Here is a 140,629-nt window from a genome sequence, read left to right on the forward strand (position 1 = left end):
TGGGGGGAGATTGTTGTCTTGGTTAAATAAACAGTGCGTATTTAGTTTTCTAGTACATAATCTTTCCTGAACTTCAATCATCCTCTATGACATCTGTGTGTGTGTGTGTGTGTGTGTGTGTGTGTGTGTGTGTGTGTGTGTGTGTGTGTGTGTGTGTGTGTGTGTGTGTGTGTGTGTGTAGTGCAATATCTAATGAGATTATGCTCTTACGACTACAGAGCTACCAGTGGGGGGGCTAACCAAATCAAAATAACAATAATATGATGTTATATAAGGTAGATCACCCAAACAACAACAGCCAGCTCGTGTTTGTTTTCATGCTGCCACTTATTGTCCGTGCGGTACAGTATGTCCTGGTACATCGTACAGTTTTTTCCCTGCTCTAAAGGTGAGTTATGGTTTGTGTGTGAGTGTAGCAGCTTTTGACCTTTTATGGCTATGTTTTATAGAGGTTCAGTGAGTTTGTGATGCGCTTTAGAGAAAGGGATGTGAGGTTAACATCCTGCCACCAAACACAAGATTAGCTTTGACACGTGTCCACTCACTATGGGGACCTGTCAGGGGTGCACCCCGCCTCTTGCCCTGTGATTGCTGAGATAGGCTCCAGCACCCCCTGCAATCCTAAATTGGATAAGTGGTAGAAAAAGTACGGATGTGTCCACCGACTGACAGCGGCAGTTGTTGCTGTCTTGTCAATCAGTGTTTGAAGGATGAAGACAAAGAAAAAGGCGAGAAAAACGATGAGCAGCAAAAGTCTGACTGGCACATGGCGATAAGAGTGAAAGTGTGGCATGAAAGACACCTTTGAAGATATTCTTTTCTCACTTTTTCTCAGGTTTAGTTGTAAAGGGAAAGGGGTCTCCTTTTGTCACTGAAAGTAGGTCATCGTGTGAAAAAAAAAATTCAATTTTCATGTTTAAATGCAAATTCCCACGTATTATATCAAGTACGATCTCTTTTATTTGTAGATGTAAGCCAAATTCTTGAATTGAGAAGTGAGTTTTCCTCACCTTTTGTTTTCTTTCACTTCCAGGGAAGCTCTTATCAGTACTCCCACTAATAACGAGTAATTGAAACCATTACTTTAACTATCAGTACACATGAAGTGGCAGTAGATAAACAATGATGGGCAAGTAGGCAAGTAGGTGGTCATTTAGAGGGAAATCATGCCACACTGCAAGTGTAAAGACGTGTTTTTTTACAGCAGAACTGCTCATTTTTATGTTTTATACATGTATGTGTGTGTTACCTTTAACCAAGATTTGAAATAAAAGCTATCTTCCAGTGATTTGAAGAGCAAGTAGAGCATCGGAAATATCATTAAAGCTACTTTAGCAGAATTTCAAATCCACGCCAAGCATAGCTGTTGGAGGCCTGCCTTGCTCATGCCAGCAGACACCCACCAGGATTTCTGTTTTTGCCTTTTGTTTCAAGTTACTTGGCCAAAACCACACATACGCAAAAAGAAAAAACTAAGAACTGCATATCTGGCTGACTTTTAAAAGTGAATTCACACCGGGTGCCAGTACGGTTCACCGGGTCAAACAGGCGGCCTGCACATGTGCTAAAAAGGCTTCTCCAGGGGTCTCGGTTCAGGTCTGCCATGGGCTATTTCCCTTTGCGCTCTCTCTTTACTCTACCATTCTGATCAGAATAAAGGCCAAAACATACACAAAATCAATTTAAAAGTTAGTTTACACATGTGCCAGATTAATGGGATCCACTTTATTTTACCGGATGAAAATATGAAAATATTTATTTATGAAACCTCCAGATTAAGATTAAACACCCTGGTTAGGAAAGTGTTCTGTGAGTTATTTATCTGTATCATATAGCAGATTACCAGCTACATCTGTACATATAGTTTTGGATTTGTTTCTGCTATAGTTGTGTTTTATTTTCTTTTTCTTTTACAATAGGAACTACAGCATTTGCTGAACTGTTTACTCTCAGGCACTAAGCATTGTGGGCTTTTTGTTGTGTTTTGTTCTGTTCTGTAAATGCACTCTTTCCACAACTTTTCCAGGTGAATCAGGTGAGTTGAGAAAAGATGAACTGCAGTAGTTCATCTGTGTTGTAGCGTCCACAGGATGTAGACCTCTTTAACAGAGTGGTGTGCTGTCTGCTTTGTGAGGGGTGATTTGCAAGCCCAGGTCATGGTAATTGGTTTTGGACGAGGACCAATCCACCGTATCCTTTTTTCACCCTCTACTGTGTCTGTGTCCTACTTTTGCTCTCCACTGTGAAAAAGGAAAAGTAAATAAAAACATTTGTATCTCCTGTTTTGTGTTGTTCATTGCCTTTCTTTCAAGCTGTCAGGAGTATTAAAGCTACAGCAAGTGTGCAGCATGAAGCAGATCATTTGTGCAGCATCTTATTTAGTTAGAGTCTCAGCAAATACGCTAATTGTACGTGGCAAAAAGCTTCTGCACACAGGCACAGCTGTCTTGTTATGCAAGTACCTGTAAGATGCATGAGATGTTCTTCTTTCAAGCAGACTGCAGCTGAGCACATTTCAGACTGAACGATCAATGTAAGCACTGAGACTTCAGCTGCCAAAGAGTAACAGGGACAAAAAGCGTCTTTAATGTCTGTCTCTCCAGTTTCATCCAAATTTTTGCAGTGCATGTAATGTACATGAATCTCAAGTAGTAACCGGTTTTCAAAATCTTTCCTTTATTTCCATATTTACAAATTTTTTAGTATTTGTTTATATAATTTGAGCGTTGCCAATGCAGAAGCCCAGCTCTGTGTTCTCCTGGTTTAGACATGAACAGGAGGCCAGCACAACATGCTGCAGCTTCATCTAAAGACAGCACCATCTAGAGTCCAGACACCTTCATAGCTGCTGGTCCATGAAGGCAAACCAGGAGCTGAGCATGAGAAATGACCTCAGTCATTTTGGTGTAACTAAAGCTGGGCTTAGTCAACACAGGTGCAAAGCTGAAATGGCTGAAATTGGGTAGAAATAAATACCTTTCTGACACTGCTGTGATCTTTGAAAGAGTTGTAAATGTACCTGTTTTAGGTCTTAAAGTACAATCAAACCACCAATTTTTTTTTAAATCACCTGGTTCCTTGAGAAAACTACATCCTGTGAGTCACCTGCATGTGGGGATTTGCCTCCGTTTGGGCGTGATGCTTTTTCTGGGCCCATGCGGTCCTCTCGCCTCCGAAATACTTGTGTAGTAAGAGGGCTGTCCTGGCTCATGTGGAACAGAATGCGGAGGCGAAAGGTAGAAAGGTGCACTGGTGTTTCCTCAAAACTTTTTTTTTCTCTGTTACAATGGCATATATGGGCATTTGTTTATATAACTGTGCCTGCAGCAGCCCACGCCTCCCTCGCAAATGAGCACCGGCAAAGCAGAAAGCATTCACAGGTTCAAATAACTAAATGGAGCGGTTTGGGTTTTGAGTTGTTTTGAGCTAGATCGCTGTTTATTAGCCATGGTGCATGCTTGTTAATTACTCTCACATTCGCTGCAGGCATGCACTCATTTGCACAGTTGCTGTTATGGCCTCTGAGCAGCTCTACTTTAGTAGCTGGAGGTGAGGAAAGGTCTGGTAAGCAGTAGACAGTGAACAAACATGCTCTACATTTATTTGCCCAGACTGTCTGGAGTCTTCCAATCAGAATTCCTACCACTGTTTACCTTTTTAGTCACAAGCAGCATCCACTCATCATCAAAATTCACAAACTCTCCTGGCCCTTTAAGTCTGCCATCCCCAGTAGGCGAGCTTAATGAGGGAGGGTAGTTGTTGAACAATGGGTCAAACTTGTCCCCAGTTTCTCACATGCTGGGACGTCTAATGGCTCATTTGATCACACAGCTGGACGTATATTTGGTATTTCCACTCAAAAGCACTCTGCTCAGACAGCAGAAGAAAAGAAAGTATAATCTATCCGAATAAACGTGACATAAATGTATTACTGAAGGGGTGAAAAGTTATGGGACAATGTATGCATAGAGGATGCTTGCTATGGGATACAGCATCCACAGCAACAGGAGAGCAGACAACATGTAGCTTTATGACTAAATGCAGGTTAATGGCAGGGTTACAGTGAACTCAAAGAACTGCCATTACTGTAGACAGTATGATATGATGATAATGGATAATGTACAGTAAAAGGGAGCCCGACTTGTGTTGTGTAACAAGTGGCTTTATAAATGTCGAACATGGCTCGTAATATGATGCACAGGATGTTGTTTTGCAGTGACAGTTTGTGTCACCCATGTGTAAAGAAATACAAACGCTGTTGTTCCTACTCATAACGCCAGCGTCACAAGCCTGTGTGCTGACTTCAGTCCAAAAAACAAATACAATTTTGCTACAGCTGTTCTCGTAACTCTGTGAAATGTCATTAAGTGTAAGTCGCTGAAGGGATTTGGCAAGACGTCCTACACACGCAAAAGAGACAGTTCAGACAGTTTCCGTGAAAAGAAAAGACGCTGCCTTCAAATGTAGAGTTTCAAAGCCCTTACAATTAAATGTGTGACACTACACAAAGAGCAAAAGTAGTTTACGAGCCAATTAAAGTCAGCTCGGGTTTTATTTATTGTTGTTAGACGCCTTCAATTTTATTTTATTTCCGGTGCTCTAAAATCCATACATTTAGTTTACTTACATGGAACAGTTATTAAAATTATTCATAATAAAAGCTGAAAACAGAGAATGTTAGGTATTTGTGAGTGGTGAATAATCTGCAAATGATTATTTAAAATTTAAAATTTTCTCCACAAAAAATTAAAAAAACGGAAAAATAAAGCTTAAGTGATTCAAACAGTGACAAAATCCAACTTTGTCCCAGTTATGCGAAGAGTTATAAAGGTTATTTAAAAAAAAAACGTGTTGTCTGGGGGGGGTTCGTTTTTTTTACACTGTTTATGATCACTCTAGTCATTTTTAGTCTCATTCGGAATCCAGTATGTAGTTGCATCTTGATAGAGGTGCCATGTCTGGCTTTTTAATTGCATTCTGAAAATGTGCAAAACAGACCATATTTCCAGATTACTCATACAAAAAAACACATTCAGCTCTGAAGGTCACCTTAACCACAAAACTACGGGGTCAAGTTGGTCCCTTCCTGACTTGAATATGCGCCACACACACACCCCTTTAAATGTACTACTTTGTAAGTCTGTGGTGACTCCGCACTTAAAGAAGATTCCCATGCCATCACAACACAACTCAGCATGACTCCTCCCTCCCACTAACCGCGATGAAACTGCGGGACAGAATTTAAAAAATACAAAAAAGGACAATGACTGATGATCAGTTGTTGTAGCTCCTCTGCTTTACACTTCCTGAATCATGCTGTTTGGGCAGTCATTTATTTATTCCGATCTCTTTTTTTCTGTCATGTAGTTCTGCTAGGAGAGGAATCAAGCCAACATTACACCAACAGGCAGACACCCACATTAGGTTATCCCTTTCACACTTCGAGAACTACCCAGATCCACCCACATCCCCAGAGAGAGCGAGAGTGAGAGAGAGAGGGAGGGATGCGAGGGGGGGGGCGCCTAGTCCTGTGTGTGTGTGTGTGTGTGTGTGTGTGTGTGTGTGTGTGTGTGTGTGTGTGTGTGTGTGTGTGTGTGTGTGTGTTTTAGCGAGACAGACAGACGGAAAGAATGTGCGCGCCCGTATTTCCTCCTGCATTACCACACCGTCTGCACCACACCTCGACTTTTAATTGGTCGAGGAGATACCTCCGTTTGCATACATCATGTTCGATGCACGTGTGAGCTTGCAAAATACCCCCACATGACCGTTTAACAACTTTTACTTTTCCCTTATCTAAAGTAGGGGATCGTCCCTCGATGAGTTTCCGCCACAAATCAAATGTGTCTGACATTAAAAAACATAATCATGTTCGCTATATGATATTAAATGTCATAATATAATTAATATAATATTTATTATTGTAAAGCCACGTTTTTCAAAAACGTATCTTTCAATGTCCAGCGTTCGCGCACACAAAGTCTTGTGTTGCGTTCGTGTTTATGTGAGGACAATTCATCTCTTTATGTCGTCCCCGTGGCTGCACACCTATTTCGTTGATCCTCTTTCCGGTACCTTTGGCTCTGCGTTGATATCTGCGTAGTTTGGTGTTCATAATCGTTTGTCTCTGTCTCCCTGCACAAATCCCTCCCCTCTCTTCAGGCTCCCTCCCTCCTCCGTGCGCTGACATAGTCACTCTCACACTTTGGCACGCACGCGCGCACGCACACAAACACGTCTCCCCCGCACACTCCCCCCGTCTTGGTGCTGTCTCATTCACTTCAGTACTCCATCCACGCACAAACTCCAACTTGAAGCAGGGGGGGCGGGGTTGGATATATACAACCAAGAGCAGGCCACAAGCTACACTCAGACTGGACCCACTTGCAGTGCAAAGACCACAAGCAAGAAGACTCCGAAGCCGGGAGTAGAAGTACCAACATTTATCCTGGAGCTTAGAGCGAAAAGACAAGCGAGACCACGGCGTTTGGTTCTGCGGACTGTCTGCTGGAGCTCCGATACAACCAATTTGTCACTCCGCTATACACCAGTTTCTCTGGATATAGCAACTAAACAAAGTTGGTAGTAAACTCTTTGGAGTTTGGTTAGAGTCGCTTTATATTTCTTTGCTTGTGAGATTGGACTGCACTGAAACTTGGGATCGACCCTCCTGGGTCGGGCTGGACCTGGCGCATCCTTTTCGCGGCGTCAAATACTGCGAAAGTTTTGGCCAGAGCGCAGATCTCAAGACTTTGAGTCGGGTCAGACTTTGAGATATCCTCAGCAGCTGCTATCCGTGTCCAGATTCCAGATACCTGGGCGATCGGTTAGAGAGCCACTGACCAGACTTCAAAGAAAACGTTTTCAAGGTAAGAAAAGAGCACAAGTGGTTTTTTTTTTTTTTTTTCGTTCTTTCGTTGCTTCATCTCTTAAACGTGCCTTATGTGAGTGCGGGCTTGTTTTTTCTGTGTTTCATAACTTAACATGCTGTTAAGACACTGAACACTGAAAGTTACAAAGTGATTGTGTATGAGTGTTGTCCTCCGGCAGCGGAGTTTGTTGTCACTTGTAAGTCGCTGTCTGTGGTGCTGAAACTCTCGCCTGTCAGTGATCTGATCTGCTCTGTTCGTGCAAAGCGTTTCTGCCGAATCGTTCTGTTGTTGTTCTTTGTAGTTATTCAGCTCTTGTGTGTAACCCATGTTTGTTCCTTTAACAGCCCCTACAGCTGATCCGCACAGCTGCTCTGAACTGTTAGAAAGTTCTAGCTCAACAATCCTGGAAGGGTAGCGATAGTACCATGTCATGCCGCTCTGATTTTGGCAACAGGTTGTTTGACAGAAGTTTCTGGTATAGCTGTATCTTTTAGACTACATGGAAGATTTGGGTGTGGCTGTGAAAGATGTTAGAATCTTTTGAACTGTATAAAGCAGAACATTTAACTATTGCAGATGCTTTTTAAGTGATGCCCTCAACAGCTTACATCGTCTGACTACTCCATGTAGCAGGATTTCAACGATAACTAAGACAGAGACTTTGCACAGCAAAAAGAAATGTCTGCATCCCTGAAAAAAGCCTACAGACTGAGTTTATTTAACACACATGCACTCTGCAAACTGTGCCTCCAGGTGCCTAGAGTCCATGTGAGCAATCGGTTGAGTTTCGCTGTTTGATATTTTTACTGTAGCAAAGCCATCTCCAGTGGTCTAGTTTCCTGCACACGTGTGCAACTACTTGCAATGGGTGCAGCAAACAAAAAAGCGAGCAATTTGTGGATGAAGCACAATCAGTAATGGCTTCAGAAATTGCTTTTCTTGAGTTCGGTTCAGCAAAAGAGAGCAGCTTGCAAAGAAAAGACAGAGGTCGAGAAATACTGATTATCTGTTTGTTATCCTTCCTCTACTGCACTCAAACATACATACACACAAATCTACCAGTGAAGGAGACAGATTCCATCTCAAACAGCATTCAGACAGAAAAGCTTAAGTTTCACATTTCAGTTGATACAAATCTAGATAACTAAACGTATCTGATTTCAAAGTGTTACATCAGATTAAAAGTAATTGGTTTGTCTTAATGGATTTTAATATTAAATATCTCTTCTGGGAGATAGTATTCTGACTAATTTCAACACTATCCTCTTTATCACATCTTAACCAAATCAGAACTCAGTGCTTACTACAACCCATGGAAATTATCATAACTTTCTGATTTACACAGTAATATAGTTCTTTATTTATTCAGGTAAAAGTCTCATTAAGATCAAAACTCTCTTTTACAAGAGAGACCTGGCCAAGACTCATGCAGATGTCTTAAACATCTGCAGGTGTTTCTTAACAGCCTGTGCAAATGTAACATTTCATCAAATGGATGCTTTTTTGCTTTTTGCATTAATAAGTATAATTGTTTCTTTGCACCTGACACGAGTAATGCAAAGCTTGCTGTATGTGCCATAGAGGAACTGTGTATGCCAGCAAAAGCAGACAGCATGCTGCGGATTGTTATTTTGCACTTTTTATGTGTTTCACACTGATCTGCAAAAAATAACCCCGTCTCCATAACGACAATCTGCCTGCTTTTTAGGCTGCCCGCTATGCAAAAATTTTGTTGACGACAGCAAATGGAAAAAGCAAGACGAAAGGGGCAGAAAGACTGGGTGTGGGGTGGATGGGGAGGGTGAGCAGGGAGGGGGGGGGGGGGTGTTGAAAGAGAGCAACACAGACTTTTTCAAAGACAGCTGGACCTTTCTTTTCACTCTGTGTCTCATCCGATGCCCATTCATGGAGCTTCCGGTTGTTGGGAGGCAGGTGGGAGACACCCACCTACACAAAGCAGAGGTCTTTGCTGCGCTGCTCAAAAAGAGGAGAGGGAGGGTTAGCGAGAGGCAGGGATGGATGGAGAGAGGTGAAACGAGATGTGAGGAAAGTAATTATGAGTTCTCTGCCTGAAAAGTGCAGGTGCCTCTCAAAGTGACTGCCACTATAGGCATCAATTGTGTGGCTGTGTCGCTGCCCCACCTTTATGATTAACCCTATGGCAACATGTAGCCAATACAGGCTTTTACTGAAATAACATGTTTAGTATCCTGCATACACATATCTTACAATTCCTGATCACAGCTTATGTATTAAATGTCGCAGTGGATGATAGCTTCAGTGAGCTGCACTGACAACAATCAGTCAAGTATAGCTGAACATGAAAAAGAATAACCCTAAAAGGTGTTGCTGAGCAACAGTGTTTTGTCCTCCCGTCTGAGCTCAGGGAGCATCTTGGCCATTTCTTCTGTGAGTCCAGTCGACTACACAGACTTTGTAGTGACTGTGCACTGCTTCTCCAGGCAGGATTAGTCATATAGTGGCAAAGGTTGGAGTCTCTACAAGATAAAGCAAGTTCTGTACAAAGTATGCCTGCAGGATTAGTAAGACAAAATAAAAAAAAGTAAAGAATGCAGCAGATGTCTAATGTGCATGCATATAGCTTTTCAGCAGAGCAGAATTAAATGGTTCACTAGAGTGGGTTTCAGTGATTCACAGGTATGATATGTGCATGCACCTCGCCTAAAATGCATGCTTTTTCCCTAATTATGCACAGAAGACAAGCATTAGTCACCATAGCTGCATAGATCATTTCACTCACTGCAATGGTATGTAATGCAAAAGCAATTTTAGAAATGCCATAGCAGGATATGAAGTCACACACAGACTAACCATTTCACTTGTTTACCATTCAATAGCAGGGGCGCATTGCACAAATGATGGAACTAATAGGCGTCTGTGGTTGCCAGTGGCAATGCTTGTATGAACGTCAGACTGACGCACACGATTCGCAGTACAGTTCAGTGTGTGGGAGGAAGGAGAAAAAGCTTGGAGATACCAGCTTGCTGCGAAGGACTGTAATTGCACTGCCTGAGTAATTATGTCCCAAAGAACAGGGCATTTTAGATCACTGAACATACCCCGAAACGCTGTGATACATATCAAAGGCAGATTCCTGATGCATAAATATTAGTCTGACAATAGGGCCAATTAAAATGCATATCATGGAAGTGGAAGAAATGCATTGTATTTGAAGAAAGCGCCTCTCATGCATACTAATATGTGGTGTTTTGTTTTGATTAGTTAGATGTTAGTGCATACTGACAATTTTTTTCCTCTTCTTCATTTCTCTGTTTTTCTGCAGCTTCCTCTTTGATACAGACATGGCACATTGTCTGAATTGCTAAAACTTAAGCATCCAACAATTCTTGAGAGGGGTTGTGAAGATAAGTAAGAGATCTGAGTGCAGTAACTTGCAACAAAGAAGTCAAAGAAACGACCTGGTTAAACCAGAAATCACAGCTATATCAACAATATCTTCTATCTAAGCCGACCCAATGGCGTGGTCAGCTCTTACCGGCCCCTGTGTGGCCCTCGTCCTGCTCTTCTTCGGTTTGACCTCCTGCACTCCTTCTGGACCTGCCTCTCCCACCTGTGCTACCCTGGAACAGAGCCGCTTCTTTGGTGTTTTCACTTCCACGACCACCCTGCACTCCACACCATGCTCCTGGACCCTGCAGAATCCTGATCCTCGCCGTTACACCGTCTACATGAAAATCACCAAGCCCACCGAGTCCTGCGTGCCCCGCCAGATCCGGACCTTCCAGTTCGACTCCTTCATTGAGACCTCCCGTACCTACCTGGGCATGGAGAGCTTCGATGAGGTTGTTAGGCTGTGCGATGGTACAACCACTGTCACCTATCTGGAGTCAAGCAAGCAGTTCCTGCAGATGCGCAAGGTTGCTCCACGAAACGGCCTGCAGATTGTGAATGGTGAGAATGATGTCAGTGAGTTCAAGGCTGAGTTTCTGGTCGTGGGGAAGAGGAACCCAAGTATGCCTGCCTGCCAGATGCTGTGCCAGTGGCTGGAGAAGTGCCTGTCCAGTAGCACCCATGATTACCCCTGTGGCATCATGAACACCCCCTGCCAGTGCTGGGAGGTCCCAAAGAGGAAGCCAGGAAGCTGCTACAGAGGCGGTGTCTATGTTGAGAAATGCCTTCCCATTCCCAAAGACAATGGACGTGATGCTGAGATTATCAGTAAGTTTGTAACTTGAGTGTTTTGATTTGTGCTCAATCCCCCTTTTTTCCCCAAGTATGTTCTGGCTTGCTTATTATTTGCTTAGCAATAATCAAATAGGTCAGACTGTTGTTGGGGTGGTTAGATAATGTTGTGCAAGACCCCACAGCTCTGCATGCTTTCTACAACTCGTCTGTTAGCGTGTGTGTCTGAAGAGGAGCTAAGGTAATGATCCTCGTCTGCAGAGCGGGGCCATAGGCAGAGGTTGTGTACTTAACCATCGCAGAGTAATGAGGGGTAAATCAAAGGTGTTAGAGAAATTCGCCAGTGCATGTTCACACCTAAGTGGCAGGACCTCCTGAACTGCACACACAGTCAGCTCTTCATTTTATCTAGATGCTTGACAAGGAGGCTTAGTCTTAGGGGGAGATAGAGGGCATGTTTGTCTGTTAGCCCGGGGCAGAGAAGAACACAAAGAACTCGCAGCCAGCTGGCACCAGAAATCGAAGTGCCGCACTTGAGGTTGTCATAGCAACGCACCAGTCAGGCTAACACACACACACTGCTCTGCTGTGGTTCACACCATGTGGTTAAAAGCAAACATTCATCATTTCAAATTGAACTTGTATTGCTTATAAAGAATCGTCCTTGCTCATTGTCTTTACATAAAACATATATTACTCACTTCCTGTTCTTTTATTGGAAATGTGATTGAAAATCAGCTACATTACAACAGTTTAAGTTTCCAACTTTTGCTCAATATCTCTCTCCCTCTTATCTCTTCCTGCAGAGGGCTGGTCTGGTTGGGGCCGCTGGTCCGTATGCAGTCAGGAATGCGGTGGCGGAGTCCAGGTGCGCAGCCGAGCCTGCCAGCCTGATGATACCGCGTGCGAGGGAACAGTGGAGGAAGGGCGGGCTTGCAACTCTCAGGCATGCATTGGTAAGCCCAGCTCTAATTTAGTCATGCAACTGAGAACGATGGTGCAGATGATGCAGATTAAGTAGTGTAATGGCGTAATTTTCAAACTCTTTCAGGCAAGGAGCGCAACAAGAGCCAGGGTCTGCGGGCCATAATTGGGTTGAGAAGGGACAATGCTGATGATTCTAACCATGGAGTTGTTGCCACTCAAACAGGTGAGATAGCAAGCACTTGTTAACACTTTTGCACACTGTGATCCAAGCCAAAGGTGTTACTCAGGGCATCTAATTATCATCCTAACATTTCTGAGTGTTAAGGGGCTGTGATGACCCTCTATTATATCATGTTCATAGATGCTACTACAGATGAGTGGACCCCCTGGAGTGCATGCTCAGTTACCTGCGGGGAGGGCTGGCAGGGCCGAAGCCGTGTCTGTGCTACTTCCTCATTCACCACCCAGTGCACCGGACCCCTGCGCGAGAACCGGCCATGTAATAACACAGTTGTCTGCCCTGGTGAGTCCCTGGTTGATCCTCTTTAATGTTGCAGAAGGAGAAAAGAAAAAAAACAGAGAGAGCTGTAGAAAATTGGAGAGACACCTGACGTCTTTGAAGTGTATAATACAAGTAGAAGCCATTATCTCTTAATTAGGTTCCTTTATGCAACATCAATCACAAAAGTAAAGTAGATGACGAGATGCAGACAAGTTATAAAAACATCTCTGAGCTCTCACAAACTGAGATTTAGAGCCTGAAAAAAAGGGCTGACTGTCATCATCAAGGAAACTTCACTATCTTCCACCTAGCTGACTGCCCCACCTAGTGGAGAGTTTATAAAATGTTCCAGGACATTAAAGCTTACATTTTCATCCTGTGTTCTATAATATCCTTCATCAAAATACCCCCTTGTGTTACCTTTGTGCAGTGGATGGTGCTTGGGATGAGTGGACCCCCTGGAGCCTGTGCTCATCCACTTGTGGCCGCGGCTATCGTGATCGTACCCGCACATGCAAGCAGCCCCAGAATGGCGGAGAGCCTTGCCGTGGCCCCTCAAAGCAAACCAAGTTCTGCAACATTGCTGTTTGCCCAGGTGAGTCATGAACCTTTAGACTGTAAGTGCTTATTTAAGTGTAAGTATAAAAAAGACATACGTAATCCTCATCAAATAAGTTCTACTGGACTCATGTTCTTTTACTACCGTCCTTAAAAATCTATGACAACTGACCCTGGATATGCTATTTAACCCCCCTTGGCGAAGTGATTCATAGACGGGAGCTAATTAAGCCACTTATTGGCATCACCACCATCACAAACAGCGACTGCAGTGGCAGGTTGATATTACATCTGACGCATCAGAATAAAATCCTCTGTGGGCATTAGTCAGTAGCTTTATAACAACTGCCAGTGACTCATAATATGCTCACGGTCATTCAGCCACCTACACATGTACTGAAAAGATTTAACTCATTTTGAAGTCACAGCAGCAGTTTGTTAGTTTTTCCCTACTTTGTTCACAGTTGGTTTAGTCTGTGTTTTTCCTTCTATTTTTTAAATCAGAATAAAATCTCATTGCAGTTGCATTTTACTATCAGCAGATGTCTCTGTCGTCTACAGCTAAATCACTGCTAGTGTTTGAAACAGAGAGTTGGCAAAGTCATTTACTGAGAGGATTATAAATTCAATTTGAAACTGAAATGTTTAGGAAATTAAGTCATCCTTAGCTGCCTATTTGCTGTAATTTAATTCTTTATTTTGACCAAATTTTCTAAAGACCACGAGGAATATTACATCTATTTTATCATTTCAGGACAGCATTTAATAACAATTTTGATTCTTTCTTTTTTTTTTTTTTCAGGGTTATTATGCTCTTAAATATAAAAATAGGATGTGAAAATTGGTTTCTGTTGTCAGTCAATCTTCAATCTTAGTTGCATTTCTGAGTAATTTATTTAAAAATACATTACAAGAAAGATGGCTTCCGTGGTCAGTGTAATTGCGTGTGTTCTATTTAAGGAGAGTGGATCTTAGAGGGTGAAAGGTACATGCAGTCATGCTTGAAGGGCAGATTACTGAGCTCCAACTTTCTGTTTCGTTTAAACTCAAAAAAGTAGTTCATGTGAAATGTTAATGTACTGGTGACTGTGCTATGATGCCTCTGGCCTGAGGGCCTGTCACGTCTTCACAAAGTTATAACTTTCCGGCGAACGTGCTCTTCTGCCTCCCTCTAGTGGACGGATTCTGGAATGAGTGGTCTGCCTGGACTCCATGCTCTACCACCTGCTCCAATGGCACCATGCAGAGAACCAGGGAGTGCAACGGGCCATCTTACGGGGGTTCAGAGTGCCACGGCAGCTTTAAAGAGATAGCCGACTGCTTCCTGAAAGAGTGCCCTGGTAAATATATGTATATATACACATATATATATTTATATATGTTTATATCTATATATCTAATTCACTTAAAGAAAAAAAAGAAATGAATCAGGCATTTCACAGTACAGAGTTAATGCTGTAAAATATTTTGTGTGTAGTTGATGGACGCTGGCATGAATGGAGCTCATGGGGCAGCTGCAGCAAGACTTGTGGTGGAGGCAACCAGCAGAGGCAGAGGGTCTGTGAAGGGCCTTTCTTTGGAGGAGAACCTTGCCCTGGTGATTCTAGAGAGCATAAGCGCTGCAATGACAAGAGATGCCCTGGTTAGTGGTCTTGATACAATAAATAAACATAGTCTCAGTACAGCGCAGCCCAAATACAAAGAAAATAGATTTCCTGTCTTATCTCACTTGATTCATTTACCTGTCAGAACCCCATGAGATCTGCCCCGAGCAAATCACTGGAGATGTCGTGTGGAAGCACACCCCCGCTGGAGACCTGGCTGCCACTGGCTGCCCTGCTAATGCCTCAGGTAGAGTAACACTGATGTTTGATGTGATTTGTAGTTTTTATTTCCGCCCCTTAGGTGCTTAAACTATATAACCCCCCACTATGCCAAAAACAAGATTTTGCTTTCTCTTTACAACAGGTCTGATTCTGCGCCGCTGCACTCTTGATGCTATTGGCCTCGCCTCCTGGGAGAACCCAACTTACATCAAGTGTGTCTCCAAGAACTATGAAAACATTCAGATGCTGGTAAGCCCTGAAAAACATGCCCCAGTTAATTAAAATCCTAAATGCCTCATCTGTTTTTTGGGAGCGCAAAGGCTCAGACTAACCTCTTGACTCTCTGTTGTAGTCGAGGGACTACAACGCCAAAGCACAGATGGGGCGAAGCGTGGATGGGGTCGCTGAGGTGATCTCACGCCTGAGAACCTCCTCTGATAAAGGGGCAAGTTACAGCGGCGACATCTTGGCCATCATGGAGATCTTGAAGAACACCACCGAACTCTACAAAGAAACTAGGCTGAGACTGAGCAACTCCGATATAGAGGTGAGGCCTTAAGATTTGTTAGCAAGGAATTCAAAAAGCACCGGTGTTGGCACCTTCTTACACCTCTGCCTCTATTTAATGATCTGCAGAACTACGTCCAAACCATCAGCAACTTACTGAAGGAGGAACATCGTGACAAATGGGATGAAGCACAGCTGGTAGGTGATAAGGGGGTTCATACACAAGTGATTCACAGTAGATGCGAGCAAGCTGGAGAAAAAGAGTCTATTTTCATGACATTCTCCAGATGGGATTATGTACAAGAAAATAATTAGAATTATGGCTCTAACATCTAGAATTTCTCAATTTGTTTAAATATGTTCTTAAGTTGTTCTTACAACAGACCGGGAAGAACATATTCCCCCCTCCCACTTCCATGATGCTCTGTCAGTGTTCCTGCTAAAGCGAGTGATGAAACAACTCCTACTAATTGAGTTCCCAAAGAGAGACAAGACTTTTTAGATAGAAAAGTTCAAAAAGAAGAAAACTCCCACCGCATCTTGCAAACACGTGTTTGTGTACAAACTGGAAAACAGGAGGGTGGATTACTAAGGCCATTGCGACACAGAGAAAAGCACGTCAAGGTGACAGCAAGGGAGAGAGAGAAACTGAATCTGGGAAAATCACTACTCCCACTCGGCAATCTGTGAGCCTCCATCCCATCCTACATACTGATGGCTGTTGTAGGGAGACACAAGCTGTACATCTCATACAAGCACACACCTTGCGCCCACATCGCTGCAGTTGTGCGTCAGAAACACGCAAGTCGGGCAGCCCTCCCTTCCACTGAGCAGGAGAGAGTGGACGAAAAAACCTCAGTATGAATCAACAGCCTGCCCATTTATGGCCTTAAGGAAGTTCCGAGGTTGCATAGCAGCAAGAAACATTTTTTCTCCTCCTTTTTCAGTCCACTGCAGAGCACTCTGAAAGAATAATCACAACCCTAACAGTCAGAGGGACAGGAAAACTAGATATGAACATGTAATTAAGGAACTGCGACTTTGCCTTTCTACACAATTAAATCCATTTGCACGCTTTTTATACAATCAAACTCAATCAACTGAATTCACCTGTTATTGACTCCTATCCTTCTCTCTTTTGTCTTTTTCTTAACCAGATGGGTGCCACTATTAAGGAATTCCTCCGCCTCGTTGAAGAGTTTGTGAGCATGATTGGGATGCAAATGAGTGGCTTTCAGGAAATTTATGAAACCACTGAGAATTTAGGTGAGCCCCAATTTCCTCTGCCAGCCTCTCTCTATCCCTCTCATGTCTGCTCAGAGTGATTTGTCCTTTCTCCACCCGGAGAGTCCATCAATCTTAATCTCGCCGCTGTGTATCTGAACATACAAACGGCAGCAGGCTGTCATCTTCATCAGCTATGCCACCTCCAAAATGCTGCGGCAGTATTTTTAGCATAACATGCGTGTGGTGCCTTTTGCACAAACTTATCAAACTTTCAATTAGCACTACAGCGTGAAATACAAACGTCACACGCTGAATCACTTTCTGCAATTTGCATGGCTGTTTTGGCTCAGTGAAGGTGACATTCTCACAGAATTTAGTGGGAAGTGACTACTATGGTCAGCTAGCACTACACACGAAACTGCAGTGTCCTTGGCGCAGTTTGCATCAGTTCATTCAGACAGTTTTTCAGCTGTTGCAGTATAAAATAAACAGAGTTGAAATAGATGACCTCTGAGTGCTGTTTACTAACAAAAAGCCATAATGTCTAAATTTCTGTTCCTCTCAGTGCTGAGCATTCACAAGCGCTCTCCGGCTACAAGCTCCAACTTCACCTTCACTTTGAAGGGCTGGAGAGACACGTCTGACTGGGTCAGGACCTCTGAGGAGAAGGTCACAGTGTCCCGTGATGCTCTGTCCGTTGAGCAGTCAGGTGAGAATTAACAAACGTGTATCGATATCATTTTTACATAATTTATTTTATGGGGGAGATCAGCCAACATGCAGCCTTGTGAACATGATTTATTTTTTTTGCTTGTTTTTTTCTAGATGGCAGCGATGCGATTGTGACTGGCATGGTCCTCTACAGAAACCTTGCATCCATTCTGTCCTTCCATAGGTAATACAATCTCTCTGCTTTTATGTGTATGAAACTGGCCTTCCATGAAATACATTTTGTAGCCACTAGATGGCGCCCCTTTGACTTTATCCTCCTGTATTTTCTTGCATTTATGAGTCATTTTTACTGCTAAGCCTTACATCAGACCATACCCGCGTTCGTTCTGCTGTAATGTCTCATTGAAATGTCCTCTTTCTCCACAGCAACACTACCCTCCTCAATTCTAAGGTGGTGACGGTAATCGTCAAGCCCAACCCAACTCTGCTGTCATCCCCCGTTGAGATCGAATTCCCCCACCTTCATAATGTGAGTCCCTAATGGTTCTCCAAACTAATGGAGCCTCACGAATAAATATCACCCCCCTCTGGCTGTTTGCTCACTACAGCGCACAAGGCCTGACATTTTACTGACATTTTCAGTGACACTGTGACTTTTACTTTACTTGTGTCAGTTGAAATTCATGGAAGATCACAGCACAGCCAAGTGGTCGGCTGCTGATGATGATGGTGAATGATGATGATGACAAATCATGCGTAATGATTAGCCTCTTGTGCTGATAAGGAGCTGTTTTTAGTTTCATGCATGCTTTTACAAGAGAGTGTAAGAAATGTGGGCAGGTGGCTGGCAGCAAGCTGTTGCATCTCACACATTTATAGTAAGGTGTCCCAACCCACGCGTTTCCCTTTTCTGTAGCGATTCCTCACACTTTCTTCTCCATCTGCCTCTTCTTGCAGGGCACCATAAACGAGACGTGCCTCTCATGGGACGAAAGCGAAACGTAAGTGGTGACTAAAGTTGTTTTTCTTCTTATATGTGCATCTAACCATCACTCACATGAAGTCCTGCATGGTCTCGTCACCTGATCTGGTGCTGACGTCCCTACAATAGCTATTCAGCCCCCTCCACTCCACGGGCACTACCCACTGTTAATCTTACTCTCACCGCAGAGAGAGCAATAATTTCTCATCCATTTTTCATGTCAATCACTTTGACAGCAACACAGAGGAATGCCACAACATGTTCATTTTTTTGAGCCCCATGCCTGAAGCTTTAGGACTCAATCAGCTGTCTTACACACTTACTGCAAAGCACACAGATGCGAGAAATAACAGCCCTAATGAGCCACACTGGTTGCAACTGAGTGACACTTCACTTTGATCTAACAGTCTCCTTCGTCACTTTAAACTAACCACATCCCGAAGAGGGAGAAATACAAAGGCGGCACCTCTAACCTCATTATTAGCATCACAGTGAGCTCACTGCTGCACCTTTAGGTCAACTGCAGAGTGTCAGCGTAAAGACGATGGACACTGTCCCTCTCCTTCCTCTCAGTTATGCTCATCCGCCACCGCTGAGGTTAATGTCTGTGGCATTTGGAAGTTTAGTTTTTTAAAGATGCTTACATCCATTTGAATGACTTGCCCTGGATCAGTCAGCCTCCAGACCCACTATGCCACTCTTGAGCAATACACAGGTGGACAATTTGCATATAGATAGACTTGTATACTTCAGAAAGACTGATAAGAAAATACACCTGCACCTCACATAATAACCAGAGTCTGAGAAAATGTAATTAACTCGTATACTTTCAGAGAGAAGGCATGTGCCTGTAGTCAAATTAGATTCTTTTTTGACAGCGGATGTGATTAATGGCAGGATAGAGACGGTGGAAATGGCAGAAGATGGAGCTCGGGATGATGGCAGAGTTGGGGGGGGGGGGTCGCTGTTTGCTTACAGAGCTGCATATGTCTGAGAGTGCTCTCATCGCAGGACATGGTCTTTTTCTGTGACATTAATGGGGTCACACATGCTTTTTAAGACCTGCCTTTCATCACAATTCAACATGTAACCTTTAGCCTATCACAGCTCAAACAGAGTGCACATTAAAAAGTGCAGCCCAGCCTACTTAGATGTAGACAGTCATAATAGTTTTACCCTGCAGCTGTCCTCCCATGGCAATCTATACCAGACTGGACCTGCTGGCTATAATACCCTTCTCTGTTTACCACCCAGTCAGAGCCTGAGGGTGCTGGACATTGCCTTAAAGTCCCCTGTGCTCTCTGGCATCTGACATGTGGTGCTGAGGTGTAGGTTTCCTCAAAATTGAGAAAGGATCACAATTCACATCGCCTCCATATTCCTGTCCTTCTATTTCTAAAGAGGGAACATCTTGTCCTTTGTCTTCTTATCCTCCATAAGTTGGACATCTGTTTGCCTTTTATCTCATGTCTGCTGAAGAAAGATAGTATGTAGCAAGAACTGTTGGAGATTAAGACTTTTATGAAGGTCTTTTATCACTAATTATGTCACAGATGGACCCATCAAAAAGAAAATAACCTGCAAATAAGTTCTAAAATAAAACAGTTCAGTCGTAGTATGTTATAGAAAAAATTATTTATTCACATAAACGGTATTTGAATGCATAGATATGTTTTATATATACATATTTTCCCACCACTTATATAACAAAAACCATAATAGTAATCCATCAAGAGACATTCACACGAGAGATTTCTCTGATCTCTCCTCTCCTAACCCGTTGTTGCCTTCCCTCTCCTTCTCTGTGCAGTTCCTCTCTGCTTGGGTCTTGGTCTGCTCGGAGCTGCAGAGCGGTGCCCGTTCATTCATTCAGAACCAAATGCGTGTGTGACAGCCTCTCCACCTTCGCCATTTTATCGCACGTCAACTTCGACTCGGTAAGTTATCCATCTGATCATAAAATAAGCTTCTTTATTCCCTCCGATGTACATGTTAAGTGTTTAGTGCAGTGTGCGCGTGAATGCGGTGCAGTGTGAACGTACAGTGCTTGTTTTTCGAGCGCTTTGCTGTAGCGCTGCCTGCCAGCGCTCCTTTGTCTCCGTACAGGTGCCGCTGATCGGAGAAATGCAGCTTTTTCTGGGTTATGTATATTTAGCGGGGGATAACCGAGCAACATGTTGATGTGCGCGGATTGCGTTTAGATTTTGAATTCAAAACCTTGCGAGTTGCGTTTCGGGCGTGCACATTTTTATTTTGCTCGTGCTTGTTAATTTGATGATGATTTGTTTGCTGCAGCTACATAAATTATATTAAAAAAATAGAAAAGATATATGTTTTATCTGTAGTATGAAATACGTTAATGCCTAGCTGCTTGTATTAGAAGAAAGATCGCCTGCGAATGATTAATTCAACACCATAAAATGATTTTCTGCCCGTCGGACTGCATTTATTGTCCGATTATGGTTATGAATAATGCACGTTTGTCCAAACTATACGGAGTTAGTGCAGCTTGCATGCCCGATGCGCTGATTACCAAAATGTGCCCTTGTGCATCGCTTTATTTCATGCGCAAAGACAATGTGTAATTTTCCCCCTTTAGACTGTGTTGCCTCTAGAGCATCTTCCTCTCCAGTTGCCTTGGTAACGGCTTCTGCAGCGCAAACTCGGCCTGTGTGATTTTTGATAACTGAGATGCTGAAGGGGGGAACACACAGTCACATCCCCTCCTCCTCCTCCTCTCTGCTATACCCCTCAGGACAGAGGAAATGGTCTGTCCATCTCCGATCTGATAAATAATCAACAGATGTCCATTAGTCTGAGGAAATGTATAGTTTAAATACGCAAATTTTTCTTATTTCCTTAAGTGTGCAGGCAGGAGTAAGACAAACAACCAGTGAATTTGGTATGCAGTGTTTTTCTGCTGCTCAATCCCCACTGAGGATTGTCATTTTTTCCTCCCCAACCTGTTGTTTACATCCTAGATTTGATTTGCTTTGTTGTTGCCAGTCTAAATAGTCCCTCCAATATTTGTTACAGGCTACACACACACAAACGCACACACACACACGGCCCTCCCCTCATTCCCCCGCACCACTAAAAATGCAGCTGCGCCAATCATTTCGTCTGCCAATATCTCTGAATTCTCGATTACATCCATTCCCCTCCTCCTCCTCCTTCTTCTATGGCCACAACACCAAGTCTGAAATGCCAGAGAGGCGACCAATGAGAGACAGACGTCTGGTCATGCACTGATGCACCCCCCCCCCAATCCATCCTTTGATGTGCGCTGTGGACATTTTCAATAACATCTTCCTGCAAACTGTATAAACAACACAAGCGAAATGCACAAGGCTGAAATAGAGAGTAGCGGAAAAACAGCCAGACACTGCAGTATGTTAGCTCTCATTCGATGGTATCGTTTCACGAGTTCTGAGGCAGGTGTTTGAAACACCATGGTCCTGTGGGAACAGCCCACAGCTTGAACAGCCGATTCCCTCGACCACTACTTAGTGCTAGTAAGGAACACCTTAAAAATGTGCACGAGCTAAGATGTTCCACATTTAGATTTCTTCACAAGTAGCTGATGCGATTTGGTGAAGGGCAGGCAGAAGACATGCCTCATATGTAGGTCAAGCTGGCTTTCTAAATTCTAGTCAGTGGCCCATGGTAAAGATTCAACCCAGATATAGAGAATGAGAAAGAAAGGGGTCAGGACAAACTGTATGAACCCTTTTGTTCTCTTTGCCTGATTTAGTAAAGTCTGGGGAAAAAATACAATGCACTTCTATCTGCCATCTGTTTTGGGCCCCTTCTGATGTAGCTGGATAGATTTTGAAACAAATTTGCCACACTAAATTAGTCTTTGGCTGCCACAGGCTGGACTTCATGGTAGTGCTTTAATATCAGGGGGGGAAAAACCCTATGTGGAGCAAATACTGAGATGAAGAGGAACAATCCCTCAAGGCTCTGTATTGTACCATTTAAATTTGGGGGCACAGTGGTAAACGTATTAGAAGCTGTGCTTCTCATGTGCCCTGCAATACAAGAATTTATCACCATCATAAATCAAATGAAGGCCAAAGCAGACTCTATCTCCCTCTCCTCTATCAGGGCTAATTTGATACCTGCAGATTCATTTCATTTCAGGACAGTTTTCTCACTCTCCCTTTGCAGCTGTTATCCGTCTTTTCCCTGTCAACACATTATTAAAAATACAATCACAGCATTTGTCAAAGAGAGATTTTTTTTACCAGTAATCACACGCTCTGTGGTGATGACAACTTGATCAGAGGTGTTAGATTAACTTAAACCCTTATTAAAGCCACGAGGGTAGGTGTTAGACAGAGATTCCGGGCACACAAATTGTGCGAAACTGCACAATTATCTTGTGGGGGCTTTGCAGGTGCGTTAGCCAAGCAGCAAGGGTGTTTTGAAGTCTCAAGGAGATGAGATTTGTGTGCACAGCGGTGACCTATTGGCCCTCTAGGTGATTGAGCAGCAGGGACGAAAGACAAAAAACAATCCCTCCTCTGTTTCCCCCACCAGAGGTTCGGTGACAGGGCTGTTTGAAACATGGGATGGTCACCGCCGCTGGCAGTGGCAGGCACCAAGCTGCTGTCAGAGATCAGAAGGGCAGGTGGTGGCAGATTAATGCACAGGTGATAATGGTCCACCTGTTCACCCCTCCAGGGATGGATGAGGAGCTGCTGGTTGGCACAATTATGAACCAAAATTCGGAGGCACAGCTAACAGGGGAGAGAAAAGACGAGCGCAGGATGTCTGTCAGTGATTAGACTGTCGCTGTAGCAGCTCAGACTAATGACTGATTACGGCAACCCTACCTGAACTGCCCTGGGATTTGAGCAACCCCGTTCTTGCCTAATGGAGAGAGATATCTGTGTATTATTTTCACCTCATTTGCTGACTCAAATGCTCAGTGGAGAAATGCAGTGACCCTGACCATTTGTCTAGCTTGCTGCTCCATCTTTCTGACATGTCACCTTGCCTCAGCCGTGGCCTGATTGTGCCATTCAACTGTTTGCCTGTGGGGAGCTGTCTGCTATTCCAGATAGCGCATACCCAGAAGCTTAGTATCCTGAGTGTGTATGTCTGTGTGTGTGGCTTTTATTGCTGGTTTCTTCTCTGCATAAATGTGCATGTGTGTTCATAATCAGCTCTAAGAGGCATGCGTGGTCTTGTCTCCTCTCTGTAGATCATGGACAAGGCACTGCTCCCGTCCGTGACTCTCATCGTTGGCTGTGGGGTCTCCTCTCTCACCCTGCTGCTCCTCATCATCATCTACGTCTCCGTGTGGAAGTAAGTATCCCTCCGAGCAACGATCAGCCATGCTAGCCTCTAATATTTTATGCCGTGTTCTGTGTTTTTCCCTTCCTTCTGCCCGCGCATTGCCAAACTCACTCTTTTTTCCTTCCACCTTTCCCAAACTCTAGGTACATCCGCTCAGAGCGCTCCGTTATCCTTATCAACTTCTGCCTTTCCATTATATGCTCCAATGCCCTCATTCTTGTTGGACAAACTCAGGCTCGCAACAAGGTAAGGCACTTTTCTAAGCAATCCTACCCTCTCTTTTTCAAATTTACTGCTTAGGGGATTGACACAGATTTCTCATCTTTCTATCTCTCCCTTCCTTCCGGGCTCCCACAGGTGGTGTGCACTCTCATCGCTGCATTTCTGCATTTCTTCTTCCTCTCTTCTTTCTGCTGGGTGCTGACCGAAGCTTGGCAGTCCTATATGGCTGTCACTGGTCGTCTGCGCAACCGCATCATCCGCAAGCGCTTCTTGTGCTTAGGCTGGGGTAAGCGTCTTCACGCTCGTGTCGCTCTCTTTTTTTTTTTTAAATCTGTGTTGCATCATTTGTTTTCTCCATAGCTTTTTATCTTTGATGATCTAACTTTTCTCCCCCTTTTCTGTCTTGCAGGCCTTCCTGCACTGGTGGTGGCTGTGTCTGTGGGTTTTACAAAAGCTAAGGGATACGGCACTGTCAACTAGTAAGTCTACTCTAAGCCTTCTGTTTTTGTCACTTCTCTTTACTCTAGAATTTTTTTTGAGGGGAGAGAAAACTCTTGTCTTAGCTAAAGAATTAACATTCTTCCTTTTCATTTCTAGCTGCTGGCTCTCTCTTGAGGGTGGACTCCTCTACGCATTTGTAGGCCCTGCTGCAGCTGTCGTTCTGGTTTGTATTCTGACTTTGACATCCCAATCCATCACAATACATAGCTGTTTGTAAATGCATCACCCATGATCACACTGTTTCATCCATGTATTTTTTTCCTGCACACAGGTGAATATGTTCATTGGTATTCTGGTCTTCAACAAGCTGGTATCCAAGGACGGCATCACCGACGTGAAACTGAAAGAGAGAGCCGGGTAGGTCTTATTGATCTTCTCAACACACTCGAGTATTGTGCTTATCGTCCTTATCAGTGCCATTACAGGTTCATTGATGATGTGCTTTGATATCACGCCGCACAATCAAACAACTGAAGTTGTTACTAATCTGCTGTTCTCTCCTGCTGCAGGGCATCACTGTGGAGCTCCTGCGTGGTTCTGCCTCTCTTGGCCCTCACCTGGATGTCTGCCGTCTTGGCCATCACAGACCGCCGCTCAGCCCTCTTTCAGATCCTCTTTGCCGTCTTCGACTCACTGGAGGGGTTCATCATTGTCATGGTGCACTGCATTCTGCGCAGAGAGGTAAGAAAACAAATCAATAAGACAAGGTAAAAAAGATAAAAGGGAATTGGTTTGATTTGGTTGTTTTTTGATCAGGTTACCTAACATAGAACATAGACAATGTTCTCAATATTTTCCCCCCTTCCATGCATTAGGTTCAAGAGGCTGTAAAGTGCAGAGTAGTCGACCGCAAGGATGATGGAAATGGAGACTCTGGCAGTTCCCTGCACAATGGCCACACCCAGCATATGGTAAATTTCTTGGCTTATTGCCTTTTTAATGTCTTGAGTGCCTCTTGAATTTACCCTTAAATGAATATATGCATACATTAAACACTGATAGAATGTTTTTGTTCTTTTATCAGCCGTCTGATAGTGAAAAGGATGGAGATTCAAGCAGACAAGGTGAGCCCCTTTTTACATCAGCTTTTTCCTTTCTTACCCTTAACCATTTTTCCATTTGCATTTCAATATAAGTGAGCCTTGCACTTGCAAAAAAAAGAGACCATTTTTATTGGACCAAATTCCTTAGACGTCCATTATTTTTAACTCTCGCTCTTGCAATTCTGCTTAAAAGGAATGAAGAGCTCCTCCGAAGAGAAGATGCCTCCTCCTCAGATGCCCCTTCCCATGGGCTCAAGCTACCACACCCTGCCATCCAACCCCAGTAAAGGTCACATGCAGGCGGTTCCTGAGTACTCCAGCCACACCCTTACCCTGAAGAGAGAGAAAAGCCGCCTGGCAGGAGGAGTCGACCCATCCTGCGGAAAACCTGTGTATGTCTGCGAGGGAGAGCTCTTCAAGCAGCTGGACGCCGATCTCGCTCAGGCAGAGGGTGGTGTCTCTGATGGCAGCGGTTACGTCCTCATGCCCAACACTACCTCCACCCTGAGGGCTAAGCCCAAAGATGACACAACAAAGTACAACATCAGCGTGGAGCAGCTGCCGCAAGCCAGACTCATGCACCTCGGCGGGCCCTTTGCGGAGCCTCAGGCTGCCTTTGGAATGAAGTCGATCCCCCCTGATCAAGTCAGCGTGTCATATTCAGAGAGAGACTCCCCCATCCAGAACATCCACAACATGTCCAGTGAGTCTCACATCACCCACAGCAGCCTGGAGAACACCTTCGAGTCCATGAACTCAATGATGTCCAAGAGTGAGACCATCTCCACCCTTTCCATGAGCTCCTTAGAGGTAAGAGAAGATGGAATAGTTGCTTTAGTCTCCTTTTGCAGTTTTCTAATAAGTTTCTAAAACCAAACTGACCTTCTTCCTCTCGCTCGTTTTCTCACAGAGACAGAAATCTCGTTATGCTGAGTTGGACTTTGAGGTAAATATCATTTGGATATTGTCTCTGAAAACATTAGGAAAATGACTCGTATAATAAATGCAATGCAACAATATACTAATTTCATTTTTTTACATGTACTCTAGAAAATAATGCATACCAAGAAACGCCACCAGAACATGTTCCAGGACCTTAATAGGAAGCTGCACCATGCTGAGAAAGACAGAGAGTCTCCTGCTTCTGACAGCAAGGTAAGAAATCATGATGTCATTATGTTTCAGGAATTGAAAAACACAGATAAATGGGAAATGCAGAGGCAATGTTATTGCTAAAAAAAAAAAAAAATTTACGTGGTGTGAAAATGACCTTTGTGGAATTAAAACAATGTACAACATAGTGTATTGTGCTATGGTTGTAAGTGCCTTGAGGTCATTTGAATAAGGATGTATTTTCTTCCTTCCTTCTTACAGTCTGTGAGATGGAGTGTGTCTTCAGGAGGAAGTGACAAAACGAACCACAGCGTGAGTGTTTATATACAACCTCACACTCTCAAAATTTACAACCTATAGTCAAGACACACTATCATAGTGTCCACATGCCTCAAAGAGGAGTCATTTTCGCCAAATGACAAAAATGACTTTCATTATCAGAAAATCACCTCTGATGAAGCCCATTTCATTTCAATTAGATCAGGAATTGCCCGGAGCTAACGAGTGACAGCAACACTAAAGTGACCTCTCTTTTGTCCTCCTACAGGACAAGCAGCAAGGTCCTCTGGAGAGGCCATGGGAGGGAGTCCGGGGAATACCGGCATCACCCCCTGCATGGGTGCGCAAAGACCTGGAGCCCTTAGCTGCCTCGCCTCTGGAGCTGCACTCTGTGGAGTGGGAGAAAACAAGCACCACCATCCCTCTGGTGGGGCAGGACATCATTGACCTGCAGACAGAGGTCTGAGGGGGAGGAAGGGGGCTAGCGAAGCCGCCTAATTTCACCTCGATCACCTTTTTTGGTTTGGGAATGGGATCCTGCATGGATAGTGTAGGGGAAGCCAAGAAAGAGAGGAAGTGAGAAAGTAGGTCCCAGAATCAATGTCTTCAAACCCTCAGCCAGAGCAGGAAAGAAGGAAGAGAAGGAGGGATGGTGGAGTGGAAGTGATGGTGAAGGAGATGTTAATTGTAGCTTCAGAGTGGACTTATCAGCATCTCTTATTAGAGTGCTGTAAAGGTCATAGGGGTAGTGGAGTGATCAGTGGAGTCCACGGACCAGGACTGTCTGTGGTTCCATTAATGCTTCACTGGGAGTTTCTTGAGCGCCACAGCCTGGGTTTCAGAGCTGTGGTTGACATGTCTGTGCTTCTTTTTCCTTCTCAACTTTGGAGAAAAAGTGAATCATTTTGAAACGGCGCGTTCTCCCTGCTTCTTGGGAGTAACAGCCGGAACTCCTGGCTGATTTTCTTCCAGCCAAAAAAAAACCTTCCAAAAAACAGGACAAGGCAAAGAGAGCATATGGGACCAGTTTCATGCTCCAATACTCTGATGGGCGCATACATTTTGCTTTTGTGAAGTGGGTTACTTTATTGTTTTTATTAATCTTTTTCTTTTATTTATTCAGCTTGTGTGTTTGTTTGTACTGCTTTACATCTGGAACTGCAACTCCAGAGCTGAAAATGACTCTGTGCTGAGAACAAAACACACTCCTCTATTGGAGAGCTTAATCACGCTGATAGAGTTTCTCACTCTTGTTATCACCATGGCTATTATAATTCCAATTATTATTGCTGGTGTTATGATTAGCATTGTTTCTCTCATTATTGAGTTAATAGCATATTTTGATTTTTATTCCTTCCTCATGAAGTGTCAGGCACAAGATTTATTGCTGTACTGTGACCTATGACATTATTCAAAAAAAAAAGAAGAAAAGAAGGATTCAATGCACCCATAATGTGTTCGGAGCCCATATCGACTGCATCGGGACAAACAATGCTGAGTGGTGATGGAGGTGGTGGTTAGTTACCATTTGCTGGTTTCCTCCAGTATTCTGCTTCGATACCAAAACACCAGCACCAGAAAGAACACAGACTCTCAAGCGGGAAGAGCAGTGCACTCTGGAAAATGCTGGATAGAGATGTGAGGAGGTGGCTGGGGACACCACCCTCCCCTCACAGCTAGCACAAGATGCAGGCTCTTCCATGTTGAACATGTGGATTCAAGGGTTCAGAAAGGCCTTTCATCATCGCCCTTTTGTTTCTCAGCCTTGCAGGACTTTTGGACAGAACAGGAGGTTCCTGGCTCTGAAATGACTTCCAAGTTCAGCGTCAGGTCCTCAAAACTTCAACACATTTGTGTTTTCAGCCATCAGTGTGATATAGTGCAATATGATGGGCGCTTGATGCTCAAGCAAGACTGATAATATAATTTATATATAATAGGCCGAGATTTTTTTTTTACTAATGTTTCAAAATTTTTATACCATCTTCCTCATATTTACTGAGCATATAGATGCTTTGTGAGAATACTGTATAACAAATCTGTATTAGTAATTCAAAGAATTTATTCACTAGAGATCTGTTAGCACAAGGCTCCATATTTGGAGCTCTCTGTGACAGGTAGATGATAGTACTGAGAAAAAATGAGCATTATATAGAATGAATGATAGCCTATGAATATCACATAACTGTGTTCCAGGATGTTTGTTATTACTCTCAGCTGTGTAGCGGTGGGTAATTGAACCTCATGTCTTCTGTAACAGTGTTGGTAACTCAACAGTATGTACTACCAGTCAATTCCCCTGCCCCGTCAAAATTTTCTGCCCCACCCAAAGCCCAATTCATACCTCGAGTTACTTGTATCGAAAACCCGATTGTACTTTCTCGTCACGATGTTTTTAATGTTCTGTTTTACCTCCTGTAAATGTACAGTTTTCACAGCACAAAATGAATGTGACTTATTTCTAATAAAAAATATCTTATATTACAATACGTGAAAGAATGTGGCCTTTAATTTAGTTTTTGTTTTTTGTTTTTTTGTTTTCATTTTTACGGGTAACAACAGTGTGATGTTAAAATACAGTTTTATCCTCTTAATATTCACATTCGCAACAACTTCTACAGAGTCTCGTGTGCCTGCTGTCACGTAGCAGTTCCTAAAACCCAGAACGAAACGCAAGGGAAGCTAAAAATAGAAGTTCAAAAGTGAGAAATTGTAACTAAGAAAGGAAAAATGCTGCAATACTACAAAGAAAGATGGAATACAGACAAGTAAATTTTGAACTCCTGCCACATTAAAGCCTCTGGCAAACATTTCACTCTTTCTCTCACTTGAGATGTGATTTGCAGAAACATAAAACAGCAATCTCTTAAGATGATAGAAGTGCAATTTTCCTCTGTTCTATTTTCATGCTTTGCAGGAAGGCAAATTATTACCAGGAAAAAAATATTTTTGAAGTTGAGTAATGAGAAAACAAACAAATTTGACAGGCGCTAGAATATGATTCTGACCCCTTTAAAAATAGGAAATGTGCTCGGCAGTTTAAATATAGTTTTGTCTACTTTTGTCTGCAGTATTCCCGCTCTGATTTCTCTCCTGCCTGTAATCAGTCCTTTGCTTTAATTGAGCCAGTGCGCTGTAATTCTGCTGCAAGGCATAAGCAAAATGAGATTTATATCATCCATTTGTAGAGCACTGCTCATTTCGTGAGGTCACCTGGAGAGCAGACTGGATTATGAGCAAATGGTACTTTACTGTAGGTGCAATTTTCGCTGCATTTTAATGTGTGTTATCAAATCATATGATGTGCACCATTACATCGTTGCTTATGGATCATTTTTGCTTTGTGGAACACTTTGTGCTAATTTATTATCTCACCAAAAGTCATCTGCATAGCGTATGTGCAGTGTGCTAATGATGATTCACACTGCTGATATAAAGACTGTTTTGCAGCTGCTGTGCACTGTGACCTATTGGTGTTATATACACATATAAATATTCATGGGTGTTAGGAGGTTGCAGAAGAAAACAGACAGAAAAGATCTATAGAAAGCTATAGAAAGAAAAGCGATGGATTGGGAAAACAAGGAGAACAAAGGGGGGAAAGGGTCTGCTGCTCCATTTCAATCGGTCGCTGTCTGAGTTAGGGCTTGCCAGGGACACAAGTTATACACTCACACAAGCAATTTTAATGCAGCTATAAAGATTAGATGATTGCACATTTCCTAATACCCTCTGTATAGGACACAGCCTGTTTCTCCTAATCAGCCATTTAAAAAAGAAGCCAATCCAATCAAAGTCACAATAATTATATGCAGATGCAATGTCTCTCCCAATGCTAATACCATCCAAAAGCTGTCAGTGGTTTCTCATACACACACTAATTCTTTCCCTAATTCTCATTTCAACCCCCAAATGACATGAAATCCAGTATCAATTAGCACCTTGCTGGCTAACAGCGAGATCCTGGCTGTCTCTTAATTGAAGAGGTTACTATAGAAACAGAGGATGCTAATCCTCAAGATGGAGAAAGAAGAGAGGGTCTTTAGGCCTCCCAAGAGAAGTAAACATCTTTTCAACAGTCAGTAACATCTTCTTATTAGCTGACAGCAGTACATTAAATTATTATAATTAGAAAGTGTGAAGCAGCAGAAAAGTTAACACTAAAACCCTTCAGTCTTTTCCAGTTAATATCTTTATTAAGCTTGAGGAAGTAAAAGATCTATGAGCTTGATTATCTTTTTCTTGTCTTTTCCCTGTAATTCAGTTTGAAAGTTAATTTAAAATGTTTCAAATTATTATCCGTGCACATATGTTAGTCACAAACAGATATTTTGACTCATCACCAGTTACAGCAGGTATATTAACAATTGCTGCACTCCGCTCCTTTTATGTGTGCTGGTTCTCTGTGAACGTTTACTGTGCTACTTAATGGAGCTCAGCCATTATTATTATTATTATTATGCTTATGTTTGTTTTTGTTTTTGTTCTTTTTCTGCTGCCATAAAATAGGTCTGTTTACATAGACTTAATAGACAGCTATACTAGCAAGCATCCTCATGCAATGAGCCGCACCACAATTATATGTTTTTAGTTAAATCTGCAAAAAAAGATAACACAGGTATAACATTTTGGCATCAACAAGGTGATACCCAAAGAGCTATTAGCTGAAGACTCAGCATATCTGGGGGAGTGGGGGCGGGGATCTTCTTTGGTTCAAGCCAAAACACAGTTGAACATCTTTACAAAATTACCATCATGATAACCCTGCAATGCCACCTGTAAAGTGTCTAATTCACTTCATTCTTCATTTTTCAGTATAACAATGATTCCAACACCGCCAGTGCAGTAAAAGCATGCATGGATAGAAAAGCACACAATGTAAAACTATCACTGAAAGATTTGCCTCGCCAGAGCCCAAATCTCAGTGAGGCATCATTTTGACAGAGAACAAAATAAAAGGCAGCCAATATCCAAAAAAGAGCTTTGAATATCCTTCAAGAAGCCTGGAGAACAATCGTGAAGATTACTTAAATAAATTATAATAGAGCTTGCTTAAGAGAGTTCAGTCTGCATTGAAGAATAAAATTGGCTACACCAACTATTAGCAGCTATTTCAAGCTTGTTAGAATAGTACAAATTCTGTTGTTGCCTTTATAGGCAATATTATACAACCCCAATTCCAGTGACGTTGGGACGTTGTGTAAAACGTAAATCAAAACAGAATACAATGATTTGCAAATCCTTTTCAACCTATATTCAAGTGAAGACACTACAAAGACAAGATATCTACTGTTCAAACTGATAAACTTTGTTGTTTTGTAAATCTTCACTCATTTTGAATTTGATGCCTGTAACACATTCCAAAAAAGCTGGGACAGGGGCATGTTTACCACTGTGTTATAACTTTTAACAACACTCAATAAGTGTTTGAGAACTGATGACACTAATTGTTGAAGCTGTGGAGGTGGAATTCTTTCCCATTCCTGCTTGATGTACAACTGCAGTTGCTCAACAGTCCGGAGTCTCCATTGTCGTATTTGGCACTTCATAATGCGACACATATTTTCAATGTGAGACAGGTCTGGACTGGAGGCAGGCTACTCTAGTACCCGCACTCTTTTACTACGAAGCCAGGCTGTTGTAGCACATGCAGAATGTGGTTTTGCATTGTCCTGCTGACATAAACAGGGACGTCCCTAAAAAAGACATCGCTGTACGTACCTTTCAGCATTAATGGTGCCTTCACAGATGTGCAAGCTACCCATGCCATGGGCACTAACACACCCCGTACCATCACAGATGCTGCCTTTTGAACTTGCGCTGATAACAATCTGGATGGTCCTTTTCCTTTTTGGCCCACAGGACACGACATCCATGATTTCCAAAAACAATTTGAAATGTGGACTTTTCAGACCACAGCACACTTTTCCACTTTACATCAGTCCATCTCACATGAGCTTGGGCCCAGAGAAGCTGGTGGCGTTTCTGGGTATTGCTGATATATGGCTTTTGCTTTGTTTGGTAGAGTTTTAACTTGCACTATAGATGTAGAGCCAAACTATGTTAACTGAAAATGGTTTTTCGAAGAATTCCTGAGCCGCCGTGGTAATATCCTTTACAGAATGATGTTGGTTTTTAATTCCATTAGAAAATTCTAAATAAATAGTTTTGCACACTCTGGGCAGGGTAAGATTACACCAATAACAAGTGGATAATCAATACCCTGCATAACAAACACCGATGGCAACACCAAAACTAAAGAAAGGCTTTAATACCTGCGCCTATTATTGATGCCACTATTGGCATAACTGTCATTTGCATGACCTTAAAAGGTGACATTTTATCTGAGATAAAACAGTAATTACATAAACCACTTCACAGTTGGACTCATTGAACAGTTGGATTAAATCCCTGGAGCCAGTCAGTGTCTTTCAATTAGTGCTTCCTCAACCTGTCAACATATTGTAGAGCAAGACAGTCAAATTGCACCTGCTCATTCACCCTGAGAAGAACATTAGCTTCACGTCTGTGTAACGTTATGTAATGTAATGTAATTTCTGCAGGTGTGGAAACACCTGCATCCTCCACAGTAAATTGTTAGATGTATTGTGGTATTCCAAATTATAATTTGAGATCTGGTAAAATTAAGCAAACTCTGCCTAGTAATAAAATCATGTCATATGAGCAGAAACTGTTATTATAATAGACACCGTGTTGGATCTGTTTTCTACATTTCTGCAGAAAATACTGAATGTTCAGTTTTGTTGGACGTTTGTATATTGAGTTCCTTTGTTAATCTGTATCTTTAATTTAGAATATGGGCTTTATATTTCCATAATTCATTGTCTAAATATGTATTATGTATCTCAGTATTTACAATATAAACTGATAGATAGAAGAAATCAGATTTCAGCAATGATTCTGTTAGTTTAAACGCACTGTGTCATGCTGTTTGTTACAAAATCTGTGCCAGCTTTAAGTCATTAGTGGGGAACAAAAACTCTGCTCAGAAGATTAGCTACATCCATTGTTTTCAGCTGTGGCACAGCATGTCCTTCAGCTCAAATGACACTCGTGTTATCCAGAGCGTAACTGATCCAAAAGCTTGACTGTGAGACGCTTAAACTGTTGGGTTTTTCTGCTTCTGATAGCAGAATTTCTCTTGAATATGAATGTATATTTGAAGCAATTCCATACCACTCAGGAAATCAGCAAAGAGAGCCAGCATGAGGAGAAGTGCTGTAGAGGTTGATATTATTATGGTCTCCCACTGACCTCAAATAAGCACTTCAACCTGCCCATACAAACACATGCACACATCTGCATCTCTCTCTCTCACACACATACTTTCTCTCTTTCTTGCACTTTCCACTCTGATTAGGGTTGATAAAGGATCACTGTGCATTAAAATATGCCTACCTCCCATGTGATTCCTTTACTGCTTAATGGCAAAAGTCCAGGTGTGGTGGATTACAGCTGGCTCGTGCGTCATAGCTAAAGGCCACCATTCTCTTGAGAGTGGCTTCATGGTGGGCTACTTTCAGATGGTGCGCCAACCCCAGGGCCAACTAATGAGGCTAATGAATGTCTTTGGGACTGGTGGAAAGAGAGCTTAAATATTACAGTGAATATTGACCAGGCTACTCAGCTAGACTGTGGAAAGGCACTGGTACTCCTTTGTGAAGAGAAGATATATATTTTAGTCATGCTAATTGCACCTACAGGTACTGACTGATATTAAAAGGAATCTTGGTGATGTTGGTGTGTCACAACAGGATATCCCCATTTCTTTTCTTGTGAAAATGTTTACAAATATATATATACAAGGAATATTTAAATTTAAGGAAGATTATGATGTGACTATTGAATGGATTGCCATAAGTAACTAGTTTTGATCAAGGCTGTTATCAAAAGAATAATTTTAATTGTACATTACTGTGTTCAGTACTGTATGAATTGACGTCCTGCAGTAGTCTGAGCAGCAGGTGAACTACAGGAGGATTTTGGGTCACCTGATTAAGCTCTAAATATGCACTTAATTACAAAGGAAACATTTAAAGCTGGTCTAAGGGATGAAAGCTGAAGGCTCTGCTTGTTTTTTTTCCTTTTAAGAACCACAAGTAAGCCAGCAGTCCTAGATGAAGTGCTCTATTGGGGCGATATGGTCTTTAAGATAAGATGGAGTTTGATCATTTAAGAAAAATGTTTAAATTCAACACTGAAGTTAAAAGGGGTCAATGAGGAAAAGCTAATATTGGAGAAGTATGGGATGCCTTTCTAGTCCCTATCAGCACTCTCACTGCATTCTGGATCAAATAAATTACAGTAGTCCAGCCTAGAAATAATGAATGCTTCAACAAGTTTTTCAACCCCTAAGTAATGCCTTGAAGAGCTTTTTAATGTTGCAGTGTTGTATGTTTTAGAGAGATCTAATGCTGTTTCTGCCTTTTATTCAAGACTGAATGTGTAAATAGAGACTACAAACCTCTCAATTGTTTGTTAATGGTGCGACAGCGGTTAGAAAGAGTTTGTGCTGCTAATTCAATGCTAATTCTGGTAGTTAGTGTCTGCAACTCTGCTTTGCCAAAAGACCTTGAATGTACATCACACAAAGAACCTCGACCCCTTTATCAGTCCTGGTGGTCACCATGGCAACAGTGTCTGCATCCAGGCAGTTCATGAAGGCTATTAGAAACAAGGGGTTTCTGCATCAGTAGCCCCTGTGCAATAGCTAAGCTCAATGCACTCGAAGGAAACTAATAAGTCTGAGTTCTTGTGCAGAATTTATCTGGGATTATTTTTACAGAATATCAAAGCTTACAGTTCCTCGGAATAGAGTTATGATTATGCAGCAATATAATAGTCATTTAGCAAAGCCTAACTGCATACACTAATATCGATACAGGCACACTACAGGTAATTCAGATAACCTCAAGAATACTTTAACAAAATCAAAGTTTCACATGATGTCAGATAATGAATCTACATTTTAAAGGGTTTGTTTTTTTTTAATTAAATCTGCGAAGGTCAGTGGGCATTTAAGGGAAATGTAGGGTACTCGTGGGTCTTGTAGTTCAGAAGCATGCCAAAGAAGCCCTATTATCTCAACAAAACTTTTCCCCAGAGGTGTGAATGAATTTCTAATTGAAGTGCTGTTTGGTGAAATTATTGATGCACTGCTAAACAGGACATATATGATATCCAAACATGAGATTTTGTAATAAGCCCTGCACCAGAAAGGCTGTTAAATGCAAAGGTGATGTGAATTCTCATGAAATGTTATGCAAAATTAAAAAACTGCAAACATGCTAAACGGATATCGTGGCAAAATTGAAATAAATGTCCATCGATGCAGAGGGTATGAAAAGAGACTGATCATGCAGGAACATTGTGCCACATCTTGTCTTCTGCATGACCTTACTTTGTCTTTGCTCAGGTTAGTGCTGTTGCCAGGATACAATTTCCTATGGCAACACTTGAGCCGAGGAGGTGAACAGCAGTGAAAGGATTCAGGTAACCGGCTGCTTTGCATCCTGTGGACCGGAAGCCCATACATAGACATATGTGCACATCCGCACACATAAGCAGCCCTCAAAGTTCAATTTGATTCAGCACAGCGGCTGACATTTTTCTCTTGCACATAAAATGAAATCAGACACAATTTGGGCAATTTTACGTTAATCTGTTATGCATATTAAAGTTATTTATGTCTAATATACTGAAAATTATGTGGTCATGGATGTGCTACATGTTATGTCTAACAGAATTAGTCACTTCTTTGTGTCTTGTGTGCAATAATGATCACTGCTGCACAGAAATATTCACTCAGTTTCTATCCTCACTTCAATAAAATGAAAGTAACACTTATCATGGTGGACTGCAAGAGTAGATGAGATTGTTTGCGTGACTGTCGTTCAGTGTTCAGTATATATATGAGCCTTAATAATGGGAGGAGCTGCAGCACAGCTTAAAGTTTGAGAAACTCATTCCCCTGAGAGACTTTAAAGCACTGCCATATTTATATAGTCATGTTTTAATTAGTTGGTAGTGTGTGTGTGTGTGTGTGTGTGTGTGTGTGTGTGTGTGTGTGTGTGTGTGTGTGTGTGTGTGTGTGTGTGTGTGTGTGTGTGTGTGTGTGTGTGTGTGTGCGCATTGTTGTTTGAGTAAATAAATGTCATTGTGGTGTTGTGCCCTAAAATGTAAAGCATCAATAACTATTTAATTAACTAACTAGATATATGAACAGCAGCTTATTGTATATTCATTGCAACAGACAGCAGATCCTCTCCGTTTATATGAGTGCATACTGCCACCATTCGTTGGAAGGGCATTACTACCTCAGCCGTGCACATCCTGTTACTAATTCTGAAGCGTATTAATATTGAAAAGCATGTCACTTAATTGTCGGATCTAACCTGGTAAAGCAAAATGGTCCCCTTTGCCCCGTCCTCCATAGTTGCAGACCAAGGCTGTTTCACAGAATAAAGTGTCTCAACAGGTCTGCATGTTTTTCTCTTTTCTCAAGCACTTCCACATCCTCATGGTCATCACTGAACTTAACGGTTTCACAGGAAGCAACACGTCATTGCAAAAGCACCACGCCAACACTTGCTCATTGACCCTCAACTCTGCTGGATTCAGATGATGAAAGTGTCAGGGATGCTGAGCTTACACTACTCAGTGCTGCGATGAGCATTGTCGGGTGGGGTGAGGTGGTGAGCGGGGCCTCTTCATCAATGGGACTCCATTATGACTCATCTGTACTAAACACCTACAACCTATCCTTGCTGTGCAAAGCTTCCCTTTGTCCTGCCGAGTGTGTCTCATCCAGCACTTGAGAGATGAGGACTCGCTGTCTATATTTTATATTGTTGCAAAACACATAACTGCATCAGACGGTAAATTCAGTCTTTCACAATTTATGATATGTTTTCCCACTTATGTGCGTTAGACTTGAGTCCAGGAAAGAATTTATTATGTTAGCGTAAATAGACTGAGTGAAACTGAATCGGAATTCTTGGTTGAATAGGGGGAATGAATTTCCGGTGACAAACAGTCCTCAGCTTTTCAGGGGCAAAAACCGACTGCAGCCTCAGTTCAGTGTAACTACAATTACAAGCATAAACAGTTCATGTCATTGTATGGAAAATTCTAATTGTGTTGAGTAACTAGAAAACTTGCTTAGGCTGCATTATTCAGTTTCATAAGAACTGTCCCTCCTGCATATAAATGCACTCTCAAAATTGTCCAAAAGATGGTAACATAGAGTAAATGGACTGGTTCTTATGAAGCACTTTTCTGCTCAGCTTGAGCACTTAAAGCAATTTATACAACATGTCTCATTCACCCATCATCTAATCGAAAGGAAAAAAACATATTTATCAACATGTAGAGCACTCCTTACGTTGTGGTACATCTTATCTCCTGTGGTACATCACACTCCCATGAATGCACCGGGAGCAGCCAGGGATTCAGTATCTTGCCCCAAGGATACTTCGACATGCAAACTGGAGCAGCCAAGGATCAAACCGCCAAACCTCTGATTTAGTAGATGACCTGCTCTGCCCGCTAAATCGCAGCCACCCCTCAAAGCTGACCTCCTGTGAGGTCAGCTTTTACAAGAACTGGGAAATTTATCCACCAACAAAGTTCAAAGTGCAGTTTTCTGTGTAACTGGTAATGTATTTCTTTTCACAAGCTCTCCTATAACACATGAGAGTATGCCAAACATCAAATTAAGCCAGCCTGACTTCTGTTTGACCGTAATCTCAGACAGTCATCACCTCCTGTACCCAGCAGTCACTGTTCTGCCTTCTCATATCAAAGCTTATGATTAATTCTTAGAAAATAAACTTCAAAATAATTCACCATTATATATCTGTGAAGAGAAAAATCAGTAAATCTGACACTACCTGGCTTTGTGCAGCAGTAAATATGTCTAAATATTTGCCATCGAAAAAAGCTAACTCAGCGAGGAATTCATAAAATACAACAAAAACAAACCAACATGATCCCCTAATTTTTTTAAAGGTCTCTTTAAAACCTTTTGTTTTCAACATGTTCTTTCTAATCAAACGTTTGACATGATTTGTTCTATTCAGTATGCAAATTTAGTCTATGGGGTTTTTGTTTTATTTTCCAGAATAGCTGCCAGCATTTTGACTGTTATAAAAAAAGGACACTTATTAAAAATTGTTCATTTTTAGTATAATTGTGTCCTTCTGAATACAAATCAATTATGCATAGCTTTAGGCCTTGTTGAATTTCATTTTAAATCTCTTTTTTACCCTCTAATCTCAGCCCAAATTGTTTTAATCTTCCTGCCAAGTACAATGAAACAGTTTTCCTCTACCCTCAGTGCATTAACTGCATATCTCCAGTATATTTTTATTACAGCAATTAATCTTGGCTTGGGTTACATATACTTGCATTTTCTGCTAAGATGTGTACCCACTGCCTCCTAGTGTATCCGTTGGATAATAATCAGAACATTGAGTTCATTCTTCTCTGATCATTCTCTTGTAGGCAAATTCATGTGCAGACTGTCTTTGTCTTGCTGCATGACCCACTTTCTCTTGAAACTGTGGCCTGGAATATTTCCCTTAGAATTTGCTGGTATAATTTGGACGTCACTGGTTTGTCAGTAATAGCAAAGCAGGTCCAAGTTATGTATATATACACCACCACGTTTCACAGTTGGAGTACCTGACAAGATGCTCACTAAAACCCCACTGTGATCCCATTAGTTCCTTGTCAAATCCCTAGCAGATCCCGTTCCTCAATAAATAAATTGTAATTTATCATGTTTTTCTCTCTCATCTTTTAATTAGGTTCTGCTTATCTCTGCGTATCTGCTTGTTTTTGCAGTTATGTTGTGCTGAGGCATCCAGCACACACCCTCTCTTCTTGGCCAGAAAAAAAACTTGAACTGAAATAAAAGACTTTGTTCTGTTTTCAAAATCATCTTTGGCTGATGTAGATAAATATCAAGGAAATGAGAAAGGACACCATCACAAAATTTAATATATAGATATACAGAAAATACTAGCTTAATTTGGATTTTACCATACCATGATAATTAATCCCATTAATATCTGTGAAACAAAGTTGACTTGGATTGTTGAGTGTTATGTGCTTTGTATATGAGAAGCTGTAAATAGGGCAATCAGCTGTCCCTCTTTAAGTGGGACTGCACAGTGTTGGCACTCCTGTCCCACATCTTGAGATCACATCCTACATTTTCACTTGCTGCACAGGACACTATTCTAAAGCCTGGCTCTTACTCAGTGAGTGTAAAAGGAAAAACTTTTTATTTTTATTCAGACGTATGTTAACCTGCATAATATTTTGCCAATTAGTGGATGTTACAAGTTACCAAAAAGGCTCAGCACTAGTAACGTGCACCGCTGTGTTTGTCCCACATTAATTTGTTGGGATTTGGTCATCTCAGCTGTAAATAGAATATCAGTCCTCTACCTGCAAGATGGTGTTTTCTACAGGCCTCCAAATCTGCTGTCAGATAGCAAACATCCAGATATTTTAGGAAATTTAAGCATCCATCATTTGGGGTTAACGTCAGCTGCACTCCATAAGTCCATATCCAGAGAGCAATAAAAGATATATATCCTTAAAAATATGAAGGATCGGGCTCAAGGTCATCTAGATGTCTAGATATTGGAATTTCAAATGTCTCTTTTTATTTATTTTTTTTATATTCATTTATTTTTAGAAAATTATTGTCAGTAAGGATTTGAAATTTTAAACTTTTCTGCAATTCCTATCACCTGGGATTACATCCAGACAAATCAGAAATGTTGTGGTGTGAGGCATTTGAGAAACTGGACTGATCCACTTGAAATTACATTTAATGTGTATGCACGCGATTTGTTTCTTAGATCTTATGCAGATGACTTCTGGACTGAAAAGCTAAAAAAAATCACCTGAAAGTGCTGAAACAAGCTGAAATACGAAATTTAAGATGGAGCCATATGGACGGAACTGCTGCACTTCTCCCCCTCGCCGGGTGGTGGCAGCAGCAAGCGCGCATGTGCCACAAACTGTATTCTCCACGCCCATACAAGGCGTTTACTTCAAATTTCCGCATTTTGTGCTAAAAGGACAACTAGTCGCACTAAACTTTTCTCTGTTTTGGTGCAGTTGTTTTAGCTGTTATTTGAGTGGCAATGGCGAGACTTCTTCTGGGGGCAAACCTGAGGAGATGCGTCGCCTCTCAGATCAGAATGGCATCTGATCAGGTAAACTTTGGTGGGTTTGGTGACAGTTTTGGACGTTAGCAGCTAGCTCGCTAACGTCTGCCATATCAGTAAAAGGCTCGCGAGGAAGCCAGGTGGTCAAAAATGCGACTTAATTGGTGGAAAAAGCAAACAGTGATGTTTGTAAATAGAGACGACAGAAGATCCCTCATGGCTGCAATGAAAAACACGCAAAATGATGTATGTGCAGTTTTATTTACCCCTAAACACTTTACTGACTCACTTTTTTGCGACATGTCAGTTGGTTTATGGCTATATAGACTAAGTATGTGACATTAATTGTAACGCTGTTCTTATGAACAGGATAAAATAAATATTTTATCCCCTTTTTAGTTGTGTAAATACCTGAAATCACCAGCATTTATGTGCAAAACTGCTGAAATGTGGCAAGCCCCTTATCTTGGAAGGAAAAATTAATTAAATTAAGCTTTATTCATTGTTTCAAACATATATTGTTGCTGAAAGGAGTCCGTGAAAGAAGTGAAAAATCTAACCTTACTGTGTCATTTCAGTTGAAGGTTGGCACACCTTATTCAGACTCCAATGAAAATGGTCAAAGGTCAAAAAGATCACTGTAGTCTATTCCACATTCTGTACACTCAGTATGAGCTGCTGCCTGGCACACTTCTACTACAACATCCAGCTGCCTCCTTTAGAGGTTGTCACAGCAGATCGATTGTCTCCAGCTCATATCACCCCATCCCTAAGCATCTTCTTCTTTATTATATTCATGAGCCTCCTCTGACATCTTCCTCTTTTCCCTCTGCCTGCCAGCTCCATCTTCAACAGCCTTTATCCAATATATCCACTATCCTTCCTTTACACATGTACAAACCATCTCAGCTTTGCTTCCCTAACTTTATCTCCAAGTGCTCGAAATGTACTCATTTCTAAACTTGTCCAATCTGGTCATCCCAGTGAAGATCTTTACATCTTCAGCTGAGCCTTCTGTCATTTTGTCAGTGCCACCATCTCCAATGTGTCAAGATTTTAACTTGTGATGGATGAGCGTATACTTGTGGGTCAGATGGAAAATAAATGCACTTGTCTTGATTTACAGAAATGTTGGTCCTAATATAATAGCACTTGCACTTTGATGTCTATCGTTTTGTTTTTTTCTTCTAGCTTGGTGAGTTGGGCAAGGGAGCTGGGAAAGGTGGTGGTGGAGGAGGCTCTGTGAGAGAGGCCGGAGGTGCATTTGGAAAGAGAGAAGTAGCGGAAGAGGAGCGATACTTCAGGTAAATATTCCCTGGGATTTTTATTTTTTCCCCACAACACTTTCACCCATTAACTTTTTTTTTGTTTGTTTTTTCCGCTTGTAGGCAGAAGGAAAAGGAGCAGATGGAAGCACTAAGGAAGCATCATACGGAAGAGATTGAGCACCACAAAAAGGAGATTGAGCGTCTACAGAAGGAAATCGATCGCCACAAGGGCAAAATCAGGAAGCTTAAACATGACGACTGAACCTTGTTATTTCTCTTTAGGAGCCCAGACGTATCAAAAGGTTAATGGTTATTAGGCATTGATTTTTGTCCAGCTTATGTAAAGCTGAGGTCATGTTAACACTATAACTTCAAAAACAATAAAATAAAATGATTAATTTTCACATGTATCCAGAATTAATTGCCTCTCCTTTATTGCCTAACTTTTTTTTTTTTTTTAACTTTGAGCTTTGATTTGTTTTTTAGAAAAAGGAGGCTGATCCTGTATGTAGAAATGTGGCTCCCATTGGATTAAAGCGGTGCCAGTTATAGTTCATTCTCCGTGGTTGGATAGCTGATGGAGGGCTCGTTTTTGATCCCAGCGCTACCCGCTTAGTTTGAGTTGCAAAGCCCTTTTGAGCTTGGCCCCGGTTATCGCCTGGTTTGGTTGGCGTTAAGCTCAGCTCACTTCATTGCTTATAAGCGGTAAGCATACGTCTTAAACTTACTATAAGCTTCAGGTTGTCCGATACGAGCACGCCCGGCCTGGCCTGTCAAAACGAACATACTCGGCGAGTTTTCGTCCACATCTCGCGATGATTTCGAAGCAGTGGCGTTGTTCCGGCGAGCCGACGACGAGACCGTATCTGTCTGGAAATTTGTCTCGTGGGTTAGACTCAAACATATTCCGCGCATTTAGACACTATTTGTATGTCCGATAGGCTAGTCGTTTCACGTTTTAACACCCGTCGGAGTTAGTTTCCTGATTCGCTCTGGTGAGTTTCGCTAACTGTGTGTTTGCCCGTGTACGGGGCGCGCGTGTACTTGATTTGCGAAAGGTGTCTTTCTGCACGGCGAGGCCTTCGTATGTAAGCTCGTTAGCCAGCTAGAAAGCTAACCATCATCATTGTTTTGTTTTTTCCGCAAGGGCAAGATAACGTATTCGGGGATCCCTCTTGACTAAAAATGCTGTAAAATCTATCCAGCGTTGTCTACTTGTAGAAGAGGGTGTTGTGGGGTCAAAAACATATGGACGTAAATACATAAAAAGAAAAGCATTCATTTCGCTGGCTTGCAAGCTGCATGTGAAGGGGGGCGGGACTGAGGCTGTACGTGTTTTCTTGAAGTGACCAGGTTGTTGTTGTGCAGTACATTATAACGTGTCGACGCCAATTATAGTTATTAAATTACATTTATAAGAACTACAGTTCCAGTGAGTCCTATTTTTTATTTTTTTGTAATTAAATAGAAAACATAAAGCTTGTAAATCAACTTGATTAACTGCACTTGAGTTGATGACATACATAAAGATTGAAATGTAGTTTAGGATCGTGGATCTTTCTTTTTATTGGTCTGATTTTAAGTAAAATAAACTCTTAAAAAGAACCATTAAAATGTATTTCTTTGCTTTGCTGCTGAAGGAGAATGGCTGCTGCTGAGGTAAACGGTAGTTCTGCCCCGGCAAAGGAGGAGGAAGAGCCTATGGATGTGACCACAACACACACAGAGAACTACCAGACCCTCCTTGATGCTGGGCTGCCCCAGAAAGTAGCTGAAAGTCTAGATAATATCTTCCAGACAGGTGAGTGGCTGTTTGTTTATTTCCACTAAAAGAATAATGTATAGCTGCTTTTCTGTAGCTGAGCCTGATGCTGAACGTCCATTGTACCCGTAGGCCTAGTGGCATACGTTGACCTGGATGAAAGGGCTATCGATGCACTGCGGGAATTCAATGAGGAGGGAGCGCTTACTGTGCTGCAGCAGTTCAAAGAGAGCGACCTGTCCCATGTACAGGTATCCACATAGGAGAAAATGAATAGACCCATGTCTATTTTCCCTTGACAGGAGTTTTAACTTGACACAAATTGTTGCAAATTGATTATCTCATTTGATTTTGTTTTTCATTGCAGAATAAAAGTGCTTTCCTTTGTGGAGTTATGAAGACCTACAGGCAGAGAGAAAAACAAGGAAGTAAGGTACAAGAGTCCACCAAGGGCCCAGATGAGGCAAAAATAAAGGTAAACAAAGTCATTTGGCTAAGCTCTTTTGTGTAGCGGGTCAGATTGAATGTCATATAAACACGCCTCTGCAGCCGCAGTTCAGTTAATGTTTGTTTTGTGTGTGTGTGTGTTTCAGGCCCTGTTGGAGCGCACAGGATACACCCTGGATGTCACTACAGGCCAGAGAAAATATGGGGGTCCTCCACCTGAGGATGTGTTCAAAGGCACTCATCCAGGCAGTGGAACTGAGGTAGAGAAGTGATTGACAGATTAAAAAATTGTCTGTCATGATTTCCAAGGCTGGGTTTTATTATTTGTGTAAGATTGAGAAAATATAAGCTAAATGTCATTCATAAAGACTAAAAGCGTAATGTTTTGCAAATCATTACGCTCTCTCACATTTCTTTCCCCTCTGTCCTCTCCTCAGGTTTTTGTTGGAAAAATCCCCAGGGATTTGTATGAAGATGAGCTGGTGCCGCTCTTTGAGTCTGCTGGTCCCATCTGGGACCTCAGGTTAATGATGGACCCTTTATCTGGTCAGAACAGAGGTTATGCCTTCATCACATACTGCAATAAGGATGATGCACAGAAGGCTGTGAAGCTTGTAAGTAATGTCGCGGGAAATATCAGTCCATATTTTAACAGCTTGAGGAGAAATAGACTTAAAGGTTTACTTATTAGAAAGTGTAATAACTTGTGCTTCACAGTATTTTCAGCTCATTTCACTCATTTGTTAACTTGTCTGGGGTTTTTTTGTTGTTGTTTTTTTACAGTGTGATAACCATGAAATCCGCCCTGGCAAGTACTTGGGAGTTTGTATATCTGTTGCAAACAATCGCCTGTTTGTCGGATCGATTCCAAAGAACAAAACAAGAGAAAGTATATTGGAAGACTTTGGCAAAGTGACAGGTTTGTTTCTAACATGCAGGTTTTTGTTTCTTAGAGACTCATTTAAACAAATTATCAGTGCTTAAAAATGATTGATAAACACACACAACAATGGTTGTGAAAGTCAGATGTTATTGTTTACCTCACAGAGGGTCTCCAAGAGGTGATATTGTATCATCAGCCGGATGACAAGAAAAAGAACCGTGGTTTCTGTTTCCTCGAGTATGAGGACCACAAGTCCGCGGCACAGGCTCGCCGTCGCCTGATGAGCGGCAAGGTCAAAGTGTGGGGGAACCCGGTCACTGTGGAGTGGGCTGACCCTGTAGCTGAACCAGACCCAGAGGTCATGGCTAAGGTTAGTGATTTTAGTGTCTCATTGTTTAATACACATCAGGCATGCTCTGCATTCCAGTGCGACAAACATACTGTTTCCTCTGTTGTTACAGGTAAAGGTGCTCTTTGTGAGGAAGCTGGCAACAGCAGTGACTGAGGAGCTTCTTGAAAAGACCTTTTCCCAGTTTGGAAAGCTGGAACGAGTGAAGAAATTGAAAGACTACGCTTTTGTCCATTTTGAAGAGAGGGATGCTGCCGTAAAGGTGAGTTTCTCGTGCTTTGGCCAAACCTTTTTGCTTGTGTGACGATTCCGTGAGTTTCTTTTATGAGAAACTGATTGTTTTGTTTGATTAGGCAATGGAGGAGATGAATGGGAAGGAACTGGGAGGAGAAGAAATTGAGATTGTCTTGGCAAAGCCCCCAGACAAGAAGAGGAAAGAGCGCCAAGCAGCTCGGCAGACTACCAGAAATGCGGGGTGAGTCAGAGACATCTGACTGGTCAGCTGACGTCTTCTCATTTAAGGAATCAACTGCTTGAAGTGATATCTTCTTCTTTCCAGGTATGATGACTACTACTACTATCCACCTCCACGCATGCCTCCGCCGGGCCGAGGCAGGGGCCGTGGTGGCCGAGGGGGCTATGCCTATCCACCTGATTACTATGGCTATGATGACTACTACGATGACTACTATGGCTACGACTATCATGACTACCGTGGTGGCTATGAAGACCCTTACTACGGCTACGAAGACGTGTACACCATGAGGGGCCGTGGTACTCGTCCCAGCAGGGGAGGTCCACCTCCTCCCAGGGCTCGTGGAGCTCCACCGACACGAGGCCGGGGTGGCTACGCCCAAAGAGGGCCACCCCTCGGTGGTCCGAGGGGTGGCCGAGGAGGGCGAGGTGCCCCTTTCCAGCCTCAGAGGGGCCGCGGTCCTCGCGGGGCCAGGGGCAATCGCGGCGGCAACGTCGGCGGAAAGAGGAAGGCAGACGTGTTTAACCAGCCTGACTCCAAGCGCCGCCAGACCAACAACCAACAGAACTGGGGGTCCCAGCCCATCGCCCAGCAGCCCCTGCAGCAAGGGGCCGACTATTCTGGTAACTATGGTTACAGTAATGACACCATGGAGTTTTCACAGGATTCTTATGGGCAACAGTGGAAGTAGATGCACCAAAAGGTATTTGGCAACAAAAAAAAAAGAAAAGAGAAAAAAAAAAGAAAAACAACAATAAAAAAACAAAAAAACAAACAGGAGATTGGCCACAATGTTTTTGATTGACTTTTTATTCTTCATCCTTCGTGGAAAAAAAAAATCTGTATATATCTCAGAAAAAATAAAAATAAATGGACAGACCCCAGAATTGGCTCAAGATGATTGGCTGGAAAGCCTTTTGGCTGAAGAAATGAACGTAACCGTTGTGGTGAATCATTTCCTACTCCTACGGTTACATTGGGACACGTGTCTTTAAAAAAAGAAAAACACTCAAAAAACGCTTTTATTGTTACTTTTTGTTCCTGGTTCTTTTTAAAGCCAACAATGAACATTTACACACACAAAAAGAAAAAAAGTGGACATTTCCTTCTCAAAAAGTCTGAGACAACATTAAATAATGAATATTGCCTTGCAGGAAGTTTCTGTCCATGCCCCTTTCCTCCCTTCTCCTTCTTGTACTCCCTTTATTTGTGGTTTCTCATAGTTGCTTTAGGGACTTGCTTGTAAATAAATGCATATGGTAGAGCTTTCTTACGTCATTTTTTTTTTCTTTTTGTTTTTGCAACGGTGGAGAAAAGAATCCACAGGAAGGAAGAAAAATCAAAGTTTTGTAATGTTTAAAGTGTATGCCTAGCGTTTCTAGATATAGACAAATTGTGTTTTTTTTGTTTTTTAAACTGATACCATAACTTCCTATGTTTTCTTTAAACTTGCCCAGTAGAATTTGGTTTGGCTTACCTTAAGAGCCATAGCAGTTTGTTCTCTGATGTTCTTTGTATTTATAACTTTTACGTTTGTTCCGTTTCAATAAAACTCAGCTGAGCATCAGTCAATTGTCAGATACTCAAATTCCGTGTTGTCATTCAGTATTTGATTTGATTTTTAATCTCAATTCTCTCATTTGGATGAATATCTTCTTTTCCAAGTCAAATTCTTTCTCTCTCAAAGGTTAATCACAAACGACTGAAATTGCGCAGTCAGACAACGGGACGAGAATTCGAAAGGTGTCTGGATGATACAAAAGCAGGATTTATTTTTTGTATTCCTTATTCTTCAGACTGCAGTAATATCCTGCACACTGAATTCATGTTGTGAATGTTGCAGCAACAATTAAAGGGACCGCACTGTAAATTGGACTCCTTGCAATTACCCAAGATTGTTCCTGTCTGTCAAACGGTGAACAACCAGCCTACCGTCACTTAATGCTGTCGTTTATGACGAGAAGATGGAAAGCAATTTACTCTTGTGAAAATAATGCAAATGCTTATTGAGCTTTTTATTGACCGGTATAACATTTAATAATTGGAGAGCAGTGGGTAGCTAACACAGGATTTTCACAGGTGTAAATTTCCAGCACCTCCCAGCTCCAGTGTTTTGTTTTTTCCCCTCTTTTTTTAGGGCTGACATCTTATGAAACTTAAGCTCTGTATCCACAAACTTTCAAGACAAGGACAGTTTTGGATAATAGTAGAAAAAAAATTATTCACACGTCTGTGGTCCTGATACTGACCTCCTTACAACATTTAGAGCAACACATTTGACTTGGAATGGATTTTCTGCAGCTAATTTCCAAAATCTGCACATCATCTCATCGTCTTTTTCTCTCCTTTTGAAGACCCCAAGGATCTGACCATCCAAATTTCCTAAAACGCACCTCCAGCTATAGCAAGCGATCACCTGTCAGGATCTGTTTAGAAAACTTTTTGTTTTGTTTCTTTTAGCCATTGCGTTTTGGTACCATGGTGTCATTGTATTTTGTTTCATGTGTCTGTCCTCTTATTCCAACCTGCCTAGGTGGAGAAGCATTGAGAGCGGCACCGCTAGAATGAGGAACTCACCTGAACGGTACTCAAGGGTGAGCTAGCCTTGCACAGAGTACTGTCTCCTCTTCTCTAGCTAATTGTAATCACTGGAGAAACACTAGCCCTAATTATACACTATGCTTTTATCATCTCTTTGCTAATATACTCTGCTGTGAATCAACGTTTTTTTCCTTGGGTTTTTTTTTGGGGGGGGTGATTTTTTTTTTTCTCTCTCTCCTCTTTTCCAGGCTATCAAGAAGAATCAAAAATTGATTGAAGAATCATTGAAAATAATAATTCAAACCGGCAGATTTCTGGGGTTTAGAGAACATGGGAATAATGGGTACTTCATTCACAATTATAATGTCAATTTTTCATCTAAAGGTCAATGGGAGTCGTGCACAAATTTAGACTGATTAAACAGCCAGAAGGGCAGCCAGCCAAGGAATTTGGTAAGCATTTGTAAACCTAAAAATATGCAAAACACCTGCTGCCTGTCTCAGCTTACTGCACCAAAATCGTCTGTTGTCTCCACGCGTTCTTTAATTTGGGCGGTGGGTGCGGAATGGACACTTTTCCCCTTCTGTGCCACTAGAGGTAGCAGCTCTGCACCAGCACTACCAGTGGTGCATTGTTTCCTTTGCCGATGCTGCACTTATTGGCTATTTTCAGAGCTGAATAGGTGTTAATTAGGGGGTCCATATTTACTAGAGAAGTTACTTTTCATATTTATTCAATCCGATTTTGAGCTGCTAACTTAAACATCTGTGAGACTGGCCTGTGTTTAAACAAAGGCTGCACCTCTAAACTGATGTCTTTACCCTTTACCGCCACAAGATGGCAGTAGAAGGGCTACATTATTTGTGTTTCACAGGTAAGCCGGGGATGTAGAGCTAGTTACTGACACATACACATTTTGATTAAAGTGCCTGCAAATGCTGGAGTTTCCATAACAGCCTCTCATGTCAGAACTGTGTCTTTATATGTTGCCTCTTGTCACCAGGCAGTAAAGGAGCTGCCCCCATCCATGTGAATGGGTTCACAGAAATGGAAAGGACTGATTGGTAAGATTGTTCATTATCAAGTAATACTCAGAAAGACTAAATATGATTTTATTTTTAGGTTAGTTCATGTTTTAAAACAATGTTGGATGTCCTAGTTCTAAACTTCCCAGAGCAAGTAAGTCTTATAAGGTTTTCAGAATAAAAATATATAAAGTTATGGATTTTGTGGATTTTATAAATGAGCATCATATGACTCTCTACAGTCATGTGCAGGGTTTGATGGTTAATGTTTAAAAATCGATCAACCAGGATTTCTTTTAGCAAGCTTTTTGTGTATGTTTTCTAGGGACTGCTATCCCTGATGATAAACCACATACCACAAGATGAGGAAGGTGCAGAGGTCCAGAACCCAGGGGGGCACATCAGCAACGTTAGGCTCAACAGAAGTCAGAGGTCAGAAAGTTTTGCAATGTAGTAATCGTATAAATGATCCCCTTCTCAGCTGGAGCAATGTTATGCATCAGAGATGTGAAGATTTTATAGCGCTTGATTTTTAAATAAATAAAAACATGTCCTTTTTTTTTTGTCTTTGGACAGAAATCGAAGAAAAAGATGGACACGTGACCCACAGCTCCATCAGAGGCCTTTGGCTCCGCCTAGTAGGCTGCCACTGCTCATTCATCCAGCTCAAAGATTTACTGCTGGAAGAGGGAACGATCTATGTATCGGACTGTTTGATACATGTTATTGCACAAATAAATTTGCAGCTTTGTGTGTGCATATTTTTTTTCTTTTGTATAAACACAATATTATACCACTACAGCATTTCTGAGATCTCATTAGAAATCACTGAGTGCAGTAAACTATAGCTGACTGTCTCATAGCACATTTCCAGTCAAACCAGTGGAAATGGGCAATAGGAGAGTGGGCATATGTGGCTCACTGTAGACCTCAGCCAATCAAGCTGACTGTACTCAACTCACTGCCTCACATCACTCAATACAAATAAATACAGGAAGCACAAAGTTGACCTAAGCAAAGGAAATTTCATGCCTTAAACGTTTAAATAAATATTGCATAAGTCACACAGGATGTCTGCACCATGGCACTTTTAAGTATATATTCTTAGACGTTCAGTCAAGTGTGATACATTGAATACGCAGATGTGAACGACAGTGGGGGCTGGTTTGGGAAAAAAGGCTGAAGACGTGTTACAACAGAGTCCTGCACCAGCTTAAAGATTTTAGCAAAGCGTCGTGAAGGAGTGACCGCTGTTTGTAATCCTTCGTCGCTAAATGTTAAATGTTGGTTAAAAAAACGTCGAAGCGGAAGTAAAGTCTTCTAGTTCCTGTCATGTCAAAACATGCCAATGCAATGTTTTTAATTTGAAAAACTTTAAACCTTTCTAACCCAGCACATTCATTCACTTTCATATTTTTTCAATATTTAAAATTGTTATAAAACGTGTGCTTACGTTACGTAGGTTTATTTTTAATCTGTAGTCACGTGATGTCACGACGTCACATGTAAACCCGAGCGAAGATGGCGACCGCCGAGGGAGAGTCTTCTGTGCATAATGTGTCGGATGAATTATTTCAAAATTTTTACACTGAGGTAAAGCAGATTTAAAGTTAGATTATTCACTTTAAAGTATCGGTTGCTGTCTTTGCACCGACTGAAGCCGGTTATTGAGCGATTACCGCGTTTATCACCTACGAGGCCTGCTGACATCAGCTAACGAGAAGCTAACGTTAAACGAGATGTTTGTGAGCAGCTTCAGTCTTCTGTTAGTACGAAAAAAAACACTGTTATTTGGGCTTATTTTATTCATTATTATCAGCAGCTAGTACTACAAGCCATGTTACCTAAACTATGGCTTGCTTAATAGGAGTTACTGCGTTGGCGGGCCTTTTATGAAGCTGCTGCTGGGTCAGTGTACATGTTGACCTGTATTTATTTAATGAGGATAGCTTCCTGAAAAAATTAAGAGCATCCTTCTCGTTCTTCGTATTTCATTCTTCGGAGCTGGCTGACATAATTCAGAAGAAAATAAAAATGTATTCCGGAAGCCTTGTTTGCCAGGACCTTTGCATTGTGAAGTTTTTCACTGTTTTGTTTTGCTGCTATTCATTTTTAAAGGTGAAGCAGATCGAGAAGCGAGACTCTGTGTTAACCTCCAAGCAGCAGATTGACAGACTGCTCAGACCTGGCGCATCATACTTCAATCTCAACCCTTTTGAGGTAACCTAGTGCACTAATGGTGTCGTTTTTGTTTTGTTTTTAATTATTATTATCATTGTTAAATATGCTACCTATCAATGTATGTATGTAGCATTTTTAATAATTCATTCACACTTCACTTCTAATTAACAAAGGAACTGCAATAATGTATATAGCTTTTAGGAACTTATGTAATTGATATTTATACTTGATGCTTCCTTATTATTTTCATATCTGTATCTTATTAGACCTAAATCAAAGAAGAGGAAACAATTTTAAAATGTACCCTTTTAAATGTTGTGCTGATCTTAGGAATCAAATCATGTTTTTTTTAAGTGACAGTCTTCCTTCATTCTGTGCAATAATTTTGATTCCTCATACTACTCACTCAGCCAATCTGAAAGGATCTGTGATTGACCAAAGTTACCTGTCAGGGACAAACTTTTCCAAAGCCTAATAACAGAACCCAAGAGTTATTATATTTTTCAAAGCTCTAACTGCTTATGATGTATCAATGCTATGAGATCCAACGCTATTAACAATTGTCGATTTCAAATCTCTTTCAGGTTCTGCAAATTGATCCAGAGGCAACAGATGATGAACTGAAGAAAAGGTTTCGGGCGGTAAGGAAGTGTTATGGAGGAGAGGCTTTTCAGTGACCTCATTTTTACAGACATGGCGTGTTCTTTGCAATGCTGTTTTTGTTTTTAATTTTAAATCTCTTTTACTTGGCAGTTGTCCATTTTGGTCCATCCAGACAAAAATCAGGGCGATCCAGACAGAGCGCAGAAAGCGTTCGAAGGTAACAATTCTCACGTACATCACTTATTGGCTTGTATTTTTGTACAGCTCCAAGTTAATTAAAATGGGTTTTATTGGCTATTTGGACACTCAATAAACTCTGGAGGAAAAAAAACAAAACCTAAAAACCAGTTTCTGTCTCATTGTTGTTTTTGTACAAATTAAAATAAAAAGAATGAAAACAACAATTTGACTTTGTTAGAGCCTCTGTGATACAGTTATCTGCTAATCTTACATTAAAACCACTCTGTAATCGAGCCTTAATGTTATACTATGTCCAGCTGTGGACAAGGCATACAAACTCTTACTGGATCCAGAGCAGAAGAAGAGAGCCTTAGATGTGATTCATGCAGGAAAGGAATATGTGGAGCATATGGTGAGTATTTTCCACCATGAAAACAAAATATCTAATGCGCCCCCTCCCCCCCTTTCCATGTTACTCAGTTTCATTATCTGGACTTTTTTAATGCGATGTTTCTTTATATTTTAAAGGTAAAAGAGAAAAGGAAACAGTTGAAGAAAGAAGGGAAACCACTGGATGTAGAGGAAGATGATCCCGAAATGGTAAGTTCTACTGAGGTACTGAGACTTTTATTATAATTTTATTGTAATTTCAGAACCACAGTGTTTTAAAGGGAAGGCATGTGAAGAATAGTTCTGTCTTTATCACAAATTACTGGACTAGCAAGATGTAAAAAAGAGGGATCGTGCTAGCACTGCAAACCAATAGCAGAATTTTGCTCCAGGAAAGACATTGAAGTAAGTTGTCCCGAATTCAATAAATGTTGAGCAATGAAACAAACCAACAGAGGCCCAGAAGAGTGCAATCAAACAATGAGTTTATTAAAACACACACACTCCTTCCTCAGGAGTATGCAGCATCACATCATCACACACAGCATCACACATAGATTGTGAAGACATATCTGTTGTGTAAAACCTTCTTTAATAGACTGAGCATCAACTCTGAATGAGCACAAACATGCAATGTGTATAAAATAATTATAGCTGCACCTGTAATAAAAAGGTTAATATGGTGGCAATAGCTTTAATAAACATCTTTAATGCAATATCAATGCTGTAGGATATATTATTAATGCAATGTTAATAATGCAGGTTATATTGTAGCAGTAAAATAATTTCTGTACCTCCACAAAGTGTAACTTAATAGGGGGGAGAGGCTTTTAAAAAACAATATTTTGGGGCAAACTCTGTAAACCTTTATTTTTTAAATCTGATTTGACTGATGCGTGTAGTTTTTATGTGGCAGACACCATTGAAATTAAAGTACTTTGAATAAATGCCCAGCAGTGTTACCAAAAGGCAGTGAAGGTGAATGAGTTTAGATAGATGATCACAGGTATTTAAAGTAACAGAATGGTGAAGAGCAGAGTAGAGGGGGTGATTTGTGACAGAAGGATGAAAAGGAAGGCTTTCAAGATGGTAGCGAGATCTCCTATGATGTATGAAAAAGCACTGACAAAAAGACGTCCAGAGGACCAGAATAGACAGGATTAGAAACAAGTAGATCAGAGGGACGGCTCGGGTTGAGCAGTTTGGAGACAAAATTAGAGAGGCAAGGCTCAGTTGGTTTGGACATGTGCAGAGGAGGGGTAGTAAATATACTGGATTGAAGATAGAGTTGCCAGACAAGAGGGATGAGCACAGAAAAGATTTGTGGAAGTAGTGAAGGCTTTATGTGACAGAGGATAATAGGAATAGAGGTAAATGATCCACTGTGGTGATTGCTAAAGGGAACAGCTGAATTCACAGTTAGTTCAGAATTGCCAGTTAACCTAACCTAACATGCAAACGTGTCAGCCCTGGTTTAGTACTTGGGACCTTCTTGCTATGAGGAAACAGAGCTAACTACTGTACTTCATATCATATATGTGTTTTTTATTTTTCTTTCTCTCCAGTTCAAGCAAGCAGTGTACAAACAGACCATGAAGCTGTTTGCAGAGCTGGAAATCAAGAGAAAGGAGAGGGAAGCAAAGGAAATGCATGAAAGGTAATTGGTGGGATTTTTAAGAACTTGGTTGCTGCTCTGTATGACTAAAACATTCACCCGTCTTTACCACTTGGTAGTTTGTTTTAGAAACAGAGAATGTTTTCATTCATAACATCCTGGATTTCTCTCAATTTACCAGGAAAAGGGCGAGAGAAGAAGAAATCGAGGCAGCAGAGAACGCTAAGCGACAGCGAGAGTGGCAGAAAAACTTTGAGGTGCGTTCTTGTATGCCAGTTGTTACGCATCTGTAAATAGAAACACGATGACTGTGCTATTTGGATTTCTTAATTGAAAAATAATATTTTTATTTTCTTCAGGAAACAAGAGATGGACGTGTGGACAGCTGGAGGAACTTCCAGGCCAAAGGAAAAAGCAAAGAGAAGAAGAACAGGTCCTTCCTAAAGCCCCCTAAAGTCAAAATGGAACAGAGGGAATGATGTAAAACTGGACTTCACTCAATTAAAATCCACTGTTTAAATGAAAGAAACACTTCTGTGTATCCTCTCCTTGTTGTCTGCGGTCATCTGTGTAATCATCATCACAGCCATCAGCATTGTGTCGTAGGACAACATCCCGACCCCGACAGCTGTAGTTTTGTACTTGGCTTTTCTAATGTACATATTTATGATGTGGAGCTGGAGATCATACCTGCCCCGGTTAATAAAGAAATGATGCATCTTCCATTCGTGTGACAGAGGGTGGAAGCATGGTTTGCTGTCATTTGCTTTCTTGTTCTCCTTGTTTTGTTTTGTTTTTTTAATAAATCTTTGTCTTAACAAGCCTACTTCACTGTGGTCTCCAAAACTGTTAAAACTTGCAGAAAAAAGTGAAATAACTAGATTATGGGATACAGATATCTATAAGCTATGTGGCATCTATGCTTCTTATTATCTGGCTGTCATTGATTCCTTTTATAAGTAGAATATCAACTGGATACAAATTTACAAATGTGTTGTTGGAACAGGCATTCTTGTTGAGAACCTACATCTCTGTGCATGTCTTCTGTGTATTCATAATGTAAATTTAAGCAGCTCACCATTTTACTCCCAAGTTATGTTTTGGAGAAAATAAATTTTAAAAAACTGCTTAGTTTCTGTTTTGGCTTTTTTAAGGACAAAATGAAAAAAAAAAGACTGAAAATGAACAGTGGGAAAATAAAATAAAAGTTTAATAATTCAGTTTTCTTTGCAGTTGTACTCAGCAAACATCATGAAACAATGGTGATAGCTACAGTCTATAATTTGTAAAACAAACATCAAAATAAGAAGCAGCATTGTCTGCCAAAGGAAAAAGAATACTTCAGAAAATACAGAGTAATATAAATGTTTCCCGTCCTCTTGGGTTACATGGTGAGAGCCAGTCTCATTTTCTCCATCCAGTCTCATTTGCAGAAAAATTTGCAAAAGCATGCGGCTCATTGGAAAAAATCTAAACGTCTTTACGCGTCCCATCTCACATGACTTTGCACTGATCTCCTGCACCTGCACCAGGCGCCGTCACAGCAGGGGATGCATTAGTAGCCCCCATCAATCCATCCAGACTGAGGCCCTGAAAGGCTCCAAAGAAGGAGTCGTCCTTGGCCGGGGTCGGTTTCCTCCTGGAAGCGTTGCTCTGCTGCAGGCACAGGTGTTCAGGTTAGATAATGACACGCTGATAAGTCAGTAGCATTTGAATGTAGCTGCTCACTTACCCGTGGGAGGCAGTGATGGCTCCTGAACTGAGTTTTCCTGACAGCCCTTTCAGCGTTCTTCTTGGCCAGCATGGCTTGCTGACGTTTCCTTTGGCAAACAGCAAAGAGCAACATTTAGCATGGCACATGGGCGAGGAGCTTATTCATGTGAGGAAGAGTCTTATCCTCACTAAGCCAGGTCTGTCTGGCCAAGAGTCTTAGCTTGATGACAAGATAGTAACTGAAAATCATTGTTTTCTTAAAATACAACAGCAACTCTAACTCCTGTTTATTGTATTGCAAAGAAAGCTAAAAGTGATCGTGAAAAACTCCACACACCCTGGCAAAACCACATTAAAAACTGAAATTCAATCAATCACATGAATGCTTCTGTTTAATTTATTTATTTATTTTTACCTTTCCCTCTTCAGTTCATCCTGGTAAGCTCTGAGCCAGGAGTCTGGCACTTTTTGGCTGTTGCAGGGAACGCTTCTCCTCCTGCTGAAGCTCCTCCTGCGGGTGAAGCTGCTTCTGCGGACAGACTGGCTCCTCCCGGCGCCCCTCTTGGCGGTGCTTTTCCCCGACACACAGCTGGTGAACTGCTTCAGGGGAGCGCCCAGTGACATTAAGGAAACCATTTGCGCCGTTTGTAGATGTCGCTTGATTTATCAGGTAGACTTTTCCGAGTATTTAAGGCAATATCAGCATGAAGGTGCGCCTCTTTGTTTGGGATAAATATTCAGCAGAAGTGAGGCTTTTATTGGAGACTGTAATCTGCAAATAAAAAGTACAAGCAGAGAAAACTTTAATACCTCTATATTAAAATTTTAAAAAAAAGAAAAGAAAAAAATACTATCCATCCTTTATTTGGAAAAGTCTTTGTCTGTGTCCATCAAAAAGAGACACCCTAAAGTCACAATTTTACAAAACATGTTGCACATGGTTTAAAGAAACAATGACTGACCTTTGTGCGTTCTCCTGTAGACACAATGGGCTGATGATATCATTTGTCAAAGCTGTAAAGCAAAGGATCCATTTAATGCTCTGCTGCCAGCACTTCAGCTTGTGTACCTGTAGACACCTCCGCTCCGCAGCGCTCTGCTCTTATGTGGATTTGACTGATGACCTTGCAGGTCTCCAAATTGGATTAACTGAGGACGCAACAGTCGCTTATCTCATTAACAACAGAGTAGCTGCAAACAAATCTGCACATGCAAACAGATGCTTAAAAAAATTTACATCCAGGGGACTGACGACGACTAAGCTACACTTAGTTGAAAATTTTCATTGTCAATTTTAGCAGCTGATGAAATTATTTGGAAACAGGGTCAGAGGAAGCCTGACAGATGGGAGCTGATCAAGTGGAAGGCAGAGGATGACGCTTTTATGACGCACAGAGGACGACTTCTACCCAAAGACGAGACAGTTTCATTGACTGGAAGGATCAATTTCATTCACAGATTCGCTTCATTCACAGTGAACTCAGACAAATTCAGGTCTAGAGAGAAACAGCATTCACAGTGTCTGAAATCCCAAACCATGCACTATATACTCAATATTTTTACTACTGTTCATGTCACTTAACCATTAACACGTGTTAATGGTTATCCAACAACCTGTGCGAGACCAAGCAATCATTAACAAATTGGCACCTTATTTTTAAACACTATAAAGATTTACCATAAAGATTGAGCTGCCAGCTGTGCCTCTTAAATCCTGTTACTGCTGCACTGCTTTTATAGATTTATACGCTAGTGTAGTATCCAGTGCCACATACTCTAATATTTACCTGGAAAGGGTATGCATTTAAAGTACTGCTACACACTGCAATTATATACACATATTAAGGGTAAGACTCTCATTATTGAAGCATACTAAATACTATATTAGTGTGGAATTTCAGACAGTCTCAGCCTGCCCACACCACCATGAATCACCTGTGTTTGATGCTACAAGAGTGCATTTCTACCATACAGATTATTTCCATTCTGCATATGAAGGTTTTTACATTTAACACAAAGAACTGGACATTCCTCAGGTTGTTAGAAAACGTGAGAAAATGACCAGAAAACCTACATCCCACATCTTTGTATGTCAGTCAAGCACAGTTTCGATTAAACAGATTCAGTTTTATCATTTTCTCTTAAGGTTAATGCATAGCAGGGTTTCTATTCGGTCTGCTGTTGTTTGAGAAAGAATGGGGACAGCGAGGTTAATAAAAGTACTAATAAAAGTACTGACAGGTGGGGAAGTCTACATGACGATCCATCTATACACCTGTTGCAACAGATCTTGTGCTCAGCTCTCTTCTGCTCCTCAGGAGGTGACAGCTGAGCGTAGATTTAAAAGGGTAATGACAGAGAGATTAGTTAACAGGATAGGACTGGTGGAGGAAAAACATCCGACAGTCGCTGCCAAAAAACCCTGCCATTAGGGATTTTTTATTTTTATTTTATCAGTGTATGCAAAATGCCTAAAACTATTAAACAGTTAAGATACTTGGAAACCAGGATGAAAATTATCCCATTTAAAAAAAAAAGAATACACTTAAAAAGACCCTGACTCTAGTGATAGTCTAAAGTGTGGCTGATGATCCAGAGAAGAGTGCCCCAGAATAATTTGCTATAAAATCAGACTTCAGTAATCTGAAAATGCAGGTGGTAAAATGTGCAAATGATAAAATCTGATATGAATGAATCGCATGCATCTCAATTAAGATGAAAGCTTTTAGTGCCAGTGGAATCCAAGAGACAGTTTGCAGTAAAAATGTGAAAGATTTAAAGAAATTACTTCAAATTAGAAAATAATACTCACCATTTTCCTTTTGTTCACTCAAGCATCCAAAGACCTGTGTGACAGCTACGCAGGTCATCCAGCAGAGGCATCGCTGAGGTAAGAAACAGAAATGGTAACCACCTTTAATTTTATCACAGGCCCAAACGGACACAGCGGAAACCAGAAGCCTTTGGCAAGGAGGACTTTAATTCTACACAATAATACATATATACAGTTTTATACGCTTTAATTTCATACAAAAAAAACAAGTCATGTACAGGTTGGCGGTGGGGACTATGACCTAGAAGAACTCATAATAAATACCATCAACAGGGGCTGTGTGCTTAACCTCGATAGAGAGACGTCAGGTCTAAAAATGTCAAACATGGAAAAGGCAGTTATTGGAGTTTGAATGAGTGGGAATGTTCCCACAACTAATGCTTACGTAAACCACTGAGCAAAACATAAACGCGTCGCCCACTCCATCCAACAGACACACACTCTCACACCCAGAAATCATTGCATGACAACATATTTATCATATAAGAGAGGCAGCAAAGACCCATGTAGGGGGAGTGTCCCGTCATTATTATCTTCTTACATTACTGGTGAATAGTAATAAACCCACTAATTTATGGCAGATTCAACAAGAAGTTGAGACACTTGCCTCTGCCACAGATGTTTGCAATACTTTCCAATTTGAATGATCAGATGTTTGTATAACAGAATCTCTTCTCCATGTCTCCTTTTTTTATCCTTTCCTTTCACCTCAGAATCGGAAGACTTTTTCATCTCCAAAGCTGATTCTTTTTTTGATGACAGACTCTGGTAGCATTTCCTTATTTTCTTTACATGCTGGTTAAAATAACAGGTAAACAGAAAGAAGGGTGGAAGGTGTTTCAGAAGTCTAAAGGAAGACAGGAGCTGCATAGTGGGCTACTTTGGATACAAACAATCTTCCATTTAAAGATTTTTTTTTTGCCTCTGCCGAGGTGAGAACTAGAAAAGACTTCACTCTTTCCCCCACATCTTCTGTGGCTTATTTTCAGTCTCTGCTGCAAAAACATGCCTCTTGTGGCTACAGAGATTGACGCCAGAGGAGCGAGAAGTTAAGGTGTCCATGCTTTAATGACAGATGAGGCCCCAATTTATTCAACAGTTCCCACTTCATCATTCAGTCTTTGGAGGGTTGTGGGTCACCGGCTGATGTCCCGGTTGCCCTCCCAGCTCTTGGTGCCTGCAGCCTCACTGATCCCTAAGTTCTCAAAGAAAGGGTGTTTTAGAGAGTCAGCCAGTGCAAGCCTCTTGGAGGGCTCATACTCCAACATGCTTTCGATGAGGTCAAACAGCTGGTGGTGCTCTTCCGCCTCGGACAGCAGATATCGCTGAAAGAAGGGGAAAAAAAAAAGAAAAAGAAAAAAAGTGGAAATTAGTGGCAATAAAAAAATTAAAAAAAAAACTCCAACATGAAATACAAGAAACATCTGTTGCATCATACAGGGAACTTTTCATCCCCACTAATCATCAAATTCATGCCCTTCTCACTCACTCCACTTACCCGTAATGGTTTGCAGTTTTCTCTAACATATTTTCCCGCTGAGGAGCTCTCATCCCAATCAAGACGACCACGATAGAAGTATTTCTGCTTCCTGAGAGAGTAAGATTAGTTTAAAATGTTGCTTTAAAAATATGTTTGCATCAGGCACATTTTTAATTTTTTCACATTTTTTCCTTTACTTGTGTTTTTATGTTCTCTTACCGAGTTTTACGAATCATCCTGGAGGGCACTGGTCCCAGGATTCTTTCCATCATAGCCAAATGTTCCCTGTTGTCATGAGTCTGCAAAAAATATAAGATAAGCAAGAATGAGAGGGGAAAAGACTCACACAGAAAGGAAGAGAGTGATTCAGTAGATAATCAGAATTTAACTACTTCAGGTTCTGCTGTTGCATATGGTGTCTTCGGTTTTAGAGAGCTCACCAGTGGCAAGGGTTCATTCTTACCAGCACTGAATAATTGTACACTTGCATTTACAAGGACCCATTTACATTAGAGCTTTAACTAATAGTTGAGATTTCAGCAAATAAATCAGTTTACAAAAAGTAAATAAAAGGCGTATTCTGCTGAAACAAACTGTGTGCTGCCGTGTACCTGAAACAAAGTGAAGCCCAAGTAGTACTCAAACAGGATACAGCCAATGCTCCACACATCGCAGGGATGACTCCAGCCCAGCTCTGAAACACAAAAGTATAAGTACACTAAACCACCACAGGATTACAAGAGGACAGGATTACCACCTTGTGATTGTAAGCTTCCCACAACCAGCCACGTTTTAATTTACATCCATTTCTGGCCAGATTCACTCAGTGTTTGCAGTGATGACTGGGAATGAATTTAACAGGAAAGACAGACACACACACTCTCTACTTCTAAGTTTAGGCTTAAAACTTTCCTTTTTGACAAAGCATATAACTTGGGGCTGGACCAGGTAACTGTGAATATTGAGTATCAAGCCTGGTTCTGCCAGAGATTTCTTCCTGTTTAAAGGGTTTCTTTTCCTCCAAAATTTTTTCGATTGCACCGTCACCAAAGTGTGTTTTTGGTCATTTGGTCATTAACAGACCAGAAATTATATATCAGCACAATCTCTGTTTCTATCTCCCACTTATAATGCCCGGGAACGTGTTTTTGAACAACATTATGTTACAGTCAGTTGATCTTTTATCATCAATTACTTATCAGTACATTATTGAGTTTAAAGCAACATGCACACTGGAAAGGATTCGCATGCTTGCTGAAGTCACACAAAAAACATTCAAATGATCCAATTTGTTTTTGATGCGAGTCATTTTGCACTCCTTACATCAACCAGCCCCAATTTATCTCAGCATAAACTGCTTTCAGTAGATACTTATTGTACCACTGATGATACACTTGTGTAAAAGTGAATATTTCACATACTTGAATATCACATATCATAAATCCCATTTGCTTTTCCTAACAGAGCAATCAGCCTGTGCCTGTTTGAACCCGTTTCTCTTTTTTTTGTTTGTTTGCTTTTTAAAATAACTTCAAAGCAAACTTTTGGTCTTCCAGGCAAAGCATATTGTGTCAACTGAAAAAGCCACAGCTGCTCATGTGACTGGGCCAAAGATTTGTGGATATAATCACAAAACCATCTACTGCACATCTATAGCAGTTCTCACCTAATATGACCTCAGGGGCACGGTAATGCCGCGTGGACACAATGGTGCTGTGGTGCTCGTGGTCAAATGTGGCACTGCCAAAGTCCACCACGCGTACTGCCGTGCTCTTAACAGTCCGCTCCTCTCGTTTCTGGAAGATGACACGCATGTTTTTCAGAAATGCCCATCTTTCTCTCAGGAGTAAATCTGCAGTAGAGAAGCTTAGCTTTTTTTCCCCTTAAAATATAGCAACACGTGTTTTCATATCTATTCATCATAACTGCCAGCAATAAGTAACAGGAAAACTTTCCTCCACCTACAAGAAAGGTGATACATTTTCATAAAAAACTTTTTTTTTCTTCATATGTAAAATGAACAAAAAGTAGCCCTTGAGTTTTGGAACCAACCTGCCTATAAACAAATATGATTGTTGGGTTTTTGTTTTGTTTTTTTAAACTGTTTTCCTTGACTCTTACCTTCTCTACGTTGTAGGACATGGTGAAGTCTGAGTTGACAAACAGGATGTTCTCAGGCTTGAGGTCTGTATGTGTCAGCTTATTGTCGTGGAGAACTACGGAGGTAAAAAGCAACCTTCACTGATTAAGTTATTCAAAATTGTCAGTTACCTTGCATCACTTTATACAAACTGTCTACTCACCATTTATTACAACATATAATACTAATCATAATACTAATAGAAAAGCATCAGAAAAGCACTACTAGAATATCTCAGTAAAACCAAAATGAGAACATTAACAACAGTAAACAAGTTAAAGGGCTTGGTGAGGATATGTAGCTTTTATTTACTAAAGAAAAACTTGATAAGTCAGTGGGGCCAACACCCTTTTTGCTATGATGCCCTCCTGTGGTAAATGTCTACCACAAACACCAGATGATTTGAACAAGTATAATCATCAAGTCAAAAGCTAAATTACAGCTCAAGTTATAAGAATCAATGTCTTCCCTTTTCACAGTATTCCTAATTCCCATCCAATTTATCTGTAAATTTCACAGACCATAAAGATACAACTTACATTTCACAGCAAGACAGATTTGGTAGGCCATGTGTCTGACGTGACCAATTGAGTAGGGCAGGTAGTTGTTTTCCTTCAGAAAGTCAAAGGTGCTCAGAGCTAGCAGCTCAAAGGAGATGCACATGTGACCGTGGTAGTCAAACCAGTCATACATCTGTACACATAAACTGCAAGACAGACAAAGCATGGGAGGTTCAGGGAGTGAGCTGACAAATTCACTTCAATCACGTAAACCAGCTTAAACCTCGGAGTGAACACAAGACACTAAGCAATACAGGTTTAACCACAGTGCCGTATGACTGAGTCAGAACTCACAATTTGTTATCCGGATCCTTTTCATTGATCTTCTCCAGTACATTGATCTCCAAGCGAGCTGCTTCCTTGTATTTCTCCACATTCTTGATAATTTTCAGAGCAACGTGGGCTCCTCCCCTGTAAAACACAAGAGATTATGAATACAAACACTAGCGTGATGAAACACACAACATGCCTTAATTTTTTTTTTTTTTTTTATGTAATCCCTGTGTGCAGCCCTGAATGCTAAACACTAGCACTTGTTTATTTATAGATTCAAGACAGAGTAGTTAACCGCCTGGCTATGAGAGCAAAGGCTCCAATTATCAAGTTATTTATAGGACGGGGAAAAAAAAAAAAAAAAAAAAAAAAAAAAAAAAATTTTATATATATATATATATATATATATATATATATATATATATATGAAAAGTCACTGCAGCAGTTCCAGCTGGTTGGAAGACATTAACCCATAATGACGGTACATCACGATCTTAAGGCCCTGGGCATGAACATGAACTGATGGACATTTCTAGCTCTGTCACAAGAAAATAAATCTTCCGCAGGGAGAGAAGCACAAATAGCCCCTGTTCACATGAGGGGCTCCACAGTCACAGGGGACTAAAATACTCTTGAGCTGATTTTCAGTATACATCACAATGTGGTGAACAGAACCAGAATTAAAATCAGAAATGTCTTTCTGCCATGTCTGGTGTGATAATGTGACTCTAAAATTACCGATAATGAACAATCTCAACAAGTTACTTGAAACATAAAACACTGTTTACCTTAATAAAAAAAAAACTATGTAAATCCTTTGTGCTGTCATTGATTCACAGTGGTCCGTAAATTGTATTGCACAGGTACAGCAACAGACATAGCGATAATTTAAGACTAATTATTTTTCTTATGAAATTTCAGGCTGTTCATCATCACTATCTCTGAAGAAATTCTGGCCAATCAAAAGCCTACAAACAATAACACAGTGAGACATCAAAAAAAGAAAATAAAGGTGCACAGCCTGGAAATCAGTTTTCCTTATTCACATGTAAAAGTAGAAACAAACTTCTCAAAAACCTTCACCCTGGCATGAGTTTTTCAAAGGTCAAGGCAAAATGGATAGAAAAGGCTATTTTTTTCCCAAAATACATGTGGCTGTAACCATAAATAAAAGACATTTAGAGAGGTAGTTTCTTTCTCCTACAGAGGGTTTTATGCAATACCGGTACTGGTCCACCCTGCTCAATACAGGCTGCATGTTGCCCATGTACTAAAAATGGGTTAAACACCTCTGATGTATCCTAATATCACAGCCCAAAACAAGCACAGAGAGGCTTTTGTTTCTTGTTGCTGAGGAAACAACAATTCCCTAATGAACTACTAAGACACCCAGAGACTGAGAGCTCACACACCTGCGATGGTCAATGCACCGCATCACCCTGCCAAAGGTGCCTTCCCCCAAAGTGCTGACAATCTCATCTGCAACACAGTACAAAGAGAAAAAAAAACAAGAGAGGGAGAGCGGGGGGAAAAAAAAAAGAAGCATTAGAAATGTGGACTCGTGCAGGAATACACAATGCAAAAGTGTAGACAGGCGAATCAGTGCTAGCGCCCATCCCCTTTCCGAATTGCTGCCTACTGAGTCTGGCAGGCTTAAAACGTTGCGCGTAAGGCTATGGTAACTAAATGGTGTTATGATGTAAACCAAAGGGGGCAAACATAAAGCACTCCCTTCCTTTGATTACCAATTTGCAGTCATTGAACCTATTAGAGTGCATCCTTTTGTCTTTGCCCAAAACGATACAAATGCTGTATAAACTTGAAACATTAAAAATAATATGTATTGTAATCATTCTCAAATGAAGCGTTTAATGTAAAGAAAGTCTTAAAATGTGCACTGGTTGTTCTAACCTTAGTGAAATTTGCTAAATAAGTGATGTGACCCTGAAACCATCCGAGTGAAAAACATCTAGCTTAAGTTACAGATTTAAAACTGTAACTGAGTTGTAAGCTAAAGCGCAACATAAACAAACAGCTGCAAATTGGATTTCTAAGTTTAGGAAAGTCAAATAACCTGTGAAACATAAAGGAAATGCTCCACAGCTTAAAAATCTTAGAAAAAAAAAAAAAAAAAAAAAAAAAAAAGCAGATTGTATCTAAAGTCCCTCCTAAAATCTTCAACATTCTTGCAATCCACCCTGCTATTTCAGCTAGAGCGAAGAGCATTCTAGCACGGCATCATCATCATCATGATCATGATCATCAGGCACTCCCCATGTCATGTAAATGCTCTATGCTTTAATACTCATATGGAGAAGGGTTACGATAGAGTAGTGGCAGTGAGTACATCTCTCTTGCAGGACGTCCCCACTCCGACAGATCAGGTGCCCTTCCTCGTCGTCCCTCACACTCAGTGCACGCGTCCGGCTGTTGCTCCGCTGTATTCACACCCAAACGGCCATCAGCAGGTCACAACACGACCGAAGGGGACAGGGGGGGTTTCAGGGGCAGCCGCAGCCACGGCGTCAGGTGGCACAGGTGGATGAGGAGGGAGGAGGAGGGTGGTAGTTGATGTAGTTGTGGTTGTAGGTGGGTTTCATGGTCATTGGGCGATTCACGCATGACACCACGTGAAGGAAATATATAACGATAGGGATATAGTGCAAGGGAACAAGTCAAAGATCACATGTTGTCCTCTGCTCCTCTCCCGCCCCCCTACCTTTAAACCACAGCTGCTTACAAACAAGGAAGCAACTGGCACATCCATTCATCAACGCAACAACCAATTAAAACAATAATATATATAACTACTTCAAAACTTTGCAACAAGATGAAAGATAAAATAACAACGCCATAAACATTCAAGCAGGACTTCTTTAAAGATAATCCCAGCAGTTATACTACATCAAATTCAAACCTTTTCCTCATTTATGTTCATAATAATACTTAACAGGTGTGATTAACCACACCCCACACAAAAAGAAATAACTAGAGCCAACTCATTTTAAATGCCAATAAATTTTAATAAAAATCTAATGCACTATGGTTGGCAGAACATTTTCACTTTTTTCATCATTAAAAAAAAAAATAATAATAATAATAATTGCAAGAGCCAAAACAAAAATCACAAGGCTTTCTGCCCTCTTATGAATAAAAAAAAATAAAGTAATAAATTACAGTAACAATTATCGGTGACAAAATAGTGGCTGAAGTACTAAAAAGTGTCTGTATAAAAATGAAAATGCTCTACCATAAAAAGGAGAAAGAATTTTTGAAAAAAAAGAGCCAATTAGAGCCAAACCCACCTATTCACAAATATAATAAAACCCCTGTGACAGAACAAAAATAAATCATAAAGGTTTTACTACTTACCAAATCTAGGGGCTGTAAAGAAAAGGTTAGGACAGGACAGAGGCAGAGAGAGCTGAGTGAAAGAAACAGGAGGTGGAGGTAGAGGATGAAGACTTAAAGCACAAACTCAGGTCTGGCTGTACTCACCGAGGAGGATGCGCTATAGGACCTGGTTCTACGCCGCCTTCGTTTGTGCTTACGCCTGCTGCCTTTCCTCCGGTACGACTCTTCTTGTTCACGCTCCCTCTCACGGCCGCGTCTGTAGTCGTACATGTTCGGCGAGAAGTCACGTGGATAGTAACTTTCGGCTGCTCCATGTGGCTCCCTGTCTCTGTCGCGTTCTCTGCTCTGATCAAACCGTCTGTATCCCTCGCAGTATCTTCTGTCAAACGGTCGTTGTTCCACTGACCGATTGTCATAGCTGCGACTGAATAAGTGAGCAGAGAAATATCCTGAAACCTTAGGACTGGCAACCAATAATAAAGTGAAAGAGGGTTAAATATAACATGAAAGAGTAAAAGCCCAAGCTAATTTGACCATAACGCACCTCCGTGACCGTACATAGCTTCCTTCCTGTCTGTGTCCACGTCCCCTCCTGTCTCGGTCTCTTTCTCTGTCACTGCTGGAGGAGTAAGTCGGCGTTCTTCTGTGTCGATGTCTTCGCCCTCTGTCTCGGTCTCTGTAACGATCCTGGTAGCTGGCTCGACTGTCTCTTTCCGAGGACGAGTATCGTCTTGTGTGAGGCATCTGGTGTAAAAAGGAAACTAATTAGCACAGAGTACCAAAATATGTTTAAGGAAAGTCACTCCTTACATTCAAATTATTGGAGCAGCTGATCACTGCCAAACTCATGGGATTTGAGGGACTAAATACCTGCACGTTTCTCGTGTGTAATTACAGACCCCCCCACAATACCGTAAAGTTCAGAGTTATTCCCCAAAGGCTCAAATCAGGACTGTGTATATCAGCACAGCTTTTCCACATATGGGTTCACAAAGCAAAAATCGGTGTTACCTTACTGAACAATACTCCCTTTACTTTTTATTTTTTGACCTTTCGCCAATAAAAACGTATTAAACCTTAAGTAATTTGAACTCCGCACAATCCAGAAGTCTCGCGAGTCTTCTGGGTTCCCTGATTTAACTGTCGTTATGTTTTAAGAATTTAAATTGAAAGTAAAAAGACAATTTCATAACAAACTTTATTGTCAACTTGGAAACAGGCACTTTTAGCATCATACGTTCAACTGCATGACAAGTGTAAATATTATTTTTACTGTTTAATTAAACTACCCTTAACCTAGAACTAGACATTTCTGTAAACGTGGTTATATAGGAGGCCACCCTCAGAACAACAGTTCAACTTTCCTTCATGCCTAAAAAGGCAACAAAATTTTCCAAAGGACCTAAAACTATGCGCAAAACTATTGCAACGGGTCTGAAAATACTGAAAATAAGAAGAACAGCGTTCAAATGAGATGATATAGCTATAATAACCCTGTTGCATGACCATAATAAACTTGACAACCCCCAAACCACACAGCGGTGCATCAAACCATTGCAAAGCCATTAGCACTGTAGTCAGAAGTAATTATTAGAGCAAATGAGTTCAGTTGAGCTTTATCCAACGCAGAGTGAAAGCACAAGTAAATGCCAAGTTAATAAATTGGTCGTGGCTACTCATTAAGCGTTGCCTATGCTGTTTACACACATTCCAAGACGATGCAACACTCGTTAAACGTAAGGCTAAATTACCGTTAAGGTCGTTAATCTCTGCATGGATTAGTAAAATTAAGCATCTTTAACACTCCAGCCCATTTACTAACAGCACCAACATTTCAAAGCCAGGAGAGAAGTAACTAATCAACAAGCGACGTAGTATCTATTAGCATGCACTGCTAGCAACTAGCTAATGTAAATAATTTGACCGCCATCTTAACTTAGCTACGTTCGTCAAGCTAACTTGCTACTTACGCTAGCAGCCGCGCTAACTGCAGAATCGCTATGTAGCTTATTTAAATAAACACGGTGTTTACCGTTTTAGCAGCGAGCCCTGTACGTTTATCCCACAAAAAATCCGTGGTGGCGTTCCACTTTTCTCCTCTACCTTCTCGCCAGCTCGATGTTCAAAGCTCTTTTGCTATCACCTAGCCAGTTTCTTTTTTCTGTCTGCTTAGTACAGCTAGTTCTGGTTCAATTCGGCGCTCGTACCGCCCTCCTGTGCTCAAATGTGGCTACTCCGTTCGAAGGTAGACATCCACAAGGAACTAGTGAGGAATTACCACCCCAACCTACAACCGTTACAAGTCCTTATTAAATTATGGACAGCTGATTTTTTTATCAGCTACCTTTTAACTTTTGTTTTCTCCATGTCCAAATATTTGACTTACTGTTTTAAACCTTTTAAAATGACATACCTGTGGTGGTATACAAATTACTATGGAGAAAGGGCAGTGAACAGATTTAGGAGGAAAGGCTGAGATGGTTTAGACGTGTAGATGAAGGATAGTGGATATAATGGAGGCAGATGGCGGCATTCTTGCTTTTATAAGCTTTTACATGTTAAGTCACACATTTTGATTTTAATTCCTTGTAGTTTTATTACAAACATTTTGATTTATTTCTTTGGTAAAAACAACTTGAAAATGAGCTGCAGACTTTGCAGCCACACACATATAAAAGATGCCCTCTTTTTCACTTTTTCAGATTAACACATAATAAGTTTGAACCTACTTAGAAATTTTTATTTTCGTTCAGCTGTACAAAATCTGTTATAAAATGAATACATTTGCATCAGTACCATCTGCATAATCTGAAGGCATTATCCCCAGGAGTAAGAGAAAAGCACAGTAGGACAAACTTAAAGCATCCTCATAGTCCATCAGTTTGATGATGGTGATGGCTCTAAACCACACAAAACAGGGAAACAGAGAGACTAGTAAGCCAGCAGGGATAACCAGGATAACATAATTTTTCTCCACATACGAAAGTAGTTTACCATTGACTGAGGTAGTGTTACTCTTCCGCCCGTCCTCCTTTTAAGTCTTATTTAAATTCTCATTCACACTAATCATTTGTTCCAAGCAACTGGAGCCTCGGTAGATCCACTCCTTATGATCATCATCCTAAACATGAAATGAACACACTACAGTAAGTCACACAATTGAAATAAATATAACAGGATTTAAAAAAAACAGGAACAACTTAAGATGGAACAGACCAGAAAAACAACTTCCATCAAACTGCAGTCGATCTCCAGTACTTTACACCTCTGCAGGAATCCGTTACGTTCCACGTTTACCGTCTGTCCGACATGGTACTGCGTCATGGGTGGATAAGGCCACTTCTTTAAATAATTCTGCATGAAAAGCTTGTGCTTTTCATCTAGGATATCATCCAAAGGGTTCTCCACTGTCATAGAAAATGGAAAATCTTCTTAGTAGCAGTATTATAATAGCAGCTGCTGTGGACAGCAAGTATAGAAGAATTAGGATTCTGGATTTTATAAAATTAGATATTATGGACTTGACAACACCAGCTGTCATAAGACGACAGGCGGGGTACACCTGGACAGATCGCTAGTCTGTCACAGGACTAACACAGAGACAGACAACCATAAATAACCTGAACTTACGCGGTTTGCAAACCATGTGCATTGCACGTAAGCTAGCATACACTGGAGTGTGATCATCAGTAAAAATCAGGAACCTGGAATATAAAAATTAAAAGCAATTTTACACTTTTTTCCCACCTTCACAATCTGAATTTATCACCAGAGTAAAACACACTAACCTCATGCGGTTTTTTCTGGAGGGGACCTCTGCCATGAAACCAGGCACGAACTGGTCGTCTTTGCTCCGGACCACCACACGCGCACCGACAAGCAACTCATTCACCTTTGGCATGTGTTCAAAGGCAATGTGGTGACCAGACACTAGGCTCCTCCCCTTCTCCTTAAAGTTGACCTTGTATTTCACCCTGCCGTCTTCTGAAATGATTAAAGAAACATTGGAAACACTTCAGATTATACCACATTTGCTTCTACGTACTGCTTTTCTTGAAAGAAGAAATGTCAAATACAGGTGCATTTGTTAAATTAAATGGGGTTTTTTCTCATATCAAATGTATCTATTTTCTTTGAGAGCGTAATCAAAAGCGCTTAAGCGCCAGCTGTTAAGTTACAGCATCACAATCTGTGTCAAAATGTGCTGCCAGAGGAATTCAGTTGGTGAGGCCCAAACACCAACAAACTTTAAACTGTGGTAATGTCACTCATATGTCATATCGCATGGTGTGTGTAATAACAACAAGCACAACCACGACCACTCAACAAAATATAGAAGAAAAAAAAAAAGAGTAGAAAAAAAAATCTAAACGTTGCTAGTCTAGCCTCAACTATGGGACACGGATATGTAAGAAACATACCTTCCTTTAGCATCACATAATTTCTTTTGTTTACTTTGAAGTTTAACATTTTTGTTATCTTAGCCATCAGAGCAACAGTGTGTCGAGCTCTGCTTGCCGTGACATCCTGATGACAATCAGTGTCAACAGAGCTACAGAATGTCTCCAAATAAATGCAATTCATTGCTTAACGTACTCACTACCTCAAAGCCATTTCACAGATTACACTGATTAAATGTCAACCAACATTCCCAACTACACAAAACAAGACGTCTTTAATCGACGAGTAGCTGTCAAGCTAAAGACAAATGTGAAACTTTACAATCTGCTTTGTGCTTACCAATAGAGCCTTTTCTTTATTATTCTTACCCTTTGTTATTATTTCAACAATTGTCCCTGGATGCCAGCTCAAAGGCCTCTTTCTGGCCAGGACCTTCATGTTCACACTGATCTCTTTTTGTGGCACCGCAGCAGGGGTCTTTGTGGATGAGGACTGAGAAGCAGCTGATACAGTGGTTACAGGAGTTACTCCTGTCGGCGTAAAAGGAGCAAAATGTCATTTGACGATTGGATAGATCTTATGATTTCTGTGTTTGGAAATCTGGTAGTGATCTGTTCCTCAGTGTACAAAGCAAGATCTTTAAATTTGCCAATATTTTCTACTCTTCAACAATATAATACAGCTTTAAATCAGCTTAAAAACACACAAATCCCCACATAAACCTAAGATCTGGGCAAAAAAAAAAAAGGGCGTACATGGAGTTTTTTATGTTTTTCCATAATGTATATTTTGTGGTCATTACCTAAAGCGCTTGCTGGTGTTGGCGATGTTTTCGTTGCCTTGCTCTCAGCACTTGTGTTTGTGTCGGCTTGTGATGACTTTGCCGTTTTGCCTTTTGCATCAGGAACTGTACCCGCTTGCTGCGTCAGTGTTTTCACTGGGCTGCTTTTGGCGCTGCTTTCTGCGTTTGTTGTCAGAGTCGATGTCTTTGCTCCGCTTCTGATGGAGTTTCTTCTCTCCTGATGTGTTGTGTCATTCTTAGTGTGTTTTCCATTCTTTTTGGCCATTTTTTTCCTCTTGTTTGAACGTGTACTTGAAATAGAAAAGTCGGTATCACTCGAGTCTCCGCTGGGTTCCCACTGCATGTCAGACCCATCAGTGCCTAAAGACTCATCTTCACTCCAGTGATTCTGAGGTGATGGAGGAGATAGAGAGCTGGTCATTTGAGATCCAGTCATTCTGGTCAGGACCACTACTGGGCTCTTCAAAGCGAGAGGGTGTTTTTTTCTCAGAACTCTTTCTTGTTTTTCGCTGTCTTTTGGCTTAGATGAAAAAGAAGCCGAGCCATCAGAAGCCAGAGGTCTGTGGACTTGAGTTTCTGAGGGAGCAGACTCGCATGACAGTGGTGATGCTTGTCCTAAAAACAGTAAAAATCACAGGTTAAATTGTAGCTTTCAAACAAACCTACCAAGTGCACATTTTTTAATTCAATTTTGCTTTACCACAGCTTGCTTGGTTATTGTCATCGTCCAAATCTGTGTCGCTGTACTCCCATTCCAACAATGAGTAAAGTTTCTTGACAGTATCCTCACATGCAGCCACAGACCTGAATGACAAAAACAAAGAGAAATGAATGAAGAGAAGATAGAAAACACAGAGAAAGTAACCAGTGTACAGGCTCTGATATTTAACATAGCACATTCATGCCTCGGAAGAGATTCTGGCAAATCATCAGGCGACTCAGGAGGGGAAAGTCGTGCTCTACCTGCACTGTGTATAGTGCAGGTGGAGCACTGCTGACTTTGACTAAGAATATTGTCGTGCGGTGGAAGGAATACTTATTAATCCCACTGACACATCTTTCGTAGAGGAAGCAGAGTCTGGAGAAAAGGGGGACCACGGTCCTCAGCCAGAAAAACGGTTGAGTTGCCACTCCAGGTCAGAGACAAGTAACTTCCCCGAGTGGAGGTGCTTAAGTATCTCTGGGTTTTGTTCACTAGTGCAGTGACTGAAAGATCGAGATCGCGGATACAAGCAGCAGAAATTAGCTTTCTCCGAAGGGTGGCTGACCTCTCCCTTAGAGATAGGGTGAGGAGTTGGCCATCTGGGAGGGGCTCAGAGTAGAGCCACTACTCCTCCACATCAAAAGCAGCCAGCTGAGGTGGTTCGGGCATCTGACAAGGATGCCTCCTTGGTGAGGTGTTCCGGCATGTCCCACCGGGAAGAAGCCCCAGGGCAGACCCAGGCACGCTGGAGAGATGATATCTCTTGGCTGGCCTGGGAATGCCTTGGTGTTCCCCCATACAAGCTGGAGGAGGTGGCCGGGGAGAGGGAGGTCTGGGCTTTTCTGCTTAGGCTGCTGCCTCGGATAGGAAAATGGATGGATGGATGGCATCCATGCCATCATAAATACATAAAGAATCATCACATTTAGAACAAAATCGTGTCTTTTAAAGAAAGCCAAAACAACTTTTTTTTATCTTAAATTTTTTATCTTATATCTTAATATGTTATGCAATGTTCTAGTTAGTGTGCGTTGTATAAAAAGTAAAGGATACACTCAGTACACTTAGTGCCCAGGTTGCAAAAAAAAGAAAAAAGGTTATCTACAACACACATTGTTAGAAGCCTGTAGAAGGACGTGTTATTTTGGGACAGTTTTAAGGCAAAGTAGGTGGGATTAACTAAATGTCATTAAAAGCTCAGCAGGGACTACCCTATTCAAGCACTTGCATGAAATTTTTATGCTTTTGCTTCCTTGCAAGAATAAATTATTAATAAATTATGATATATGTCAATTACAGTAGATATTCATTTAGAAAGCTAAAACAGACAGAGAAGTTCCTCTTTCTATCACGGTCAAAGGAGCTTGCAAAGAAAAGCGTCTGGACTTCTTTAAGTTGCTTGGAGACGTTTCACCTCTCATCCGAGAAGCTTCTTCAGTTCTAAGGTCAAATGGTGGAGAGTCCCAGATTTAAACCTAGTTGGAGTATCCCCCCGCAGAGGGACAAAAGGACCCCCTGATGATCCTCTAATCGCCTGAGCCAAGGTGTGAAACTGGGTGTGGGTCCCAATCAGTCAGGGTTTCGGGTGAGCTCATTGTGAAACCTGGCCCCACCTTATCATGCGAATTCCTGAGGTCAGATGGCCCAGGATGTGAGTGGGCGTTAAGGCGTCTGGGGAGGGAACTCAAAACTGGATTATAGATGGCAGAGAGTTGGTGTCGTAAACCACCGCCTCTGTTCAAAGATGGTCGCTCACAGTGGACATACAGGGAGTGCAGAATTATTAGGCAAATGAGTATTTTGTCCACATCATCCTCTTCATGCATGTTGTCTTACTCCAAGCTGTATAGGCTTGAAAGCCTACTACCAATTAAGCATATTAGGTGATGTGCATCTCTGTAATGAGAAGGGGTGTGGTCTAATGACATCAACACCCTATATCAGGTGTGCATAATTATTAGGCAACGTCCTTTCCTTTGGCAAAATGGGTCAAAAGAAGGACTTGACAGGCTCAGAAAAGTCAAAAATAGTGAGATATCTTGCAGAGGGATGCAGCAGTCTCAAAATTGCAAAGCTTCTGAAGCGTGATCATCGAACAATCAAGCGTTTCATTCAAAATAGTCAACAGGGTCGCAAGAAGCGTGTGGAAAAACCAAGGCGCAAAATAACTGCCCATGAACTGAGAAAAGTCAAGCGTGCAGCTGCCAAGATGCCACTTGCCACCAGTTTGGCCATATTTCAGAGCTGCAACATCACTGGAGTGCCCAAAAGCACAAGGCGTGCAATACTCAGAGACATGGCCAAGGTAAGAAAGGCTGAAAGACGACCACCACTGAACAAGACACACAAGCTGAAACGTCAAGACTGGGCCAAGAAATATCTCAAGACTGGTTTTTCTAAGGTTTTATGGACTGATGAAATGAGAGTGAGTCTTGATGGGCCAGATGGATGGGCCCGTGGCTGGATTGGTAAAGGGCAGAGAGCTCCAGTCCGACTCAGACGCCAGCAAGGTGGAGGTGGAGTACTGGTTTGGGCTGGTATCAGCAAAGATGAGCTTGTGGGGCCTTTTCGGGTTGAGGATGGAGTCAAGCTCAACTCCCAGTCCTACTGCCAGTTTCTGGAAGACACCTTCTTCAAGCAGTGGTACAGGAAGAAGTCTGCATCCTTCAAGAAAAACATGATTTTCATGCAGGACAATGCTCCATCACACGCGTCCAAGTACTCCACAGCGTGGCTGGCAAGAAAAGGTATAAAAGAAGAAAAACTAATGACATGGCCTCCTTGTTCACCTGATCTGAACCCCATTGAGAACCTGTGGTCCATCATCAAATGTGAGATTTACAAGGAGGGAAAACAGTACACCTCTCTGAACAGTGTCTGGGAGGCTGTGGTTGCTGCTGCACGCAATGTTGATGGTGAACAGATCAAAACACTGACACAATCCATGGATGGCAGGCTTTTGAGTGTCCTTGCAAAGAAAGGTGGCTACATTGGTCGCTGATTTGTTTTTGTTTTGTTTTTGAATGTCAGAAATGTATATTTGTGAATGTGGAGATGTGATATTGGTTTCACTGGTAAAAATAAATAATTGAAATGGGTATATATTTGTTTTTTGTTAAGTTGCCTAATAATTATGCACAGTAATAGTCACCTGCACACACAGATATCCCCCTAAAATAGCTAAAACTAAAAACAAACTAAAAACTACTTCCAAAAACATTCAGCTTTGATATTAATGAGTTTCTTGGGTTCATTGAGAACATGGTTGTTGTTCAATAATAAAATTATTCCTCAAAAATACAACTTGCCTAATAATTCTGCACTCCCTATAGATGGCTTCTTTCACTCCTCTTTCAAACCATCTGTCCTCTCTGTCCAAAATGTGAACATTGGCATCCTCGAAAGAGTGACCTTTGTCCTTAAGATGCAGATGGACTGCTGAGTCTTGTCCTGTGGAGGTGGCTCTGCTATGTTGTGCCATGCGCTTGTGAAGTGGCTGTTTGGTCTCTCCAATGTAGAGGTCTGAGCATTCCTCGCTGCACCGTACAGCATACACCACATTGTTAAGTCTGTGTTTTGGAGTTTTGTCTTTCGGGTGAACCAGTTTCTGTCTGAGTGTGTTACTGGGTCTGAAATGCCATGCTTGGAGAAAACTCTCCTAAGTTTTTCTGATACACCGGCTACATAGGGGATGACAATGTTGTTGCGTCTGTCCTTCTTATCCTCCCTCGCTGGTGTCTGATCTTCTTTTCTGTGCCTGTTTGCTGACTTTAAGAACGCACATTTAGGATAACCGCACGTTTTGAGTGCTTCCTTTACATGCGTGTGTTCCTTCTTTTTTCCTTCAGGCTTAGAGGGAACATGTTCTGCCCGGTGGTGTAGGGTCCTAATTACTCCAAGTTTGTGTTCCAGAGGGTGATGGGAGTCAAAGAGGAGGTACTGGTCCGTGTGTGTTGGCTTCCGGTAAACTTCGATGTTGAGGTTGCCATTCTCTTCAATGTGCACGGCGCAGTCCAAGAAAGGCAAACAGTTATCCTTTGTGTCTTCCCTGGTGAACTTGATGTTTTTATCCACAGCGTTAATGTGCGCAGTGAAGGATTCCACTTCTTGTGTCTTGATTTTGACCCAGGTGTCGTCCACATATCTGTACCAGTGGCTGGGTACTCTTCCTTTGAAAGAGCCAAGAGCCTTCCTTTCCACTTCCTCCATGTAAAGGTTGGCTACGATAGGTGACACGGGGGAGCCCATGGCACAGCCATGTTTTTGTCTGTAGAAGCCTTCGATGTATTTGAAGTATGTTGTGGTAAGGCAGAGGTCTAACAGTGTGAAACTTTCTATCACATTCTTCCATATATGGCAATCTGTTTCACCCTCCAGGTGGTCCCTGAAGATTGACACTTTTCTTGACTCTTCTTCTGTCATCTGTTACTAGGCGAACTCAAATGCAGTTAGAAGCAAAATGTGTCCCAGGCCTTTAGCCTAGAATGAATACTATCATGTATGTTTGCAAGCGTGCATGCTTAAACCTTCTGTTGCTCTAGGTCACTTACACCATGGATCGCCTGGACATTCGCGCCACGCGAAGCTTAAGACCTTTAAATAGACCGAGCATCACTCTATATAAGCACAATCCTGCAATGTGTGTATAAAAATGATTACAGTTGCACATGCAATAAAAGGTTAATATGTAATTATGATCACACCTGCAATACAAGTTTTAATGTAAGGCCAACCGCTTCAATAAATGTATTAATGAAATGCTGATTAATGCAATGATAATGATGATAGTTATGAATAGAAGCAGTACAATATTTTTCTCATCTCCACACTCCATATATAACAATTCTTGACTGTTGCTCGTTTTTATTACATTTTATTCCAACAATGAACCAACAAGAGAATGAACCCCAAAACCAGTTTTTTGTGTGAGTAGTTAAGCATGTTAAAAGCATGTTTGTTTTTTTTTAAAGATTGCCACACTTAATGCTTTCATATTCGTTTACAATGACAACACTCACTCGCAAAGTCTCAGGAGGCACGCGGCCTGTTCCTCTCTCCTTTTCAGCAGAGACTGCAGCTGATTGCATTTCTCCAGCAAATCCGGAGAGACCCGTTGGGTCTCCTTAGCCTTGTCTATTATCCAGCACTCCTCTCTGCTCATCTCAGTCTCATCTCCATCCATAGTTACTGCAACACACAAAGGTTTCACATATCAGAGATTAATTATTACTAATGTTATTCCAAAAAAGCATAGATTTTCTCATGATGCAGAAAAGAAATGAACAATGCAAAGTCCAAACATCTCAAAGACTTACACTTGGGGCTCCTAACACACTAGAAAAGATTGACATCACATCTCTTAGAGGAAGGTCAAGAGCCTTTGAGTGTTTACCTGCATAAATAAAGCACATATTAATAGAAAATGGTTACATTGTGCTGTGGTTTAGCTAACTTACCGCTGAAATGAATCACTAATTTATTGAGCTAGAATGTTTCTGGACAACATGGTGCATTCTAGTGAGAATAGGGAGCAGGTGAACGAGGTGGAGGTGCACTGGACAGAAAAGGAATTGCATTCAGTAGAAGAAAGACAGAACAATTGTTTGCATGACAGGGAGACGGGTGTAAAAATGACGATGCAGGAACCAGATATAGTGAAGAGGGATGAGTTTAAATAGTCAGAAAAGCAACAGAGAGGTGAAGAAGAGTCCTGGTGGTGATTCGTGACAGAATGATAGCAGCAAGAGTAAAACCAAAGGTTCACAACATGGTAGTGAGACTGGAGATACAAGGTTTAGAGACAGTGGCACTGTCAAAAAGACAGTAGGCTGAGCTGGAGATGTCAAAGTTGAAGATGCTCAGATTTTCACTGGGGTGACCAAAAGGAAAAGGATTAGAAATGATTATATCAGAGGGATAGCTTGGGTTAAACAGTTTGGAGACAGCTGAATAGGTGTGGTTAGAGATGGTGCAGAGGAAGGATACTGGCTATAATGGACAACAGATGCCAAGCGGGAGGGAAGGAGGAAGACCACAGAGGAGGTGCATGGATGTCATGAAGGAGGAAATGAAGATGGCTGGTGTGAGAGAATAGGATGGAAAGGATAGAGTGAGATGGAGGCAAATAATCTGCTTTACTGGCCCTAAAGGGAGCATTTACTACAGGGAATGCTCCCTCATAAAACCTGAGGTATTTTCTCAGATTCTTGGAAATGTAAAATTCACATTTGATAAATTATTCAAACCAACCATCTATTACATGTAACCATGTCTTCATACTGTGTTACCACCATATAACATTTATAATGTTGCTATGAAGAAGGTCGTGGCTCAAGAGTTGGCAGTTCGTCTTGTAATCGGAAGGTTGCCGGTTCGAGCCGCGGCTTGGACAGTCTCGGTCATTGTGTCCTTGGGCAAGACACTTCACCTACTGCCTACTGGTGTTGGCCAGAGGGGATATATATATATATATATATATACATACATATTGGTGTATATATATATATATATATTTGTACTATTCTTAGTTAGCGTATTGTCTGTCTTGTTAATGTTTGTTTATAATGGAGCACTGTAACAAAAAATAATTTCCCCCAGGGATCGATAAAGTATTCTGAAACCTGGCGAACATCTGGTTCCTCTGCATCTAGGTGTGCGGGCTCAAATAGGGGGGATTAAAAGTAAATCAGAAACACTTCTCAAGCTCAAGGTCGTATATTTAAAAAAAAAAGACGTCCAGCCAGGATAAGGTGTTAAGGGCTTTACTAAAAATAACTAACTAAATAAATAAAAACCAAAACACCAGCATCTGATTTTGTCTTGAGACTTATTGGTCGAAGCTAGCATGGACTTCAATCAGTTAGCCGTGGAGACCGTTTCATCCTGACTCTGCGCCTCTTTATCGCACAAAGTGTATCCAACCTGATAACCATTCTTTTAATTTCAGCTAGATTAATTAATTTGATTAATTTTAATTTAAAATGTCAAATAAGAAGCAAGCCATACCTTAGCTTTGTTCTATGGTCTTCTTCTCTTCATGTTGCTGGGTAGACCTGTGAGACTCACTGCCGCCCCCTGCGTCCGGAAATACGACCGACAATCTTCTACTTCTTTTTAAACCGATTGCTATGTATGGAACGCAGAGTTATTATAGTTTTGCATTTTCTTATTAGTTTTACTTTATTTTTATTAGTCTTCCAGATGACTGGATGTTTAGTTGGTTCCAAAGAGCCTGAGGTGTGCCAAGAAAATATCCCCCACACCATCACTCCACCACCAGTCTGAACTGTTGACACAAGGCAGGATGGATTGATAAACATATGATTACACAACATTTGCCATCCAAAATGTTGCATCAGAAATTAGGATCGGTAAGACCATGCAACGTTTTCCAACTGCTGTGATCCATGGGACCTCAGTTTCCTGTTCTTAGCTGACAGGATTGGTACCTGGCGTGCTGCTCATCTGTGCATCCAGAGATGCTGTTCTGCATACTTTGATTGTAACGTTAAAGGAGTTGAGGTTGCTTTTCCTATCAGCTGGTCATTCTCTTTTAATCTCTGCCATGAACAAGGCAGAGACCTGTGGCTCACTTGATGTTTTCAATTTTTCAAACCATTCTCTGAGTAAAAACTTAATAGTAAATTTAAATTGAACAGTGTTGAGCTATACAAGGCTCTCTCGAATAAATGAAAACTAAAGTATTAATTTTGAAATGAGTATATTTTGTTGGGTAAGTAAACACATAAATATGTCTGTTTAAGACTGATTGTTTTGGTCTTTTTTGAGTCTTCGTCAGTTACATTTTTAAGTACAGCAAATTAATTGTTTGGTGCTTTGCTTCTCAGATAATTCATACTAGTCTAAAATTTGCACTTAGGAGCAAATATGAAACACTACCTTGCATACATCCATTTCCCTTAAGTTTCCTCTCTGCTACATTCCTGATATGTATTAAAAGGTATTTATTTAACTAGTGTGACCAGGTCAAAGTGTAGAAAAGATATTAGATAGCTAAACTTCTATGTCAGTCATTTTTATATCAGTAAATTTAGCAGGTGAGAGCTCAGATTTATCTTTAAATTACAATTATGCACTCCAGTAAAGGAAATGAATGAGGCAGAGGGTATTTGCTTGCATATGACAAGCTTATATACAAGGCTTTTTAAAAAAATTTTTTATTGTTGAACGACAAAGGATGCAACATAACAGACACCAAAGGCAAAATAAATCAGAGACATAACTGTCATATCAATCTGTAAATATGAAAAAAGGTTTATATGAATTGTTCCCAATTCATAAAAAACAACACTGAAAAAAGTGAATGAACACACATCAGACAAATTTCTATTCGTGGCTATTCTATTCTATTCTAAGTTAATAAATGAGGGTATGAACATTTTCACATATAACTGTTCAAAAAAAAAAAGTTGAAAAAATACAGCTGCTTAACCTTGCTGTTAAAAGTTGTGCAATTATAAAGTGCCATTTCTTTAGAAATTGAAAAAGAAAATCACCGTTCGCATGTTTTCTAGGAAAAATTATGTCTTGTTTCATTCGGCAGTGCGATGGTCCACTCAGTCACTTTGCACAACTGTGCAGCAAATTAAAGATTACAAAATTAGTACCCCGTTCAAACAGGTTAAATCTCCTCCTTATATCCTTGAGCCATTTATTTGCACGCTCACAAGCCAATCTTCTTCCAAAGAGATGCAATGGCACATTTCTGGGGGTTGTGAATGCTATTCCCAGTATTTTCACAGCATCCACTCTCTGTGGATATTTAGTCAGAGTCAGACTCATTCATGGCCTCTCTCCTCACGCTCACTTCCAAAAATCTAGCCTGTGCATGTTCCAGGCGTATGGAGCCTCTGTAGATCCACTCTCTGTGATGGTCAGCCTGAGTGAGACATAAAAAAGGCACACTGTCAAGGAAAGGTGATTAGGAAAAGAAACGGGAGCGTTGTTTGTTTGTTTTTTTTAGTTTTGGATTATTTAAACATAGCCAAGGCGGACTTACACTGGAGATATGTTTTTAGGTTAAACATGCTGTCTGTAACTCATAATTTCAAACCCTCCTGAAATCCTGTGCTACAACCTGACAAGCACCTCTGTTAAATATATTTACTGAAGTATGAATAAGCATTAGATCTGCTGTTGACTGGTTAAAATGTAAAGATAAAAAAAAAAAAAAAAAAGACACCCACCTGAAAAACAACCTGTATCAAGCTGCAGTCGATCGCCTGCACCTCACACCTCTGCTGCTCTCCGAAGTATTCTGCATTGAGGCTCTGTCCAACCCTGTATATGGTCAAATGAGGGTACGGCCAGTCCTTCATGTACTGTTTCATGAAATGCTTATGAAAGCCGTCGGGAATGTCGTCAAACATGTTTTCCACTGTTGAAATAATGAATTAAATACGTAAGCGTGCTTCAAATAAACACTCTCCTGTCTGCTGCTTGCTGCAACTGTGAGTAAAAGAAAAGCCGGAGCACAGCACAACTTACACGGTCTGCAAACCAGGTGAAAAAAAGGTAAGCCGACATAGACCGGCGTGTGATCATCCATAAAGACCAAGAACCTGGAAAATGAAACAGCGATGTGTGAGACACTCGTTTCTTCTGACAAAAAGCCCGTGATTATGTTTGTTCATAGAGGTATGAACACCTGAAGCGGTTCTTTCTGCTGGGGAGCTCGGCTAAAACACCAGGCCGGAACTGGAACTTGTTATCCTGGCACTGAACAACAACCCGAGTGCCGACAAAAAGATGCTCTACCTTTGGTGGGGTGTCAAAGGCAATGTGGTGACCGGATACTAGAATCTTCCCCTTTTCTTCAAAGCTAACTTTGTACTTTAACCGTCCATCTTCTGGTAAAGAGGAAGAAAAAATTTTTTTAGTTCCTACCATTTAAATGCTATTTCCTTTTTGAATAATGGTGGTTCATATTTAAAAGTGAAGTACTGCTGTCTGAACACATGTCAGCCTGCCTAGATTTTACCGCATGTACTTCACAAATTAGAAAGAAAATGAAAATGCATCTTTTATAAACAGGAATAACATATTTTAAGTTATTATTCACCTTTTTAACGTTTCATTTGTCTTTGTCTTTCATTTTCAGTTTATTTAACAAGGGTTCAAATTCTTTTAATTGCTTTGGAGCACTTTGGTCAATGTCCTTTTTAAAAAATTTAAGTTGCTGGCTCATGCAGTGACAAACGCAGAAAACTAAGGATAATAAAAAAATGTGGTTATACTTCATTAGGTCATGTCCACAAGTGCAACAGTTTTCCTGCATGCACCATGACTCTATCACTATCCTAAATATGCCCAATGGAAGCAGTGCGCCCTGTAATTGACTGATGTCCAGAGTGTGCAATCCTCTCGCCCACTGCCAGCTAAATATGAGAAAAAAGCTGAAAATCTTAACCACACTGAGGTCACATCCTTAAATGTGTATATTTTGGTGGACAAGAATCCATCGCTTAAAGATATTTTCTTTACGCGCCTGGTTCTGCCAGAGCCTTCTTCCTGTTAAAAGGGAGTTTTTCCTTCCCACTGTCACCCAAGTGCTTGCTCATAGGGGGTCATGGGGCGACCGTGGTTCAGGGGGTTGGGAAGCTCATCTTGTAACCGGAAGGTTGCTGGTTTGATCCCCAGCTCTGTCTGTCTTGGTCGTTGTGTCCTTGGGCAAGACACTTATCACCTACCGACTACTGGTGATAGCCAGAGGCGCGATATGGCAGCCTTGCTTCTGTCAGTCTGCTCCAGGTCTGCTCCTGCTACAACTGTAGCTGCCTCCACCAGTGTGTGAATGTGAGAGTGAATGAATAGTGGAATTGTAAAGCGCTTTGAGGGTCTCGAAAAGTGCTATATAAATGCAATCCATTATTGTTATTATCATATGATTGTTGGGTTTTTCTCTGTATGTATTGTTTTAGGGTCTACCTTACAATATAAAGCACCTTGAGGTGTCTGGTGTTGTGATTTGGGGCTGTATAAATAAAATTGAATTGAATTGAATTAAAAGATATTTTTATACAAATATACAAAAAAAACAACAACAATGAAATGAAATGCTCTCATCTGAAAAGGACTAACAAGTTTAAAGGATAATAAACAAACAAAGAAAATCATAATTCCTGGAAAACCTGCAGTATTTTCTCTTACCCTTTGAAATTATCTCCACTATTTTCCCACGCTGCCACTTCATGCGTTTCTTCCTGGCCAAGACCATCATGTCCACTTTCACTTCATCCTGCGGTAAGTTAGGATGGATGTTCGTAGTTTCATGAGAGCAGTGGGCAGAAGTTGGTGATATCCCAACAGAGGGGTTTATTTCTTTGAGGGCAAAAGTAAGAAGTGGAATTTTAAAGTTATTTGAGAGTTTTGAGAGCAGGATTCAAGTGGTAATGTTTGTGGCCTTACCACTGCTGTTGGAGGATTTCCTTGTGTCACCGCTGCTGTTCTTGTCAGATTTCTGATTATTGTTCGAAACCGAAAAATCGGAATCAGTGGAATCATCCTCTGGTTGCCACTGCATATCAGAACCGGAGCTGCTGGAGAATTCAGCTTCGCTGTAGGACTGCTGAGGCGTCGGCGGTCGCAGGGCGCTGATCTTATAATCGGGCAGTCTGGTCAAGACCACCACTGCTTTCTTTATTAGATTAAGAGAGGCCGAGCCATTTTCCCATTGTGTCATTTGGCTGCTGGTTTCATTTGTGGAGTGAATGGGCTCACATGCCGATTCAGACATAGTGTCTGAAAAGAAAAAAAGCATCAGTGAAACTTGAGCCATCGCCATGCCAGACTTTCATCGTGGTGAGAACAAATCCTGACAACTGTAGCTTGCCATCAAAAGAAAATGAAAATGCTATCAATCAAATTCACATTTAACATTTGTTAAAGCTGCCTTTTCTGTGTGTCAGAGGAGATCTCTTATATAAAGTCCACTGATTTTCACTCTATACAATATATGGTTGCTTAAATATAATTCCCAAGGGGACGAAGGCTTTTTCACCCTCTGTGGTCTGACTCTTCATCGATAATGACCTCAACCTTTTGCCTCAATCTCGAAGGCCATGATTGTAATTTCCATGCTCACAACGGTCCACTTGGTTTTTGTTTGTCTGTTTTTTTTAATTACATAAACCCAAAACCTGTGCTGTCAGGTTAAGAATTAGAGGTTTAAAATCTAATTAGGTGCAAAAATCAGCACATTTTTAAACTACCATCTGCTGCTGGTTTGTTTCACACAACAACAGCACAAATAAATTAATCAGAAGCTAGAAAAAAGCCTTCTGTTTACAGATAAGCTGTTAGATCTTTAAATTTGCCAGATTTCTTGTTACCTGTGCAGCAAATTGACAGCAGCCACTGCATCTCTTTCTAGCAGCGATATTTGTAGCGTTAAGTGGGGCACAGCATTTACTGTACTGCATTTTCAAGCACTACTTAATAAGTCAGTAGTAAATATACAGGACCAGTAAAATGCTGATCCAGTAGCCAGGTTGAGCCAGGAGGGAAAATGATGAACATGCCCTGGTTGCCACTGAAATTGAAATTAACTTGGATAATGCTTCAAAATAAGTGGACAACGATGACCCGAAGGCCTTTTCTAAACATCTCTTTAAGACAGGGGTGTCCAACTCCAGGCCTCAAGGGTCAGTGTCCTGCAGGTTTTAGATGGGTCCTTGAGCCAACACAGCTGATTTAAGTTGCTAATTACCTCCTCAACATGTCTTGAAGTTCTCCAGAGGCCTAATTATTTGATTCAGGTATGTTGACCCAGGCTAAGGTCTAAAACCTGCAGGACACCCCTGCTTTAAGACCACACACCATTGTCAAAACATTATGATGAAAATATGGTGAATAAAGTGGTGTAAAACATAAACAGAAAGAATATATATATATATATATATATATATATATATATATATATATATATATATATATATATATATATATATATATATCTCACTAACATGCAAAATATAACACTCCAAATGGCAGTGACTCAGTCAGGCCAGCCACTAACTGTAGAAATACCTGGTGTCAGAGCTCAGCTCACAGCAGCATGTTTTAAAGGGGTGGCCAGGAGCAGCTGGAGAGTAGACAGCACCTGCTGTTTCATTAAAGCACCACCCAGCTATACCTGTGTGAGCAACTCGGTTTAACTTAGCAAGTTTGTTGTGTAATGTCTTAAAAGTATGTGACATGTGAGAATGTATAACTTTAATGTTTGTGACAGTACAATCAGAAAAAGAGTATGACTTGTCTAAAGGGCTGCAGGAGAAAGCCTTTTCTCTTTAAGAAAGAACATGGGAGCACTGCTTAGGTTTGCAGAGTTGCATCTGAACAAACCAGATAATTTATGGAACAATGTGCTTTAGAAAGATGAGTTCCAAGGTGGAGATGTTTGGCCATAATGCACAGCATATTAGCACAAACACGGATCAGTCAAACTGGCTGAAATGCTCTGGCAGGACTGTGCATAAATGAATGCATAAAACCTAATTAAACTGAAGCAACATTGTAAAGAGGAAGTCATACAGAAAACATTTGCATTTTCATTTAAAATTTAATATCTGGATCAGCATTAGCACCAATGCCAAATGGCAACTCCTTGGAAGTGAAACTGTTTTTCGCAAAAACAAACAAAAAACATGTGACATCACTGTGTCCTGAAGCCCTGAGAATGAATCAGAAAATGTGAACTTTTTGTTTTTGCTGCTACAGGAGTGCTGTAGCACCAGGAGACACTGCGGTCAAGTGAGCCCTCACTTACGAAGTCGCAGTCAAGCTAGCCGCCCCGCCAGCCGCACCGAAAATGTGGTTGCACTACTCTTACGCAGTGTTTTGTGTCCTGACACTATTTTACTTCACAATCCACTCCCATTTTTAGTGTATCTCCACTTTCACCCCTGTGATCCACAGCCCAAATTACTGTATGATTCAGAGAAAATTAACAATAAAATTTACCCAATTTACTCAACTATACTTTTAATGTCCTCATCTTTGACCTCAGATTACAGGAAAACTGTAAGAGGTGACGCAGATATTTCACTGGATTATGACTCTGGGTGACCCCCACTCTGCACCCTGTGATCCACAGCAAAAATTACTGTACGGATTTTGAGAAAATTGATAGTAAACTTTGCACAATTTACTCTACTGTACTCTATATATTCTCATCTTTGAGCTTAGATTAAAGGAAAACTGTAAGAGGTGACGCAGATATCTCACTGGATTATGACTCTGGGTGACCCCCACTCTGCACCCTGTGATCCACAGCAAAAATTACTGTACGGTTTTTGAGAAAATTCATAGCAAAATCTTCCCATTTTGCTTTACTGTACTTTATACATTGACATCTTTGAGCTCCGATTACAGGAAAACTGTAAGAGGTGACGCAGATATCTCACTGGATTATGACTCTGGGTGACCCCCACTCTGCACCCTGTGATCCACAGCAAAAATTACTGTACGGATTTTGAGAAAATTCATAGCAAAATCTTCCCATTATGCTTTACTGTACTCCACATATTGACATCTTTGAGCTCCGATTACAGGAAAACTGTAAGAGGTGACACAGATATTTCACTGGATTCTGACTCTGGGGGACCCCCACTCTGCACCCTGTGATCCACAGCCAAAATTACTGTACGGATTTTGAGAAAATTGATAGTAAACTTTGCACAATTTACTCTACTGTACTCTATATATTCTCATCTTTGAGCTTAGATTAAAGGAAAACTGTAAGAGGTGACGCAGATATCTCACTGGATTATGACTCTGGGTGACCCCCACTCTGCACCCTGTGATCCACAGCAAAAATTACTGTACGGTTTTTGAGAAAATTCATAGCAAAATCTTCCCATTTTGCTTTACTGTACTTTATACATTGACATCTTTGAGCTCCGATTACAGGAAAACTGTAAGAGGTGACGCAGATATTTCACTGGATTATGAATCTAGGCTGTCGCCACTCTTCACCCTGTCATCCACAGCCAAAATTACTGTACAGTTTTTGAGAAAATTGATAGTAAACTTTGCACAATTTACTGTACTATACTCTATATATTCTCATCTTTGAGCTCAGATTACAGAAAAACTGTAAGAGGTGACACAGATATCTCACTGGATTCTGACTCTAGGCTGTCTCCACTCTGCACCCTGTGATCCACAGCCAAAATTACTGTACGGATTTTGAGAAAATTGATAGTAAACTTTGCACAATTTACTGTACTGTACTTTATATATTGACATCTTTGAGCTCAGATTACAGGAAAACTGTAAGAGGTGACGCAGATATCTCACTGGATTATGACTCTAGGCTGTCGCCACTCTTCACCCTGTGATCCACAGAAAAAATTACTGTACGGTTTTTGAGAAAATTGATAGTAAACTTTGCACAATTTACTCTACTGTACTTTTAATATTCTCATCTTTGACCTCAGATTACAGGAAAACTGTAAGAGGTGACGCAGATATCTCACTGGATTATGACTGTGGGTGACCCCCACTCTGCACCCTGTGATCCACAGCCCAAATTACTGTACGGATTTCTGATAAAATTAAATCCTATTCCATTACCAAACAAAATGAGTTCATTGAAGTATTTGCTTAACTACAAGAAATGTCTTTCCACACACAATTTAAATTTTTCAAAATGTCATTCACACACCACCTCAAGTATCAACTTCAGTTTTAGACATTATTTATTCAGTGCTTAATCACAACAATAGTCAACTTAAGGCACTTACATAATAAGTTAAACCTTACAATAATACATACAGAGAAAAACCCAACAATCATATGACCCCCTATGAGCAACAGTGGGAAGGAAAAACTCCCTTTTAACAGGAAGAAACCTCCGGCAGAACCAGGCTCAGGGAGGGGCGGCCATCTGCCTCAACCGGTCAGGGTGAGAAATTACATTTCTCAGATTACTGATTTCTCATATTACTACTACACAGTTTAGATACACTCAACAAAAATATAAACGCAACACTTTTGTTTTTGCTCCCATTCCCCATGGGATGGACGTAGAGACCGAAAATTCATTCCAGATACACAATATAACCATCCCTCCCAAACAGTGGTCACAAATCAGTCCAAATGTGTGGTAGTGGGCACATCTGCTATATTGAGATAATCCATCCCACCTCACAGGTGTGCCACATCAGGATGCTGATCTGACATCATGAGTAGTGCACAGGTGTACCTCAGACTGCCCACAACAAAAGGCCACCCTGGAATGTGCAGTTTTTTGCGCTATTGGGGGTCTGGGGACCCAGAACCGGTCAGTATCTGGTGTGACCACCATTTGCCTCATGCAGTGCAACACATCGTCGCATGGAGTCTATCAGATTGTCAATTGTGGCCTGTGGAATGTTGGTCCACTCCACTTCAATGGCTGTGCGAGGTTGTTGGATATTCGTGGGAACTGGTACACGCTGTCGTATACGCCGGTCAAGCACATCCCGAACATGCTCAATGGGTGACATGTCCGGTGAGTATGCTGGCCATGCAAGAACTGGGACATTCTCAGCTGCCATCTGCCCTGAACAATGTGAACCATGATTCATCCGTGAAGCGCACACCTCTCCAACGTGCCAGACGCCATCGAATGTGAGCATTTGCCCACACAAGTCTGTTACGGCGACGAGCTGGAGTCAGGTCAAGACCCCGATGAGGACGACGTGCATGCAGTTGAGCTTCCCTGAGACGGTTTCTGACAGTTTGTGCAGAAATTGTTTGGTTGTGCAAACCAATTGTTCCAGCAGCTGTCTGGGTGGCTGGTCTCAGACGATCTTGGAGGTGAACCTGCTGGATGTGGAGGTCCTGGGCTGGTGTGGTTACACGAGGTCTGCGGTTGTGAGGCCGGTTGGATGTGCTGCCATATTCTCTGAAACGCCTGTGGAGACGGCTTATGGTTGAGAAATGAACATTCAATGCACGGGCGACAGATCTGGTTGACATTCCTGCTGTCAGCATGCCAATTGCACGCTCCCTCATTGCTTGTGGCATCTGTGGCATTTTGCTGTGAGACAAAACTGCACATTCCAGGGTGGCCTTTTGTTGTGGGCAGTCTGAGGTACACCTGTGCACTACTCATGATGTCAGATCAGCATCCTGATGTGACACACCTGTGAGGTGGGATGGATTATCTCAATATGGCAGATGTGCCCACTACCACACATTTGGACTGATTTGTGACCACTGTTTGGGAGGGATGGTTATATTGTGTATCTGGAATGAATTTTCGGTCTCTACGTCCATCCCATGGGGAATGGGAGCAGTAACAAAGGTGTTGCGTTTATATTTTTGTTGAGTGTATCTAAACTGTGTAGTAGTAATATGAGAAATCAGTAATCTGAGAAATGTAATTTCTCACCCTGACCGGTTGAGGCAGATGGCCGCCCCTCCCTGAGCCTGGTTCTGCCGGAGGTTTCTTCCTGTTAAAAGGGAGTTTTTCCTTCCCACTGTTGCTCATAGGGGGTCATATGATTGTTGGGTTTTTCTCTGTATGTATTATTGTAAGGTTTAACTTATTATGTAAGTGCCTTAAGTTGACTATTGTTGTGATTAAGCACTGAATAAATAATGTCTAAAACTGAAGTTGATACTTGAGGTGGTGTGTGAATGACATTTTGAAAAATTTAAATTGTGTGTGGAAAGACATTTCTTGTAGTTAAGCAAATACTTCAATGAACTCATTTTGTTTGGTAATGGAATAGGATTTAATTTTATCAGAAATCCGTACAGTAATTTGGGCTGTGGATCACAGGGTGCAGAGTGGGGGTCACCCACAGTCATAATCCAGTGAGATATCTGCGTCACCTCTTACAGTTTTCCTGTAATCTGAGGTCAAAGATGAGAATATTAAAAGTACAGTAGAGTAAATTGTGCAAAGTTTACTATCAATTTTCTCAAAAACCGTACAGTAATTTTTTCTGTGGATCACAGGGTGAAGAGTGGCGACAGCCTAGAGTCATAATCCAGTGAGATATCTGCGTCACCTCTTACAGTTTTCCTGTAATCTGAGCTCAAAGATGTCAATATATAAAGTACAGTACAGTAAATTGTGCAAAGTTTACTATCAATTTTCTCAAAATCCGTACAGTAATTTTGGCTGTGGATCACAGGGTGCAGAGTGGCGACAGCCTAGATTCATAATCCAGTGAAATATCTGCGTCACCTCTTACAGTTTTCCTGTAATCTGAGCTCAAAGATAAGAATATATAGAGTATAGTACAGTAAATTGTGCAAAGTTTACTATCAATTTTCTAAAAATCCGTACAGTAATTTGGGCTGTGGATAACAGGGTGAAGAGTGGGGGTCACCCAGAGTCATAATCCAGTGAGATATCTGCGTCACCTCTTACAGTTTTCCTGTAATCGGAGATCAAAGATGTCAATATGTAGAGTACAGTAAAGCAAAATGGGAAGATTTTACTATCAATTTTCTCAAAAACTGTACAGTAATTTGGGCTGTGGATCACAGGGTGCAGAGTGGGGGTCACCCAGAGTCAGAATCCAGTGAGATATCTGCGTCACCTCTTTCAGTTTTCCTGTAATCTGAGCTCAAAGATGAGGACATTAAAAGTATAGTTGAGTAAATTGGGTAAATTTTATTGTTAATTTTCTCTGAATCATACAGTAATTTGGGCTGTGGATCACAGGGGTGAAAGTGGAGATTAACCAAAACTGGGAGTGGATTGTGAAGTAAAATAGTGTCAGGACAGAAAACACTGCGTTTCTAAGCCAGTCGGCACCTATACCGTAATATGCGTAAGAGTAGTGCAACAACATTTTAGGTGCGGCTGGCGGGGCGGCTAGCTTGACTGCGACTTCGTAAGTGAGGGCTCACTTGACCGCAGTCCAGGAGACTCTGAAAGCTGTTTAAAGGGCTACAGCTGTGCCTACTGAGAACGAACAAATAACAAAACAAAGCTGTGTTTAGACACATTTCCTACCTACAATCAAGCTGCGTGGGGGTTTACCTCATTTAATACAAACACAAATAATTCAACCACTTACCTGATGTTATGTCTTAATTATCCGCTGTAATGAGAGCTGAAGCGGCAGCTACATATCAGGCTAACACTGAAATCACTGTTTTGGAGTTTGCGTCATAACTGCACTTTTTTTTCTTTTTTTCTTTTTTTTTTTTATATAAATGTGTGTTATCCAAAATTATCAGGCAGGTTTTTCCTCCATCTTAACAGACTTGTTGTTTTTCTCCTTCTTCTCGGCGTTCAAAAGTGGTTGTTAACAAATGAATCTGAGAAGTGCTGCCCCCTATCGTCGTCTCCCCGGTATTGTCCTCCGGCACACGCCATTTTGACTGCAGGCTTGTGTCAGCAGCAGTCTACGAAAACTTAAATAATATGATACCTTTTATTATTTATATAATTTTATGTTAAGAAGCAGTTTCAAACAATATTTTAGACATTGTAACACTATAGGGAGAAAAAAAAACTACAATCAAGTCATCGCTGACTAAATAGTGGTATGTTCTTTTAGTTAATAAAATCAACCATATTCTCAAGTGGACATATATAACACTTCGAATCTATAAATAGTCTTTTTATGAAGGATGTTCTCGCTTACGGCCATACCACCCTGAACACGCCCGATCTCGTCTGATCTCGGAAGCTAAGCAGGGTCGGGCCTGGTCAGTACTTGGATGGGAGACCGCCTGGGAATACCAGGTGCTGTAAGCTTTTCCTCTTTTGTCCAGCAGAGGGCGCTACTGCTCCAGGGTAGACAGTGATGAAGCAGCAGCCAGGGTAACAAAGAGCGCATTGAGACCACTCATGCTGAATTAAATAATGGTTTGGAGCATAGACGGTCCACACAGAAAAAGTTTTGTATGACAAAAGCTAAACTAGAAGACAGAACTAGGTGAAGAAAAACATGTTAGTTGACCAAAGTAAACAAAAAAACAAAACTAGATTTCAGTTTTTCCCAAATATGGAGGGAATCATGGTAGCCTGGCTTTTTTAAATCTCTTGCCTCTTTAGTTTAGTTTATGCCTCAGACAGAAACTAAATATTTTCAAAACAATGAAAGCTAAACTGAAATGAGCAGCTTCCCTACTCTGGAAATTCGAGGAACTGAAAGTTAGAAACTGAACATATTTGAATACAAACCTGTTTTCCTTCTTTTGCCCTCATTCTGGTTTTGCTGTTGGTTGTTGCTCTTGTGACTAGTCTGTAAAAACCTTCATAGTACCTGTAAGTCCTGCCTACAGCGGTGTTGGAGGACTGTAGGGAAACATGAGCTGCTTTTGATTGTTGATTAATTGTGAGTATGAACACAGAAGATGCATCACATTTAAACAGTTTGACGTACAGAAAAAGAAAACCTGAAATTTGCTAGTTGCTAATTTAATGAGAAATACTTGTGAGAAACATTTTCAGTAACAACCCAACAAAGGCCAAAAGCCTTAAACATGACAGATCTTTGTGTTAATGCTTGGAACAAAGTCTGATTTTAACAGCTCGGTGCTTCGAGCCCTCAGTCTGAAACACTGAAAAGCATCACGATGCACGCCTCATGTCTTCCATGAGACTGCTTGCTTTTTGCTCAATGTCCTGAAGCTTTTTTGTACATACATTATAAACCACATGATCTTAAAAGTATGCACCCACACAGTGGTAAGATTGCACTCTCACCCCACCCCTTCTCCCTCTCTCCATCTCAAGTGATCTGCTCCTCCTGGTAGGTGGAGGTGGAGATCGAGCCATAAGGGTCCACGACGGTCTGGGCGCAGCGTACCACCGTCACCAGAAGGAAAAAACACAGCAGGAAGAGAAAGAAGAGAGCAAAGCCCAGGTCCACGTCCACCTCGAACTGCGGCACGGGGTGAGACGGCTTATCCATGTGGTCAGCGATAATGGTGAAGGGAGACAGTTTCCGTTTCTTCTCCTTTTTCAGCGCAGCAGCATCACTTTGGGACGGCGTGCATGCTCAAGGTGTTGGTGGTGACTTTGCGCATGAAAGAAAAAAGGTGACAAACAGCTTCTGAATGCAGAGGCAGCACATAACCAATGAAGTCTATCCTGGCTGCATGGAGGACGACACTTTCAATGCAGAAGCAAATGTCTGGTTTTTATTCCGATCAGCAGCAGTTTGTCACATTTCTGTGTCTAACAAAGGGAGGGAAAAAAAAAACACCTGGAAAAACCGTTAGAATGCAAAATATTCCACCATAGATTTACATGTTGCACCTGCAGGGTTATCTTATCGATGAGCCCATAAAAACTGCAGTGAATCACTTCGAATCAGTTATTAATTACAGTTTATCCAGCAAGTCTTCCCCATAACTTGTTCATTTAAGAGAATTACAACATTTGAAAAGCCAAAGAAGTGACTGATAGACTCTTTTTGTCTTTAATAATCACCACTTTCTAATTTCTCCTGCAGGAACAGGCACAGTAGCTCTCGCTAAATGATCAAAACGTCCACAGCTGTCTGGACACATTTCTTGAAACACAATTTCCAAACTACAGTTGCTAAACTCGTGACTCTTCTGGCAAAACCTCACAAACTCACCCTCACAAACCTCACAACACAAAAACTGCTTTTGTCTGCGTCATCCCCACAACAGGTCATAATAACAACAGTATGCAGCATTCATTACACAAAAAGTACAAAAAGGTGTGTGTGTGTGTGTGTTTAGGACACATTTTCAACATCACGTGGTCGTCTTGTAATTCTGCAACCACCACATTGATGATTTAGTAGGTCACCAAGCTCATGATCCATCATAATGCAGTTTATTGGCTGTAAAGCTACGAATGTGACCTTAACCTTGAGCACACTTTGCTTGTTATGTGTTCACTGTGTGCAAGTTTCACTAAACATCCTACCAGCGTTTGCCTGGATGAGCTAAAAATGACAAAAATATGACATAAAAACACAAACAGACCCTCCCCAACCTTTATATTGTGTAGACGTACCAAAGCACTGGTTTATACGGGAAAGAGAAACTGATTCGCTCTCTGTGCTACTTCTCATTCACAGTAGAAAAGCAGAACACAATAAATGTTAATGTTTTATATGTACAGCAGAGCTCTCTTACTATATATCAACATAAGAGAAAAATATTGAGACACTTTTTTGTAAGTAAATTATTCTGAGGCATCCATTTCTTTTTTTCTTCAGCTCGACCTCGCTCTGACCTGCCACCAGTTTGAACGGCGACTTAAGCAACAAGTGTGAGCAACATTTGTTACTGTGTGAAACTCACTGTGCGAAAATGCGTTTCAGCGAACTTTGAAAACAAAGTTGAGTGAGATCTGTAAATCGTGCCTAATGAGGCAAAAACTGCTTTAAAGTTTTCCCCAAAGAGTGACTGAATCAATACATTATCTGAGGACACTGAGGATGAGTAAAGTTAAACATGTATCCAAGAACCCCCCCCCCCAAAAAAAAAACTGAAATAATTCAAACTCACCATCCATCCCGTGCAGGACTTTTCGCTGCAGATCCTCTCCAACAAAACTTTTCAAAAGTGTTCATAGCATCCTGCTTTCCTCTGAGGCTCCTTATTACTCCGATTACATGAGCTGGTCCTCAGTTACAAAAGTCTTTACCAGCCTCCTCTTTCGTGATTGTCAAGAAAAATGAGCAGCCCACAAATTAGCTCTTGCACTCAGAGACACATGCATACACATGCAAGATGCACAAGCATGCACTTGCATCTCACGACCTCCCCAGGGCATGTAAAGCCTTATTAATACTTAAGCAGGAATTGAATAACGGTCTACACAGTTCACAAGTGACTCAAACACCCCACTGCTTTTGTTGTCCTGTCAGGAGGATCTTCATCACTGTCACCGATTAGCCTTCACACCAGCAAAACTTCGGCACCTCAGGTGACACTGAGCCTATTCTTTACACAGAGCCGAAAAGGTAGCGAGGGAAGGAGGGGGAAACTTGATGGTAGAGCAAAAGGAAGAGATTTAAGCAAGAAGAGTAAGATTGTACCCAGAGGAGGAAATGAAAGCCAGAGGAGCAGAAACAGGAGATGCATTAGCAATTAAATTGCAGAGCAGGATGTGAGAGAAGGCTGGAAATTGACCCTGCCACTTTAAAATGGAGATTGTTACAGTGATGCTGCCAGTGACATGAACAGTGTCCAGGCTGTAGTGTAGGGCACGGCGGTAAAGTGATCCCACTCAATATGCAATTAGGTAAGGAGGCCTTTTAGACTGAAGCCAAAATACTGTAGGGAAGAGAGAGATGGGCGGAGGAAGAATCCAGAAGTGGTTACGTCTTAGGATCTTAAATGTTAAACTTTTAGACACTTTTGTTTGTTTGTTTTTAGGACAACTGGGGGGAAAAAAAAATAAAAAATCATCTTGAGAAATGTGCCAGGCGGCTGTGTGTCACCAGCACTTTGTGCCATCTGATATTGTAATAGCTCCACGGTGCCTCCGGGTCTACACCAGCAGAACCAGTGACTGATGTACAGTATTCATGCCAGACTGCATTTACTCCACCTACACAGGGCTCCTTAATGATGACCATATCATTTTGTGTTCCAAAGAAAGGATTCTCAGATCCGCACATTCAGATGAGAGAGAATGGGAATAATGACAGACTGTTATTGGGACTTTGTTTTCATGTAGTACAAATAGTTTATGGAAAAGAACAAAAATGAGAAAAGAGAAAAAAAAAAGGTCTGAGTAAAACTTTTAGGACTATCAGCTACTTCAACTTTTTTAAAAGACCCCAAAAAGCTGCAAAATGTCCAGTATGTGTACATGCCGTATAATTTGTGTCAATAACAGGCTTCTGACAAAACTGCACTATACATTTTTTTATGTATTTATTTAATATATGTAAAAAGTGATATAAGTGCATAAATACAGAAAAAAGGTCATTCTGGTTGCTAGGCAACACATGGTAACATGTGGTTTTCTGAATTAGAGAGATCTTTTTTTATATATAAATGTTACATTTTTGGGAGCTGTCAGTTAGCCAGTTTCACGTAATGACAAAATAAATAAATAATAATTTTGATTTACCAAATATGTTTTTTTCAGTCAAACATATTTGTAAAAACACACACACACACACACACACACACACACACACACACACACACGTAAACAAAATAAGGAATTAGAGGAGTTCACCACGGCCCCGGAGAACTAAATATATAAGAAAAACTATGTCAATTGGTCAATTAATTGTCACGTATGCAAGTAGGAACTAAAAGCACTGCTCAGGAAAAATAGAAAAACAAAATACACACACACACACACACACACACACACACACACACACACACCAATCCACCAGTCTAATCTGCCTCGGGGGCTTCTGTGCCTGGAGGCTAATTATTCCAGTTTTCTTACACTTAAGTTTTTTGTGTAAAAGAAAAACCATTCATTCATAAAACCATTCAACGGTTAATCGTCTCCATTATCATTTACTTTAACCTCAGGTTCTACTCCATTATTACCTCAGTGTTAAAAATGCCAAAACTCTTAAGTTTAGTTTGAAATGAAAAGGAAAAAAACCCCCACAGAATTGTTATCCATGTTTATCTTTATCATTCTGGTCATTATGAATTTTACATCTCAGCAGCACATAATGCAGAATAAAAACAACTGAGTAGAAGCAAAGCTTTTCAGAAGGAGCCACAGGCAGCTGAGTCATCGACGGGCTTTCAGAGATCGTGGGACGTCTGTGATGAAAAAGGGACAGAAATCACTTTTCTTTCTTCTTTTCTTTAAACAGTTACTTGAAATGATGAAGGCCTTTGCACATTACAATGAAACAGAAAATGTAAACCATACTCTGGGGTGTAATTCTTTTTCTTTTACTGAAGATTTCCATTATTTTTCTTCTTTTTACAACACAAACAAAAATATTTAGAATAAATATAAAAAAATCTAAATCATACTCCAAACAAAAAGGACAATCAGCTTGAATCAAAACGCCATCGAGCCCATTTACTCCAGTATTAATCAATGTCGATCTACAGAAGAACCCATAAAGTGCATGTTGTGATGGGAAAAACAACACTAAATGGAAACGGTACCGACTTTCAGCTGATGAAGATTCACTAAACAATTTTCGGTTACACTCAAACAAATTGCTCCCAAATTTAAACCATGGACTGGACTGAAACAAATAAAAATAAAAACTGTACAAATCAAAAATAATTTTAGGCAAAAACAAAACTAAGACTTAAAATGATCTTGTGTGCGTTTGGCTTCTCAAAAGAAAAGATTTTAAGACACACTAATACAAAAAAAAAAAAAATCATCTGCATGAATCAGAGTGGGGTGTTTGAAACTCAGGACTTCAGTAAATGGACTTAGAGCCCGACATGGTCCACAGAAAGTCACTTCCACAATTCAGAATGGTGCTCATCACAAGGTCACTGACTTCAGTTTGGTTATTTAGAGCAAAAACAGAGGAACAAAATAATAAAGTTGGTAATAGTCAGGAGAGTGTTAACTGACCACAAGGAGGAACTACTACGGCCTCCCCTGAAAACACTTCCAGTATTAAAACATGAAGCTACAAGCAGGTGGGTTTTGGACGTGTAACTTGGTCAACAGCGCAAAATCTTGGCAAACAGCACAAAAAAAAAGAAAAAAGAACAAAGAAACACAGAAACAAAAAACAAAAACAGAAAAGGGGAGAAGACAGAGGAAACCACTCAGCTGCTCTGGTGTGAAGCACCATCATGGTTGTCTATGGCAGTCTTCCCCACATTTCATTTAGTGTAAATCAAAGATGCGCAGTCAGCTTTCAACTGGACTACCCGGGTTTAAGAAAGGAGGATGGATGTGTGTGTGTGTGTGTGGTGCCTGCTGCCCCCTTTCAACCTGCCGCGCTCACGTTCTTTGGCTTTCAGACCAGGGCCTGTCATTACTTGACGTGCAGACCTCACAGTCCAATCAGTCCCTCTTACTGTGGTTGTTGTTGAGGACAGTGTGGCCGTTCTGCACATGCCCGTTTCTAGACTTTTCCCTACGCTCGCAATCGCCGTCTTCATCGTCTGACTCAGTTTCCTCCTTATCGCTCCTCTCGTCCTCGACGATGTCCTGATGAGCCAAAAACAAAAACCACAAAAAACAAAAAATGAGACGGGGTAAAATTTTACAACTGGTAGTGTGAGGTGATTGTGTTACACGGCCGGTTTAATAAATTCAAGAAATGCAAAAGCGGGTGTTTCTCACATTGCCCGGCAGGAATTTGACGACCATGCGCAGGATGAGCACCGCCCAGAAGATGTGCAGGACCTGCAGCACACACATCAACCCGTTGAAGAAGTAGAAGCCGAAGAAGGGGGTGTAGAGAGTCAGCGGGTACACAAACGTCGTATGTATGATCCTGAATGAGAGGACAAAGGCAGAACAGAGAGTCCAGTCAGAGCCACCTACAGCCAGCTTCAACAGCCCATTGAGAGGAGCCAGGAGGCTCCACAATGGCTCTGTTGTTGCATTTCCAGAATAAAGTCAGAGGAAGTTTCGAGCAAATTTAGGAAAATTCTACTAAATAAAGTAAACTACCCATTTACCTGCACAGTGCTGCATTAACTGAAAAAGAGCACCAGTAATGCTTATTCATCACAGTACTTTTTTCCCCTGCTTCCCACCCCAGAGGGAATTTGTGTGAATGAATCTGCCTGTTACGAACGTGTACACAGCAGCTATTGTGACACAGAGAGAGGACGCATGCTAAGAACCAGGGACAATATTGGTATGGACACCTTACACCTCCACTTGTGGGGTGGAGTCCTTTCACAGCGAGGAAGAGCAAAACATGAACATGAAGGACACCGGAACAACCTGTTAGGCCATCTCTCAAAAGCCATTTGTGCTCAGTGACGTAATTTACCACAGTGCCCAAAAGAAAACACTGGAAAATTCCCATCATGATAATGAAGATGCTTGGTATCCGTGCAACAGCGCATTTCTCTAATGGCTTTAAAAGTTTTTGGTTAACCTCTGAGGCACAAAGGAATTACACAGATGATGCACTGTATCCTGTAACTGTATCCTTTACCATTTCTAACAACGGAAAACATTTATTTGTATTTATACTCTTTTTATTTTTTACCAGAAGGGGAGGATTATGAGGCGGGTGACAATGAAAACTGCAGCAAACATGGTGAAGATGAAGTTGCAGGTCCTCCTCCAGCCTGCATAGTTGAACATCTTGGCAGACTTTAAAGAGAGAAAGCATTCATTCATTTTAAAGTCACAATTATTCATTCTCATAGCTTTGTATGATAGTAGTGCATTGCTATAAATGTTTTTGCATTATGGATATAAAATCTCAAAAAGGGACACGGGTTGGAAAATAGTATTAGCTAGAAACTAATACAGAGAAACTGATGTGTAGCACATCAGTTTCTCTGTATTCAAACTGTCAAACTGCATTGTCTCTTTAAAATTAATAAATAGAAACAGAAAGAAAGAAACTGAAATATGGAGACACAGATAGTGAAAATGGAGTGATGAGACAGGTAAACTGAAAGAAAGAGGCAATAGAAGAAAAAAAAAAGATGGACAGACAGAAAAGTAAAGAAAGAAAAGAGATGCAGAGAGATGACAGAAAGAAAAATGGACCGATAGAGGTAGAGAGGGGTAGATAGAGAGAGATGAGAGTTAGCTCTTCATGCATTTTCCTCTAGAGGGCAGGCAGTCAATGCTCTTAAGGTTAGCATGGAGGTACTCTGCAGTGTTTGTAGGTATCAAGGCAGAGGGCTGCTTGATACCTGCTGTGTGATTACATACATTCATTTTGTACCATTTCCTGCCATGTTAGCAGGTTGTCGTCATACCTCCATTAAATAGTCAGCGGCATCGTGAACCAACATGATCAAAGTCCCTGCCCGGATGTAGTTGACCAACCAAGAAAAACTGATGAGGGCGATGGTGGCCACATGGTGAATTATCTGTTCTTTGAAATCCTGGCGAAAAGACAGAAACGGATGATGCAAGAACTGAAATCCACCAGATTTAGTTACTTATTGATCAAGCTGTAAAGATAGGTCACCAATCGACCGCATTTGTCTGGTAGATGCAACTTTTACAAATCATTAACTTCTTGCACGCAGAGGATTGTAGAACTTCAGCGGTATAAAAAGAAACTAAATACACGTTCAAAAGAGTTAGAATAAAAGAAAGAAAAGAAAAACTCAACTGAAAGTTACAAAACAAATCTTCAAATCGGAAGCTGATTGCAGCTCTGATGCTTCCCAGATAAGCCTAAAAAAAAATCCTACATTTCGGTTTAAAAGATTAGTTCCTTGAACTTGTGAACCAGCGTTACAAAACAGGCCGTGGCACAGAGGCCTCACAGTTTGCTTACAACAACATGCAAACCTGTGGACAAAATGGTAAATCAGTCTCTCCACAGTGAGATTTCCACAGAGCTCTGGTCACACATTAACTCAGAGACGCTAAAAAGCCAACAGCATCCAACCAAAGGAGCAGCTCCGTTTGTTGTTCACTCACTATGACTTTAGCAAAGAGACGATAAAGTGGAACCATTCACCATCGATAACGCCGTTCTGAATGCAGAAAGTACCACTCGATACAATAAAGTCAGGACTTGAGGAGAAAATCAATATCCAAACCTCAAAATACATTCTCAGTGTCATACGCACTCACTGGGTGAATTCTCTGGATGGAGGGTTGCTGAGGGGTTTTATAGGATAGACATCTAACAGAGCTTAAAGACAAAACAGTATCGCTTACTTTTCGCTTGACATCTGACGCTACGCTGAAAAGCAGTGAGATGTAGAAGCCTAGTTCAATCATGTAGTACCAGTACTGTGAAGGCAGCAGCGGCTGGGAGAGTAGAGGAAGAAGAGTTATTTTAGCCATTGCTCAGGTCATTATTTGAATGAAAGCAAGGCCACAGAGCAGTTTTAAATACCATTTTTGGGAAGTTCTCCCATATCAGCTTCACATCGTAGAACCATGGTTTCTGAGAGGAGAGACACAATCAGCGTATTAGTGATGGTTTAAGTGTTCAACACAACAGCTCAAGCACTCTAATACACAAATGACAAGCAATACAAGCACAGCATCCCACAGCGTGCAGACACAGTTCAGTTTCTGTCTTTCTGTGTAGCAAAGAGACTTTCTATTTCACCAAAGAACAGAACAAATGTTTTCACTCAGCACAAAGGTGTTTCTAGTCATGACGCAGATGTTACATATCCAAACTTGAAGTGAAGTTTCACCTTGCGTTACCCACACAAATACAGTCACCAGAGTGTTTCTGGAATCCCCCTATTATTTGCCCGTAAAAGCCAAAGTGAAGAGGACGACGATGACTGACAGCTGGAATCAAGTTACAATTCAAACCTTACCATGAGCTTCTATGATTTTACTCGCTTTACATGTTAACTCTCCTTTTTTTTTTTTTCTGTCTCTGTACAAAAAACAGCTCCAGCTGAACACAAATAACTTTAATTAGCTGGTCAGTTTTGTGGCTGAATCTCAGGAGACGCACTGTAGGAAACAATCTTCAACTTGCAGAAATGCATTTACTTCTATTAACCTTTGCATAGTCGTTGTTTGCAGAGAAACTTTGCTTTGTGCAAACATTTCTGACAGTATACTCACATCAATTAGGACTGCCAGGCCAGCAAAGAAAGCAAGAAGGTAAAAGGTAAATCTCCAACTGGAAGAGAGCGCACAACAATCTCAGAAATGTAGTTCTGGTAAAGCGTGACTTCATCATACAATATCGTAACACTGGCATGGCACATGCAAAAAACACCAAGACATGTTCCTACTGTGCTAATGTTGCTTCTGAAGTGATCCCATTTTATTTTTTGCATATAGTTTACATATAAACTAGAAAACCCCATTCCACTACTGCCTGGAAACACCTGGTTTACATTCAGTGTTTTTTTAAATCTGGCATCTATCATTTTTCTGCTTGCAGTCAGTATCCTCTCTGCAATATGGGCGGTTTTGCAACAGCATTTAAAAAATGTCCTGCTCCCTTTTTTGTGGGTGTGTCTGGGTTAAAACCCAAGGTACTCATGATAAAACAGTCATCTGTGCACAATGGATAAGTGATGGATAATATAAACAAAACATTTTTTATTGTTGTCGTAATGACAGCTCATACAAAAAGCTTTGCAAGGTTACATCCAATGAGCCACTCTTACTGTCTGACACAAGTCCATTTTAAGACAGTTGACTGGGCCATTTCTAGATGTGCAACCTGTTGGATGTTTCAGCATACAGAGAAAGCTGTAGCTCTCTACTGTGATAGATGTGCGCTTTAAACACAGCCTATTTTGCCATCTTTCAGCTCCATGTTTTTATTCTTAGACTCTACTATACCAGCATTGCACGACTGACAGTTCAGAATAATGCTTAGTTATCTTTTACTAGGCTATTGTGCAGTCCAGCATTCATCCTTTTTCAGGCAATTTTTGTTTTTTGTTTTGTGCATTTTATGTTCAATATAGGTATTTGTTGTGCCTGAAAATGAACAAATAAATGAAAATGAAAAATGAAAAATCCTCTGTGTAAAACAAGTTCCTCGTCCTTTAAGGCCGCTTTCTTCTGATTGGCTGGCTCTCACAAACAGAAGATTTGAACAGCACGTGGGTGGGACTGCTCACAGCCACAGCCGTGTGTCTCAGATGACTATACTAAGAATATCCTTTCTCTGACGTCATTATATACATGTGCTGACGTCATTATATGAAACTTTTGCCACGTTAAATAGAAGTATCAACCATAGTGACAGCAGATAGAGCTGCTTTATGGTCTTTTAACGATGCATAAAAAAGAAAAATGCATTAAAATAAATGCTATTAAAAGCCTCCTTCACGTGGCTTTACTGTCATGGGGACCTGTATTCTCACCAAAGCAAATTATTATTATAACATGATACTTTGAAGCTGAAGTGTCAGATTTGGTAGAAGGATATGAAATTGTTATTTTACCTTGCTTCCCTAAATTTTTTGAGCTTGCTGGGTCGGTCCTGGTTCCTCCGGCGCCTGAACCACCTCTGGACCTGTCGCACTGAACACCCTGTCTGTTTGCTTAAACTCTCAATGGAGCTCTGACATGACAAGCAGAACAAAGAAGAGAAGAGTCAGCGCTGTATTTATAGTTGCAATGATGTCAGTCAAATGTCTCATAAAGTGTATAATACATTTCCTTAACTAGAAGTCTTTAAATATGTTAATTTCATAGGTGACTTTGGGCATTTTAACATGGGAGTCTATAGCAATTTCAGCAGCCATCTGATACTTCTGTACCGGCTCGATGACACTGCTTGGGCCAACCACATTAGATTTAGATAAATCTATCGTGGTCTCTTCTATTTAAACCTTAAACACTAAAATCTTGCATAGAGTACGAATTAAACACCTGTGACGTATGCAAACACAGGTACCTGTTTGGGATGCTTTGATGTGCTGCAGAAATAGGACTCCAGGACTGGATTTGGAGGAGCACGAACACGCTGCTTGTCACTCACTCCCAGAAGAGAGGCCAGAGGAATCGCGACAGTCCTAGGGGAAGAGGAGGAGAAGGGGTACACTTGGGTAGAAAATGAGGCTTACACATCATTTCATATTTGTCAGAAAGAAACATGCAAACCAGGCAGACAGGTGTAGATTAATAGGCAAATGACAGTGTGGGACACAAGTGTTAGAGAAAACTCACTGCTCAAATATCTGCCTGATGATGAGGAAGCAGAAAGCGATGGGTATAGTAGCCCAGAGGTCCTGAGGTTTAGGGAACACTTTGCCATCGTGATCCGTCAAGTCAGCCCAGCCGTGGCCTTCAGGAAACCAAATCCAGTCCGCCCATATCAGTTCACTCAGCCGAGACAGCATCCTATAGACAAAACACAGAGAGAGGAGTCTGCATGTTATGGAAGGAAATTAAGACAAGTATTAAAAAGAATATTTTGTCTGCTTGGTGATCTCCTTCTAGATTTTCTATCAGATAAACCCAGCAACTAACTCAGCCGTGACCGTATCCTGAGAGGAAGCTCTGCAAACTGAAAGCTGAGAGTAATTAGTATTGATTGGAAGTTATTAATCTAACCAAGCGTCTCCAACACACACCATCTCTTACACTTCCTGCTCTAGATAAATGGGAGTACTGAAGGCAGTATTGTTGTGTGTGTTTTCCAGCACACACAACAATATTTAAAAAACAAATACATAAACTGTCTGGGTCAGCATGAAAAAACAAAAAGAAAAACAGGTACCATCTCCAGCAGTTGCCATGCTGGATGTCTGACAGCAAAGTCTTATCCGCAGATTAACGCAAAATGCTGCGGCGCCCAAGCTCAGCTGCCATTATGTGTTTAATTAAATAAGTACTCACTGATTAATGACATACTGTTTATCTGAACGGCAGACAGGAAATTGCACAACAGCGTGTACTAATAATCTCTTAAGCGAGACAACATGATATTCACCATTTGTGGTGTTTATTCATTTCCACTGTAACTTCTAGAGAAAAGAGAACTACACAACTGCTCTGACAAGCTCAGTTAACACAATGATTACGGTGGATTTCATCATACACATGTTAAACAAAGCAATTACAGAAGTCAGGGCAACTTCTTTTTATACAACTTTCTAACTATGGGGTTAGCCTCTAAGACAATCTGATGAGGAAATGTATAAAAGGATATGCATTGCATGAATTCTAAATGTTGCTTTTCAATGCCTGAGACATCAAATTAATAATAATAATAATAATAATAATAGGAGGGTCACATTGAACACTCCTATTTTAAAAGGGATCCCCAACTAAAGATTTTCAGTGCACTTTCATCATGTGCTCCTTCACTTTAAAACAAACAAACAATCTAATTCGAGTTTCACGTTCACACACATAAACATGTTCCATATCTACCTTTCACAGTATAGCAGCATATGAGGGGTTTATATCCATCAGAGTAATTAATCTGACAAAACTGAACACTTATGGATGGCTGCAGTTTCTCACATTCCCCTGTGATCAGGGTCATGACTGTTCGTTCTATTTCACAGCAACCTGTCCTGCAAAGGTAGTGCAAAGTTTACTACGTTACAGGAAAGGAGTCTTTCCCGTCTTTCGTATTCCTTAGACTTGTTCATGCCCTTGCTACAGTATTGTTTTGTCTCTTTGTGCTGTTGGAAAACTGATATACGCAATCACAATGATAGCAATGGTAAAAGAAAAAGAAAGGGGGGAGGGGATGGCAGATGTTGCTTATATGCTAAAAATGGATCATTTTAGCTTGATGTTAGATCATTGCCAGGCAAGGTGATGACATATTAATAAACCATATATAATTAAACTTTTGTGGCTTTAATTTAGATTATGCCGTTTTGAAAATACAACAGCAGAATGCTCTTCTTCTGCACTAAAGGGACATAAATGCTAAAAAGGGTCATTTTAGCCTGTTGCTAAGTGATTACAGGCACCATGATGACATTGCAATATATGATATATATGTAAGAGCCTGAGTTTGCTTATTCAGATGGCCTAGGAGTAGTTTGCAGTCGCACACGCACGCACGCACACACTAGACTTTCCTTGCCCCTTGTATTTTTATTTTACTAATTTTTTTACAGCTCCTTTGCCATCCAGCCACTGGTTATGTTGTACTCCGATTTATAGTCAGCTGAATGTACCAAAGGCACTGATCTTTTGGAGGTTGTTTTCATCTACTGTCCTGGTCTTTTCTCCTCTTCTTATCCACAGGAAACCTGTGGGGACCACACTTTGGAGCACAACCAGATTACATCACTGACCCAGCATGCACCTAACGCACAAAGTAATGGTGGCGTTTGTAGGTCATAACATGTTAGGATGTTTATGAAGCAGTATTTTGTTGTGTTTTTAGCCAAAGAACTACCGTACAGAATTTTTTTATGTAACTGCATAAAGGCATTAAAGAATCTTCTAATCTTCTTCCAAAGACAATGATGTGACCAGGGAAACCAGTGCTGTCATGAACCAGGTTTCGAGTGAAATCTGGATTGAGATGTCTTAAATTTCGAACTTTTGATTTTAATTTTTGGACCAAAAACAAGGAGCAGAGTCAGAAACCTAAAGAGCAGTATGACTGCTTTGTTATTAGAGTGTGCAAACAGCAACATAATCTGCAGTCAAACAAACTGCATGATCTCAGCGTAGTTACAGGCAAAACCTCAAAGGAGGTTTAGTCACCTATGGATTCGGGCCATTTGAGTCGGAACATTGCTTTACTGCTTCACATTTTTTACTGCAGACAGTGTTTTGTGACAGTGTGAGCAACTTTCTGTTGCTAAAAATTGAAGAGGAAAATCCAGCTTTATGTGTGTGTGGACTTTAACCTGCTTCGAATCTGCTCGGTCAGCCTTAATTTGGCTTCAGTGGGACGGCTGTTTCAGAGATACAGCGACTCATCTGGAAACAGCCGCAGTCAAATATCAACTATCTTGTTTGTTAGAGTTACTCAGGTTGATTTGAGTCAACCTGTTTCCTGTTGTTTGTCAACTCTCATGCCTCAGTGAGAAACCCTTTTCTGAAAGTGTCCACAATGTTGCTTAGCTGACTGCAGATCAGGTTAAGTCTTTTGAACTTTACAAAAGGAGAATGGGTTCTCTATAAAACATTATAGATATGTTAATGAGTGCAGGTTTATTCAGTCCTGAGTGATTTATGGAATTTGGGTGAACATGCAGAAGGACTTGCTGTCTAACACGGGGAACTGGAAACCGACCCGCTCAGGCTTTGAGGTACACATTTGTACCTGTAGTTGGTCCAAACTAAACTAGCAACATTTAAAAGCAAGTGAAAAAATGCAGCGATAACATGCAATAAAATTCCAGAGGCCTAAGAGTTTATAGGTAAGTGACAGCAGCACCTGCCTTTTTTACAGCAGCAGTATCTGCTCTGATGGTGTAACGTTTCCTCCAAGTCTTCCTGACTGGAGATCAATAGTTGGCGGAAGAACACCAGCCGCTCAGCGATAAGCTGATATAAAGTCGCATATTTTCTTAACCAGCTTTTGTACTACTTAAGCTTCAAACTGCATGCATTTGTTCCCACATGATTTTGACTGCTTCATAACAAATCTCATCTCTTCTATCTCTGTGTGAGAGCTGTCTAGGTCTCTTACAGTTAATGATCAATATCTTCTGCCCAGTTTTTCTGCATTTTTAACTACTTAAAAATATTCCTTTGAAATCTAAATTGACAGAGGTACAGAGAAGACAATTAGTTTTCCTTAAGGCTAAAGGATTCACTGGATAATCACAACTTTCACTTTCATACCTTTTCAAAATGCTTTTCCTCCTTTTTAGCACATACAAAATCAACAGTAGCTGCTTATAATAAGACTGGATATGAGATCAGGGCCAGTCACACAGACTGCAATTTGTCCATGTACTATAAAGAATCATAACTCATCTTTCTTTTGTTGGTTTATTTTAAATAAAGTAACCACATTATTGCGGTAGAACTTACATGATATATGATAGATAAAGGATATATTTTCCTACTCTCTTAATAACTGCAACTGTTCAATACTTTGAATTTAAGAGTTAGACAACTGTAAATGTAACTGGTGCCACTTTAATCATTTTTATTTTGTGAGTTAAGAAATGGTTGACCTTAAATTAAGAATCACTTAAAATAAATACTGTACAGATCTTGCTGAATCAATTCCTGTACAACCAACTCATTTTAAGGTGGACCTAATATGCTAAAGTGTTTTACCGCAGACTTCTAGGTTTCTTGCATGATATCATGCATCACTGCTCAAACGTTGTCCAATATATTAGACACAACCACCTGTTGCTAAGCAAAAATTTCTATTACCCAAAACTGGCCACTGCCTTGAAGTGGTTCCCAAAAGTTGCTGGTTGTTGCTGGTTGAAATCATTTGCAAAGAAGGTGCTGCACTAAAAACTCCTTGTGATTGCTTTGGTTGCTAGCAGATTTGCCAGGTTGCCTGTGATTTCTGATGTTTGTCTGCAAATCCTCACCAACTACTAGTAGTACAACTTGGAAAAGTGCAACACAAATGAAAATCAAGGAGCCCTGACTTCAAAGTAAAAGTTGTGCCTTGGCGCTAGCCAAGCCAACATGTTGGCAGCTTTTACTTTGTAGCTTTTACTTTGAAGGAAAAGAGTCTCCATCTCCAGTTTGTGTCACACCTTTTCACTACTGCTCAGAGGATAGCTGGAAATTGTAGACAAGTCCATCACTTGCATTCAAAGAACGATCACAGCAATCAACCAATGAATCCAATTACAAGATGTTTTTTGCCAACAAGTTGGGAATATATATTTTTTCCTTAGCAACAGGTGGCTGCCAGTGGGTCACTGACCAGTCTATAGGCTTGTTTGACTACTGGCTCGATCATATTAATATTTTCCACCCACTTACGACAGGTTGTTGCCAGTCCCCTGTGTGACTGGGGAATCATTCATTTCATCCTACACAGTTGCTATCAGTGAGCTTCTGGTAGAATGAAGGTCTAAGGATTTTTCACAGTGACTTTTTTTATACTCTCAACATGTATAATCCATTGGTGGCCAACTAAAAGTATGCAGGTCTAAGGCTCTTGTGCACCGGCTTTTATTTTTCTGACCTGGAAGCTGCATCCATCTTTTATAGCATCTGTGGTTGACATTCTGTTAGGTCAAAGAGTCTGTGTCACCTTACTTTACAGAAGTGGCTCTACCCACCAGCTTCCCAAACTTTGTTTACCAAAGACAAGCCAATCAGAGGAAAGCTAGCTTTACAAATTGGTTTCAGATTATGAATAGAGAGGGCTGCACCAAAGCCTAGTAAAAGATGAATAAAGATTATTTTGAATTTGAATCAGGCCTGCAAAGCTACCCTAGTAGCACACAAGAATTGAAAGCTGGAGCTAAAAAGTGAGGTTCATACGTCCTCTGTAAAGTTTTCCAGTTAGTGTGTGACACCATCTACGCTGTTTGCGTAAGCGTGTGCAGGGAGTGGCTGCATGAGATTAAGCGTGGTGCAAGCGGGGAGTCTCCCGGACATAGCGGAACAGCCTGTCTGACTCACTGAGATGGAGCCTTGAATAAGTTTCCCGAACAACTACTCTTAACTCTCTTATCACAGAGTGCCACTTATAATACTCAGCCTGATGAGAGTTCTACAAAAGAGCAAGATAAACCAGGCTAACCTCCCCTGAGTGTTTACGTTAGAAAACTTTTCTTCTGCGGGCACTTAAATTGCACGCTCAGAGATATAAATGGCCGTTTATCTTTAGCAAACAACTTCCTAACGGCGGCTGTTTGCGGTTTGCACACTTTCATGACCTTCTTTTTTTTAATCGCGGTGTTCCCACAAAACAAACACAACCGACATTCGGGACAAGTAAAGGCCTGCTAGCTTAAAGTGTGAGAGCTACTTGAACGTCCCCCTAACTGGTGAACCGGAGACGGCGTGTGTCAGCTAAGTTTCATGGGTATCTTCCCCCGCCCGGCTGAAACTTCACGTAAATGCTCCAGGGAGGGCGATTCTCCTGTTTCTGTCTAAAAATAGCAGAAATGAAAAACAGTGTGTGCGTCCGAGATTAAGTGTAAAGGAATTAAAGTTTTGAGGGAGCTTTGTACGGTCTTAACCGCATCGTGTAACGGTGCCGTACTCACCTCTCTCCGCTGTTTGTAGTAAGCAGGTAGTCCTAAAATGTATGGCGGCGGCTCTGATGCTGCCGCTGCCGCTGCTGCTTCTGCTCGCCCTCTGTTCCTGTAGCAGCTGACGAGATTTCAGCTAGTTCTCGCCATTAAAGTCGCTCCAACTTGACCGCTCAGTGAGCTGTAATCTACTCTTTCCTCCAACCACAAGTTCGCCACATTCTCAGTCAAGAAAAAAACAAAAGCCCGTGTCGCACTTTTCTTCCTAAACTCTCTCCTGGGGTCGTGATTTTAGCTGGATCCAAAGAGGATGTCAATAACTTTTGTGTTTTTTTCCCCCCTCCCCGTTTCATCAAAGTAGTCTAAAGCTGTTTCCGCTGAACTGCCGGGTTGTGTAATTGGTTGGATATGGTAGATATCAAGTAAAAAGAGGATGAGACGGGGGAAGACTATTTAAAGTGACATTAGCCTAGTCTACATCTATGAGGAGTGTTTAGTGCCACACGAGGCGGAAACGCGCCTCTTTTTAGTAGTAGAGTCATTTAGACACAGGCATTCAGCCTGTGTCTAAATGACTGCTTCCACATTCAGATCGTATCAGTGATGATGGTGGTGTAATTTTGCAGATATTATCGTGGCACACTTTGGGCCTCTTAGTATCAACTGAGCATGGTGCCAATGTCACAGCCAACCATGTCCATACCTTTATGAGCACAGTGTACCCATCCTCTGATGGCTGTCTCCAGAATTAAACACACCCTCTCACAAAGCTCAAATAATCTCAAACTGGTTTCTTGAGCACGCCTGTACTCGAATGTCCTCCAAAGTCACCATAGGTCAGTGTAATGGAGCACCGTGTCCATGAGTCTCATCACGGATGTGCAACTGAAAAATCTACAGCAACTGTGTGATGTCCTTAAAATCTTTGAGAAATGTTTCCAGCACCTTGTTGAATCTGTGCTGTGAAGAGAAGCGCTGAAGACAAAAAGGGGTTCCAACCCACTACTTTATATTATTAGATCATAATAACACGTATCACTTTAATGTGACCTGAGGATTCCCTCGAATCGATAGCTTCCCAGTTTCACACACAGCACGCTCTGCTTAGCAGTGTTTTAGTTGTGACCAGTGCTGCAGCAGACTTCAGTTCAGGTGGAAGTGTTTAATTTTAGTTTGTCGCAGCTGCAAAAATGAAAGAAATTTGTTTTGTTTTTTTAATCTCTACAAAACTAATACTGCTGATTCTGAACTGGCTAGTTTCCATTAACAGTGGTGCTTCAGCTCACTCTGCTGGTGATACCTGGTTACATCATTTTTTTATGTACGCTACATTAATATAATGTTTAAAAGGAAGTAAGATTAATTTTTACATTAGGTGTTTTTCACAAGCTTCTTAGCAGACAAGTTCATTATTTGCTGCCTTTAGGCCATGTTCAGACAGGCGATAGCACCAGCTGAGTGCTCCTGTAAAGATCTCTAGTAGATAAAGAGTTTTCTGTCCTCAGAACTCACAACCGGAAAGCTACACACCCCAAACAAATGTGCACTTACCTCTACATACTTATGTGCCGTCTTTCTACGCAGACATTAGCCATTTTCCCCCTCAACGTTACATTTTTCTCCAGCTTTTTTCTACTTCTCGTCTTTGTGGCATTAATACCTCCTCATAAATCGAAGCATGCCAGAGGGCTAAGGCATGTTTAGACTGATCAGACCAAACCCAAAAGGCTGTGCCAGACAGACTCGGTGCATACCCCAGCTGTGGTTAAACACACACCTCAGCCTCCTCCCTTGTCTTCATAACTGAGCTGAATATTTATGCATGCACAGTCATCAGAAATTACGCTGCCAAAAGTGGCCCGACAAAATTATGTGCATTAAATCTGGGCATTATGTTAATCATGTATATAAATGTGCTTCATTTACCAGTGACGGTCCATTCAAGCAGCCCTACAAGGAAATTAAATGAATGGAAAACTTCCTTTGAGTAGTTTTCAGTCAGTTAGGTCCACAGTGGAGCCACCAAACCTCTGGAGGATTACAGATATTTTTCACTTTCAATTCTTCTTTAGGCCTTTAGAGAGCAGCAAACCTCCCAGAATAACCCATTCATGATCATACGCCCAAACTTGATTTGATTAGTCTCACAGGGGAAAAAAGGAAAAAAAGAGCTCACACTGTGACATTTCTTCTAAATTGTACTTTATTTTCTTTTAAAGACATATGTTTTAAAACAGCGATTGTAGAGAATAAATAAAGAAACGTTTTTTTCCACTTCCATAGGTACATTTATGTAATTAAAAACTCTATAATAGCAGTAGTGTTCATCATCATGAAGACCACAGGAATCCTGTTTTTTTTTCTTCTTTCTTCTTCTTCTTCTTCTTAAATTAAAAAAGAAATTGTCACATGTCCCCCGCCGTCAAATTGATTACCAAATAAATTAAAACGTAAAAAATCAAGATAGAAAAATTCCCAGCCCTTCCTTCCGCTTTGTTAATTTTTAAAAGTTGTGGCAGCAGAGAATGTTAACTGGTGAAGTTTTAGAGTCCTCCTTTTTTTTTTTTTTTTAAACCAAAGTATTTACAGTGAGAGGAAATCCATTTCTCTTCCAGCTTAAGTACCCCCATTGTTTTTAAATTTACATATAAATAATAAAACTAACTCTACATAACAATATTACAAATGGTAATCATACAGAGTAGTATTTTCTTTTGCCTCCGACTGTGTAGACTGGCCTTCTGTTAACGCCGCAGACCACAAATCACACTATACAGTAGAACCCTGTTCAGTAGAATAACATCAGTGATATGCTTTTTCTTAACATGTATATCTTGTTGCCAACAATAGATATATACATATATAAATGAATCCAGCTGTGGAATGATAGGAACTCGGGAGCACTTCTCATATTGCGGATGCTGATTCAGTCGATGCGTTTGTTGCTGATATTACTGCTGCTGCTGCTGCTGTTTGTTTTTGTAAAGCGCATACACGTGATACTGCTTTATGTGAAGTGTTGCTCCTGTGCTATATGGTTGGTCAAACAACCAAAAAAGGCTGGGACATCCCAAGTGGTTTTTCTTGATTGAACACTTTCCTGGGAGGTGAAGAAGGAACAGAGGAAGAAGAAAAGGAAAGAGGAAAAAAACAAACCAAAGTATGAGTATTATTTTTAGATCAAATCGCAGAAATCAAACACAGAAGTTTAAGACTTTGGAAGTGGTGTCTGCATTACACACTGCTTGCACTGATGCCTCAGGGGGAGTCTGAGTAATCAACTAGTGTCCATGCAGCTGGAATAGGGACAGTCACACTGCCGCAAGTGTATGCACGCTCTTAGAAAATTGTCTGTCGTCTTTTATTGCAGGCAACTTAATTCAGAACATGCACAGTAAGAATTCTGGTGGGGATCAACTCTTTAAATTTTAGATAAAACAAATAAGATATATATTTCATCAGAGGGGCATTCACAAAAAGAAGTATTTAATTAAACTGCAGTTTCTCAGGAAAACTCATTTTTGCATCACAAATTCATATTTTCTAAGCAAACTGCTGCAAACACAACATCTGCAGGTATGAGAATCTATTTATTACCTTCTGAGACCTTTTCCTTTATGCTTCGTTTATCTAAAATTGAGAGAAATTGTGCAGTAGGGCAGTACATGAATGAATATGAGTCTCCTGCTCTCAATCATAAAGGCTATGCGAAGCCTAGCTCTAATTAAATACAGCAGAATTTCAAAGATATTAACTACGTCAGTGAATTTAAGTGAAGTATGTATAAAACTGTGCACAAATACTGTGGGGTGTTTTACATTTGATACATTGTAGCTATTAAAAACACAAAGACAGCGCAGAGGATTAGAGGGGAAGAAGGGGAAACTGTGTCAATGGCTGTTTAAAGTGATTTTTTTTTTTTTAAATGGAGTGGAATAAAACTTTATTAAAATTTACTGATTGTTTCTGGGGACTAGAAAAATTCTGTAAGTAAAATTTTTTTTAACTCTCCTGAAAATTCACTTTCGGATTTTTCAGCAGTTTCAGACTTTTTGCAGCACGATAAATGATTTTTTTCTTACTTTTGACTTTATGACCTGCAGATGCTCTGATTGTTGTTTTGGTTTGGATAAGAGGTGGACTTTTTTTTTTTTTGGGGGGGGGGGGAGGTATTGTCTCAACCTTATGATTATTTATGGTTTTTTCTTCTTAGCTTTTGGAGTCCCAGAATTCCTACAGAGGAATGTAGTTCCTCAGCCAGCAGCACGTGTCACAGGAACAAAACAGCTTTACCCAAAACCTTCTAGTTAGTGTCTCATTTGACACACACACACATACACACACACACACCAACAATTTTCAGATTTTACTCAACACAAAAACACTCGCACTAACACGAGATGTGATCACAAAGTTTTAGGATGCTGCCACCGAGGGCTTCAATAATTCAGATTTAGGTTTGGCCTCTTCAGGGTCACCCGAGTGAGCAACTCTGGATCTCTTCTAGCTCTGCTGACCTTTCTAGATCGCAATGGACATTAGAGTTGCTCAATCATTTTCAGTGTCAGGTTTGACCAAATATCCTGTGGACGATTATCACTGATGATTAGACAGTCGTAGGATCCACTGCAGTTTCCACATTTTCCAAACCTGAAAGTGATGCATCAGGTAAGGTGTGGAGAAGGGAGTGTGCTTCTAATTAATTTGTACCCAATGATGAAACTGACAGGACAGTTTAACTGTAACATTCTGAGGCATCTGTGGGAGAACATTAAAGGCCATGTCCTAAATTTGGGGAGAGGGGCGGCCGTCATTGTGTGGTAGATTGTTTTGGCCTTGCATTCATTAGCCACCCTGCTCCTCAGATTTAGGGAGCACATCTTAAAAATACACATTAGGCCAACACAGAGTGGTAATAAAAATGCTTCCAGAGAGCAATTTTAAATTAGCACAGCAGGAGATGAAAGATGTGCAAAAGTGCACAAGGAAGTGACCTTGAAGAGCAGGTTGGCCATATTTTATCTAGGTATGGTTTGTGATTCATAAGCTTTATGATTGCACCTCGTACAACACTGTGTTCATCTCACACACGATCAGTCAGTCGTACATAAATACTCTGCTGTCAACCATATACAGGGGCACGTATATATTTTCTTTCAGCCTCACAAAAAAATAAAATAAACATGGACAAAGTTCAGGCACAAAGTCACATGGAATTGAATCACGACAAAACGAAAACCTCGCACTCACCGAAAACTACCACACCATCCAATTAAACAGAAGGGATATGTAAGAATGATAATCATGACAGACGACAAAAATGAAACCAATCAAAACCAAAGAGATGTCCGGGAGAGGTCTCGTGTATCCATATTTGATGGTCAACCAGCTAATTTAGCTCTTAGCACTGAAGCTTTTAGAGGACTTTAAAGGCAAACAGCATGTCATGATAATCAGTTGCTTACAGATGCTGAGGTAATTGACGATTACTGATCAGTGTTTGCAAGGATTAAAACCAGGATAAAATAATAAAAGAGGAAACTCACAGCACACCAAACACAGTTCATGGTCGCCACAGTAACCCGCCATGCAGTTGAGCATGGTGAATCAAGGCAACGGCCCAAACCCCCCCCCCAAAAAAGAAATAAAAAACCAAACTGCTAATGGCAACCATCACAGGCAATATCGCCACAGCAACCAACCAACACAGGCCAATTAACTTACAACGCAGTGAGAAGGAAGGGGAGGTAGTAGGTTTTAGAGGTTGCTAGGCAACTGTACCCATAGCGACGCACGTCTTCACCATATATGTATGGACGGGACAGTCTTGAGAGTGGTGTGGCGTTTTTTTGTTTGTTTGTTTTTTCTCTCTTTCTCTCAGGAAAAATGGCACATATGGCACAGCACAAAAACAATAAAATGAAAGTAAAAAGAAAAAAATTAATGAGGGACAGCAGTAGGCATTCAACCCTGTGACAGAACACTGGTTAGACAACATTTGAACCCATTAAAAAAAAACAACTAAATAAATAAAATAAAATAAAATCTACTTCTCAATACAGAGTGAGCAAAAAAAACAGAACAAGCCACTTTTACACAACAAAAGGTATCTTCTGATCCTGTTAAAGACTGATGGTATTCTTAGTGCTTTCACCTCATTAAAGTTAATCTACTGTAGGGTTATTGACTTCTTTGGTTCCACATGAAAGACAGCCATTTACCCCCCAATTACATCCACTCTGTCTCCTTAGCTTTCACACACAGTTCCAGCTGTCTATCAATCCCTCCCTTGAGCTTCCTCCTCCCCAAAAAACTCCTCAAATGTGTCGATATATAGAAACTCACCTCCTTCAGTAAGGCCTGTTGGCATCCTTGGGCCTCTTAAGCTGCACTTTCAGTCTCTTCATGCCAATCTGGAAGCCGTTCATTGCCTGGATGGCAGTCTGGGCGCTGGATGGGTTGTCAAAACTCACAAACCCTAAGAAGAAAAAAGAAATAAAAGGCAGTGTTATATCACAGCAGCATTTCTTTCTGTGCAGGAAAGAAAGAGACACCTGTGACCGTCAAAGTGACTCACCAAAGCATTTACTCTGATTGGTGGCACGGTCGACGAAGACCTTTGCAGAGATGACGTTTCCAAAGGGCAAGAACATCTGCAGTATCTCAGAGTCAGTGAACTCCTGTGGCAGGTGGTAGATGAAGATGTTACAGCCCTCGGGACCTGTACACAAAGACAGGGCAGCCATAGAGATGCACACAGGTTAAGCGGTCAGTGAAAATGGCAGTTTTTTTCCTCTGTTTTCATATAATTCTGTGCCAAACTACCTCCAGCTACACAGACTTTGTCTGCAATGTTTATCTCATCCTTTTTTGTGTGCATATTAAAACATACAGATTTAAGGAGCGGTCTTTACAAATCTGATTTTTTGCTGCAACACACCAATGTGCTTTCAAAGTTTATTATATATCATTATTTTATATAATAATTTCCCCAATGAGCCTGTGTGAACCGTACCACATAAAGGTTGCCTGATGAGTCTTGATTTCTGCTCTAACTTTCAGTTGGTAGGTTTCCAGTGTACCCATCTTCTAATGGTTGCTTCCAGCAGGATCACACACTAGTTATAAAGCTCAAATTATAAAATGGGTGGAGTTCAGTGCACTCAAATGACCTGCCAGATCCCAGTTCAATAGAGTGCGTCTGGGATGAGAGACTCATCATGGATGTAGAGCTGACAAATCTGCAACTGTGTGATGCTATAATGAAACAAATTTGAGGAATATTTTCTAGCACCTTGCTGATTGTATCAAATGAAGAATTAAGGTAGCTTTGAAGGGTAAACATGGTCCAAGCCATTATTAGCAAGGTGTACCTAACAAAGTGGCCGGTTTAAATGGCCGATAACATTTGGTCAACATTTCCCTAAACAGCAGAACATTTTGGTGGTTTTCTGTGATGTAAAGCTTGTTTGATTTGTGGTAAATTAGCCAAACATGTAAAACCCCATTTTGAGTTTACCTTCTCTTTGCTGCAGCTGCTGCGGCTGCTGAGGTTGCTGGGCCACCAGCGTGGGCTGGTGAGGGAACGGCTGTCCCACCAGGCCATAGGCAGCAGGGTAGGTGGCTGATGGAGAGGAGGAACAGGTGAGCCGAGAGTGGTGGCGATGCAAGCAGAACACTGCACACTAATCATTTTTCACTTAAAACATCTGACAGAGCTGCATCCCCACCTACAGGTTTGCTAAAACTGGGCTATGTTTTGCATAAAGTTTGTGATGTGTGACTCACTTTATATTGCTGGAGGTTATTTACACTTTGTAATATATGTGCATGTGTTGACTTTGAATGAGAGTTTCTTCTTTGCACATGCAGCAGTTCTGACATCCAAAAGGTACTGCAGCTGCATTTGATTGTAAGTTTGCAATTTGCATTCGTAACCTGAAAAGGTTCTTACTTAAATCTAAATCTACTAAACAGAGTCCAACGTCACTTAAAGTTTGTAATTGTCCCTGTTCTAACACAAAACAAGGACTTCTCTACCACAAATACATTTCTAGAAATGCATGGTTATTTATTAAGAATTTATTAAGTTATATTGGACATGCGTGCCACTGTAAATCCTGATTCTCACCTGTATAGTGCTGCATGCCTGTATAAGCTTGCTGCAGGGGGTCCAGCACAGGACTCTGAGCTGTAACACAGTCAACATGTGGTTAACAACTTACAGCATAGTAAAAAAAAAAAGTCATGAATGTTATTTGATATATTTAATGTTATATGAATGCTACACAAGAGGTTTGTGAATCTGAGGATACAGCTATAATCTGTGTAGGATGCGATGCCTGTACCTTGATAGGCATGGACCCCGTTAGTGTACAGGGTTTCTGTAGCTGGCTGGCCGTTGGGTGGTGCTGGCACAGAGGGGTAGCTGTTCACTGCGATTGGTGGAGGCAGAGCAGGAACGGGTGTAGCTGCGATGGAGGGTGGAGTGCTGGTACCTGCAGATGATTTCAAAGTAACAGCAATACTCTGTCAGTGCGCCCCAGGGTGGCTGTGGCTACAATGTAGCTTGCCATCACTAGTGTGTGGATGACTGGATATGTAAAGCGCTTTGGGGTCCTTAGGGACTAGTAAGGCGCTATATAAATACAGGCCATTTACCATTTTTATTTTTCTTTTCTTTTCTTTTCTTAGAATTTGCACTTTTTGCACAGTTTAAACATTTGATACATTTCATTTGCTCTACTCTAAATAAAATATGAGTTTATGAGATTTGAAAGTGGATTTGCGGTTACTGTGCATGAAAGATCTCTATTGTTTCAGTGGGTGAGAGGAGGGTGGTGATGTCACGTACTTTCACGCACCAATAGAAACCTCTGACGCAAATGTAATGACAGCTGTTTGACTGATTAGTTACTTTCAATCAAATTTGAGGTTTTGTATCATCGTTACATAGAAACGATCCTTTAAACAGAGTGAACCATAGCCAGCAGACTGTTACCAGTTTTCAGAAGTCTTAAATAAACCACGCAGCAACTTTAAGGGTTGAAAATTTTGAATCTAACGACCACTTAAGGTTGGCTTCAAAAGCAGGTGAATTGCTCGCTTATCCTGGCAATTTCCACCTTTATTTAAATATACAGTTTATATATAAACTGTATAAGTAAGTGAAATACATCTCCTACTCCTATTTTACCTTAAAAAGTAAGAGTTAACTTTGAGACAGAATGAAAAAAAATACAGAATAGATGTGTGTAATTTTGTCCTCTCTGGTCCACCTCTCCTTGTATATCCGCCCTCATACTTCAGGCAGAAATCTAATCAAGGCCAGACATCTCTGCCTCTCATTACCTGAGGACGGGGTGATGGATGCAATCGGCGTGGCAATGATGCTGCTGGGGTTGAGGGCAGCGAGCTGCTGCATCTGAACTGCAGCCACGGTGGCAACAGGAGAGAGGTAGGCCGACTGCGCCACCAAGGCCTGCTGCTGCATCAGCTGGAGGACAGAGAGAGAGATGCTGTGATGGATTGAGGAGCAGGAGTCGGCAAAACTGACATTTAGAGTAAGTTCGGAGTCCGTGTTTCGGTGTGCAGAGGCCATTAGTGTGTATTCTCAGACTTGTAAAGTACAGAAACACCAGCAGACTTTTAAAGCATGAAGACGCTGTGCAGAGGCTCGTCATCAGACATTTAGTGAGCGATTTGTGCAGATTAGAAATGACTCACGTTGTTCAGATTTCCCTCATCAACGTGCTCCAATAATGAGATTCAGTCACTAAAATTGATGTGTTTAATATTACTGTGACATCTCCAGACCCGAGCCTCAATAAGAAAACAATAAGCAATATTTGATGATTGATGATGTATATTTTTTTTCTCCTGTTTTTCACTATTATTAACATTTGACTGTTATTATTGTTATTAATATTGACATCAATCTAAATTACACAGACATTTATTTTCATTTACTGCAAAGCAAAATGTTCAACATTTCATCTCGTGGACTTCTGCAGAATGACAGAGGGCAGAGGTCACCAAATTAACAATCAATTATATTTATCAGATGAAATGAATAAGCAGTAATAGGCCCATAACTCTTCTTTTCCTGAAGTGTTTGTATTATTTTCAAATTAACTGACATTACCAACTACATCAGCTTGGCAAAAGGCTTGTTTATTGCCCTGTACACTTGTCTATATGAGAGTAAAATAACATGTTTTACTGCTTTTAATAGATGCATCTGCAACATCGGTCACTTTTATTTAGTGAATTGAAAAACGAGTTATAATGGGGACTCCAATTTGCCCCGTAGGCCTTACGTTGAAAAACTACACGCTCAACTCAGCAATCTAATATTTTTAATTCAATTCCATTCAATTTTATTTATAAAGCACAAAATCACAACAACACTCGCCTCAAGCTGTTTTATATTGTAAGGTAAAGACCCTACAAGAACACAAAGAGCCTGTAATAACATTTTTAACAGTAGACACATATTTGTTGTTTTCTGTATTCTTTTATTCCAACTGTCGGCTCTATATGATGTCAAAAAAGGTTATAGCAATCTTGAAAAGCAAAAAAGTTCCTGCTGCCCCAAATCATGTGATCACATGGGCAGTCAACCTGACTGAAATAAAAGATTCAAAGATCAGAGTTAACACTGTTTATGCAAGAGAAAGGATAAATGGAGAGGCAGCACAAAGCTGCTGTAATAAACTCCAGGAATTAAAATGTGAAGATGGAAATGAGTATAATAGGTTCTCTTTGACTTATTTATTTTAAATGATGATAATTATTATCTCCATTACTTATTTATCTAACTAATTTACCTAATAAATGGATCTCATTGGTGAGACTAAGTCAGACCAGCCTCCAATAGCTTTGGGGGATCCCAAGGGACTAGAAGGGGGACAGATGGGGGACTGATGGGGGTTGTTCCAGAGTCTAGTGACCTCCCATGTGATGGCTTGAGTCAACAGTCTTACTTTAAAGGACGCAGAAATAAATAAGTGCTGTAGAGGGGGAAGAAAATATACTATAACGTTCCCAAGTATCAGTGCTCTGACCCATCCTGACTCCACCAGCAGTCATTGAGAACAAAAAAAGAGAAAAGAAAATTCCCTGTTCTTACTTAAATCCCTTTGTTTCTTCCTTTTCTCTCTTGTTTTTGTTGTTTTAGGTTTCCCTTTAATAAAACAGAAAACATGAATCTATATGTTTGAAGGGTACATCTAAGCACCGCAGAGCACTCTGCCTAGTGACCTCACTCATCGGGAAAAATCGCTTCCTGATGGTTATAATCCCTCATTACGATCAAATCATGGGAATAATTAGTCTTTAGTTCACGTTGTGTGCTCTTCACCTTAGCTGTAATAAGGATTCATATTGACAAGACTTTATCGATACCCAGCGGCATTATTGATTCTTCTTATAGGTCAGATTCCTTATCGATTCCCTTCCTGATTCCTATTCGGTTTCCTGTGTGGGAAGACTGTGGCAGCATCGAGAGAGCTGCTTTATTATCTCTGAGTCTGAACACCGTGTAGAAACAGAAGGCGCGCATCTGACTCAGTCGTGCAAAAGCCACGAGTCTGACGTCACAGTTTTGCAACATGCAACTGTTAGAAATACGTGCCAGCCCCGATAAGAGAAACTGACAAGCTTGGAATCAAAACACATTCAGTGGATTGGATCATTTCTTCATTCACATCTCTGAGCTGTAAACAAAGAATTTTATTGAACCCCGCCTTCGTTTTTGTCTAGCTTGGAGCTTTACCTGCAATTTCTCTAAATTACCCTTCCATTGAGCATTTTTTAAAATTTTGTTTTTATGTGACCTTTTTTCTTACTAAATTACAAACACATCAATCATGAGTAAAAGTCTCGAGAGGCCTCGTTAAACATCATAATCTGAACAACTGTAAATGAGGCAAATCTGAAACCATTTGCAGTAAATGGTCAATTAGCGACGATGACTTTATATTGTTATTTGAGATTTTTTTCCCCTCCCAATTATAATCATCTTAATATCATATGAGACATCTCTTTTGGATTGAAATTCTGAGTATAAAATGCTTGAATAGAACATTACAACTCGAGCGTCTCTCGAGTAGCTTTTTCTTTTATGTTTTTTTTGGGGGATTAAAGGATGGTTTCTGTGCCTATATCTTCCATCGCACTAAAATAGCTCAAAGATGATGATGAGAAAGCCAGATAGAGAAAACAAAGTGCAGAGGATAGAGCATTAAAAGAAATTACACAAAAACAGTTCACTTTTGATATTTTGGGATCAGAATAAATATTTTCAGCAACATGTTGCAGTGCTCTCATGACAGATAGTGTGTGTTTTGGGTGAGATGTGTATGTCTGCGGGTCTTCCTCACGGCCTGCGTGTAGGCGTTGTAGGCCCCGAGGTGCAGGGTCATGGGACTGATGACTCCAAGCTGGGAGGCCACCTGCTGCATCCGTCTGAGCCCTCGCTCTTTCTCAGAATCTGCAAACTTTACCACCAAGCTGGACGAGGCGCCCTGCGGAGGAAAAGGCAGAAAAATCAAAACTCCATCTGTCCAATGCTTTTAGCATCAACGCTCAACATCAGCAAGAGGTTAAAACACGCACAGTGGAAAGATTACCACTGTTACCACCACTACTCTGAGCATTTCTTACTGCATCCTAACAAAACTGGTTAGAATCCAATATTTTTACCTTACACATGCATTTTCCACAATGAATGCATCACTCAAAGACTCAGCGTAGTGTCTAGAGGGATGTTTGTGGAGCTCAAGGCTAATGACACTGACAAAAGCGGTTTGTGCCATCATCAAATAAGATTGGAGGTTAGAGCTAAGTGAACATTTTAATCTGAAAAATAGATCTCTGAAAACACAAGATCGGAAATGATTGATTCGAGTAAAACTGCAAAAGGCTGCAAGGTAAACTTAGAAAACAAACAAACAAAATAAAACAAAAACATTTATCAGTCCACAGTTTGACAAACCGATGACTCAGGCCTGCGGGTGCACAGCTAAATGACTCCAAAGGAAAAACCCAGAGTAGTCACTGAAGTAAAAAAAAAAAAAGCCCAAAATAAGAAACTGATGGCTTAAATGAGTCACTGGAGCTGTTTAACTTCTATGTTCATTTCCCATTCTCCCTCACAGTGCATGGCTGCATGGAGCATTACACAGAGAAAGCTGCTGCCTCCCCCCCCCCCCCCAACCCATCCAAAAAACCCAACCCCATGGCTCCATGACTGGAGTTTGCCACTTAGAAACTCGAAAATGTTATTGTGGACTATCAAAGAAAACTTTGAAATGTTTCTGAAGAGCAGCCAGCGCTACTTATGTCCTAAAGAGAGGATAATGAATACCAGTGAAGAGATGGGAAACCTGACAGCTCGCCATCACCGAGGGGGAAATAAGAGATAAGATAAGATAAGATAGAACTTTATTAATCCCTCGGGTGGGTTCCTCTGGGAAATTCGACTTCCAAAAAAAGCACAGCAACGACCGAAGTTACAGTTACAGAACTGTTTATATATATATATATATATATATATATATATATATATATATATATATATATATATATATATATATATATATATATATATATATATATATATATATATATATATATATATATATATATATATACACACACACACACACACATACATACATATACACACACACACACACACACATATATATAAATACAGAGACAAATATAAATAAAATATACAAAGGGGATAAATAGAATAAATAGGAATAAAAAATAAAAATACAAGTGAATTGCACATTTCAAGTATTGAGTCTATTGCACCGTTGACTATTTACAAAAAGTATTGCACAAGGTATTGTACAGTGAGGTGAAGAGGCACTACAGCTTAGTTGTTCCCTCCTTTGTCCTCCTGTTTCCCCTCCCTCTCCCCTCCAGAGAGGAGTTAAACAGTCTGATGGTGTGTGGGACAAAGGAGTTTTTAAGTCTGTTAGTTCTTGTCTTGGGGAGAAGCAACCTGTCACTGAACAGACTCTTCTGGTTGTTTATGGCCGTGTGCAGAGGATGCCCAGCATTGTCCATAATGTCCATCAGTTTCTTTAATGTCCTTTTCTCTGCCACTGTCACCAGAGTGTCCAGCTTCATGCCGACCACAGAGCTAGCCCTCCTGATCAGTTTCTCCAGCCTGGATGAGTCCCTCTTTGCTGTGCTGCTCCCCCAGCACACCACAGCATAGAAAAGTACTCCAGCAACCACTGACTGGTAAAACATCCTCAGGAGCTTCCTGCAGATGTTAAAAGACCTCAGCCTCCTGAGGAAGTACAGTCGGCTTTGGGCTTTTTTATACAGGTGCTCTGTGTTGCATGACCAGTCCAGTTTATTGTCCACCCACAGCCCGAGGTACTTGTACTTGTTGACCACCTCCACCTCCTCCCCCTCTATCTGAACCGGCAGTGGACCTTCTCTGGACCTCCCGAAGTCCACAACCAGTTCCTTAGTCTTTGAGGTGTTGAGTTGCAGGTGGTTTGTGTGACTCCATGCGACAAAGTTCCTCACCAGACTTCTGTACTCCTCTTCCTGATCATCCCAGATACACCCCATGATGGCTGTGTCGTCTGCAAACTTCTGAATATGGCATAATTCAGAGTTGTAGCAGAAGTCAGAGGTGTACAGGGTGAAGAGAAGAGGGGACAGCACAGTTCCCTGTGGGGCTCCTGTGCTGCTGACCACAGTGTCAGACGTGATGTCCTTCAGCCTGACGTACTGTGGTCTGTCGGTGAGGTAGTCGGAGATCCAAGCCACCAGGCAGGGGTCCACCTCCATCCTGTTCAGTTTTTCCTGAAGCATACAGGGCCGGATGGTATTAAAGGCACTGGAAAAGTCAAGAAACAGGATCCTGACCGTGCCTTTTCCCCCATCCAGGTGTGAGTGGGCTCTGTGTAGGAGGTACAGGATGGCATCCTCCACTCCGACACCCGCCTTGTATGCAAACTGTAGTGGGTCCTGGGCATGTTGTACCTGTGGTCGGAGGAGGTTGAGGAAGAGCCGCTCTAGAGTCTTCATAAGATGTGACGTCAGTGCCACCGGTCGGAAGTCATTCAGCTCATTGGGCCGGTTCTTTTTGGGGACCGGGACGATGCAGGATGTCTTCCATAGGGCGGGCACTCTCCCCAGTCGCAGACTGAGGTTGAAGACTCGTTGTAGCGGCTCCCCAAGTTCAGCAGCACACGCCTTAAGCATCCTAGGACACACCTTGTCTGGGCCTGCTGCCTTTCTGGGGCGAAGCTTCCTCAGTTGCCTCCTGACCTGATCCACTGTGACACTGGGAGATGTTTGGGAGGAGGGGAGGGGGGGAGATGTCTTGCTGCTGAGAGAGGGATTGGAGGAGGGGGGTGTCATGGTGTCAGGAAGGGGGGGAAGCGAGGGAGGCAGGAGAGTGGGGAGAGGACTCTGTAGTGAAGGTGAGGGTGAGGGTGGGGGGGTTGTGGGCTGGTCAAACCTGTTGAAGAAGTTGTTAAGTTCGTTTGCCTTCTCCACAGTCCCCCCCACTGTGCTTTTCTTGGTGTTGTGGCCTGTGATGGTTTTCACACCATTCCAGACCTCCCTCATATTGTTCCTCTCCAACTTCTGCTCCACCTTCCTCCTGTAGGTGTCCTTTGCTTCCCTCAGGCAGCGTTTCACCTCCCGCTGTGCTGCTTTCATCTCCTCCTTCACTTTGCTCCTGAAAGCCTTCTTCTTCATGTTGAGGACAGCTTTGACTTCCTGTGTTACCCACGGTTTGTTATTAGGATAACACCGTACCGTCTTAGCAGGGGCGACTGTGTCCACACAAAAGTTGAGGTAGTCTGTAAGACAGTGTGTTGCCCCCTCTATGTCCTCACCATGTGGGCTCAGGAGCACATCCCAGTCTGTGGTGTCATAGCAGTCTCTCAGAGCATCCTCCTTTTCTGGGGTCCATCTCCGGATGGAGCGCGTTGTGACAGGCTGCCTTTGGACGAGGGGTGTGTATTGTGGCTGTAGGTAAACCAGGTTGTGGTCTGACTTCCCTAGTGGGGGGAGGGGGGTGGCTCTGTATGCATCTCTCACATTAGCATACAGTAGGTCAATTGTCCTGTTGCTCCTTGTGGGACAATTCACAAACTGGTGAAAAGCAGCCAGAGTAGAATCCAGTGTGGCATGGTTAAAGTCTCCAGATATAATAATGAAAGCCTCGGGGTTTTGTGTCTGAAGTCTTGCTGTGACTGTGTGTATTTTCTCACAGGCAGCTGTTGCGTCGGCCCTCGGAGGGATGTAAACACACACACAGATCACATGACTGAACTCCCGAGGTAGATAATATGGCCGCAAGCTAACAGCTAGCAGCTCCAGGTCCGGACGGCATACCGAAACTTTAACGGAGACGTGTCCAGGGTTACAGTATCTGTTGTTAACGTAGACAATGAGTCCCCCACCTCTGCTTTTTCTGCTGGCCTGCGTGTCCCTATCGGCTCTCACAGATGTGAAACCGCATAGGTCTACGTTAGCCTGCGGCGTTAGCTCGGTTAGCCACGTCTCCGTGAAGATAAACAAGCTGCACTCACGGTATAGTCTGTGGTTGTTCAGAGCGCACAGTTCGTCAATCTTATTCTGTAACGAGTTCACGTTGCCCATGATCACTGTCGGGATTGATGGTTTGAATCGCCTCCGGTGATCCGCTCTCCTCGCTCCAGCTTTGCAGCCTCTGTAGCTCCTCTTTAGCTCGGCCGGGATGTTGTGTCGCATGCCGGTCTGTCCCTTTGTTTTTAGTGCCAGCAGCTCCGCTCTCGAATAAATGAAGGAGCTGGTTCCAGAAGTTTTGAAAAGTGCAATAGAAATCCCATGTTTATTAAAGCCTCTCACACGATGGTGCCTAGGTGACCGTCCAGCTAAAAGTTTTGCGATGCAGCAGAATGATGATAACAATCATCAAATTAGATCCTCTACAGATTCAAATAAAGGTAAAACACTCCTTGGAGTGACTGAGTTGGAGCTGAGACCGTACTCTAAATGAGTGAAATGACCTTTTTTATGCTTAAACTTAAACTGCCTGAGAGAGCATAGAGACCCAGAAAAGGTCTGAAAAATAATTGCTTGGATGTGTTGGATGGATGTGTTTAATAAAGGCTTACGTTCGTATTATTATTAGCTTAAAGTGTCCTGATTTAGACGAGCACATTTTATGATCCATTACTGACGTAAACGAAATAAACAAATAGGTTTTTATTTTAATTTTGACGCCCTACATCAAGCCACACTGCAGTAAGACCTCCAGAGATAAATCATGACCGCATTTTACAAAGAGTGTGTCCTCTATTGTGTGTGAGTGTGTGTGGAGGAGGGGGACAGAAAGGAGAAGTGGTGACCATTAGCTGAGTCACCCTGTGAGTCTCTAAATGACTGGGTTTGGAGCATCTGAGTGCGTCTGCTGGGTTCATTTGAATTTGTGTAACCATGCTGCATGTGCAGCATGAGTGTGCTTGTGTATGTGTGTCAGAAAGAGTGTATTTTGTGGACTTACAGGTAGAGTACGACTTCCGTGAAGAGCGTTGATGGCGGCCTGGGCCTCTGCGTTGCTCTGGAACTTTACAAATGCACACCCTACATGAAATGACACATCATTAAGCACAGCCCCTCTCTCACACTTACACACACTATAACAAAAACGCTTCCCTTTAAATATACATTAGAAGCCATCTTGCATCTAGCATTTCATCTGTTACCGTGGCACCATTAAGCATGGTCCACAGAACATTCATTGCTTCATCAATCACAGCCCGTAAACCACCAAACGCATCATTAGCTATGACCAATAAAACCTACTGCACTATTAGTCGTGCCTCGTGCAGCAAACGCAGAAAAGTCAAACCTCTGTGTTTGAACTGTCGCGGACTTTGATTTACATGGAAAATATCATTAGCATTGTTGTTACTGACAATAGTCATTTATACGGTGGAGTTGCAACATGCTGCGAGCTTTATTCTTCGGATTTAAATACAAACGGTAAAACAAAGTCAGTCCACACTTCTACAGTCGTGACCGGGAATCTGGCTGCAACCAGTGGCTTTAAAGGATGCTCGACTAAAGGCTGCTTTTGTAAATTGTGGAGGGCATAGCTTAGCAAAATCATCTTAGTGCTGATGATTTTATTCAGTGGGACAAATATGAATTATTGCTAAGGTTTTTAAGTAGCTAAGCCATCGGGGGTAATAGAAATAAGATATGACATGGCTAATTGCATCTATTTAAGCAATATTTAAGTATTTAAATGTTTAAACGATGAGGTTTCAGACTATTTAGAGTAGAGTAGTAGAGTTTGTGGACAGGGGAGGACCAGCAGGGAGTTTAAAAGTAAACACAGTCAAAATTCATATTTGTAGCTCTTTAAATGTGAGGGGAGAACAGTTTTTACCTAATGAACATAGATGGATGAATGTTTTGCTGCTAATGTGTTGTTTCTGTGAATAATACTGTATCTTTCTGTAATACGTCTGGCGTTTATCAACTAAACAAAGTCCAGGAAGTCTCGCTAGATATTAAATGATGCAGTGACAACCATGGAGACAAAGAGTGGTATAATAAAAGCAGAATAACATGTAGCCATTGCTCACCATAATTTTATATTTAGTAAGACTTCCTAGACTTTATAGTTCCACCTGTTTAGCTGAGGAGCACCGGTCAGCCATCAGAGCTTTGCATAGGTTGTCTGTTATCTTCACCAAGGATGTAATGTGCATGGTTGCATTAGTTTGCCTGTTTGTTTGCTTGTTATAAGGATTAATCTAAAAATATGCGCAGATTTGCATGAATATTTTACCAGAGGCAATCCTCAGCTAGACTATGAAGTAATTGACTTTGGAAGTTAGTTCAGGAGTTTCTGAAAGGACTCTTGAGTACTGTGATGCAGGACATTTTCTGTCATATTTTCAAATATGCTGCTCAAATGTGAAAAGAATAAAATAACAATGCTTCCAAGAAAAAAAAACGAATCCAGATTTAGATATCGTTCTGGGACTGTGCATGTTGTGGAGGGAATGTTCAGCCTTGATGTTGGATGTGTTTCACATGGCATGATTTCACATTATTACCTTTGCTGGTACCGTCAGGCCCGCGGAGCACCGTGCACTCCTCTATGCTGCCGAATGGCTCGAACATTTTCCTCACATCGGTGTCCGTCTGCTGCTTTCCCAGCATGCCTACAAACAGCTTCCTGTCTTCTAAGGGGAAGGAGATTACCAGGATGGGAGGGAGAAAGGAGAGTAATGTGTGGTAATGTGAGTGAGATTAAAGACGGGGGGAGAAAGAGATGCATTTGTGAGAAAGGTAATGCAAGTGAAAGCGTGCGGGGAGGGGTGGAGAGGGTGGAGGTAGGGGGGAGAAGCACCATGTCACTGTACATGCACGAATAACAGAAAATGACAACAGGGTGACAAGCAGTTGCAAAGAGGGCTGGACGTTAGCCTGCTGTACTTCGGAGCACCACCAGAGTGCAGTAACATGAACGGCACAACAAACAGCATCTGGCGGTGACTCAAATGTTTGTCACCCTCTGTGTGGTCAGAGAAGCTGCTCCGTCTGTCCCTGTCTGTGAAGGATCAGACCAGCGATTCTGCATGTTTGAGCGCGCCTTACATTCCTGCAGATTACTCTCAGAAAGAACAACCGAGTGATACATGTTTTGTTTTATTTTTTTCCCCCCAAAACTGTTCGTGATGCCATTTCTTTCCAATTTCTTTCCGTATGATAATCAAATGTCAGAGACTTGAAGCTTGAGATACAATCAGTCACAGCGAACGTGCCATTATCCTTATTGCAAACCTACATACAGCCTAAATGTCAAGAAGATTGCAGACGATAAATGTGGTTTGATTAGAAACACCTGCCTGGGTGGTGTGTTGATGGGGAGGGTTTGGGTATTGGCTGATGAAAAGCACAGAATTTGCTCACTACGCTGTGAGCCAATCAGTTTCAGAAAACGGATAAAAAAATGAAAAAAAAATCACGCGTTTATATATATATATATATATATATATATATAAAAACAGCATATAAACAAATGCCTGCATCTGCATGCTTCTTGTCTTGTGATACTAAAAGGAAACCAAAGGATTTCTATTACTGTTTTGTGAATTTTAAAGAGCTAAAAAAAAAATCTAAAGTGTTGATCCTTCAGACTACTGGCATAGAATCTAAAATCACATGTTCAAAATGTTAAAAACTTGGACTGACTTTTAGGAAAATGGGCCCTTTTCACAGCAGGCGTTTTGATTTGCCACAGTGTGACAGGGAGCCAGCATGCACAATACCAGAACCCTGAAACTGAAGCAGCTAAATGGCATTCAGGCATCATTAATTTTATTATCTACACCTGTGCTTTTCCTACTGTGGCACGTCAAACTCCAGTGAAAACAGGCCTATTAGAGACAGTGGATGCTGCGAGAAAGAGTCTTGGATTATTTCCTGGATGTCGACTCAGATGTGAGAGCTTTTCCAACAGCACAAAAACTGGAGCGTTGCATATTTTAACTTCATTCTTGCAAAAACCTAGCACATGTGATGCAGCGGCTACTGTGTCTGAAGCAAATTTCAAGTTTTAGTTAATATCAGGATCCTTTAAGTCACGTGTGTAGGGTTAGGGGTAACTTTTATTTTAGCCCTAAGCTAAATAGACTTATTTTATTTATTTATCTTTTTTTTTTTTTTACCCTTTATTGTGATAGAACAGTGTAGTGGAGAGAAGACAAGAAACCCAGCATGAAGATGCACAAATGGCCCCGGGGCAGATCTGAACCCAGGCTCTACGTCATCCCCACAGCACATGGGCAGCCCACTCCACCCAGCTAAACCAGTGCCCAGATAGCCAGATTTTAAGAAAATAACAGATTACATTACATTTTAAATGCACTCTCACACATTTTGACATGTTTGTTTTTCCTGTTCCTAAATTTTTATAGCTAGGTATAAAAATGCGTGGACACTGAATAAACCCAAACCAAAATCACCAAACTAACTCAAGCTGGGTGTCTCGATGGAGGGTAAGAGGTTAAGTGATCAGATGCTTATTATACCCTTTGTACTTTTCTTAATTACTAGTTTAAACGTAGTCCTGCAGTCTCTAGTGATTTGGTTATCTTTAAAATTTGCATCTGGATGAAGTCAGATGTGACACATGTGAGAGCGTTTACCAGGTCACCGGCAGCCCATCTGGGCTTAGGGTTTGGTAAACATTACAGTCTAAAAATCAACAAGCAACATCTCTTGGTTTCTGAAAATTCTCCATTCAGATTATGACTAAAAACAAACCCAACCCTAAAGGGAGAGTGAGCTAGTGTTATGCTTTGAAAATCAGCAATGGTAATGTAAAATGATATGAGGTATGAGAGATGAAGTATCTTTAATACCTCCTGTCAAAACCTACCAGTGTTTTCTTTTATGATAGCGTAAGTGGCTGTGTGCAGTGTGTGATGTACAGGTGTAGTTTGACAGCAGCAAAACATCCATCTTGACAGGCAGCTGAGCCGACTACTCAGTCTGAACAATAATCTGCTGAAGGGCTGATAAAATCTGTCATATTTTTAGTGTAGATTGCATCTTTTAGGAAATAAGGGGCCTTTAACATCAGAACTTTAATAAAACATCAGCTCCACTGTGTCCATGGTGACGGTGCATGACACTCTGGGTTATGGCAGCTTGTCTTTGTTTAGTGCGGCTGGAAGAGGCACATTTTTAACCAACACCACAGGACACAAACCATGATCTCCTGGCTGATAAATCTGAAAATTATGGCGCCGCTAACTGCCTCAAACTGTGCCGTTATCTCTGCATTCGATTTTGCGGTAACCAGTGCAAGGCCACGGTGTCAAAAGACAATTTGTGATTTATGGTGAGGCACAGGAGATCTATCACATATATAACTGTCATATCAGTGCACACCATTTAAACCATCTATCCATTTTTGTAACCACTTATCCTACTAACTATGCAGTGTGAGTGAGCGAAACCCTAAAACAAAGATGTTCAGAATCACCGATTGACCTCAAAAGCATGTCCGTGGGTGAAAACCAGAAAAACGTGCCAATCGTTTACATCTTGCTGTCAACTTACAGTCCCAATCATCGCGCTGCACCGCTGTACTTTCCCTTAACGCATCCTCCACTCAAGCACTTACCTCGTGCAGGTGTTTTAATGTCACTGCAAGACTAACTGACATGTTATCGCTGATATTTCTGGAGGTGTTTATGTTTGAACAGGTGTTGTGTGTCTGGGTTGGGGACAGGTGTCTCTTACCCCCTCTGCTTTCGCTGTCTGCAGGCTTCACTTGGATTGGGCGGTTCATCTGGAAAAAGATGACGTAGTCGGTTTAAATGCAGGTCAGGGCTAATCAACAAAAAGAAAAACGCATTCATTTTAACATGGCAAAAAGCATATAAGCATGGAAATAACTGGCACAAATTGGAGTTTTAATGTGGCAAATGTGCCCCTTGCTGTTATGTAAATGACAAAAGATGATATTCATGTTTGTGTGCTTTATATAACCATTTATGTAAATGCAATTATAACTGTAGTACACATTTGTGCTTGTTTAGATGTTTGCAAATTAGATGTTTCTCTCCTTTCCTTTTATTGGGCCAACTCGACTCCAACAGGCCACAGCTGACACCGATATGTGTGATATTACATTTGCAGTGTCATACAGTCTCTCTTTCTCGCCCCACCTCCTCTCTCCGAGTCTCTCTCTCAGAATCAGCTCTAATCCTGCCGTCTATCGTTCCCTCTCCCCCTATCACACAAAACCAGGAAAAGCACACACCCACGCGGGATTGGGGAAGTGATAAGATTAAGAACACTCGCCAGCTAATCTGGATTAAAGGAGCACGCAGCATCAGAATAGAGAGAGATTCTGAGCCTGACAGAGGCAGAGACGGATGTCGAGAGGGAGGAATATCAAACAAAAACGCGAAAGAAAAAGCAGGGAACACGCACACACTTTACATTAAGTGACCTTTTTCGCTATTCATAAAAGGCCGCTTCGCCGTCCTCTTCCTGGCTATCCGACTATTCAACCTCCAGACGAAACAGCAGCTTGTCCTTCAAATGTATCAAGCATGAAAAGGACCATTGAAAGAAAGCAAGCAAAATAATGTACAAGGGAGAGCAAAAAGGGAAGAAGAGCGGGATTGGGTTTGATTTGGGAGGGGGGGGGGGGGGGCATATGGAAGAGAGGAGTCAGGTGGGGGATGTGCATGCGAAGAGAGGAAGGGTGATGAGTCGAGGTGAGAGCAACAGAGTGACACTCTGTTAACTTTGGCTTAATGAAGGTCTTAATTATGGAGCTGGTGACATTTCAGCCAGTCGCTGATCCTGTGTCACTGATTGATCCACTGTGATCAGTCACCAGGAGACACTATTGATTGGTGTCACGAGGACCCGCATGAACAAACATCTGTGCTGAACCACGAGCTGAAATATCCCCAGCACCTGCTATACAAGGCCCCCGTGTCTTCTCATTCAGAGCAGTCTAATCGAGTGTACCAATTAATAGGATGATGGAGTAGATGGAGGGGAAGGCTCAAAAAACCATCTTCCAATCAGCTAAACAAATGGAGGTCTTGCTCTGGCTGGCAGTGAATAATAATTTTTTAGTTAAAATTTTTTACAATATGCTAAAGAGAAGATATCATCATTCCAACCGAGTCTGCATGCTAAAATTCATGTACTCCGGGTGAAGCTCGACAAATATACCTCACAGTACGTTATCGGCACAGTTTCTTGTTTATACCAGCCAGTTATCAGGCAGGAGAGAGTGCAACAACAGCCTGTGCAAAATAAGTATTACCTTATTTACCACTGTTTTTCTTCGCTGTTGTTGCCCATGCTGTGATTTAATCTGTATTCTTGCTTTATTCTTCACACATACACCTTTCTAAAGAACGCACCATGCTATTAATGGATCTGTACTGTTTTAGTGTGAACTGCCCAGTTACTGAGATATCAGCTTTGGCCTGGTTATTATAAGAATCCACAAACCTTATTGTCAGCAGTTTTATGTTGGAAGCATTTTCTTTTTACTGTCTACATTCACTACATTACAGCCGTAAACTTCATAAAAAGACAAGCATAGCTTTTGTGATGCCACTGTTTGTTTGTTTTTTCAAAAAATCCCTGCTTCAACGTTCTTTTAGACTTTAATAGAGACAAAAATCAAAGTCATGATGATCATCTTGTGTTCAGTAAACAATGAAACTAATGTCTGAGACTATAAACTCATCAGGAAAGCATTTACTGAGTTCATTAATGCACACATCCTGTCAGATGCTAGTATGCTAGCGTGAGCCTCTCAATGTGTCAGTAGTCATCCGTTAGCAGTGGCTATAGCTTGTCAGACTGAGAGAACATCAATGTGTTTGTGCATGTGCATATGGAAAAACTTGTGAAGGAAGGAAAACTGATGGTGGACCAACATGCTAAACAAGGTGCTGCTGCTTGTTTTGTTTTGACTGATCTGAGATCCATCTACATCTACAAGCTTCTGTGATTCTCACTATTATCATCATTATCTTAACATATAACCACCCAAGCCAGTATGTGCAATGTAAGAAACTCCTAATAACTCCTTTGACATGTATTTAAGGAAAATCTTGATGCTGGACAGGGGATGTCAAATCCTGAACAGGTGCAGGCTCCACCAGGATTTTCAGATTAGCATATATAAGAAAATGTTGTTTGACCAGACCAAAGTTTAACCAGCTGTTCTACCAAAACTCCACCTTATTTTTTTTTATTCATAATTTTAATACCCTTGTAGATACTGACAGTCACTCAGTGTCTGAGCTATCAGTTATTGCACGCCACTCAATCATAGCAGGAAGGATTCTTCCACACATTGATACAGACATCTATAGATAGATAACTAAAAATAGAAGCTATTTTGGGGTTAGCTCTCTCTTAAAGCACCTTAAGTCAATGCTATGAATTAATGGCATTAAATTAAGTGGCAAGTTTGATTGACATGTTTGAATGATGCTTATAAAAAGCCGCATGGCCCATATTTCACTGTGGGAAGACAAATAGTGAAGGCCGTGGTGGTGGTGGTGATAAGGAGAAGCACAGCAGATGGCTCAGGAGATTGGAATTAGAATATACAAGAGGAAAAACAGTGAGAAGTGGAGGCCATCAAGGCTGTGCCACTTCAGATCTGCACAGCAACCGGCTGCCGGTCTGATAAAGACCATGCTCACATGGCCATCGTCATGACAACCCCAGAGATGAGAACCCCCACATCAGGTAAACAAGGTTGCCCTGAACAACCTGCAAAAGAGACGGGTGGAAAACAAATGAGGAGGACAAAGGGTGCTTCTAGGTCAAGAGATAGAGGGATTAGATGTGCAGTGGAGGAAGGGAGAAGACGAGCAGGGGGAGGAAAGATGAAAGAATAAAAAAAAGAAAAAAGAAAAAGGGATGGTAGCGGCTTCGTTCGTGCCTGTTGAATGTTGGCGCTGCCTCGAGAGCAGATGCAGAAGCAGGGAGAAAAATATCTCTGTCTAAACCTCAACCACTAACACACACTTTACAGTAATTTGCTCTCTCCCCTCCTCCTCCTGTTGCTCCCCTCCCCTCCCCTTTCTCTCTTAGGCTTGTTTACAAAAACGGTCCCATACTGTGCACAGACAACACGCATTCAAACCTGCCTGATCAACAGCCCATTTCACCACTGTGTGTTTTTGCTATTGGATTTTTCTTGCTCCCCCTGCGCTCCATGTCCAAACACGCCATGCAGATATTATATATACAGTCATCCAAACAATGCTCCGTCGGCTCCTGACGGTCACAGTGACGTGAGCGCACATCTACACATACTTAATCTTTTCTTTCTGTGATGCCGCGGGGGATTTCACGAGCATTATGAAATATTAAATCCACAGATTTTCCAATCAAATAACAGCTCGACCCCTTCGCCATAATGCATGACCCCCCCCCTCTCCATGCCATCAAAGTTCATACACTGCAACAACAAGCCCAGAGAATCTATATCGTCAAACTGATTTAACAATTTGGACTAAATCTGCCAATGTATATTCAGCATCATGATTGCATTTAGGAGTATCTACATTTAATAGCTTTAACCCATTAAAAGAAATAGGTAATACAGACATTGCAAGGGCAGAGAATTTAGCTGGGACTGGAGGGACGTGTCCCCAGCAGTGATTTGGGTAATTTATTTTAAATATTGTGGCGAGCAGAGACGCACTATGATAGACATCAGCGAGACTGATTGAATTTCCCTTTTCAGCTACTTATTTTATTATTTTGGGGGCATTTTGATTTTATTACAAAATGACAAAAGAGAGAACAGAGAAATGTGCTCAGGAAGCAGCTCTCTCTTTGATCTTTAACAAAGCACAGAGCATCACACTGAATCTAAGTGGTCTCATCCCAGGGCATCAAATACTGCCGTGCTGTCAGATGGTGCTGGAGTCACATAGATATGCACAAGGTATGCTTTGGGATCAATCCCATGACGCACTGACGGCTATAATGGATGCCAAGCATCTCTGCATCCAGAAGTTTGTTACCCTGGAGACTACCTCTTGCTTCAGATTTTGTGTTTTTAACTAGATTTAACTTCTTTTTAAAACTCACCAATTAGTTTTGATTTCTCTCGCTTTTTACTTTCACTTTTACTCTGTGATTAAATATCGATAAGAAAAGAAAATCCTTGGTTATGTTTAGAATGAGGTTGGTATTTAGGTTAAATATGTCCTTTCACACCATTAACCCTGCAATTGGAAACAAGAGGCTTACCCAATGTGTTTAAATGTGATGCCAGGCTGTAATGTACAAGCTGGGAGCACCAAAGCCAAAGGCTACAAAGTGAGTATCTTGACAAGATGTATTTAAAGTCTTGGACATGAAAACAAGCTGACTGAACACACCTACACTATATGGAAAACAGAATTAGAGCACAACAGCTAATTTTTTCATTTAGATGTTTTCAGTCCCATGACCACAGGTGTGGTCAAGCACATAGCAACGCAGTCGGCTTTTTCGAACATTTGTAAAATAATGTGAGCATGATGCTGTAATAGGATGCCACCATAGCGACAAGTCAGTTTGTGAAATTTCTTCCGTTCTAGATATTCCATAAATGGTATTATTGGCAAGTGAAAGTAACAAAAGTCACAACAACTCGGCCACAAAGTTGCAGACCATGTAAATTACAGAGCTTGGTCGCTGAATGTTGAGGTGCACAGTGCGTAAAAGTCACCAACTGCTGAGCGCCAAACCTCCGCTGGCACCAAATCTATGTGCCAGAAGCTTCATGGCATGGGCTTCCATGGTGCTCCTGTGAGTGTAATGCATAGGTGCGTTTGTCCATAGTGTATCTGTCCTAGAACAGGGATTATCATCAGCACAGCACTCAGAGTCACAGTGCCCCACATAAAATAAAAAATGCTAAAATAAAAATGTTTAGAGCTATGCAGTCTTATTAATAAGGTTTTATTTATCCAGGGAAGGCTAACTATACATGAAAAAAAATTGTCAGACCAAAATCGCAGCTGTTAGTTTAAAAAAAAAAAAACAGAAGTGCTTGTTTATCATTGCATATTTTACTTTCTGACTAATGTGCTTAAACACAATCTATGCAAATCAAGTTTACTTAACTCTCTTCCAAGCAAATGGAGACATTTTAAGCACAAGGATATTTCTCAGACTTTGCACAACAGTCCTTGTGCTTAAAATGTCTCCATTCCCTTGGAAGGATGTTAAGCACAAACAGATTCACAACCTTAATAAAACACACAAGGCTCACCTGTTGTAAATACAAGACTGAATAAATGGCTTTTATTCTCTAAAAGGGCTCAAACTAAGTAGCCTGGTGTATTTAGGTGTATTTAACACCCTCCGCAATCTTTTATTTAACAGTGTACAGATTGAGGAGTGGCCATCGCCACCGTGGAAATGCATTTTCATGTGCTACAGCAAGGCAAATGTGTTTTAGATAGAGTAAAGCATACTGATGATGACATTTTTCTCGCCTTACTATTATGACCTGCAGAGCTGATGATAATCTGTCTATATAGTAGGCTGCTACTGCTGTGTGAGTGGTGGGGAGGGGGCCACATTTCTGCTGCCTGTTTTCTCTCCAATTTCAATACATTCTGCTTGTACGCCCGAAAAAGCTGCCACTCTGAATGGTAAATATATCAGCGGAGACCGTCACCCCGCTCTTTCAAGAACATTTACAACAGGGAGGCAGAGCTGGAGGGGAAGAGGAAGGGGGAGGAAGAGGGAGGGGAGGTGTAGCTGGGTGGGGCGGGAGGGGGGGGGGCACAAAGACAATTTTCCATCTTCGCCTCCCCTCCGCTCCATCACACAGCGCTGGTCATTGCATCGTGCTGGTCGCCTAGCAACCTGGCATCCCTCGTCCCAGCCGTCTCCAGGCAACCAGACCTGCGACCGTAATCAACCTGCCACCTCCCACCTCCCCGCACCGCCTCCTCCTCCTCTCCCCCCGTCTCTGTTCCCTCTCCTGTCTCTGCTGCTTTTTGCTCCCTCGGTTCTCCATCCACCTCCTCTCTATCGTTGCAAATGCACTTACGCTGAGACGCACTTGTGAATTCACCCCGTGGGGAGAAGAAGAAACACAGGTGGAAATTGGTATATTAACAGGCATAAAAAAAATAAAAAAAAATAAATAAATACATAAATAAAATAAAGGAACAGAAAAGGGAGATTGCAGTTGATCACACAAAGAGTTGGAACAAAGCGGCACACAAAAGCAGAGATGCACAAGTGCGCTCCGTTAGCGTTTGCACACGTGGATGCACACACAGATGCGCACACACATGGGCAGGCATCCACATAAAGCGGAGAGAAAACTCAACCTTCTCCTGAATTCAGTCAAACACAAAGAGACTGACAGCACTTGTGCAGTTCGATAATATTTAAACAATGTCCCAGTCTTCAGTGTCAAAGCCGCTTCCCGGTGTTGTCTCCGGCTCTTACAGGGTTCACCAGTCTGTCCGGCGCTGACAGTGTCTCGAAGCTGACATTCAGCCGTTTAGCCAGACAGACAACAAAAATCCTTCAAAGTGAAGAAACCGAATATCAAAGAGTAAATTCCTAACAATACTCGAGTTGACTCTCAATTGTTTTGTCTGTTCTGACTGTTAAATATTCACGTCAAGTGTTGTTTGACTCGAATCAGTGGAGCAGAGGGGGAGAAAGAACTGAATCACAGGCAGATTTCTGTGTGTGTGTGTGTGTGTGTGTGTGTGTGTGAGAGAGAGAGAGAAAGAGTGCAGATAGAGTCCATGTCCTACTTTTTTCCCTTTTTTTTTTTTTTAACTTTAACTGGCACGATTTACACATTTTAACTCCACTACAGTCCATGCATGCTCATTAGATAACCAGTCCTGCACCAAAGTTCAAAGAGCCTAATGAGTTTTGTGGCAACAGCCCTTCTCTGCTTTTGTGTGTGTGTTCGTCTAGCAAACACACACTCCCCAACCCCCCCAAAAAACACACAATTCCTCAGTAACAGATGTCTGTATTTAAGCTGATAAACACACTGCCTCAACGCACCTCCAGCCTTCACCACCCTTACACCACCCACTGTTCATTATGTCAAACTTTCATTCAATCCTTCCTCCCCTCCCCCTACCCTCTATTATTTCTCCCTCCCCGCTCCAACTTCATTTATCCAATTTCTCTCTAATTCACACCCATTTACCACCTCCATAAATCCGATCTGCATTCATCATTACAGTCGCCCCAGAGTGACGTACAGAGGACGAGCCCTTTTTTCCCCCCTCTGTTGTTGTCACTCTGCGCCGCCTGTCCTGCCCAGCCGTGCATTTATATGCATGCATATGTAAATGAATCGACGCGTGAATGCACACTTAACTCCAGATAGATTCATCAAGTGAACGCACTCGCTCCGAGGTGCGCTAATTGCTATCATCATCAGCATCATCCCCACAACTCGCTGGCATCAAGATATAGGTTGCATGTGGAGGCGCCGATTTATCTCCGTATTGTCAGTGGAATAAAAGAGTTATCATGTTCACATCACGGGAGCATGTTTAAGCCTTTAG

General features: G+C 41.3%; 11 protein-coding genes and 1 non-coding gene across 19 annotated transcripts in view; 5 read left to right on the forward strand and 7 right to left on the reverse strand.

Annotated features, from left to right (window-relative positions):
• Positions 1–10,188: 10,188 nt before the first annotated feature.
• On the forward strand, positions 10,189–29,130 carry LOC146643625 (adhesion G protein-coupled receptor B1-like). Its single transcript, XM_085396431.1, has 31 exons — positions 10,189–11,072; positions 11,843–11,992; positions 12,088–12,186; positions 12,325–12,486; positions 12,896–13,060; positions 14,199–14,363; positions 14,501–14,665; positions 14,773–14,874; positions 14,992–15,098; positions 15,202–15,396; positions 15,486–15,554; positions 16,514–16,622; positions 17,149–17,292; positions 17,409–17,478; positions 17,682–17,784; positions 18,213–18,256; positions 20,048–20,174; positions 23,450–23,553; positions 23,688–23,790; positions 23,902–24,052; positions 24,176–24,245; positions 24,364–24,430; positions 24,539–24,624; positions 24,777–24,948; positions 25,083–25,178; positions 25,292–25,331; positions 25,504–26,120; positions 26,221–26,256; positions 26,361–26,465; positions 26,685–26,735; positions 26,971–29,130. The coding sequence occupies exons 1-31, from the start codon at positions 10,370–10,372 to the stop codon at positions 27,166–27,168; spliced, it is 4,575 nt and encodes a 1,524-aa protein (XP_085252557.1). The 5' UTR covers positions 10,189–10,369; the 3' UTR covers positions 27,169–29,130.
• An 11,654-nt stretch (positions 29,131–40,784) lies between these two features.
• Positions 40,785–42,587, forward strand: atp5if1a (ATP synthase inhibitory factor subunit 1a). The gene is made up of 3 exons (XM_085395623.1): positions 40,785–40,957; positions 42,101–42,213; positions 42,298–42,587. Exons 1-3 carry the CDS (start codon positions 40,886–40,888, stop codon positions 42,437–42,439), a joined length of 327 nt encoding a protein of 108 aa, XP_085251749.1. The 5' UTR covers positions 40,785–40,885; the 3' UTR covers positions 42,440–42,587.
• Positions 42,588–42,709: 122 nt separating this feature from the next.
• Positions 42,710–50,391, forward strand: LOC146643627 (heterogeneous nuclear ribonucleoprotein R). 5 transcript variants are annotated; one of them, XR_014909245.1, is made up of 16 exons: positions 42,913–43,172; positions 43,818–43,978; positions 44,072–44,190; positions 44,307–44,414; positions 44,533–44,646; positions 44,824–45,000; positions 45,170–45,305; positions 45,434–45,639; positions 45,731–45,880; positions 45,972–46,093; positions 46,178–46,716; positions 48,627–48,687; positions 49,019–49,086; positions 49,638–49,698; positions 49,985–50,091; positions 50,236–50,391. XR_014909245.1 is itself a non-coding variant. In XM_085395622.1 (12 exons), the coding sequence occupies exons 2-12, from the start codon at positions 43,822–43,824 to the stop codon at positions 48,659–48,661; spliced, it is 1,863 nt and encodes a 620-aa protein (XP_085251748.1). In that variant the 5' UTR covers positions 42,913–43,172; positions 43,818–43,821; the 3' UTR covers positions 48,662–48,807. The 5 variants fall into 5 exon arrangements, 3 of the variants coding, with proteins under 3 accessions (XP_085251746.1, XP_085251748.1, XP_085251745.1); XR_014909246.1 differs by lacking the exon at positions 49,019–49,086; XM_085395622.1 differs by lacking the exons at positions 49,019–49,086; positions 49,638–49,698; positions 49,985–50,091; positions 50,236–50,391 and having other exon boundaries at positions 48,627–48,807.
• Positions 50,392–51,116: 725 nt separating this feature from the next.
• dnajc8 (DnaJ (Hsp40) homolog, subfamily C, member 8) lies at positions 51,117–55,755 on the forward strand. Its single transcript, XM_085397114.1, has 9 exons — positions 51,117–51,252; positions 51,778–51,879; positions 52,425–52,481; positions 52,594–52,660; positions 52,941–53,035; positions 53,152–53,223; positions 54,579–54,670; positions 54,810–54,885; positions 54,988–55,755. The coding sequence occupies exons 1-9, from the start codon at positions 51,181–51,183 to the stop codon at positions 55,105–55,107; spliced, it is 753 nt and encodes a 250-aa protein (XP_085253240.1). The 5' UTR covers positions 51,117–51,180; the 3' UTR covers positions 55,108–55,755.
• A 65-nt stretch (positions 55,756–55,820) lies between these two features.
• LOC146643629 (uncharacterized) lies at positions 55,821–59,160 on the reverse strand. Its single transcript, XM_085397115.1, has 4 exons — positions 57,304–59,160; positions 56,757–57,113; positions 56,361–56,448; positions 55,821–56,284 (listed from the first exon to the last, which is right to left on the reverse strand). The coding sequence occupies exons 2-4, from the start codon at positions 56,975–56,977 to the stop codon at positions 56,123–56,125; spliced, it is 471 nt and encodes a 156-aa protein (XP_085253241.1). The 5' UTR covers positions 56,978–57,113; positions 57,304–59,160; the 3' UTR covers positions 55,821–56,122.
• A 142-nt stretch (positions 59,161–59,302) lies between these two features.
• Positions 59,303–70,101, reverse strand: clk2a (CDC-like kinase 2a). Of its 3 annotated transcripts, none has more exons than XM_085397112.1 (13): positions 69,976–70,101; positions 67,526–67,725; positions 67,126–67,399; positions 65,975–66,065; positions 65,040–65,106; positions 63,649–63,765; positions 63,334–63,500; positions 62,776–62,870; positions 62,321–62,450; positions 61,266–61,348; positions 60,874–60,953; positions 60,673–60,763; positions 59,303–60,499 (listed from the first exon to the last, which is right to left on the reverse strand). In XM_085397112.1, exons 1-13 carry the CDS (start codon positions 69,976–69,978, stop codon positions 60,311–60,313), a joined length of 1,587 nt encoding a protein of 528 aa, XP_085253238.1. In that variant the 5' UTR covers positions 69,979–70,101; the 3' UTR covers positions 59,303–60,310. The 3 variants fall into 3 exon arrangements, with proteins under 3 accessions (XP_085253238.1, XP_085253236.1, XP_085253237.1); XM_085397110.1 differs by having other exon boundaries at positions 67,126–67,405; XM_085397111.1 differs by lacking the exon at positions 69,976–70,101 and adding an exon at positions 69,014–69,195 and having other exon boundaries at positions 67,126–67,405.
• On the reverse strand, positions 69,976–79,957 carry setdb1a (SET domain bifurcated histone lysine methyltransferase 1a). Its single transcript, XM_085397113.1, has 10 exons — positions 79,893–79,957; positions 78,203–78,279; positions 77,906–78,074; positions 72,885–72,988; positions 72,185–72,799; positions 71,751–71,912; positions 70,770–70,965; positions 70,612–70,685; positions 70,198–70,388; positions 69,976–70,102 (listed from the first exon to the last, which is right to left on the reverse strand). Exons 3-10 carry the CDS (start codon positions 78,067–78,069, stop codon positions 70,016–70,018), a joined length of 1,593 nt encoding a protein of 530 aa, XP_085253239.1. The 5' UTR covers positions 78,070–78,074; positions 78,203–78,279; positions 79,893–79,957; the 3' UTR covers positions 69,976–70,015.
• Positions 79,958–81,055: 1,098 nt separating this feature from the next.
• On the reverse strand, positions 81,056–92,135 carry LOC146643632 (histone-lysine N-methyltransferase SETDB1-B-like). Its single transcript, XM_085396601.1, has 7 exons — positions 91,931–92,135; positions 84,315–84,647; positions 84,057–84,227; positions 82,555–82,756; positions 82,395–82,468; positions 82,094–82,284; positions 81,056–81,786 (listed from the first exon to the last, which is right to left on the reverse strand). The coding sequence occupies exons 2-7, from the start codon at positions 84,640–84,642 to the stop codon at positions 81,670–81,672; spliced, it is 1,083 nt and encodes a 360-aa protein (XP_085252727.1). The 5' UTR covers positions 84,643–84,647; positions 91,931–92,135; the 3' UTR covers positions 81,056–81,669.
• Positions 92,136–92,497: 362 nt separating this feature from the next.
• Positions 92,498–92,616, forward strand: LOC146643633 (5S ribosomal RNA). Its single transcript, XR_014909469.1, has one exon. It is a non-coding gene; the product is annotated as a 5S ribosomal RNA (ribosomal RNA).
• Positions 92,617–93,595: 979 nt separating this feature from the next.
• On the reverse strand, positions 93,596–93,778 carry LOC146643634 (cortexin domain-containing 1 protein). Its single transcript, XM_085395674.1, has one exon. It carries the CDS (start codon positions 93,776–93,778, stop codon positions 93,596–93,598), a length of 183 nt encoding a protein of 60 aa, XP_085251800.1.
• Positions 93,779–97,438: 3,660 nt separating this feature from the next.
• cers2a (ceramide synthase 2a) lies at positions 97,439–110,959 on the reverse strand. Its single transcript, XM_085395711.1, has 12 exons — positions 110,532–110,959; positions 104,578–104,751; positions 104,306–104,423; positions 103,851–103,969; positions 102,508–102,565; positions 101,813–101,863; positions 101,632–101,724; positions 100,713–100,841; positions 99,986–100,092; positions 99,103–99,256; positions 98,835–98,967; positions 97,439–97,595 (listed from the first exon to the last, which is right to left on the reverse strand). The coding sequence occupies exons 2-12, from the start codon at positions 104,748–104,750 to the stop codon at positions 97,564–97,566; spliced, it is 1,167 nt and encodes a 388-aa protein (XP_085251837.1). The 5' UTR covers position 104,751; positions 110,532–110,959; the 3' UTR covers positions 97,439–97,563.
• A 1,742-nt stretch (positions 110,960–112,701) lies between these two features.
• celf3a (cugbp, Elav-like family member 3a) overlaps positions 112,702–140,629 on the reverse strand; it is a 37,574-nt gene continuing 9,646 nt past the window's right edge. Inside the window, exons 4-14 of one of the 2 annotated variants that reach the window (XM_085395563.1) lie at positions 132,819–132,867; positions 129,620–129,745; positions 128,053–128,132; positions 122,900–123,043; positions 119,868–120,012; positions 118,865–119,014; positions 118,648–118,707; positions 118,036–118,140; positions 117,094–117,237; positions 116,862–116,994; positions 112,702–113,616 (exon numbers count right to left, since the gene is read on the reverse strand). In XM_085395563.1, coding sequence (XP_085251689.1) covers positions 116,867–116,994; positions 117,094–117,237; positions 118,036–118,140; positions 118,648–118,707; positions 118,865–119,014; positions 119,868–120,012; positions 122,900–123,043; positions 128,053–128,132; positions 129,620–129,745; positions 132,819–132,867 — 1,131 coding nt within the window. In that variant the 3' untranslated portion in view covers positions 112,702–113,616; positions 116,862–116,866. Of the gene's footprint in view, positions 113,617–116,861; positions 116,995–117,093; positions 117,238–118,035; positions 118,141–118,647; positions 118,708–118,864; positions 119,015–119,867; positions 120,013–122,899; positions 123,044–128,052; positions 128,133–129,619; positions 129,749–132,818; positions 132,868–140,629 lie in introns of both variants that reach the window. The other variant, XM_085395562.1, reaches the window with a different exon arrangement.

Source organism: Rhamphochromis longiceps, linkage group LG22 (assembly GCF_057381845.1).
Source record: "Rhamphochromis longiceps isolate RC_006_pf linkage group LG22, R_longiceps_female_GT1.1, whole genome shotgun sequence".
NCBI lineage: Eukaryota > Metazoa > Chordata > Actinopteri > Cichliformes > Cichlidae > Rhamphochromis > Rhamphochromis longiceps.

Bases quoted from the DNA above. Each gene is read 5' to 3' on its own strand.
- dnajc8 (XM_085397114.1), top strand. From the start codon at position 51,181: ATGGCGACCGCCGAGGGAGAGTCTTCTGTGCATAATGTGTCGGATGAA. The intron at 54,671-54,809 runs GTAATTGGTGGG...TCAATTTACCAG, and splicing joins GCAAAGGAAATGCATGAAAG to GAAAAGGGCGAGAGAAGAAG. The intron at 54,886-54,987 runs GTGCGTTCTTGT...TATTTTCTTCAG, and splicing joins AGTGGCAGAAAAACTTTGAG to GAAACAAGAGATGGACGTGT.
- clk2a (XM_085397110.1), bottom strand. The intron at 63,766-65,039 runs GTGTGTGAGCTC...TGTGTTTTACAG, and splicing joins CGGTGCATTGACCATCGCAG to GGGAGGAGCCCACGTTGCTC. The intron at 61,349-62,320 runs GTGAGAACTGCT...TTTGTGTTTCAG, and splicing joins TGCCCCTGAGGTCATATTAG to AGCTGGGCTGGAGTCATCCC.
- atp5if1a (XM_085395623.1), top strand. From the start codon at position 40,886: ATGGCGAGACTTCTTCTGGGGGCAAACCTGAGGAGATGCGTCGCCTCT. The intron at 40,958-42,100 runs GTAAACTTTGGT...TTTTTCTTCTAG, and splicing joins TCAGAATGGCATCTGATCAG to CTTGGTGAGTTGGGCAAGGG. The intron at 42,214-42,297 runs GTAAATATTCCC...TTCCGCTTGTAG, and splicing joins GAAGAGGAGCGATACTTCAG to GCAGAAGGAAAAGGAGCAGA.
- setdb1a (XM_085397113.1), bottom strand. From the start codon at position 78,069: ATGGATGGAGATGAGACTGAGATGAGCAGAGAGGAGTGCTGGATAATA. The intron at 71,913-72,184 runs GTAATGACCACA...TTACGCCGACAG, and splicing joins AACACCAGCAAGCGCTTTAG to GAGTAACTCCTGTAACCACT. The intron at 70,389-70,611 runs GTAAGTTCAGGT...TTTCTATGACAG, and splicing joins GCACATGGTTTGCAAACCGC to TGGAGAACCCTTTGGATGAT.
- LOC146643629 (XM_085397115.1), bottom strand. From the start codon at position 56,977: ATGGTTTCCTTAATGTCACTGGGCGCTCCCCTGAAGCAGTTCACCAGC. The intron at 56,449-56,756 runs GTAAAAATAAAT...TGTTTGCCAAAG, and splicing joins GATGAACTGAAGAGGGAAAG to GAAACGTCAGCAAGCCATGC. The intron at 56,285-56,360 runs GTAAGTGAGCAG...CTGTGCCTGCAG, and splicing joins GCCATCACTGCCTCCCACGG to CAGAGCAACGCTTCCAGGAG.
- cers2a (XM_085395711.1), bottom strand. From the start codon at position 104,750: ATGCTGTCTCGGCTGAGTGAACTGATATGGGCGGACTGGATTTGGTTT. The intron at 101,864-102,507 runs GTGAGTATACTG...CTCTCCTCTCAG, and splicing joins GCCTGGCAGTCCTAATTGAT to AAACCATGGTTCTACGATGT. The intron at 98,968-99,102 runs GTGAGAAACACC...TTGGCTCATCAG, and splicing joins TCAAATTCCTGCCGGGCAAT to GACATCGTCGAGGACGAGAG.
- LOC146643627 (XM_085395620.1), top strand. From the start codon at position 43,822: ATGGCTGCTGCTGAGGTAAACGGTAGTTCTGCCCCGGCAAAGGAGGAG. The intron at 44,191-44,306 runs GTATCCACATAG...TTTTCATTGCAG, and splicing joins GCGACCTGTCCCATGTACAG to AATAAAAGTGCTTTCCTTTG. The intron at 45,881-45,971 runs GTGAGTTTCTCG...TTGTTTGATTAG, and splicing joins AGAGGGATGCTGCCGTAAAG to GCAATGGAGGAGATGAATGG.
- LOC146643625 (XM_085396431.1), top strand. From the start codon at position 10,370: ATGGCGTGGTCAGCTCTTACCGGCCCCTGTGTGGCCCTCGTCCTGCTC. The intron at 11,993-12,087 runs GTAAGCCCAGCT...AAACTCTTTCAG, and splicing joins CAACTCTCAGGCATGCATTG to GCAAGGAGCGCAACAAGAGC. The intron at 24,246-24,363 runs GTAAGTCTACTC...TTTCATTTCTAG, and splicing joins GGATACGGCACTGTCAACTA to CTGCTGGCTCTCTCTTGAGG.
- LOC146643634 (XM_085395674.1), bottom strand. From the start codon at position 93,778: ATGGATAAGCCGTCTCACCCCGTGCCGCAGTTCGAGGTGGACGTGGAC.
- LOC146643632 (XM_085396601.1), bottom strand. From the start codon at position 84,642: ATGTCTGAATCGGCATGTGAGCCCATTCACTCCACAAATGAAACCAGC. The intron at 84,228-84,314 runs GTAAGGCCACAA...TTGCCCTCAAAG, and splicing joins GAAATCCTCCAACAGCAGTG to AAATAAACCCCTCTGTTGGG. The intron at 82,469-82,554 runs GTGTTCATACCT...TTCATTTTCCAG, and splicing joins AGCAGAAAGAACCGCTTCAG to GTTCTTGGTCTTTATGGATG.